This window comes from Castanea sativa, chromosome 7, assembly GCF_040712315.1.
Source record: "Castanea sativa cultivar Marrone di Chiusa Pesio chromosome 7, ASM4071231v1".
Lineage (NCBI taxonomy): Eukaryota > Viridiplantae > Streptophyta > Magnoliopsida > Fagales > Fagaceae > Castanea > Castanea sativa.
Window position 1 is genome coordinate 31135217 of NC_134019.1, and position 121896 is coordinate 31257112.

At 33.9% G+C, this 121896-nt stretch overlaps 3 protein-coding genes, 3 long non-coding RNA genes and 1 other non-coding gene across 9 annotated transcripts; 3 read left to right on the plus strand and 4 right to left on the minus strand.

Annotated features, from left to right (window-relative positions):
• Positions 1-6488: 6488 nt before the first annotated feature.
• Positions 6489-9095, minus strand: LOC142642821 (uncharacterized). The gene is made up of 4 exons (XR_012845741.1): positions 8604-9095; positions 7736-7821; positions 7182-7291; positions 6489-6868 (listed from the first exon to the last, which is right to left on the minus strand). It is a non-coding gene; the product is annotated as an uncharacterized LOC142642821 (long non-coding RNA).
• A 52357-nt stretch (positions 9096-61452) lies between these two features.
• LOC142642282 (abscisic acid 8'-hydroxylase 4) lies at positions 61453-64573 on the plus strand. The gene is made up of 9 exons (XM_075816627.1): positions 61453-61777; positions 61877-62198; positions 62500-62649; positions 62750-62998; positions 63242-63331; positions 63427-63505; positions 63606-63712; positions 63813-63931; positions 64196-64573. The coding sequence occupies exons 1-9, from the start codon at positions 61578-61580 to the stop codon at positions 64299-64301; spliced, it is 1422 nt and encodes a 473-aa protein (XP_075672742.1). The 5' UTR covers positions 61453-61577; the 3' UTR covers positions 64302-64573.
• Positions 64574-66642: 2069 nt separating this feature from the next.
• LOC142642284 (uncharacterized) lies at positions 66643-76534 on the minus strand. The gene is made up of 4 exons (XR_012845634.1): positions 76421-76534; positions 68804-68859; positions 67016-67130; positions 66643-66927 (listed from the first exon to the last, which is right to left on the minus strand). It is a non-coding gene; the product is annotated as an uncharacterized LOC142642284 (long non-coding RNA).
• An 8702-nt stretch (positions 76535-85236) lies between these two features.
• On the plus strand, positions 85237-94629 carry LOC142643692 (ceramide synthase LOH2). 2 transcript variants are annotated; one of them, XM_075818398.1, is made up of 7 exons: positions 85340-85746; positions 86648-86719; positions 89708-89919; positions 90879-91034; positions 93281-93466; positions 93556-93734; positions 94253-94629. In XM_075818398.1, the coding sequence occupies exons 2-7, from the start codon at positions 86687-86689 to the stop codon at positions 94270-94272; spliced, it is 786 nt and encodes a 261-aa protein (XP_075674513.1). In that variant the 5' UTR covers positions 85340-85746; positions 86648-86686; the 3' UTR covers positions 94273-94629. The 2 variants fall into 2 exon arrangements, with proteins under 2 accessions (XP_075674512.1, XP_075674513.1); XM_075818397.1 differs by lacking the exon at positions 86648-86719 and having other exon boundaries at positions 85237-85746.
• Positions 94630-97771: 3142 nt separating this feature from the next.
• On the minus strand, positions 97772-98725 carry LOC142641957 (uncharacterized). Its single transcript, XR_012845558.1, has 2 exons — positions 98615-98725; positions 97772-98239 (listed from the first exon to the last, which is right to left on the minus strand). It is a non-coding gene; the product is annotated as an uncharacterized LOC142641957 (long non-coding RNA).
• A 963-nt stretch (positions 98726-99688) lies between these two features.
• LOC142642140 (alpha-amylase-like) lies at positions 99689-103922 on the plus strand. 2 transcript variants are annotated; one of them, XM_075816495.1, is made up of 4 exons: positions 99689-100560; positions 100691-100820; positions 101956-102770; positions 103294-103922. In XM_075816495.1, exons 1-4 carry the CDS (start codon positions 100477-100479, stop codon positions 103564-103566), a joined length of 1302 nt encoding a protein of 433 aa, XP_075672610.1. In that variant the 5' UTR covers positions 99689-100476; the 3' UTR covers positions 103567-103922. The 2 variants fall into 2 exon arrangements, with proteins under 2 accessions (XP_075672610.1, XP_075672611.1); XM_075816496.1 differs by having other exon boundaries at positions 99689-99940.
• LOC142605442 (small nucleolar RNA U3) lies at positions 99756-99979 on the minus strand. The gene has a single exon (XR_012839062.1). It is a non-coding gene; the product is annotated as a small nucleolar RNA U3 (small nucleolar RNA).
• Positions 103923-121896: the final 17974 nt, after the last annotated feature.

Below are 121896 nucleotides of genomic sequence, written 5' to 3' on the forward strand. Positions count from 1 at the left end.
GCCTACGGTCCTTGTTAAAGCCTTTTCCATTGGCATTCTTCATAAACTTCTTGAATTGCCTAGTGATATAGGACTTCATCTTAGAATCTTCATCATCTGAAGACTCTTCCGTCTCACTGCTCTTGGCCTTCAGTGCCATACTTTTGCTCTTACTAGACTTTCAGATTCTAGGCAAACCCAACTCATAGGTCTATAGATTTCCAACCAACTCTATCAAAGGAATTTTATCAATATCCTTTGATTCCTCAATCGTAGTGATCTTGGCATGGAATCTTTCGGGCAGAGATCTAAGCACCTTTCTCACAATCTTGGGTTCTGTGATAGTTTCTCCAAGATTAAAGGCAAAGTTCACTATGTCCTTGAGTTTAGCATAGAACTCATCAAACGACTCATCCTCCTCCATCTTTAACTCTTCGAAGCTTGTGGTGAGCCTCTATAGCTTCAAATCCTTGACAACCTTTGTTCTCTCATAGGTTGTCTAGAGGATGGTCCATGCTTCCTTTGTAGTTTCAGTGAATGATATCTTCTTGAATTCCTCATTCGTGATTACACTGAACAACACATTCAATGCCCTGCTGTTGAAGTTTGCCGCCTTGATCTTAGCCTCATCCCAATCGACCGGCGCTTCCTTTGGCATGGTCCAGCCAATCTCTACAGCTTGCCATACCTTCTCATCTAGAGACTGCAAAAAAGCTCTCATGCCTACTTTCCAGTATGCATAGTTAGTCCCATCAAATAAAGGAGGGATAATAAGAGATTGTCCTCTATCCATGACAAATAAGGGTCAATGGATCACACACAGAGATTAAACCCTAATCAGTGTGTGCCTGCTCTGATACCACTTGATAGACCAAAAACGTATTGACCCCTTGTGATGGATTAATTAATTAATTAATCAATTTAACATGCAAACGCGTGGTAGCACAAACAAATCACCAATAAACTAAAGTGCAGCGGAAAAACAAATTTGACACGGTGATTTGTTTACGAATGGGGAAAACCTCCGAGGCAAAAATCTCACCGGGTGATTTTAAGGTCACCACTCCCAAGAATTCACTATTATTACAACAAGTGGTTACAAGTAAAGGAATCCCAGTACCTTATACCAACCTATAGTTGAACCCTTACTCCAATACCCAATTGAACTTGTTCTGTAGTGACAATCTCTCATTTTCAAACCTTGTTTCTTGAATTATTAAAACATCCTAGATCTACCCAAATACAAGTAAAGTGCATTTTGTCAAAAGATTAGCCAATTACATAAAAGAACGACATATATTTTTAACAAGTGAACCACATATATCCTAACAATTGTAAAAATGAAATTGCCATTTTGCTTAGAGAACTTTTCTAAAAAGTTTGATCAGATTTCTTTGCTTGACTATCAACTATCAACTATCAAGTACAACCGAAAGCAACAGACCAGCATTACTATTAAGCCTATGCCAACACCTACACTTTTAAGTATTTGGGAGGTGGAGGTTCTAGGTTTGAATCCCACAATAAAAAGCGCCGGGAAATAACTTCATGCTCTCAGCTCATCTAACGTCCTCGATAGGGTTGAGTGCATAGTTATAGCTCATTTGGATCCTTTGTTCCCGCAGGCCGCGCCCAGCGAATAGGATGTCACTATTGTCACGCTCAAATGGAAGACACCAACTCAGATCCCCCCCCCCCTACTCCTTTTTCTTTCATAAAAAAATAAAAATAAATGTATCAATAATGATTGACTTCATACTATTCTAAGAGCAAATAGGTGGACTCAAAACTCTATCCCACAAGGATAATCAAGTTGAAGGATTACATATCTCTCAAAAAAAAATTGAAGGATTACATTAAAGGGTTTTTTTATTGTTCTATAAATACATTTCATATAATACCCTCGTAGAAACAAACAAGTTTTATAATTGTTGTCGTTCTATGTAGGGAAGTAGCACGTAAAACCCAAGTAAGCACTGAGCCTTAGATTAGAACGGGTCCAGAACATATCATTCTGAAATATGGGGCCCCACTACGGAGGCACATACCTTGGAGCATGGATCAAAGGTAAAACAAGAAGTCATCAGAAACACCCTCAAGATCCCAAACCTCAGAATCCGACCTAACAGGACCCATCACCCTTGGTTCGAGCATAAGTAAACCACTAGAGTCGCTCGAGATGAAGGCCTATTGATTACACTGCCCGCGCCAATCCGTGTTCCAAGTTACCAAAGGCATTGTGCTGAGGTATGCGCGAAATATCCAATGATGTCTTCTGGATCTTCCTGATGAATCCATAGCAACCCACCTAACACCATTGCATTTAATGCAACAGATAAATTTTCAAGATAAAACAAAAGGCCCCAAAAGTCTTTATTCATCATAACCTCAAGAAAAGAAGAGTCTGATAGGACAAAAAGTTGCCCAACTATACCAAGACAGTGAAGGAAAAATTCTGGTTTTGTATCTCATACAAAACACACAGAGCGGAAGCAACAAACAAGGATCTATTTCATTCATGATTGATAACGTGCACAATGTAAATTTCAGAATTTAAGAATAAGATAGCGTACCTTGGTGTGGAGAAATTCAAAACAAAGATTAGAAGCACTTGAGAACACTTTTAATCTTCACTCCAATTCCACTTTACGCCCAAGATGTGTGGTCTCTCAATCAGTTTTCAAGGGAGAATGAAAGTGTGTCTTACACTCTCTCACACACCGTTTCTTTTTCTTTTCTAATCTCTTCTAATAAAAATTATGTATGTTTCTCCCTTTATAACTAACTGATTATCTAATTAGGCTGGCCTATTGGGCCTTTCCAATTAGGCTTTAGTGTGTGGCTTGGAGTGGGACCAAAAGGGACCAATAAGACACTAGCTCCAATGGGCCTTGGGCTTTTCCGTCAACTCTTGACAAGTCCAAAGTTACCATTAATTATATTTAATACCACTATATAAATATAATTGCACTCTAGGCCTTATTAATAAATTATATCCCAAGACTTTATTATACACGTAATCCCTTCATAAAATATTCGTAGTAACACAAAGTCATAAATGTAGACTGCCACTTTGTAAATTACTACATCTTATCCTTGAGTACCCGGTTTAATTCTTTAAAGTTATTCATTATATATTTATGAAATCCAATTTCATAAATATATACTTTAGCAATTTCTTACAAAAGTGGTTAGGTCTAACTCTCTGAATAACTGAACCCATTAAACTTATCTCAAGGGAATATTTTATATCTCCATCAAGAGACTATGAATTCAATCTTGAGAATATATGTTCCATCAACACTAAATGTGGCTACCCAACATACTGAGATTTTGACCGTCATTTCAGATCTCACTCCTGATATATCAAAGCAACCTACACTTCATGATCAGGTCCATTATTCTCTCAGGATTAAGAGTTCATGCAAATAGAAGTCGTGAAATTTATTATTCATTTGACAATCATTAGGAGAACAATAAATCTCACAGCGGTCCTGTTCAATATGTTTTAACTCTTAAAACATATCAACATATCAACTAGAAGTCTCCACTTCCATGATCAAGACAAATCATCTTAGTTGACACGTTATAGTCTTCGCAGATGAAATGCCCAATTTCATCACTGACTACGAACTATAAATTCTGAGTTTACAATGAACTTGTGATTTACATCTTCTGTGACTTTTCACATAAATCACATACAATGCATCTCATGGACTATATGATAATGTCACATATTCATATTACCATTATTTTAGATAATAATAAAATAACTTTATCAATCACAATATTAAATCATACATCATGTCATACATAATGTCATACATAGCATCATACAATAGGATTTAAGGGCACTAATCCTAACAGACAGCACCTACCATGGCACATGCTAAAGAAGAAAAGGAAGAGAATCAAGCAAAGGATAAGGATGAAGCAGAAGAAAGAGGAAGAGTATAAAAGGAAAGAAGACAAATAAACGAAGACAATTTTTAAACAATTGAACAAAGAGATAGAATGGAAAAAAGAGAGGAGCGAAATATATAGTACTGAGGAATGTAACAGTTGATATTATATTAATAATATCCTTGATCCAATTTTATAAAGCAGTTATCTAGTTCTTATTCAAATTTCCTATTGCGAATTGTATTATGTCCATCATATAAATTAATTGTGATCGTAAGCAAGTAGTTAAGCCTGTACTAATTTCTTGCTTCCACACTCTACCTTTCGCCTATCACAAAAAAAAAAAAATATATATATATATATATATATATATATATATATATGTATATATATAAAACCAACACCTAAATTTCTACCTCGGGCACAATTTCTTCGATCAAAGACAATTCTTGTTGTACATGAGCCTCTAGATTAGCATAGTATGCATAATCTTCATTTGGGGCTTCCAGTTGTGGTGGTACTAGTACATCTGTAGCCATCTACTTTCAGAAGGCTATGCCATTAAAGTTTGACAGTCATCTTGACCAACATATTTGTGAATGATTGGTTAGTTCCTTTCCTCAGGCCCCAGCGCCTTCCTAGTTCCTCAACCCACACTTCTGCATTTATGTTGCTGAAATCTATCAAATACTCTTGTACGAGAGCCACTATTCATGCTTGGAGACTCATGGATTTTGATCTAATTTGAATACGGCTTTCTTCACTGAATCGTGAAGTAGTTCTGCGTCAAGTCTTTATGGAACAATACAGTGAAATTTTTCCCCCTCTTCCTTGCCAAAAGGACAGACATGAACACCTTTCCAATAAACGGAAATTCAAGTACACAATAAACAAGTTGTTATATATAAAATAAAAATATAGTAGGACAAATTTTATGTTCTAATCGAAGGAATTCATTTGAGCTAGGGGTCATAATTTGTGGCTTCAGTGGAGTCACATTGCATTCGAGTGAAGTGAAGAGTGGCATGCTTATAGCAAGTGACCAATGCACTTTTGAAGCATGTAATATTACTTAATATTATGAAGATCAGCCATTAAATTGTACGGGGTGGCAAATGGGGGGCTTGGGTGGGTTTGGGCTGGGTTTAATTGGGTTGGGTTTATAAAACCCATTTACCCATTAAAACCCATTTAACTAATTGTTTCTAACTCAACCAAATTATTATGGGTAAACCCCAACCCACCCAATTATCCAATTATTAAAATTATTAAAATTATTAAAATGCCATTAAAGTGAAAATGACCAAAGTACTCTAAAATCTTCAAAAATGACCAAAATACTCCCAAAACCAAAAATTACCAAAATACCCTTAAAACTCAAAAAATAACCAAAATACCCCTGAAACCAAAAAAATGATCAAAATACCCCCGAAACCCAAAAATTACCAAAATACCCCCAAAACCCAAAAAATGACCAAAATATCTCCGAAACCCAAAAACGACCAAAATATTCTCAAAACCAAAAATTACCAAAATACCCCCGAAATCTAAAAATTACCAAAATACCCCCGAAACCCAAAAAATGACCAAATTACCCCCAAAACCAAAAAATTACCAAAATACTTTCGAAACCCAAAAAATTATCAAAATACCCCCGAAACCCAAAAAATGAACAAAATAGCCTCAAAACCAAAAAATTACCAAAATACATCTGAAACCCAAAAAATGACCAAAATACCCCCAAAACCAAAAAAAATTACCAAAATACCATTTATTTTCAAAAAATTTAGCAAAATAACACTGTTTTGAAACTATTTGGCAAAATATTATTTTTTTAAAACTCAATATTGTAAAAATCGAATTCTAAGTAGAACTCAATATCACCAATATCAAGTTGCATGCGTGTTTTGCCATGGTGGTAGGCACTTATGTAGTTTTTCTGAATAAAAATTGCCGCTGAAACCTGATATTAGAAAAATAAAGTGTTTCATGCAAATTTTAAAAAATAAAATGAAGTAGAACTCAATATCTATAATATCGAGTTTCATGTAAACAAAAATGAAACTAACATCCCTGTTTGTTTTGTTTTACCTGAGAGAGCTGTGTGAAAACAGCTTGTCAACATGGCAGTAGAGATTTTTAGAGAAGTTTTGTTTGATTCACAATATGGCTCTTATCATCTCCACTGCAATATACGTATGTGATATGTTAGAAGATAGCTTGACTTCTTCTTAAGCCTTAAATGCATCTCTCTCTCTTTTTATGCAATTTCAACCGACATAATTCTTTTGTAACATGCCTACGTAGAATAGGTGGCTTGAAATGTCATGCCTAGCCATTAAATGCTTAATCGTGCCTAGTTCATTTGATAGGAATATGAGATTAAAGACACAGCTGCACCTAACAACATTGAGAAAAAACCTATAAACTTCAAAAACAATAACCTTCAGATGCATCTGTTTGGCCCCTGAAGTTCTTAACTATGTGTTTCTCCTCATCTCATTGGCCTTATGTCATTATCCTTGTTTTAAGTCTCCTTGAAATTTCTATACATATACACAGGAATTAAATTTAGAGCTGCTGTATTTGGCGACCAAATCTGATAGTTTAGCATGTCAACAACAGAGACATTTGAATATGATAAAACAATTATACACTATAATTGACCCGCATGTCTTTCTCAGAATACTGCCAAAATCTTTTTGAAGTATGACCATGCATTCTTTATAGAGATATCACTATCCATACAACACGAAAGTCTTGTGCACCAAAATGTGTTACCATACTGCATCAACATAATACAAATTACGAAAGACACAAATCTACAACTAACCCGATCAAAATAAAAAAGACTGCACTCAATGATTAATGCAGGTTATACATTTTTAAATGTATCCCCAAGAAAGTCTTCTTCAAACTAAAAAAAAATTGCAGCCTTAGGATTGTAGATGTTAACCTCTTTTTTCTTGTATGCGGTAGATACGAGCTGCACAGAAAGGGAGAAAAATAGAAGTGAAAAACATAATGTCATCCAATATACTTTACTATCAAGTCACAAAACTTCTTATATTTAAGAAATCTCATCCATGGCAACTCTCACTTCAAAAGTTATATCATCCCAGCAAGACCAAGTAAGTATAAATTTCTCTATAAAATGGATATATCCCATGAACTAGCAATTTATGAAAAGGTATAATGAAGTAATAAATGTGACAGAAGGCATAATAATTAAAACAAGAACAATTAGCTCCCACTACCAAAACCTATAGAAAAATTACACAAACAACAGAAAAATTTACCTTAAAATAGCTTTGTTTCTCCTAATCCTCATCAACATATGAACTAGATTGAGATAGGCACAAGTTGCCAAAATCCTCCACAAGGCTTTCTTCCTCAAAATCATGTACAACTGAAAAAGGAAAGCAAAGCATTTATTAGTACATCAAATACAGATTAATGAATATTAGTACAATTAAAAAAAAAAAAAAACTCAGCACTTTGAACCATTCTAAAACCTGACCACTCATATAATGTGGCATAAAGAATTATAGTTTAAACAATGTTGCTTGAACCACTATCATCACTCGTGAATGTCTATGCATATATACATATATTGGATGAACAACTGATGTAATATTTCTATGAATGACAGTGACTCATAATTTTTACTTAATACAACTATTCTAAATCATCAAAAAAGAAGTGTCCAACATCAGAAGATTTATGAGTTGTATAATTCATCAAGACTGCATTAGGACACCCAACAATTAGTCACTAAAGAGAAGTAGAGAAGGATGTAAAAATCAAATGCATCAATCATAGCCATGCCATATTATGAAGACTAATTTCTAACCTTGATCGGTTTAGCATCGGGTCGCTCATATAACTTTGGCTCAAATGGCCTCCCAGACTGCTTCTGCTGCCCCACTGTCACCGCTCCTAACATGACATCAAAAGGCTATAAGAGTTCAACAACTTTAGAGTACCTTTAGTACTTAAAAGCTGTACAAACTGAAGCAAGTTGAATTGCTACTCCATTAATCAGAAGTTCAAAAGAGCACATTTTCATGTCCCATAACTAAAGCTAATCCCACCACCTAGAACTGACTAACCCCATCAAAGTTGCATTGTCAGAAAAACTTATAATTAATTATCAACTTAGCTCAACAAACTACTAATAAGCAAAATACACCATATTTTTTTCCCCAATCAAAAAAATGAATACCATTATCATGCTCTTCCAACAATGCTGGCAATTAAAGATGCAATCACAAAACAAGAAACCGAAAAAAAACACTTGAACCCCGAAATTTCTCTTAATATATTACATTGCTAAATAACTTATAATTAACTTAATACCCCGAAATCATTGCATTCCATGATATCCTATCTCTCCTTGGCATTCTATCAAACACTAACCGTGCACTTTGAACATCCAATGATACAAATCCAATGCCTCGTCAAAAAACCCCGCTTTTGCATACCCACCTACCAACACATTCCAAGAAAACACATCCCTCTCCTCCATCTTCCCAAACACATACCAAGCATTACCCAGATCACCAAACTTCACAAACATACTCAACAAAGCATTACCGATGCTTACCGAAAAGATAAAATTAGAAGATGTAAAATGTTTGGTAACGGAGAAAACGAAGGAAAGCAAAAGAAGACTTTTGAGTAACTAAAAAGAGGAACCAAATTCGAGATTCGAAGCTTACCGATGAGTGCTGGAGTGACCGGAAAGAGATAATGGCGAACAACTCAGAAATCTGCTGAAGCTTTGAAGAATTTTGATGTGTTCGATGCTTTGAAGCTGCTGAAGCCGTTGGGTTTCCAACTAAAACATGATTGGAGGCCGAGAAAATGAGGGAAAATGAAAACTCTCTTGAAACTCTGAAACGTCTGAGGCTCTGAGGGCTGGGTCTCTTTTCTCTTTTTTCTTTTTCTTTTTTCTTTTTTTTAAATTTTGGGTGAGAAGGGCTGGGTTGAATTTGGGTGAATTGTTTTGGGTTAAATGGGCTCCAATGGGTTTTTAATTAAAACTCAATAATTACTTGGTCTAATTAGGCTGATACTCATTTCACTCAACTAATAATTGGGTGAGCTTAAGCTTAATTAGAAGGAGTGAATTTGGATAGGCAAATGAGTTTGGGCTCATTTTGCCAACCCTAAATTGTACAGACGATGAGCATCATTGTATGGAGATGGATGATAGGTATCAGTACCTTTACTTGATAAAAAAGAAAAGAAAAGTTGGAAGACAAAAAGGATTAATCTTTTATTTTAAACTGGAAATGCAAAAGAACTTAAACGTGTTTCTTAAGAGCTTGTTTCCTAGAACTCATGATGATGCCTCCTGGTTGGCAAGGGTTCCCTCAACCAGTAGATTCTCATGTTCCCGTGCGCTTCTTATATGACTCTTCCAATTTCAAGTAATTGCTTCCAAATTCATCATTGCTATTCCCTAAGTTCCGTATACTCTTCTTGCTTTCCATTCTAGGAACACTTGCACCCTCTTTGTAGTAATGGAAGTTACAGAAGAACTTTGCAGCTTCACCATTGAGTCCTTAGTCCTTTCCAAATGGGGTGTGGCATTGATGCCATGCCATTTGAAGTTTGTCTACATTTGTTCTTTGAAGCCAACTGCAATTGACCACAAAAGTGGTAAGAATTAAGAATCACTTATCACCAGGTATCCCTTAGCTTGTTAATTATTTTTGGTTGGAGATAGCGTAAACATGTAAGGACTTCTTAAAAGAGATGAACAAATCAAGGGGGCACAAAGCTTTTACTTTTAGCCCACGGGGCATTAAGGATTACTACTACTACCACTACTAGCTGCTGCTACTACTGGCATTAAGGATTACTATTCCACCAGAGAAGTTTTGTCTTTTGCTTCTTGGGAGTTGGGACTCATGTTATATGTGGATAATAATGGAGAAGATATTTGCTTGTATTATCATTTATCTGCTACAAATGAAACTATGTTTTGCTATAACTAAACATAAACCGCGTGGAAATAAATAATTATTCTGTATTGTAATGTTATATATAATTTTTTCTCTAAATTTTTTTGAAAATAGTTTGTTTTCTCTAAAAATTAAAAAATTTCTATTCGGTCCACTCGGTCAATTTCGATCCCCTTCAGTCCATTTTAGACTAATGAGACCTTAAATTGATTCTTTTTGTAGGTTATCTTTTCAATTTCAACTCAAAAATTCACTTTTTTTCTTAATCTTTGGGTTGAAAAGTATGAAATCTTAATATATTTGGGCTAAATATTTAGATTTTGAGTTAAAAATACAAAGAAAATACTAAAATAGACATTAGAAATTAGAAATATGAGCCCTAAAAATGCAATAAAAATAATAAATATTCAAAAGTTTTATTCGGTCCGCATTTGTTCTATTCGGTCCATTATGTCTACTTCAATCTGATTTGGTCCATTTGGTCCTACTTAGTCCATTCTGTTCTGGCCACTAAAGCTCTATTTGGTCCTATTCAATCCACTTCAGTCTAACTCGATCCATTCAGTCTACATTGGATTTATTCGTTCCACATTGATCCTATTTTATCCACTTCAATCCTATTAGGTCCATTCTGTCCACTTTGGTCCTATTCACTCTATCCTGTCCACTTTAGTCCTATTCGGTCCATTATGTCTTCTTTTTGGTTCTATTTGATCTTATTCGGTCTACATTAGTCCTATTCAATCCATTCTGTCTACTTTGATCCACTTCAGTCCTATTGAGTCATTCGGTTCACTTTCATTCTATTCAGTCCATTTTTTCCACTTTGGTTCTATTCAGTCCATTCTATCCACTTCGGTCCTATTCAGTCCACATTGGTTCTATTCGGTCTGATTTAGTCCCATATGGTCCATTCGGTCCACTTAGGTCCTATTCTGTCTATTCGTGTTTATTCGGTCCTATTCTGTCCATTTGATCTACTTTGTTCTATTTGGTCCAATTCGGTTCATTCGGATCACTTCGGTTCATTTTGGTCCACTTCGATATATTTTTGTGCATTTACATAATGAGAAACGACATGTTTGGGTTGAAAACACCTAATCTAAATCCAAATTTATTAAAATATATATATAAATCTCAAACTCATAATATCTAAAATCTTAAGTATGGCAATTACTTTTTAGTCCACTTTGGTACTACTAAATTTGAGTGAAAGTCTTTCTAAACATAAAGACTATGAATATACAAATATAATCTTTAGGGCAATTATTCATTTGTTTTATCGTCGTTACTTTTAAATGAATTGCATGAGATTGATTATACATTTAAGCAAAATAAATAAATATATACATATATGTATGTATGTATGTATATTTTTTTATTTAAATAAATTATTCATTCTCTTAAAAGAGACTATCATGATAATCAAAACTCATATCAAACTTATACTGAATATGTATAATTTATTCTCTAAAATTTATTTGAGAGAGAGAGAGAGAGAGAGACCACTTGTGATTGGAAACTAGAAAATACAACACCAAAACACATGAACCCAAAATAGAGTTTTAAAAATCATAATAAGTAATCAATATAAAGTAGAGTTGTAAGAAAGAATTAAAAAAATCAAGAGAAATAAAATAACCACTTTTCAAGAGCGAATGTGAGATAGAACAATAAGAAATTTATAGAAAATAATATAAGAAGAAAAAAAAAACTAAACATAAAAAATATAGTAATAAACAACAAATTATCCAAGTCATGTTATGTAATAAAATAACATCAAATTCTTATATACTATCTTTATGATGCAATATGATCTTAAAGAGAATAAAAAAGATAACAACTTAAAAACACAAAACTTAATCACATCAACCCAAGGTAGAGTACCAAATACTACAAAAATTCATCAACGTAAAGTAGAGATGCAAGAAATTTTTTTTTTTTTTAAATCCGCCAAAAATGAAAAAAAAAAAGTTTTAGAGAGAGAAATAACACTTTTTGTGTGAAAAAACTATGAATACAATGGAAAAAAGAATTGTAAATTTATAGTAAGAGGAGGAGAATAAAAAAAAATCAAAAAAATAAAGGAAGATAAAAGAATAGAGAAAAAGTGGTATTAAGGTTAATAGTAGTGGAGAAATAAAAAGGTGAAAGAAATTGAAAAAATTAGAGAAAGTATAACAATAAGTTGGGAAATAAGGAAATTAATAAAAAGAAAAGAATTAAAATTAAGAGAAAAAATGTTAAAAATGGGTGAATAATATGGCTATTGATATGGTTAACAGAAGCATAGCAACAACACACTTCAGTTTTTAGATATATATATATATATATATATATATATATTTATATATATAGATTATTAGCTTTCATATTGGTGGGCTTCTTTTTCATTTCCTTTATAGATGTAACTCCAGGTTAAAACTTATTTATTTGTTCAATAAATAAAATATTGAAGGTGATGAATTGCTGGAAAAGTCTATATAAATTAAGTTCCAAGTTAGAGTAAATGAGTAATGCTGCATCTACTACAATTTTGTCCCAGACTGTTGTGGCTGTTTATAGAGTGATGGCAAGTGTGGTATCAAGAGGTTGTTTTCTTTTTCTCGAAATTCAGGGGAAGTGGTGATGTGTAATTTATGTTGTGTGACAATTCAGAAGTCATATTAGTTTATGCCTTTGTTACCTAATTTAAAATGTAGTAAATCTTGTAGTACATATGAATATGATATTTTCCTCCTAGGCATTGGGACTATTGTTCTTTAAATCTAAGCCTTCTGAAATTTTAAATTATTGAGTATTCTAATTTAATTTACTGATTTTATGTTTAGAAATACTTGGGAGTGTATAAGAAGCCCTGGCACGAACTACAACTAGATAGCAGTGTAGTTATGAATGCTTGAGTTGAAAAATATGTAATGCTTTCTCTTTTGTTGCTTTAGCACTAACCAAATATTTGTGGTGATCATTCTGTAGCTTTTTTCTGTGTTTATGTGCCCTCAGATCATGGTTGTGTTTGTGGTAAGAATTATTTAATCGATCTCTTTTATCTGAGAGCATAATTCCTTAAGAATATAGTCATATACTTGTCATTGCTTTAACAAAATAAACTCAAATCTCTTATTAAAATATGGTTTTTTTCTTATTATTTATATGACTCAGTTGATTTTTTCTTATTAAAACAAGGTTGATATATTAACCTTTTTTCTTTTTCTTTTTCTTTTTTCTTTTTTTTTTTGATAGGAGGCTGATAATTTAACTAATCTGACTACTTGTTTGATAAAATGGAATTATGAACAATTCAAAAATTGAGATTATACTTGGTATGACTTGATAGAATATGATAGAATCAGTTATCAACTTACCAAAAAATAATATTTCCTGTAAATTTAACTGATTCTATCTTGCTTATTTAAGAAAAAGATTTAGTATCTCTTGAATATAAAAGTAAATATGATGAGATGTCATTAAAAATCAATTATCAATTTATCATTCTTTATTTGGAGAAATTATAAGGTCCACACAGTAGACAAGTGACGTGATCCACCATTCCACTAAAAGACTCACACCTGTTTAAAATTGCTGAGTTAAAAAAAATAAAAACAAAAACTGATTACTGACTTGGCAATTTTAAACAAATGAGAGTCTTTTAATGGAATGGTGGCCAGGTGACATGGTCCACCAGAGAACTGTATAATTTCTCATTTATTTGGTGATATGAGATTTAAATGAAGCAATGCATATGTATCTATGCTACTATTTAAGGGTCTTCCCTTATTTGAGATCCTCTTTTTTTTTTTTTTTTTAAATGCACATACAACCCTATGTTTATGTACAAACGAAACTAAAAGACAATCCGGTAAAAATATAACTTTAACTCCTACTAAAATATTGCCTAAAAAATAGAGTCACTTTTCTGTTAATTTTCAAATTACTTTATCAACTTATAAATTAGATTCTCAAAATAAAAATTATATATAAAAAAAATTTGCAATAAAATTGGACCAATAAACCCAACGTTTTCACTAAACTAAAAAAACAAAACAAAACAAAGCCTCGTAGCACGTGCAAAGCGCCTGTAACGAGGCTAGTACCTTGTTAAACTCTCACTATAAAATGTATCCTCTCATTTTTCAAAAACAAAGGGAGAGAATCTAGTCCTTGCGTTTGGATTTAAGGACGCGTATTTTTCAAAGCAAGATTTACATTAGACTAAATGTTATCTTAAACGTATAAAAGAACAATTATTAAAAACGGACGGTTCAAATTATATCTCAAATGTGGTCCTAAACTTGCTAATTGGAAGCCCATAAACACAAGGTAACAAAAAAAATGCGGTACCTGTTGAAAATCTATTTGGGCTTTTAAGCTAAAGAAGTTTTCCTCAAACGTCTATGGTTTGGGCTAGCCTTGCAACCAAGCTTGTAAGGTTTACCAACATGAACGCATTTATTTTAGCACCCAAAACAAGGGCATTGCAGAGCCGGAGAAGCAACCCAGTTTCATTTCAAGGACATGGTGAGGCCCTTTTGACGTTAATTTTGTAACATTTTGTGAAGTATTCATAAAAAGGATTGCATGAAACCAACTTTATTATTAGGAATTTAATTTTTAGCCTTTTATTTTCCTAATACAATCTAGTGGATGGGCTGGTTTGGAGTTTTAACTAACCACACTTAAGGATTTCAGTTAACCCCATAGATAAAATCTCTTATCCTTGAAGAAGATATTTGAAATTCAAACTCAGCCTATATAAGCAATTATCTTCAACTTTTAGAATAATGTTTGAGAATTGAGATCCCTTTCTATTTATGAGTTTTTTTTTTTTTTATATATATAAAAACGAACAAAGAGGTTGGAGCTCTTATCAATTGGGATAGGTAGCTAATTTGCCCCACAACAATGCGACACAAATGAGTAATACCACTGTTTATCCATATTTCAAAAACTTGATCGAGTAGTTTAAATGAAGAGTACAAATAATTGATGCACAATAATGAAGACAGACATGCATGTGACCGGAAAAAATCAACCATTTCCTGGGACTTAATAAACATTTTGTACGATGCAATATAGAGCCCCTGGCCCCTGCCAATCAAAACCACATACAATTAGCTAGAGTCAGTTTACAGTAACTTTCTATGTTGATAATTATGGAGAGCAGCCTATTCAAAACTGATAGCATTAAAACCCAAGACTTATTGCCCCAAAATTAGTCTACCTAGGTCCTAGATTCTGACAATTTCAGACAGCCTTTGCAATCATGAAGTATTAGTAATGCTCAATCTCATTAGCTTTGAATATATCAAAGAAAATTGATATCCTAGGTGTCCTTTACCTAATTTTTCTTGAGATATTTCACAGCAAATTGATATTTCTAATTCAAGTGTCAATCTTCTTTTCTTTTCTTATCTTTTTAATTTTAATTTTAAAAAAAAATCGGAGAGATCATTTAATCTTAATTAGCTTCGGTGATGCATTGATTAAGAATACTTTGATAATACAATAAAAATAATGATGATGATTGTTGGGACAAATTTAGACCTTGATGTTGATTTTATAGTGGATTTAATACACTTTAAGAAAATTAATCAATTATGTAATTCAGATTATAACCAGTTATATTCCACAGAATAAATAAGTGACCAAATATAGTAAAGCAAAGTGCATATTGATATGATGATGAAGTGGAAAACTCAAGGACAACAATCAAAGAGAAAAAAATAAAGCAAAGTGCATATTGATATGATGATGAAGTGGAAAACTCAAAGAAAACATTCAGAGAAAAAAACACTATGGAGGTTCCCAAATAATAATAATAATAACAACTAGCCTCATCACACGCGCTTGACGCGTGCGATGAGGTTTTTTTTAGTAGTCCTATTTTGTAGCAAAAAAAAAAAAAACGTGTTTTTGTTCTATATATATAATTTTTATTTTGAAATTTTAATTTATAAGTCAGCCTTTTTTTAGTGGTCCAATTTTGTAGAAAAAAAAATGTGTTTTTATTATATATATATATATATATATATATATATATATATAATTTTTGTTTTGAAAATTTAATTTATAAGTGGATAAAAAAATTTGAAAATTAATAGGAAAGTGACCTTATTTTTTAGACAATGTTTTAGTAGGAGTTAGAGTTGTATTTTTACTGGATTATCCTTTAGTTTTATCTTTATTTAAATATAGGGATGTAGAGGCATTTTATAACCATGAAAATGAGAAATCTAAACAACGGAAGCCCCTTAAATAATAATAATAACAATAATAATAATAATAATAATAATAATAATAATAATAATAATTGTGGGAGTAAAAATACTTAAATGCACATTTGGGCCTTGGGCCTGGTTTGTTGGTATAAGTCTGTTCAATCAGAGTCTTCGAGGCCCACGGGCCAGTTCGCGCTACAAGGGGTAGAGGAATTGTCCGAGGAGGAGTATCTCCTCGGACGGGCCCAGTAAAGGCCATGGGACGTGCTAAATGATTTAGAGACAAAATTCTGGAAGATCTGTTGGGTAAAGGCGTGATCCAAGCACTCGTTAGAAAGAGGAACGTGTGAGAAATATCTGAGGAAAAAAGCTGCTACCACCGCATTAAAGGCCTTGCATCTACCTCTTTGGCCGCATTAATGGAGAAATGACCTCTGAACAGTAATATTCAGTCTTCCAGCTATTATTTGAAGACTTCAAGAAGGTGGTGGATGGGACAAGTATCTAATAGGAAAATCTGTGCTACATGTGGGAGAAAAAGAAGAGAAGAAGAGGGATATAAGAGGACAGGAGAGGTATGAAGAAAAAAAGGAGAAAAAACTGGAAGACCAATTGTAATCTTTTGCTTAGAGAAAGAAAGGCAATACAAATGGTCCTTGGCTTACGTCCGAGGAGAGTTTTTTGTCATATTCATCTATTATTTGCATAGATTGCGGCATTCTAGCCTGTTTATCAACTCTCCAATATCTCTAACCTAGATTTCAAACCCATACTCTACAAATTTCATTGTATAAGACTCTTTGGGTCTGGGTCCATCTAGTGATTAGACCGGGTACAAATTGTGCACTTACAATTGGCACCGTCTATGGGAATCTAGTGTTGAAGGAATTGGAACATCATGGCAGGCTTAGGTTCACATCATACAGAGTCTTAGGGGTCCCAATGCGAAGATCATTTTGAGCGTCTTGAACGTCGGAGGGATCGAGAGGGAAGTGTGCATACAGTATACCCTGATGCAAGCCATTCTCGTGGTGGAAGCATGGCCACCTATGAGGATGATGCCAAGGCCATGCAGAGGGAGATTGACCACCTTAAGAAAAAGCTACGCCGCGTCAGACGAAGGCAGGCTTCACCTCCGACCAATCCTTCCTCTGGGGGTCCCAGGGAAGCAGTTACAGGCCAAGGTCTAGGACTCCCCCTAGCGAAACCTTCTCATACGAGAAGGATAAGCTTCCAAGTCGTAAGCATAAAAAGTTTCCCTCCAAGAGCTTAGGAAACGATGCTACGAGCCGAGCGATGCACCAACTCTCCAAGTCACCCTTCTCACGTAGGATCGAGAAGGGAAGGCTCCCATGGCAGTTCACTCAGCCCACCTTCACCATCTATAATGGCAGGACAGACCCAGTCGAATACGTGAGCCATTTTAATCAAAGAATGGCGGTACATTCTCAGAACGAAACCTTGATGTGCAAAGTCTTTCCCTCTAGCCTGGGACCTGTTGCTATTAGATGGTTTAACGGACTAAAGCCGGGGTCTGTCGATTCTTTCATGGAACTCACTAGGGCATTCGCGTCTCAATTCATTACATGTAGCAGAGTCCCTCGTCCTTTGGACTCATTGTTATCCATGGCCATGAGGGAGGGTGAGACTTTGAAAGCGTATTCTGATAGATACTGGGAAATGTTTAATGAAATTGACGGTGATTTTGACGAAATGGCAATTAACACTTTCAAAGTGGGCCTTCCAACTGATCACGATTTAAGGAAATCTTTGACCAAAAAGCCCGTGCGGAGTGTACGTCGCCTCATGGATCGCATCAGCGAGTACCAAAGGGTTGAGGAAGATCAACAACAAGGTAAGGGTAAGGCGAAGGTTATCCCTCAGGAGAGAAGGGATTTCAGGTTGAACAGGTACCATAACAATAAGATGATGAAAGATTTCTCTGGGCAATCTGGTTCAGCTACTCCTCAAGTAGTTAATACCGTATTCCGAGAACCAGTGCACCAATTGCTGGAAAAAGTCCGCAAGGAACCCTACTTCAAGTGGCCCAGTAAGATGGCGGGGGACCCTATGAAACGAAATCAGAACCTCTTTTGCCAGTATCATCAGGATGTGGGTCATACTACCGAGAATTGTCGGACCCTTTGGAACCATTTAAAGCAGCTTGTTAGTGAGGGAAAATTGAAGCAGCACTTGTATCAACCCAACGGACAAGGAAATCATTCGGGTTCAAATAATCAGAAGAACAACTTATCTCAGCCGCCCTTGGGAACGATTAATGTTATCTTCGCTGCACTTGGCAGGACCGGTTCCTGTCCTACAAGGGTGATGGCAGTGTCACATTCCCAAGGCGAGGAGTCTAGCTCGAGGCCGAAGAGGATCAAAGGGAGTACGCCTATTTTGGGATTCTTTGATGAGGATAAGGTTGGGACTATTCAACCACATGACGATGCCCTAGTGGTCACATTGAGGATAGGGAATTATGACGTCAAGAGGGTGATGGTCGATCAGGGTAGTGGTGCGGATATTATGTACCTTGACTTATTCAAGGGGCTTAAGTTAGAGCTGGAGGATCTCACTCCCTATGATTCGCCGTTGATAAGCTTTGAAGGGAAGGCTGTCATACCAAATGGACAAATTCATTTGCCCGTACAGTCAGGCCTAGAAATGGTCGATGTAGATTTCATTGTGGTTAACGCATATTCTCCATACACGGCCATCATCGCCAGGCCTTGGCTACATGCTTTGGGTGTTGTCTCCTCGACTTTACATGTTAAAGTGAAATTTTCCTCGGGTGGATTGATTGAAGAAATTCTTGATAGCCAATCAGTAGCAAGGCAATGCATATCGGCCGCAATGCTGCATCAAGCCAAATCAGAATCCTCAATCTCGGCTGTGGAAGACTTATAGCAATTAACAACTCTGGATGCGCCCGGTGCGGTGACAGCAAAGGAGGCCACGTGTGAAGAGTTGGAAAGATTTCTTATAAATGATGACCCCGAAAGGTTCTTTCAAGTTAGGATATGGCTACCACACCAAGAGAAGATGGAATTGGTGATGTTTTTGAAAAACAATATCGATGTTTTTGCATGAGATCCCTATGAGGCTACGGGGGTTAACCCAAGTTTCATTTGCCATCATTTGAACGTCAACCCTGCCGTTATTCGTAAGAGGCAACCACCTCGACGTTCTTCGAAAGAACATGCTAAGGCCATCAAGGAAGAGGTGCTCAAGCTCAAAAGGGCTGGAGCTATTAAAGAAGTTTTCTACCCAGAATGGTTAGCGCACACTGTCGTAGTAAAAAAGAAGAGCGGAAAGTGGAGAGTATGTGTGGACTTCACAAACCTGAACAAAGCCTGCCTAAAAGACTCGTTCCCGATGCCTCGCATTGATCAGCTAGTGGATGCTGCAGTTGGGCATCCTTGGATGAGTTTTTTAGATGCCTTCCAAGGTTATCACCAAATACCTTTGGCGTTGGGTGATCAGGAGAAGACTGCCTTCATTACTCCTACGGAGAATTATCACTATAAAGTGATGCCATTCGGTTTGAAAAATGCAGGGGCTACTTACCAAAGGATGATGACCAAGATATTCGAATCGCAGCTTGGGAAGACCATTGAGGTATATGTGGATGATATGGTAGTGAAGAGTAAGACAGTACCTATGCATGTGAAAGATTTGGACGACACCTTTCAAACACTTAAAAAAGTACAAGCTGCGCCTTAACGCCTCAAAGTGTTCTTTTGGGGTGGACTCTGGAAAGTTCCTAGGCTACATGGTGACTCATAGAAGAATAGAGGTAAATCCGGCACAGGTCAGAGCCATTCAAGGCTTGCAACCACCTCGAAATCCAAAGGAAGTTCAGAAATTGACCGGGATGACTGCTGCTCTCAGCAGATTTATCTCTCGGTCCGCTGATAGGTGTAGACATTTTTTCCAATTGTTAAATAAGTTGAAAGGATTCCAATGGTCCGAGGAGTGCGCTTTAGCTTTTCAATAACTTAAGGAATATCTTTCCCGGTCACCCATCATGTCTCGGCCGGAGGTCGATGAAATCCTGTTTGCATACCTAGCTGTAACTATCCATGCAGTCAGCTTGGTTTTGATAAAGGACGACGGTGGAGTACAAAGACCGGTTTATTATGTTAGCAAATCTTTGAATGAAGCTGAGGTGCGTTATTCGCCTTTGGAGAAGGCAATTCTGGCCATAGTCCATGCTACACGAAAACTTCCTCACTACTTTCAATCCCACACCGTCGGTTTTTTACTCAACTGCCTCTCAAGTCAGTATTACGAAGTGCTGACTACTCGGGGAGGGTAGCCAAGTGAAGAACTATTCTGAGAGCTTTCGATATCAAATTTATGCCGCGCACCTCGATGAAAGGCCAGGTTCTCGCTGATTTGGTGGCAGAGTTCGCCGAACCATCGTTAGGAGAAATTGCAAAGGAGTCGCACATGGATGAAAAATCAGTTGGTATGATCATATACAAAGGGCCTCCAGTTTGGAAAGCATATGTTGATGGGGCAGTAAACCAGAGGGGATCAGGCGTTGGACTTGTTTTGGTATCCCCTGAGGGAATTACCTTTGAGAAATCGTTGAGATTAGCGTTCCCGGCCACTAATAACAAGGCTGAGTATGAAGCTGTCTTAGTCGGTATGAATATGGTCCGAAGAATGAGAGGAAAGGCAGTTCATATGTCCTCGGATTCTCAATTAGTTGTGGGCCAAGTGATGGGGACCATGAAGGCTAGGGATCCAAGAATGCAAGAGTACCTGACCCAGGTCAAATGTTTACAATCCAAGTTTGATTCTTTCATCCTTTCGCATGTAGAAGTGGAAACACGCTTGCAGACTCGTTGGCCACTTTGGCGACGTCCTCGGCTCAATGTCTGCCTAGGATTATCCTCGTCGAAGACTTGCTGAAACCGACTTTAACCACCGCAAGTGTCGTCCGTATCCGTCTGATAAGGTTCGGACCTAGCTGGATGGACCCTGTGGTTTCTTTTCTAAAAAGCAATGTTCTACCCGAGGAGAAGTCTAAAGCAGATAAAATTCGTCGAAAGGCGCCTCAATTCTGGTTGTCCGATGATCAGAAACTGTATAAACGCTCCTTTACCGGACCATACCTGCTATGTGTACATCCTGAAGCGACAGAGGCACTTTTGGAAAAATTGCACGAGGGAATTTGTGGAAGTCACACTGGGGGGAGATCCTTAGCCCATAGAGTTCTGACTCAAGGATATTGGTGGCCCAATATGCAGAGAGAAGCTCAGGACTACGCAAGAAAATGTGACCAATGACAGAGGTTTGCTCCCAATATTCATCAGCCTGGTGGTGTCCTTAATCCTTTGTCTAGTCCTTGGCCATTCGCTCAATGGGGACTGGATATAGTTGGGCCTTTTCCGAGAGCTGTGGGAAACAAAAGGTGGCTACTCGTGGGAACTGATTACTTCACTAAGTGGGTCGAAGCTGAGCCTTTATCAAATATTAGGGATGTGGACACTAAGAAATTTATCTGGAAGAATATAATCACTAGATTTGGGGTACCTCACACACTTATTTCAGATAATGGCGTGCAATTTGATAGTAAAGCTTTCAGGAAATATTGTAATGACTTGGGCATCACAAATAGATACTCCACTCCAGCTTATCCTCAGGGAAATGGGCAGGCCGAGGCCGTTAACAAAGTTATAGTCAGTGGACTTAAGAAGAGGCTGGATGAGGCAAAGGGTAGATGGGTAGAGGAATTGCCACACGTTTTGTGGACATATCGGACTACGCCGCGAAGATCCGCTGGAGAAACACCCTTCTCTATGACTTACGGGGCCGAGGTGGTGATACCTTTGGAATCTGGGTTTCCCACATTAAGGACGAGTTATTTCAGCCTGGGAAATAACGATGGCCTCCTAGAGAAAAGCCTGGATCTGGTTGAGAAACGGCAAGAGGCTGCCATGGTCCAAATGGCTTATTATCAACAGAAGCTCAAACAAGGATATGATGCTCATGTGAAGCTAAGGCCACTAACGCCTGGGGATTTGGTGTTGAGGAAAGTCATGGGTATTTCCAAAAATCCAGCATGTGGAAAGCTAGCATCAAATTGGGAAGGACCATACCAAATCATTTCTGTAGCGGGCATAGGGTCATATCGCTTAGTTGATCTAGATGAAAAAATTGTACAACGCCCTTGGAATGTAAATAACCTACGAATGTATTATTATTAATAAAAAACACTTTTGTCGTTCTTTGTTCAAATTATCATTATGTAACAATTCAATTTACTTATTTCTAAATATCAAACAGAAACTTAGTCATGCATGGTCCTCGGACCACATACCTCGTGAAAATTGATATCTTATTGATTGTTAAACAGAACCTTTGTTATGTCAGGTCCTCAGATCTTCTACTTTGGGAAAATTAACCTTTCAATTCGCTATTTCTAAATATCAAACAGAAACTTGGTCATGTATGGTCCTCGGACCATATACCTCGTGGAAATTGATATCTTATTGATTGTTAAACAAAACCTTAGTTATGTCGGGTCCTCGGACCTTTGACTTTGGGGAAATTAACCTTTCAATTCGCTATTTCTAAATATCAAACAGAAACTTGGTCATGCATGGTCTTCGGACCACATATCTCGTGAAAATTGATATCTTATTGATTGTTAAACAGAACCTTAGTTATGTCGGGTCCTTGGACTTTCTACTTTGGGGAAATTAACCTTTCAATTCGCTATTTCTAAATATCAAACAGAAAATTGGTCATGCATGGTCCTCGAACCACATACCTCATGGAAATTGATATCTTATTGATTGTTAAACAGAACCTTAGTTATGTTGGGTCCTCGGACCTTCTACTTTGGGGAAATTAACCTTTCAATTTGTTATTTCTAAATATCAAACAGAAACTTGGTCATGCATGGTCCTCAGACCACATACCTCGTGAAAATTGATATCTTATTGACTGTTAAACAGAACCTTAGTTACGTCGGGTCCTCGGACCCTCTACTTCGGGGAAATTAGCAAAAACTGTGCCTCATGAGTGTTGATGTGTTGATGAGCCAGAGTAAGTTTGGTGGATTGCTTTATGCGCCAAACTAAATGCTAAGTTCAGTTTTAGATTGTGTATTGCTGTATTGCATATATTATGGTTTTGAGGCATAATTTACATATATATACTAAGTATATGTACTTTTATTTGAAGTTACTGCTAATCGAAATGTTGTAAAGGCTTTACTATGTATTAGGGGGTGGAGTTAATTGTTCCACTCATGTAATTTTGCGCTAAGGAGAAGCGAATTAGTATTTTTGTACTGAAGGTTAGAAGTCAGTTGAAGATCAAACCTTTCCAATTTCTCATTAATTTTGTCAAGATATACACTGGAAATGAAAGCCCTAATACAAAAATTATTACATGAGAAAAGGGGAGGGAGTCCTAACTGGCCTAGATCTTAAACCTTGGTGGGGGGTCTTGCTTGGATGTGATGGCAGCCCCTTTTGCTTCGCTGTCCTCCTCTATTCGTTTTAGCTCCACTTTGAATGAGGTCTGGACTTGTTTCCCTTTGTCTTTTGCCACTGGAGGAGGAACATTGGGCTCGGCATTCTTGCTCGGAGGCTTCTCGGCTTCGTCGCCTTGTTCCTTCTCTTTGTCAAAACTAGCAGGTTCTTTAGGAATTGGAATGGGCTCTGGAATCATGGATGGATGCATTGAAGGTGCTGTCTCGTGGGTAGGTGCGACAGGAAGAAGTTCTTCGAGCACTTGGATGTCCTGAGGAAGCCAAATGTTTTCAAGTTTCCTCAACTCGAAAGTCGTAGGAATCCCTACCACATTTAGAGCTTCTGCCCACACTTGTTGGCAATACTCCCTACATAGCTCGGCGAACTCCTCTGTCAGTTGATTTTCTGTTGCCTCAACCCCTTCTTTGTAAGCAACCTTCTTGGCAGCCTTCATGTTTTCCTTAAGGATACGAGCCTCTTCCCTCACTCGAGCAAGCTCCTTCTTCAGGTCAGAGTTTTCTTGATGAGCTTTGGACAAGTCCTTGTCCTTTTGACGTAGAAGTTTGCGTTGCCCCTCCACCGGAGTTTTCATCGTTTTAAGGCTGGCCTTGGCACCATCTCTCTCCCTTTTCTCCTCTGTCAGCTGCTTGGTTAGGTTCTCGTTCTCCGCAAGGGCTTGGCCTAAGGCCTTCTCGGTCTCCTGTCTAACCTCAAGTTCAGCTGCAGCCTTCTTCCGAGAGTCTTTCACCCACTTTTCTGCAGTAAAGGCTTCTTGTATGGCCTGCATTAAAGTATTAAACAAACGCATTATTGTTCAAACGAATCCAAGGTACGTATGAATGATTTTTCGCTAAAACGTAATGAAAGCATTAAGGCGGGGGTAAATACGAGACACTCACCAAAGCCAAGTCCCTTTTGAGAGAGAGAAAAAGATGTGGTTTAGTCATCTTATCTAGGGCATCCATGTCCTTTGGCAGGAGAAGAAGTCGTTCCAAAGCCTCAGCCAGGTGATGAGCGTGTCCTTGCTAGAACGCCCTGATGCTAGATTGGCAGGAGATTGGGGCCCCATCTAGCTTCAGTTCGGGAGACCAGTTGGCCTGTGTACAGCGTACCTCGGCCAGGTCACAGTTCTCCCCACTCTCTACTGAAAAGGCACGTCCCTTACCTTTGCCTACTTTCTGTTGTTGTTGTTGCTGCTTTAGTTTCTTCTGCCTCTCCATATCTGCCTCCTCGGCCTCGTTTTTCCTCTTCTTCTTAGGCTCCGGAATGGGAATCTCAGGATCAGAGGGAGGAGGGGGTGGTGGCAGAGGGGGAGGAATCTATGACTCAACCGCACCCTTTTTAGAGGCTTTCGTGCCCCTCTTAGACATCAGCTTCCTAAGAGTAGACATGTCGTCTTCCTCGGAGCTAGAGTCGGGTTGTGCTATTATTAAACCCTTTATGCCAGAAGTTTCTCCTTGCACGTGCTCTTCGTCCGAGAGGATGACGAGTTGATCCTCTCAAGGTCTCTCAGCTTCTTTAAGGCGAAACTGGTCAATCTTCTCGTCCAACGATTGTTGCGAGGACGCAGGTTCTTCTCGGATGGCTGTTGTTTGGGAATGTGCCGAGAGAGGAATTGCTACGATGGGGCGAGAGTATAGGATAATGGAGGGGTCTTCTAGGAGTTCGTGGTCAGAAAGGAAGCCTCATTGTGAAATATCTATCCTTTTGCGTCGTTGGTCTCCTGCGGTGATCGTGTTGTCAATCTCTTGGAAATCATCTGATAAAGGATCGTATCCTAATATCAGGTGGGCTGCTCTCACTTGTAGGTCTTCGCTAACAAACACTTCGGATCGAAGAACGCGATTGAGGTCCGCAACACTGCAAAAACTTAAACGCGGTCGTACATGTTGTTTATCTGTGAAAAACATCCGAGGAGACGAGCATGGTTAGATCAACAATAAATATCAAAGAAAGGTGTAGTAATACGCAATGTAACTAAAAACGGTAAAGTTAATGGGACTAAGTCACAGGTTAGGAAATCTAACTCCTATGGAGTCACACCTGGGTCTCCCCATTCGACTCGGCAGTGAGGAACGTCAGACCAGTTTCCTGAGGCGATAAGATAGTCGTCTTTCATGCCTTTGTTGGATTTGGGAAGACAGGATATGAGCCTAACAATGCTAGATCTGGATTTAAGGTAGTATCCTATGCTTTTAAGTTTATGGCACTCGTACATGTAAATGACGTCGTGCCATGTGAGGTTCAGGCCCATTTGTTCATTTAAAGCGTCAACACAACCTAAGACTCTAAACACATTTGGTGTGCACTGATCTGGGCATAACCTATGGTTGCGTAGGTATTCGCTGGTTATGTTTCTCATGGGAATGGTTATCCCACTTTCTAAGAATGCGATGATGGGGATGATAACTTCTCCCTCTCTTCTAGCGTTACCTATGGCTTCTACTGGGCAATATCTCAAGCCTACGTCTTAGGAAATATGATACTTGGCCCGAAAACCCTCCATACCGGCGTCGGTATCTACTAAACACTTAAATCTACCCATTTGGTGGGAGTGAGAATGAAATTTTAGAGAAGAAGAGGGGTCTAGTTAGTGGCCGAGGACAGAAGCCAAGGAGAAATGAGTAAAGGAAGTTAAGAACTTACGGGAAATAGTTAGGTGATTCTTCACGAGCTTCTTGAGAGGAAAGAGAGTGAGTAACTCTTAGACTTGATTGATTTCTAAAAGGATGGATGGAGATTCGGTTTCCTAGGCGTTTTGGCGTGTGGGAAGCGGCCTCGAATCAGAATTATCCTGCCCAAATTTTTAGAGCAAACCCAGACCGTTGGATGCGTATCTCACCGTTGAATGTGGGGAACAAGACGTAACTTGCAGTCATTAATGCGAGTGTTCCGGGTTTCGAAGCGTCAGGGGCAGTTTTAAAGGAACAAAAGGACCCCTACACGTGTGGCGGTATGCAAAGTGTGTGGAGGGTGCGCTGTTGGTTCAAAATTCCATTTCTTTCCTCGGATGGGGGAAAAATGAAGTTTTTAGGAGCTCTTGTGGGGGGTAAAAATGCTTAAATGCACATTTGGGCCTTGGGCATGGTTTATTGGTATAAGTCTGTTCAATCAGAGTCTTCGAGGCCCACAGGCCAGTTCGCGCTACAAAGGGCAGAGGAATTGTCCTCGGAGGAATATCTCCTCGGACAGGCCCAGTAAAGGCCATAGGACGTGCTAAATGATTTAGAGATAGAATTCTGGAAGATCTGTTCGGTAAAGGCGTGATCCAAGCACTCGTTAGAAGGAGGAACGTGTGAGAAATATCTGAGGAAAAAAGCTGCTACCACCGCATTAAAGGCCCTGCATCTACCTTCCTGGCCCCATTAATGGAGAAATGGCCTCTGAACAGTAATATTCAGCATTCTAGTTATTATTTGAAGATTTCAAGAAGGTGGTGGATGGGACAAGTATCTAATAGGAAAATATGTGCTACACGTGAGAGAAAAAGACAAGAAGAAGAGGATATAAGAGGACAGGAGCGGTATGAAAAAAAAAAGGAGAAAAAATTGGAAGACCAATTGTAATCTTTTGCTTAGAGAAAGAAAGGCAATTCAAGTGGTCCTCGACTTACGTCCGATGAGAGTTTTTTGTCATATTCATCTATTATTTGCATAAATTGCGGCATTCTAGCCTATTTATCAACTCTCTAATATCCCTAACCTAGATTTCAAACTCATACTCTACAAATTTCATTGTATAAGACTCTTTGGGCCTAGGGCCATCTAGTGATTGGACCGGGTACAAATTGTGCACTTACAATAGTAATAATAATAATAATAATAATAATAATAATAAGGGCAAGAAAGATCTTAAGGCCCATTGCCCACTTAGAACAATGGCTGGATCAATTCATCTATGACTCAAAACAAAGAATTTGTAGAGGGAGAACAACACAACAAAGAAATGGCCCGATCCGAGGGTCAGACAAGAAATAAATAGGTTCGATCTGTATATTGAGTGAACCAATCTATTCATACAAGCCCTCCCGAGGAGGTTACAATTACAGTTTCAACAGTGCTATTCACTTCTCTTTCTCTCTCTTCCTCCTGTCTTTTCTTCTAGTCTTTTTTGCCTCCATATTTCTCCCTATCGGTGTCTCAAACATTCGAGTTACCATCCTTTGATACGTGAATCCTGCATTTTTTAGGCCAAAAGTCATCACCCGGTAATGGTAATTTCCACTGGGAGCATTGAAAGCTGTCTTCTCCTGATCGGGCAATGATAAGGGTATCTGGTACTAACCCTAAAAGGCATCCAAGAAACTCATCCGAGGATGCCCCACGGTGGCATCCACTAGCTAATCAATTCTAGGAATGGGGAAAGAATCCTTTAGACATGCCTTATTCAAATCTGTGAAGTCTATACAGACTCGCCATTTCTCATTCTTCTTTTTAACCACCGCAGTGTTAGCCAACCACTCAGGATAGAAGATTTCCTTAATAACTCCAGCTTGTTTCAACTTGTTCACTTCCACCCTTACTGCCTTGGCGGGTCCCTGGACGCGTGCCGAGGAGGCTGTTTGCGCAACATGGCTTCAGGATTAACATTCAATTGATGACAAATAAACCCAGAGTCAATCCTTGGGACATCATAAGTAGTCCAAGCAAAAATATCAATGTTGGATTCCAAAAACTTCACCAACTCTACTTTCTCCAAGTCTGGCAAACGAGACCCCACTTGAAAATACCTTTCATCATCCTCCTCTATTAACACCCTCTCAAGGTCCTCTAACAACTCACTACCTGCCCGGCCTCATGTCCCTCTACAAGGCTCTTTAGTTGCTATGGAGTTCCCCCTTGCCTCCACACCAGGATCCTCGGAAGGCCAGGTAATTTCAAACACCAAACATTGCCTAGTCATTGCCTGACTACCGAGGAACTCTCCCACTCTGCCATGAGTAGGATACTTAACCTTCAAGTGCAAAGCTGATGAGACCGCACCCAATGCATGTAACCATGGCCTGGCCAGGATGGCTATGTAAAGTTGACTTGCACCTCTTCGTCCTTGACTTAAATGGGCAGCCTAATCATTCCTTGGGGGATCACCACCTTCCCATCAAAACTTACCAATGGGGAGTCATACCTTTCCAAGTCTTCAAGCTTCAAATTCAACCCGTTGTACAGATTGGGGTACATGATTTCCGCTCCGCTTCCCTAATCTACTAGAACTCTCTTTACATCATATTCACCAATCCTAATAGTAACTACCAAAGCGTCATCATGCGGCTAACATTTTACCTCTTTATCCTCTTCAGAAAAACCGAAGATAGGAGTGGCCATCCCCTTGGCCTTTTTAGCAACGTGACTCTTGGCCTTTACGGCCTCTACATTCGGGCCTCCACCCACGGACATGACTCTGGAACACGTCCCAAGATCAGTTCCTAGCTTGGCAAAATTACTTGATGGTGTCCAATGCTGGCCGAGGAAAGTTACCCCTATGCAACTAGGCCCCGAAATGTCCAAACTGTCTCACTGGCTGATGCAAGAACCGGTTGAGCTTCCCAGCCCTCACTAGCTGGTTGAGGTGATCATGTAGGGTTCTGCAGTCCTCCATAGTGTGCCCCTTATCCTGGTGGTAACGGCAGTGGAGGCTCTGGTTTCTCCTAGATGCATCTCCACCCATCTTATTAGGCCACTTGAAGTATGGCTCATTTTATATCTTCTCCAGTATTTGGTACACTGGCTCTAAAAACAAAAATTGACCAATTGAGCCCCTGCAGTTGACGCCTAGATAGGGAAATCTCTTATGGGGCGATTACCTTGATATCCTCCCGCTTGAGGATCCTTCCTATCCAGAAATATTTTTGCTTTGCCTTTACCCTGCACCTGATCTTCTTCAACCCGTTTATGCATATCTATGCGCTCCATAAGCTAGCGCATATTTGAAGCAATTTTCATTGTCAACGACCTCCTCAACTCATGCTCAGTAGAGAGCCCCACCTTAAAGGTCCTCGAGGCCACATCCCTTAATAATAATAATAATAATAATAATAATAATTATTATTATTATTATTATTATTATTATTATTATTATTATTATTATTATTATTTTAATTGGGATTTGTGGGGGTCATAACTCATAAAGCCATCTTCTTTGACCTTGATCCCAAGCTTTGAGCAAATGATGCGCATTTGATGTTTTATATGAAAATTAAATATGCTGGTATGATTGCATACAGTTAGTTCACGTATTATATTTAAAGGTAATACATATCAGATATAAACTTGAAAGTTATGTGAAATGTTAAAACATCAAGAGAAATGACTAAAAAAATTATTTAATATTTCAAGGGAAAAATCTTAATTTCAAACTATAAAAAATGTAAATTTCATTTGAATCGTCTAATGAACATGAAATCAATCCTGTAATATCCCGGAGTTCATAATGATCAAAATTAAATGTTGGACGCAACGATTGGACCATCCAATCAAAAAATCAAGCTATATCAAAATCTAATGATTAACATACACTAGTTATCTAGGGCTAAAACCATGTGATTAAGATCAATTAATTTTAATTAGACCTTAATTGGATTAATTAAAATTAGTTACATGTCAAAATCCATTTGGTTTAAATTTTAGGACAAGGATGCAACTAAAAGTATTGGATAAATCGTACAAGATAATTATGATCTTTGAATTCTAATAAGTCTTGTAAAATGGATGATTAGTTTGAATTTAAAACTCCTAAATATCCTGGGTTTTAGCCCAATCATTGAAAGATTTAAAAGTGGCTAAAACTTGTAATTATCTTCAAAATAATTAGAAAATCGATTGAAAAACACTCAAACTTTGAAATTTGAGGCAAGCAGTCAAAAAGTCAAAATTCCATTCAACACCACGTCACAGAGGATTAAGTATCAATCGACACTTTTGCAGCAAACAATAAAAACCGAATCTACCGATTGACACTTCATTCTAATACTTGTAAGGGTTGCAGGTGAAGCCACGTGCAGCCCCTTGACCTTGAGTGAAAAAATCTTAGACAAAATTTATTTTTGAAGCCGCGTTAAATCATGTATTTAAATTTAAACTAGTTGTTTAATATATGACTATCTATTTAATATGATAATTTTTTAGAACTTATTTATTAAAAACAGTATCTACTTACAAAAAAATTATACTAAAAATGATAACAAATGTTATCATCTTCCAAAAATAAATAACTAAATTTGGCTAAAACATTCTCACAATATTTAAATTTTCACAATAAATATTGACATATTCTACAATTGAAACTCTTCGTTAAATTAAAAGCCTACAACCTGAATATTTTTTATTCATACTTTATTCATTATCATTTTATTTTATAAGCCTAACTATGATGCTTAACTTAATTTTTAATGAACGCCTTTTTAAGAAATAAAAAAATAACAAAAGACATATGTCATTGAAGTTTCTATTAGATAAAATTATAAAAATTGTGGATTCTAATTAGCTCAATTGGTAAAGTCTCTGAGGGTTGAATAAGAGATCTGAGATTCGATTCTCATCTATACCAAATACCAATTGATGTCTTGGTCTTATAATAAAGAGCTATCATTAGGAGCAGACGTCATAGATACTCTCTCAAAAAACAAAAAGATATAATTATAAATATAGAAAATTTAAACCTCTAATAAATTTGTGTTCTCTAGATAACAAATAGAATAACATAGATCACAATTTTTACTTTTTAAGTATGACTAATACATAAAACTCAAAATATACAAAGACAATTTTTGGGACATTAAAATTTAGTGAGGTATTTTAGATATTGTACAATGAAATATTCTAAGAATCATAAGATTTTGTTAGGATTTAACTAAGAAAGTAACAACAAAATCTATATGCTTGTGTACAAAATAAAGAAAAAGAAATTATTCAACTTTAAAGTTGGGGGATGAAACTACCCCAAACATAAAGGGGGAAAGTACTTTTTTCTATAATTTTTTTTGTTGTTGGTAAAACTATGTGTTATTTTTACTTTAAACAATGTGTTAAAAAAACCCAAGAAAACTGTCCATAAAACTATGAATTTTGGCTCAACAAATTGGCTAAAAAAATAAAAGTCAGAAATACAATAAATTTCACGATATTTTTTCAATACCTTTATTTTAGCTATAGTGGACCTTAGTATGATATTTTATAATTTTATTTTAGAGTAATATTACATCCACAACATTTTCACAACAAATCCTAGATAGTAAATTGTTATTGATTTTGATTTTTAATTGAGACAGCCACTTTAAACTATGCATTAAAAAAAACCAACATAAGAAAATTGTGCATGAAATAGTGAATTTTTGCTCACTAAATTTGACTAAACCAAAAAAGAAGTCTAGGAACACAAGAAAATGTCACAATATTTTCACAATACCTTTATTTTCAGTCATGGTAAGTTTCGATTTGATATATTATCATTTATTTTATAGAAATCCTATCTCCATAATATTTTCATAACAAATTCTAGATGACAAATTATTATTGATTTTAAAATGGACCCACAACTGATTTCACTTTTTTATCCATCAATAGTAACTTACCACATATGATTTGTTGTGAAATTAATGTGAAAATGTTGTGAACTTAGCAATTTTTTATTTGATCTATAAGAAACTAACTTCTCAACAATTGTGATAACAACATGTGTTACAACATTTTCACAAAACATTTATTTTCAGTTGTGGTCGATTACAGTCTCATATTTTATTTTATTTTATTTCGACCTATAAAAAATTGACACCTCAATAATTGTGTATTGTGAAATTTATTGTGTCGATATAATAATATATATGTCAGCTCATATAAATATTTTTTTTTTAAAAAAGAGCACAAACCAAGGATTGGCACAAAACAAAAAGGCTAATGAAGTGATAAATAGTACATGAATAAATCAAAAAGTATTGTAGCTACTATAGTAGCTTTTACACTTTCACACAACAAGTGTTACAACATTTTCACAAAATATTTATTTTCAGTTGTGGTTGGTTATAGTCTTATATTTTATTATTTTATTTTGATTTATAATAAATTGACACCTCAATAATTGTGAAAATATTATGAAATTTGTTGTGTCAATATAACAATACTTTTATTTTTAGTTGTGGTTATTTCTAGTGTGATATTTTATTTTTACCTATAAGGAATTAATATCTCAATAATTGTGAAAATATTGTTACAATTTGTTATGCTAACTAACATGTATATATAAATAAAAAATAAAAAAGAGTAGACCAGGCAATATTGCAAAAAAAAAAAAAAAAAAAAAAGCCCAATGAATAGTGCAAATTGACCGGCCAAAAAAAAATGTAGCTATTACTATAGTTTTACACATTCATACTTTTGTTATAAAAGTGTTGTGAAAAATGTTGTGGATATAACACTTCTTTTTTTACAATACCTTTACTTTTAGTTGTGATTGGTTCTAGTATGATATTTTATTTTGACCTATAAGAAATTAACACTTATACAATGGTGAAAATATTGTGATAATTTATTGAGTTAACTAACAACTCTATATAAATAAAATAAAGGTGTGGACCAGATGATGTTGCCCCCAAAAAAAAAAAAAAAAAAAAAAAAGCGAAACAGTGCAAAGTATTGAATAAACCAAAATACTATAGTTTTTTTTATTATTGTTTTAGCGCATTCACGCTTTTTATATATAGATTTGGCAGCACATGCAAGGCACGTGCTACCGCCTAAGTAAAAATATTAAGATAAAATTTATATTTGAAGAAGTATTAAGCTATATACATGAAAAATGTATGTCATACAAAATTAATCTCATTAGTATAAGAAATTTGATCACATAAAAATTTAGGGTAGCTATTTAACATATAAATATCTACGAATAATAATGAATATCATTATCTTTCAACAATAAGCAACTAAATTTTGCTAAGACATTGTCACAACATTTAAATTTTCGTAATGAATGATGTTCGATACTACAATTGAAACTCTTTATCAAATATCTTTAATCATATACAATGAAAATTTTGTCATTTATACTTTTTTCTCTATCATTCTACATTAGTATACTTTCTTCTTTATCATTCTACATGAGTCTAGGTCCAATGTTTAGCTTGCTTAGTTTTTAAATGAACACCCATTTTAGGCAAGAAAAAAAAAGGATAACCAAAGGCAAGTGTCATTGAATTTTCTATTAGATAAATTATATGTTTCAAAGATTTAAACCTATAAAATCAATATTCTTTAGATAAATAATAAAACATCTTATATCACCATTCCAACTTTCTAAGCATTACTACTATCTAAAACTCAAAACAAGTTAAGAAAATTTTGGGATGTTAAAATTTGGTGGGAGTATTTTAGACATTATACAATGGAATATTTTAAGAATCATAAGCTTTCATTAAGATTTACCTAAAAGAATAATAATATGAAATATTTGTGATTTTTCAAAATATTAGAAAGAAAATTGCTTTATTTTAAAGTTCAAGGAGGAATTGTGAACTACCATAAACATAAAGGATGAAAAGTGTTTTTATCCTAAGTCTTTTTTTTTTAGTGTAAAACTATGTGTTTTTATTTAAAATGGTGCGAAAAGATAAAAATACAATAAAACAATACAAAAACTCAACCAAAGAAAACTGTTTGTGAAACAGTAAATTTTGGCTCAACAAAGTTGATTAAACCAAAAAAACCTTTCTAGAAACACAAAAGAATGGTACAAAAATTTCATAATACCTTTATAATATTTATATATATATATATATATATATATATATATATATATATATAATTGATAGTTTAGCAGTTGTGAAAATAATATGACAACAACAAGATGTTTTAACATTTTCACCCAAGAAATGCTATGTCCACAACTTTTTTACAACAAATCATAATTAGTAGGTTGTTACAGGTTATTATTAGTGGACAAAAAAGTAATTTCATTAGTAATTTTTAATTAGAACCAATAACAATTTATCACCTATGATTTGTTATGAAAGTATTGTGAAAAATATTGTGAATTAATGTATAATTTCTTTTTTCATAATTCCTTTATTTTTAGTGACCGTTGGTTCTAGTATGATATTTTAGTTTGACCTATAAAATAAATTAACACCTCAATAATTGTGGAAATTTGTCGTGTTACTAAATTATTGTATATAAACTGGGTAACTAACAGTTCATATGTCTATAAAAAAAAGAAAAAAAAAAAGTTCAACTGACGATGTTAACAAAAAAAAGGGCCAGTATAGCAATGAGTTGAATAAACCAAACACTGCAGCTACAAGGATTGTGAATTGAATAAACCAAACACTGCAGCTACAAGGATTGTGAATTGAATAAACCAAACACTGCAGCTATAAGGATTGGCTAGCTCTTTTTACATATAGATTTTCAAATTAACGTCATTTTTCAATTCTAATTTCGAATTAAACATACTAGAGGATGAGAGAGAAATTCAAGCTTCCCAACCCTCATTCTCTTCTATAGATATAGACATCAATCACCAAAAATAAGGAATTCAAAAAATTTTCTAATTTTAGGAGAATTCAGCACTTCCATAAAGAAACTGTCCAAAAATTTTGAGAGAGTTTCCTGAGAGAGACATTAGATTGCTTCAATGTAACATTGCTCTCTTCAATTAGGCTCATCTAAACACTCTAAGCATCCTTAAACACCATTCTTACAATAATTCTTCAAACAATTAATACAATGTCCTATGCAACACAACAAGCACAACTCCCTCAAATATTCAAGTAGAAGATCCATGGATTGATTCAAGGAGATTAGTGCAGTAAAGTGATCCATAATCTTGAAGGAAATACATTGTTAAACCACTTGAAAGAGTTCGTGCATGCATAAATATTTCTAGACTTGATTTGAGTTTTCACAAAATCAATTGTTTAAAATCTAGATTTTTGATGATATGTGTTGATTAATATGTTCATGCATATAGGATTAGATTTTAAATTTCATAAAATTCACATGATGAACACACACACACACACACACATATATATACATAATTTCTCGTGATGCTTAGCATGACAACCTGATATTTGGGTTGGGTGAAATGAGTGCTTAACACTTCTCCATTTCATGATCTAGCATTCGAATTAGATTTTAGGTTCATAGATTATTCTTTAATGGTATAATTTTGTTTTATCTTAGATTGTAACTAAGAACCAAAACAATGTAACTTTTATACTTTTTCTTAGATTGTAGCCAAATATTAATGTATAGTAATTTTATTTTTCTTAAATTGTAACAAGTTATACTTTTCTCTTTTAGATTTGTATGTAGGTCCAAAGACATATAATTTTCCCTTTTTAACAATGTAGTTTTCAAACTTTTAAAATAAAAAGGTATTTCATGAATTTCTTTTCCTTTTATATAAAGCTAGCATATAACTCATGCAAACGCATGGATGTATTTAAAATTACACACAATTTTTATTATAAAAATATAAATAGTTAGTCAAATTAGTATAAAAAAAAATAGCATGTAACACATGCATACATATAGATACACGTAAAATTAAACAAAATTTTTATCACAAAAATATAAATAATTAGTCAAATTTTTGTTTTTACAAAGTAAACATAATTAGTTACATATTAAAATTCTTACCTAAATTTAATACTACTTATGATAATTTTTTTTTCTAATATATATATATATATATATAATAATAATAATAATAATAATAATAATAATAATAGGTCAAGCTAAGAGAAATTCAAATTAGAATTCCAAAGTAGAGTTCTAATTTTGTGCCATGTGTCCTAAATTATTTATTCTTAAAAAGTTTTATTTCTTAATTTTAGAATCAAATGTGGAACTAAATCATAAAAATTCATTCAAGTGAGTTATTAAGTACAAAAACCAAAGAGTATAGAATAAATGAATCATAAAAAAAATTACTTCACAATAATTTTTTTTTAAATGGACAATTTATATTTTATACCAATTAATATCTTTATAAAAAATTTTAAAGAGTTAACAAAATATAAAAACGACTATCAATAGTATTTAAATTATATATATATATATATATATATATATATAAATTATATTATGCATCTTATTGTATATTTTTAAATGTATCCATGCATATGTATGGGGTTACAAGCTAATTTTTAATAAGATAGAACGCGAGGTGATTTTTATTGAGTATATGTGATTGGTTTTTTTTTAAAAAAAATTTATAGTTCATTAATATTAGATTCTTAGTATTTTGCGTTCATTAACTCACTAGACACAAAGATTAAAAAACTTAAGCACAAACTTAATTGGATAATTATGGTGTGGTCCCTACATAATTTAGACACATAGCGCAAAATTGGATTCTAATTTCAAATTCTAATTAAACTGTCTCTTCCTATTAATATATACTAGCTTGTAATCTCATACATATACATGGATATACTTAAAAAATACATTAAGATGCATAATATAATTCTTACATATATATTTTAAATATTATTGATAATCATTATATATATATATATATATATATATATATATATTTAACTCTTTAAAAAGTCTTGTAAAAATATTATTAGGTAAAAAAGGTAAATTGTCATTTTTTTTATGTTCATTAATTTTAAACTCATTGGTTCTTATGCGTAATAACTCACTTGGATGGATATTTATGATGTGGTCCCATATTTGACTCCAAAATTAAGAAATAAAACTCTATTTAAAAATAAATAATTTAGGACACATAGCACGAAATTGAATTTCAATTGTAGAAATTGATTGGATTTTCTCTAAGTTTTACCTATTAATATATATATATACACACACACACAAAAACTTGTGTATAGTTCCATGCATATGCACGGATACAATTTAAAATAATCACAATTATACGGTTCAAATTAGTTTTTTTTTTAGGAGATGTTCAAATTATACATGGTATTAATTTACACTTTTTTAAAACCATACATTTCTAAAATATGTAATGGTTTCTCATTTGTGTGTGTGTGTGTGTGTGTATATATATATAATTTAAAATTTAATTGGTTTTAGACTTTTCGAATACTGCATCCAATAATTCACTTATCACAAAAATTAAAAACTTAAAATGGACATGTGGCAAAATTTTTTACTCTAATTGAAATCCAATTTAGAATCTAAGTAGATTTAGACTCTTTAATTTTTAACACTCAATAATTCACTTGGCACAAAATTAAAAATTAAATGGGACATGAGGCACAAAATTGAGAATCCAATTATAATCTAATTAGATTTTCTCTAAGTTTTGGCTATATACACACTAGTGTATAATCCGTGCATATGCACAGTACAATTAAAAACAACACAATTACACATATATGTTGTTAGGAACCTAGTGGTTCCTAATGGAGATTGATAGGATCTATAGGGGAATTGATGAAAATTGTAAGAAAAATGACTTAATTCAAGGTAGTCACCCTCCATAGAAAAAGAGAGATTAAGAGAGATAGAGATGCACTAATGCACTAAGAAATTGGTTTATTCTTCAATGATATACATCTAATGTTGAATTACAATCATATATTTATAGGAGACCAACTCTAATGTCTTTGGCCCACATAACTCAAGATAATTGGCTAATTAATTCAACATCTACTCTATGAATTAAGTCATGTGTTAAATGAGCTACATGTACTCAAATCCCAACTAACACGTGCTAATCCTAATCTCAACCAGCTAGCTAATTACCTAACTAAAGAGATCACAATAATTATTTCATATTCCTAACATATGGATTCAATTATACCTTGTTTAAGTCATATATATACATATATATATATATATATATGAGTTTTACTATTTCTTTCTTCTTTATTTTTTATTTTATTTTTTGGATATACACATGAGTGTACTCTTTTTATTGAGTTTTCTTTTTTATAGTTTATTTATATTAAACTCCTTGTTTTTTGCACAACATTAACTCACCTAAAAAATTAAAAAAAATATAGATAGGGTACACGTGGTGCAAAATTAGACAAAAATTAGAATTCAATTTAAAATCTAATTAGATTTTCTCTCAGCTTTATATATATATATATATATATATATATATATATATATATATATATATATGTATGTATGTATAAAAGTGGAGATAATATTATAAAATTCTCATATAGGGAGTACCACATTTATTTTCCTTTTACCTAAAATAAGTGGAGATAACATTGTAAAACTCTCATGTAGTAATCACTATATAAACCAAAAAATGGTTTTTCTTATAATCTTTTTTTTTTTTTTTTTTTTTTGCTGAGTGGTTTTTCTTTTAATCAAATCTTTATATTTTTGAATCCCACATACATATCAAAAACAATTAACATATTGCCATGATTATAAAGTGGATTTTATAGGTATCTTTCTTCTAAAAATAAACAACACTATCTTATGGTTTCTTTTAAATAATAATAAAAAATTTGTGCGCCCATCATGCATGGTAATAGTGATGGTGGCACAACATAGCCGGTCTAAAAAATTAGGATATAAAGAAAATTTTATAAAAAATCTAATACTACAAACTATTTCACAAATTTTTTTATCATAATTGTGATGTGATAGAGTATGAGTAATAGAAGAAAAAAAAATAGGTTCATATATAAGTAAAAGACAATCACTTACAGTCTATAACTTCAAAATTATAACAAATATTTATGAAATAGTTTGTGATCTGAAAACAATTACTAGGCAAAAATTACTAATAAGAGGGAACCTTCTTGGACAAAATGAGACTTAAGTTGATCGCCATTCACCACCAAATCCCAAAATGGGAACAAAGTGGAAATCAAAATCCCATGCACATCGCAGCAAATCATGCGTGTGCAGGGCGGGGACCCATTACGGGTAAGTGTCCACTGTGTGGCATGCATGCCAAGATCTAAGAGAAAATCTGGTTGATCTTGTCTGACTACACGTACCAAACCTTTATCCGATAAAAAAAAAGGGTTGAACTTTTGAAGATCCTCCATAATAGAATGACAGGTTCTCTCCTCGACAAGCGTTTTTGTGTTATTGGAGGTCCCCTTATTTGTAAATGGAATAATATTATTGTTCCAAAATTTCATCGTGCACTTTCAATCTACATTGGGTTTGGAAGCATAATAATTGCACTTCTGGAAAGATGGAGATAACAGTTGAAAACGTGTCTACTACATAAAACACATAATGAAACTGAAACTGAAAACTGAAAACACTATATGTGAATAGTAATTTGGATAACGGGTCTGTTTGGATAAAACTTATTTTACTGAAACTGAAAATTAAAAACTGAAAACACTGTAGCAAAATAATTTTTAAATGTGTGAATAGTACCGTGAGACCCATTTTTAATGAAAAAGTTGTTAAAAAGCAAAATTTGTGGGACCCATGAACAGTGCATTTGTGCACTGTTCATGGTTGAAAAGTCCAACCTTGCGGCTGGGTTAAAAAAAAAAAAAAAAAAAGAAGCAAACGCGGACGTGGACGCACAGAATTGCTATCCAAACGCCCTCAATATATCACTTGAGTTACGAAACTTTTGACTTTTGATATATTTTTATATTTTAATATGAATTTCAAGCAGGTGTAATTGACCGGGTGGCCCCCTAATTTTTTTTTAAAATATATTAATACATATATGCATTAATTTTAACAATTTTATTTTATAAAATTACATTTTGCTCCCTTAACAATATTATTGAATCTTTTTAAAGTAACTTTAAATATACAAACTTATTTACAATATTTATATAAACTGTTGTGGTACAAATTCATATTGGTTCACATCTAAGCCTATTACTTATATTACTTTTTTACTTACCAATAATCACTCACTATATCAGCAATATACTTCTAGCACTTTTCTCATTTTAAAGGCCATTAAAAAACTTTATAGATCTAAAGTCTAAAACAACATATATTAGCCCAAAAACATTTGTGCAACAACAAAAATCACCAATAGCAAAGCTAAAAAAAATTTAGTCCAATTAACCAATTTTACTCAAACAAACAACTGGCTATTTAAAAAGTTTTAAATAGAATAAATTTGTTTTTACCCAGCAAATGCACACATTAAAAACTCAAAAAAAAAAAAAACAAACAAACAAACAAACAACCTCTGCAGCTAAGAAGCCGCCAAACTAGAGTTTAGGGTCGTCCTCTTAACTTAAAATCCTGGCTCCGTCCCTGCCTACAAAATTGAGGAGGTATTTGTTCGATTACAATAATATTCATATTACTTTCTGTTTGGATATTGATTCTTACACAATGTTTATTAATATAAAACTCTGAATATAATGCATGACATTATAGATGTTATACATATGAAATGTATAACAATAAGTGTGGGAGAACAATTGCCACTCCGTTTTTATTTTGATTTTAGTGTTAAGATTATTTCTACCTATTTACCTCTATATTATGGAAAGTTACGAGTGGAACTAAGAGGATTGAGTGCATGGAATGCTACATTGACGGCGCGTGGGTTAGCTAGCTAGGTATGACAAAATATTGCTCGCAGGCTTTTTCACATACACTCCTTGTATCATTTTCATATCAAAATCGGTAGGGGAAGATGGGTGGATTAGGCTATAGATTTTTAGGAATTAGGATAGATCTCCATTTATATATATCCGCCGTATGTTCCAAGAATGGAATCACTACCGAGAAGACTAAAAGGGGTTGAGGTCAGCTTTTTTATGCAGCACTTATTTGGCTAATTTTAGGTGGATATGGCATCATTCTCTGGTATCAGGAAATGGAGGCATTATAGTGTTTTCTAAAATTTTAGAAGATCTTGTGGATTTTGATTCCCTTCTTTTCTTTTCTGCCTTTCTCAGTGAAACCCTGACACACACTCCCCAAGTGTTTTGGCCTCATTGGAACATACAATCTCTTGGTCCCTTATATGTCGACTTTCAGTCAAATAAGTGAGAAAATACAATGCACACAAGCTTGATTCCCTAGTGGTGGATCATTTAGGCCTTTGCAATTGATCTTTATGGTCCCCTTGAGATTCTTCTTGATTAGAGTGTTGGTTATGAAATAAGTTGTGTTTGTAGTATAGCTGGATTGAAATTGGTTTGACTACTAATTATACTATCCATAACGAGTTAGTTCTAAATATTTGTACGAACTTGTGTACAAGTCAAAATAGTACAATATGAGTGCCTAAATGCATTAAAACTATGGATTTTTAACTTTCATTTTATCCAAAAGTTAGTTGCAAACCAGTGGAAAAATTAGCAGATTTGTTTTTTGTTAAGTGAAAAATAAAAATAGTAGATGAAACTTATAAGTGTTAATTTTGAACTCTTCTTAAAATGATGTGATTATTTTCTAATAAAATGTAATTGATACAATATATTATATTTTAAAACTATCTATATTTGTTATTTGAAAGTGTTTTAAATTTTATAAATTTTTTTTAAGAAAACATAATGCATTTTACCTTCAATCATTACATAAGATGAGATGCATGTGTGTGTGTGTGTGTATATATATATATTAAATAATGTAATGTGTTGCTGGAATTTGTTTTTAGTACACTTTACAAACGGTTCAGTCCTCTATAAGTTTTAAATGGCTTAAAAATGAAGCAAATATAAATCAATCAATCACTTATATTAGGAAAAAAATTACAATACTTTAATAACATAATAATTTTTAATTTTATCAAAAATCTACTCAACAAAAGCATAGTAAAAAAAATATTAACTTCAGTTTTTAGATATTAATATAGACTAATTTGGGAGTTCACATTAAGTTTATGCATTAGATTATCAAAATTCAAACAAGTTGTTATGATAAGAAAAAATGAAAGAGAGAGAGATGAACACTATAGAATCTCTGTATTCTGTATAGTTTTCTTTACACACAAAACTATTCAAAAATGTCCATATAGATAGAGTCCATGGTTGATCTAGGAGGATCCTAGATCGGACTAAAATTAAGGACAATTAATGTATATATCCTTGATCTTAGTTTCAATTTGGGATCTCAACATGTATTAAATATCATGAATATGGTACGTACATGCAAACTAAAATTAAGGACAATTAATGTGTATATCATTGATCTTAGTTTCAATCAGGGATCCCAACATGTATTAAATATCATGAATATAATATATGTGCTATACTAACACTTTTGGGGGGGGGGGGGGGCGGGGGAGGGGGTGATATAGTACAGACTGCCATGACCTTAATGCGAATTAGGGTTTTAGACTTTTTTTAGTATTTATATCAAGGTTACCGATACTATACCGGTACCGGCCGTACCGGCCAGTACATACCGTATCGGCTAGTGCACCAGTACCGGTACACTTTTATTTTGTACCGAAAAAAATACCGGCCGCGTACCGGCCAATTTCGGGCAATACCGGCCGGTACAGAAAAAAGCTTTGTAAGTGCATAATGATAACTTATTTACATTAACTTATTAGTATTATTTGTTTTCTTAGTATGCAATGAACAACTAAGCTTTCTATTTTTTATATTGTGTTTTTTTTCCTTTTAATTTATACTAAAGTCTAAAACTATGAATAATTTGTTCTGAATTGAGGTAATATTTTATGATAAACTTTTATATTTACTATAATATAAGTGAAATATTATATGCTTATAAACATGGTTCTAGAGATTTTGGTGTGTGTGTGTGTGTATAAAATAGCAGTAAACCCGAAACGGTACACCGGTATTGACCGGTATCCGAAATATATCGTACCGGTGGCCAAACCGATACAGCTTCCGGTACGGTATTGACTTCCTGGATTTATATGTTTTGTAGCCGTTAGAAGCAAGTCAGACTCTTATCAATGAACAAAAATGTTTTGTCTAATTTTCTTCTGGTAGATTCTAGCTTTTATCTCCTTGTGGATTTAGGAAAGTCCCTCGTGGATTCGAGGTTTATTACCAGAAACTAACAGTTTAGTTTCTGTTTCATCAAAGAAAGTATCGTGTGTACTTTCTTCAGACTTCTGCGACATCAGGGAGTAAGTGATATACTAACACAAAGTAACCCTTGGCAAACATGTCTCTAATATGTCAAACAATGATCTCATAAGTCTCAATCTAGGGGGCTGCAAATTTTGTAGTTTATGGGATAAGAACTCTTGCTTTTAAAAGGCCCTTACCGTCCAACAATCTCCACTTGTACTGTTTTAAGGTGATGGACTCTTTGTTTATGTCTTTTTGCTAGGGGGGTGATGAATATACACGCTTTGTATTGTGGACAAATTGAATTGTGCTCTTTTAGAAAACGATCCCTAAGAAAACAATGGGAAGGAGAGTCTAATGACTTTAAATGAATAAGACGTGAGAGGAAGGAATATTGATCATTGTTTCCAGAATGCTGAATGATTACTCTGAATTGATTTGGGTTTTTTTTTTTTTTTTTTTTTTTCGCGATAAGTAAAATATGCTTTGAGCTCTGCTAGCCATGTAAATGTAACCAAAGAGATAGGCTCTACAATGACAATCAGTCACTTTTCATAGGACCAGAAATGAGACACAAATTGTTTGCAAGGTTTTCTCTTCTTGGAAAACGGAAGAGCCGTGTTAGACCCACATTACTTTGAAGTTTGGTTAACTTTATATTGATATATGCTTTTTGTCATTTGCCACATGCAGTTTCTGCTGACCTCTACAATGGCATGTCTACTTTACATTTGAATGACCTATATATCAGGTCGCTTTCATATCAAGGCCGTGATTGGAACAGATATTTTTTATGCATGTGTAGAATTGCATATTTTGCTTTTGGATAAGCATGTATAGGGTCATATATATAGTGAAGGAAAAGATTACAAAGAGCTCCCTTACTCTAAGCAATTTAGCACTTCTTAAACCCGCTAGCTTATGTTGCACATTATAAAACATGGTGGCTAAATGTGTCAGCATGGAACTTAAAACTTTCCTTCATGCGTTTGCTTGGATATTGATGCTTTTTAGGCTGATATTTGCAGTAAGATTTTCTTAGAATTCTCTACTAACACAATGTTGCTTGCACTAACTTATGTGTCCTAACACCTAACATCAAAATTTTGAAGAGAGAGCTTGTGTCAATTATTGAAAGAGTAATGTTAGATACTATTATAAACTTTAGTATATCCGTTAGTGTCAACTTTTAAACGCAAAATAATAATAATAATAATAATAATAATAATAATAATAATAATAATAATATTATTATTATTATTATTATTATTATTATAAGTGTAATTACCGTGTCATTAAAGTGGTACCAATCATACTAATTGCCATATCAGTTTGTATTACTTGACATCAAGAGTTTGCTCCATTACTTTATAAAACTTGGTCATACTCTTGAAAAACTTTAAATTTATTGTTGGACTGTAAGTTGTGTCACTTTACCTCAAAACCAATTGATGATAAGGAAGACTCACTCAAGTTTTTTTTTTTATAATTTGACATTGTACCCCGCACCTTGCGAACATGTTTTTAGAACATTTGTAGCTAGGGAGCCGAATTGTGGTCCACCAACAATCCCTCCTCTTGATGAGGCCCCCACTTCTTGAATACACGATCTTGGCTTTGATACCAACTATCGGACCATGAGATGTAGCACTCTTCCTCAAAACTATTTAGTGATGAGGAAGATACACTCATGTTTTTTATGACATTCGACATCACTCCCCAACGGCCTGTTTTGAGAGCGATCATATCATAGGCAGCAAAATTGTGGTCCTCCAACACTTATTAAGTACTTTGATCATGAAATTGTTCGCACTAAACTTAATGGAGAGTGATGTAGGCACAGGCTGGGCTTATGCATCTAGCAAAATTGTGTTGGGAGTAAATAGTGAAGTGTTAGGTCAGTCATATAAGGAAAGGTGGCGCCGAGGCCATGCCTGAGGAATAATGTTGAATTCTAAAGGAGAGGCCAAGAGGGATGGTGCAGTTCCGTACTGAATTGGCCTTTCTCGTAGCAATCTCTCTGAAGATCTAATGAAGATTCATACTCACCTATTTGGATGCTTGCCTATATATAGAGGGGCTATAAATCCAGATGTAGGCTCAACTTAAGCAAAGCCATCATTGCTAGCACCAAGCCACCAATAATCAGGGAAAAAGAGAACACTATTCTGGATGAGTATCATTGACTCATTTTGATTCCAAAGTATCTTACAGTAGGAGTAGGACCCTTGAGATGATAGATTTTGGGGTAATATCCTCCTCAATTTTCTTATCATCGTATAATTGGATAATGTATGGTTCTTTGAAACAATATATTTTGTCACCTAGTTTACTCTAAGAGTATAGCATCAAAAGAAACATTTTACTATAACATCGAGAACAACAGCAACAAAATTAGTCCTAAATTTTTCTAGTCAGCTAAGAATCGGGATCCTCAATAGATTAGTCAAAATTGGAGGTATGTAAAACTGTATTTTCTGTCATTATCATATTCTATTTAAAATTATATTTTCTATTACTTTTTAATTGAAATATCCTTTTTAACTTATACTAATGAATTAACTTACTTTTTCTCACCAATGTATTAATTGTTCTCCTCTAAATATGACCAAACATCTCAAGTACTCTCCTTTGTCTTTTTATCAATAGGGGCCACCCATATTGTTAACTGGATTTTCTAGTTTCAAATCATATCTTTTTGTGTATTTTTACTTATCCATCTTAATAACTTCATTACAATTATGCTCATTTTATAAATGTGTTGCTTCTTAATAGCACAAACATCCAGTCTTGTAGAGTATAATTGGTCTTATATCAACCTTATTAAATTTTCTCTCTGACTTAATAGTTATTATACGATTATATAATACTTGTAATGCATTTCTATTATTCATACGCAATGCTCTTATCCTTTGATTCAAATATTCTACATTCTCTCCATCTTTATGAATTATTAAGCCAAGATATCGTAAAATTTCATTTATTGATATCTTTTTGATCATCAAACCTCACAATCCCTTCCTCAAAAGAAATATTTGAGAATAAAAAATTAGGTTAAAAAAGGAGAATGCTAAGTACTCAATTTGCTTTTAGAAAAGCTGAATAATTTGGAATAAAATGGATGGTTGATCCGTTTTTAGAGTTGCTCAAAGAATTTGAGAGAGAGAGAGAGAGAGTCTTGGGATAAAATAAGTCGAGATGCAATATTTAACTTATTCATGTTATAAGAATGAGGATGTAAAATTTTATACGGCTAATCAACAGATCTAAGGTAAAGATAAAAGTTAATGTTGGATTATTTCCCCCAATAAATAATTTAAACCTTCAGTTAATTGTCTTATAATCAAAATTAACCGTAAGAGTGATATCGATCAATTCATAAGAATTTTAGCTTAAGGACCCAACAATGGAGTTAGGATTTTCCCTCTATTGAGTGCAAATTCTATTTCAAAACCAAAAATTTTCAACTATGTTTTGCTCCCTTCCGGTCGAAATTATAATATGTCATTCCATTCAATAGATTGACACACTTATGACTTACCTCTCATGTTCAAACTAAACTCAAATTCCAGTCTTTTTTTACCATTTTGATGGATTATAAGCAAAAATGTAAAACTGATCCTCTAACTTTCACCTTCTTTTTTTTTTCATTTCAGTCCTTTAATTTTCAGTTTTGTCAATTCAGTCCTCTAATTTTCAATTTTTGTCAATGCAGTATTTTGTTACATGGCTGTTAGTGGCTGCCGTTAGAACCACTAAAACGACGCCGTTTTGCTTCTTTTTTTTTTAATTCGGAATTAAAAGAAAATAAGAAAAATCTGGATCTAGAAGTTTCTCTTAGCTGTTGGATCTGGAAGTTTTCTTCTTGAAGAAAGACAATCCTTACTTTATTGACTTGGTTGAAGGGATTAAGAATCTTTGACCTTTAAAATCTCACATCTCTGAAGAACCCATTAAAAAGAAAACCACGCACGCACTGTACTAAGTAGTTTGTTGAAGAAATTTCAGAACCTTAATGTAATTTTCCTTTGTTGTCTATTTGTATGTTGGTTGGTTTGTGTTGCTATCCACCTCTACTCTGATATTGTTTTCTATCTTTCCCTTTTGTTCAGTTCTTGGTTTATATTTCCTATGTTCTGATTTCTTTTGTGCAAACTTTCTATGACATTTATGAACTAATCTATAGGAGGATCTGGGAACCAAGTTGCTTGCCAGGCCAGTAGCCCGTGCCGAGGATGAGGAAGATGCTAGTGATTTTGAGCTAGAGGAGAACGGCGGCGAGGAGGAAGAAATCGATGAGGGGGATGAAGATGAAGATGGTAAGAAGGTTGATGTTCCGGCAAAGAGGAAGAGGTCGAATAAAGATGATTCGGATGACGATGATGATGGTGGTGGAGAGGATGACGAGAGACCATCCAAGCGATAGGGTTGGGCCTCGTTTTTCCAGATTTTTCTTATTTTCTTTTAATTCCGATTAAAAAAAAGTGCAAAACTGCGTCGTTTCAGTGGTTCTAACGGCAGCCACTAACAGCCATGTAACAGAGCCTTGCATTGACAAAAATTAAAAGTTAGAGGACTGAATTGACAAAATTGAAAGTTAAAGGACTGAAATGAAAAAATGTGAAAGTTAGAGGGTCAGTTTTGCATTTTTACCTAGACTATATCTGCATTTTTCATCTTTACTAATTTCTATATCTATCTTATATTCTATTATATTCTTTTTCATTCTCTCTCTAATGGAAAATGTGTTTTTCTCATTAATTTATTAATTAATTGGAAATAAATTTCAAAGAAAAACTCAATTATTCAAGTATGATACTTTCTTGTACATCATACTTCAATTTTAGTGTCACTATATTTTAAGCAATGAAAATTTTTTAAAAAAAAAATGTAATTGATATATTAATTATGACTAACAAAATTATATATAATGAAGAGTTAGATATATTTATTTTTTGTTATGTTATATATTACAAATAGCAATAACCTTGTAATGATATGTCATAGTAGACAAGTGAAAGTTCAAAAAGCATGTAAAAAACCTTTGAACGTTTAGACCCCCAAACTACAAATTATCAATTCAAGCTTATAAACAAACAATGTACGTGCGGAAAATGTAAATAAGCTAAAACAAAATTGATAACATAATCTAAATCAAATAAAATCACATCCACAGCAGAAATTAAATGGCAAAGATTAAGGGAAAAGAGATGCAAACACAAGGACAACACAACGATGTGTTATTGAAGAGGAAACCGAAGCCCTCAGCGTAAAACCTCTCCGCCGCCCTCCAAGCGGTCAATAATCCACTAAAGAATGTAGTTGGAATACATGGACAATAGAAGACCCTCCAACCCTAATCTACCCAGTGTACCTAAGCCCACCAAGCTCCTACTCCAACGAGGTTGCCCCGAACCTATTTCTTCTTTAGCTTACCGGATTCCGCTACAGCCCATAACATCAACCAATGTGAAATTGGTCCATTCTTAACTGCTTCCCAAAATACCAAACAGTCTTCTCACAGATATGGGTATAGTGAGAAAAAGTTTTGGTAATGTACCTCTCAAGGATGTAATAATGGAGAGGAAGAGAGTAGAGGAATTTGAAGAGTCTCTATGTGAAGATTGTGGATGAGTCAATCTTGTTTTTCTATAGGGTTTCTCTCTCAAAATTCTATCTGCAAGCTCTCTACATTTCGTGGGTATAAGGGGTATTTATACTGGAGTGAGAATTGAATGCAAAGAGTCAGGTTTTTCCAAAGAGGGCTGGCTAGCAACTTGACCTCGCGACTTGACTGAGTCGCGAGTTCAAGCCGCGAGCAAACAGAATGACCAGACTGGACTTTTTGTCCTGTAGTGCTCCAGCTGGCGTGATTGTTCAACTTCTCTGCACGCTTCACTTGTGTGCATCATCTGGTGGCTTGCAAGCCGCGAGCTACCCGTGAGATCCAGCCGCGAGTCCCTGCTTCGCTACACAATCTTGAGCATTTCTTCACACTCTCTCACACACTACCCTTACATGAATCCCGCTTAAATACAGGGTTTCTAAGTGCTAAATTACAAGCAAATTAGCACGGAATAAAGCCAACAAAATGGTTGATAAATTTCAACCTTACAACAAGTATAATTTAATACTTCATAAAAAAAATTGGCAAAATAGCTGATCAATGAAATAAAATTATTAACAATTTTCTTCAAAACAGCTACAAAACAGCAGTTAACTCTATGCTTCCTGTACCTATTATAAAAGTTTATTGGAACACCGTGAACATGATTTAAGCTTATCCATCTTCTTCTATCATAACTTGGCTGGAAACGTTTTCAAAAAGTGGCACTTATAACGTAAAAGTAGACTTTGCTAAAACAAATTATTAATTTGTTAGCAAAAGATCAAGCAGACCAGCCAACCCTGATCAATAATGCTACTAGGAGAGAACAAAGTACAAACCCAAGGCATTAATATATACATATTGGTGCTGAATATATATAAAACAAACTCCGAGACAGTTGTAGCCTATGATCATCATTACGATAATCATTCATATTTAGTACACAAAAATTCAACGACGACTGCGAACTCTAGCTGATAGAGCACATATGTGACAGGCCATTGATAAAGGCATGTAGATAAGGCATAGTTATCTTAATATGTGACAAGTGCCCCAACCCGACAAATAATGATAAAAGTTATATAGACAGATTGTACAATAGGAAAAATAATTTGAAATAATTCACTGCCATTGCTGCACAATTGGTCATTTTAAAAGGAAAAATGCCTTGAATGACCATAACAAGTGAGTGAAGAAGATTAATGATTTATGCTTATCTTAACTAATTGAGAATCCTTCCATTCAAGAAAAACAATGTATAGCACTATAAAAGCACATGTAGAAAGAAAAGGATAGGTGAAAGAGACAACTTAACCTATCATAGGTCTTAATTAACATTTGCTTCTAAGCATTTTGAAGTTTTTCATATTTGTCATGTGCTCTATGCCTCGATTACTTATGAGGACAAATTTGCCACGTTTCAACAAGGCTTGGCCACATCCCAATTGTTAAGATTTTTATCATATTGATCTTTTGGAGCAACCCTTAATTTTTTTTTTTTTTTTATGGCACTAAAGAAAATTATACAATATTCTCATATCATAATAATGTGTACTTCCTTATTCACATAAATATTGGTCTGACCATAAATTTAATTAGCAAACTTCACTATTATGTAAAAGGAAGGTGTATGTCATGATTGTGCTTCTGAAGGACTGTATAATTACTTTGGTATCAGGTGGCCCTAACTCCTAAGCTCAAATCTTATATTCATTTTACTTCATATTTAAAAAGTTAAAAAATTCTATAAATTGAACCTCATTTATTAAGAGGAAGTTTTGGTAAATAATAATTTTAATTATTTAATTATTATTCTAACACTAATTAATTCTGATAACATGTTGTTGGTAACTTAGTCAATGATTGCACTAGTTAGCTTAAAGATGAAACTATTACATTGGATCAATGACTGATTTAGTGAGTTAGTTGTTGTGTAATAGAACAATGAATAAAGGTTGAACATGCAGAACACAACATTTTACGTGAAAAAAGATCATTGAGACAGCAGAGGTGAAAAACCATGATTGGGGTTGAGAAATCCCTACTGCCTAATATTGAATTCTCCTACACAAATATCTCAATCTTTCTTAGCTACAAGTTGCCTTCCTATTTCCTTCTTCGGCTCTAATGAAAGTCATCCCTTTTTCCTTTTATAGCCAGGGAAGGTGCTGGACTTGTTACAGGTGTTGAATGCTTATTGCTTATCGCTACATTACAAAACCAAGCACAATATTTCTTGGACTTTAGAGCATTTTGGATCACCTCGTGTCTGTCTATTTTAGCATAACTTATTTTTTTATTTTATATACTCACTTCTTAAAACACCTTATATCAAATTATCTATTTTATACTACATTTCATCAAATTTCAAATCATCTTGATTTTGTTTTTAGTAGTTTCTCTTTCTTCACACACAATAACTATTATCCACCATCTTCTTTCATTCTCAAGGTACCTAAAAAAAAAGAATACAAATATACAAAATGATAATGCTTGTGTACATTTATACGGTAGCTCTAAAAACAATGTATTAATGTATTTTACATGATTTTGCATGATATGATGTGGGTGAATTTTATACTTAGCTAAAATATAGTATTTTTTCTATTATACAAGTACTGATGGGCATGGTCAAGCAATAGTTTCTAATATTTAGGAGGCAAAGGTACAAAAACACTTTTTTTTTTCTCTTGTATTAATTGGTGCTCCTTGACCAATGAGATTTCATTATAGTACTATAGCCCTTGCATTTGTAACTTCTTGTACGACTGTTGTCTTATGCATGACTGCTCTCCCTTGCATATTACGACTTGCTCGGTTGGAATGCCCTTCGGTCTTGCCTTCAAACTTGCCTGATTATTGACAGTCTTGTCCTTGGGTTTCTTGGATATATCTAATTCACTGGAAACACAGGCTTTTGGTGAATGCTAGTACTTAGTAATCCATGTGGATGGCTGGGATGAACCTAGGATTTTCTTGAGGGTTTGTGACTCTACACCTTTAGAGCACTCACATTACTGTTTGTATAATAAATAAATATAAATATCACATTTTAGCAAACTATGTCTAAAATTTATCTACATCAAGTCATACAAAGTGTGTAAAAATAAATTACTGTTATATTAACCTTGTAAATTTATACTAATATTATTTATTTTAAATTTAGTTTATTATTCTTTATTTACCTATTTTGAGATTATTTAAGAGAGTGAATAGTGATTGTTGTGTGAAGAAAGAGAAAAAATCAAAATAAAAAATCAATAAAATTTGATTAATAAAATGTAGTATAAAATAAATTGATGTGAGGTATTTTGATGTAAGGTATTTTAAAAAATAAATATATAAAATAGAAAAAATAAATTTTTATGCTAAAATAGACAGAAATTTTTGCCTGCTCTTATACAAGAACTTCATGCTTTTTTTTGGGTACAAATTTATGAAAACCAATCACTAAACTGTTTTCTTAAATGCGTGACCAATTATACTTTTCACAACCAAATACTTGAGGGAATATATATATATTATAAGCACTTAAAGCGAGCTATTATCACTATATTTCCTAGAACAACATATCACCAACAGTTTTTTTTACACTTAATTTACACCTTGATGAGAGTTGAGATCTTTGGTAGACTTGCATAATGCCAAGTACGTGTGAAGTTGGGTTTCGTTTACAAGTTTGAAATATTATCCTTCTCAAGTCGACCAAATTCAACTCTCACCCAAAACCCAATCATGATTGGGTTTTGGGTGAGAGTCCAATCCAAGCCAAACAGTTTGGCAATGTATTTTTTAGGAATTTGAAATGATCTATAACAATTAGAATGGTTGTTGAACTTGAGCAGATCTAGGTGTGAATGATGCTCCAATTTAATTGATTGTGTGATGTGTGTGGGTGTGTAATAAGTCCCACATCGGGTATTTACTTGGTAGATCTGGGCTTTATTAACAATTACAAAGAGTTTCAATTGTGACTAATCCTTTTTAGGTATGGCTCAGATGTGGCTAGCACTTTTTCTTGGGTCATTACATATGATATCAGAGCTGGCTTGGTAATCCCGTGTGGGCTTAGAGGCACTATTCCACAAGTGGGATAGTGTCCCACATCAAGTATTTACTAGGTAGATTTGAGTTTTATTAACAACTACAAGGAGTCTCAATTATGACTAGTCCTTTTTAGATATAACGCAGATATGGCTAGCGTTTTTCCTTGGGTTGTTACACTAGGGGCGTCTAGACCTGACCTAAACTCGTCGGACCGACCAACCCGCCTAATCTCCACCTGATTTCAGCCCGAACCAACACTCTCGTGGGTCGGTTTCAAGTTTCCGCGCCCAAGGCTCGATGCCGGTGGGTCGAGTGGTGGGTTTTCTTCTCTAAAACCCGAGCCACCCAACCCGACAAATGTGTGTGTTGAAATCCAGTGAAATCAAGCTTAAATCTGAGGAGATCCAGCAAGTTCTCAACCATATTTGGTAAGATTTAGCCAGATCTGACCAAATCCCAACAGATTTTAGCTTTGGTGCATATTTTGGCGATTTTGATGCAGGTCTAGTGAATTTTTACATTTTTCGGCGATGATTTTGCAGATTTCGACACTTCTTTTTTTGCCAATTTCTGTGATATTTGCAGCTCCGGCGATGACCCGAAACCGACAAACAGACCCAATCTCCACCCGAACCCAAAATCGACTCGACCGATTGACGCCGGCAATCGGTTTTGGGCTAGGTCGAAAACCGACCCAGCCCGACCCATGGACAACCCTAAGCAGATCCATGAAAAATGTTTAAGCTTTAAATATAGGTTGTACCACTACTCGATAACCATCATATTTATAGTACCAAACGAATTGATTAAAAATCATTACTTGAAGAAAAAAAAAATTCCATTATTGGTAAAATGGAAATAATATAAATAATAAAAATCATGTAAAATAATTAAATAATTTAAAATAGATGATGAAAATATTTTAAATTTATTGAAATTTTTAGTAATAAAGTTCATAGATGCAATATATATGCTAAACTTAATTGTTAGAAGTTTGAAATATAGTTTTATCTATAACAAATTATGTTAAATTACTGATTGCCACAAAAGTGTAAACTATTGGAATATGTTAAATTTAATTATTTAACCATATGCGTTTAAGTTCTAACACTTCCCCTCACGTATGGGCTCAAATTTCAAACTCGAAACCTCCTGTTCTGATATTATATTAAATGATTTATTTTTCCCAAAACTTAAGTTATTGGGAAATGTCAAAATGGTAAATTTAATTATTTAACTATATATTTCTAACATATTATCTTAATAAGAAAATATTTATTTGTTACTACGCACGAATTAAACTCATTGCATAGACCCCTCCCTCCCCCTCATAGTTTCATTAAGCTAAACACAAATCGTTGCGTTACGCGTATTTCTTGATGAATGGGGCAATTGGATTGTGAATTTTACTCTCAAATGTTGAAGTTACTACTGGTTTAGTCACATAACTTTGGGCTGTTCGATTTGGTCTACAACCGGCTGAGACTTAGGATGTCGGCTCGCTTTGATTAATCACATCTATCAAGAGGCTAATAAGGTGGCTGACAGTCTGGCAAATATATATGAAATGTATATCTATGTATGTACCTAGATGTTAGGTGAATGTTGTGTTTGTATGGTCTTATATTACGTGATTGTTGTTCTTTGTGTGTTATGTCTGTATTACTAAAACTATTGTACCTCTATTAGTTTTATAACTTTAGGTATGCTCCATTTCTATGAAAAACAAAAACATAAAAACAAAGAGTTGCATAGGATGACAAATTTAAGCTGCTTCCTATTTTGACTCAATAATAACACCCGTACTTTTGAAAACAACATTCCTCGGAACATTTGAAGACAACATATTGTTGACATTTAGGTTCCATTTAGCAATTTTCAGTTTGTGAATGAAATGAATTGTATATTTTCTATCTAGATTTGGATACTAAAGAAATGTCTGCTTAATAATCAGTGCAATAAATTTTTGTAAAAGAATGAAAATGCAAAATAGTTGTTACCACAACAGAATTGTTTTAGATACTAATATGCTAATCCAAACTACTAAAAAGTTTTATGCACTACATAAACTTTAATTATAAGGCATAAAAAGCCACTAAAATCTTTTGTTTTCAATGTTATACATAGAAATAGAATACCGTTTCAAAGTTTAGAAACTAGCCAAAAGCATTCATTTTTCCACTGTAGACTACCCTTTCTTTCTACCCGCCGAAATCTTCTACAAAATTTTATAATTAGTGGTAGTTAATTACATTCTTCCAAGTTCCTAATAAGGTCATAATTTAGTGAGTTATTAGTTATGATGTAAATAATTATAGGAACAAGCCGAAAAGTACATCCAATTTTACAACTTGTTAACTTATGCAACTATAAGCAATGAACATTTTCTGTCCACTATTGATTATATAAACCCACCAATCACAATGTGAATAATTTTAGAAAAACATCAAATTTCAAGCTCAATTTCACAACTTACTAAAAATAATCGACATTTTATACCTATTACTAACTTGTAGTAGCCAATTACTATTCGTCAACTACTCACGGTTACAAAAGTCAGTAATATAAGAATATTTATGTCCATAGTATCGATGTTGTGTCCCCGTGGACTTGGGCCTCGAGGTTTGGACACGTGTCATGAACAAACTAAGCCCAACAATATCAACCAGTACTGTTTGACATCCAATTCCATACGATGAGAGTGAAGTCAAGTTGGTCATATGGGTCTCGCAGTCGCGAAGTTTCTAAGTCTGAAAAAGTCCGTGCAAACCACCGATGTGTGTCCGATCGATAAGGATAGGAACAATATATATTACATAGTGGCCATTAGATTTTGGGAGGTCAGAATGAATTAAAAAAATATGGCTCCAACGTGTAAGCTACAATGAACCGCCGTATCATTTTTGGGTCCCACTCTACCCCATGAAAGTGAGCATTTTTTTAGATTTGCCCAATCACACAAACTTGATAGTTGAAACTACCCCCATAGATTTTTCTTCTTCTTTCTTCTTCTTTTACGTTTTACTAGTAACTTTTAAGTACTTCTTAACTTCTTGTTATTAGGGAAGTTTTTTTTATCTATATATATATATATATATATAAAAAAACTACTATCAGGGAAGTTCTTCACTAACTATTGTTCCCTTATTAGATAGTAAAATTTTCCTGTTTTATGAAGAAACATGACAAGGGACACAACAAGAAGTTTAAATTTTAAACCTCATTTGAGTAATTTTAGAGGATGAGATTATGTTCAATGAGGATAAGATTCATGAACGTGAACCATATTTTGATTTCAGTTGAGTGTCTTTGTTTGTAAATGGGTAAAAGAAAGAGAAAAAAACTACAAACAACTACAACATTTTGGGATGAGCTAGCATTTAATGAACAACTCATTATGGAAAAGAGCAAATCCAAATACTATCTAATATTGGGGGAGTGGTTCAAAATCTTGAACTTGAGTGGGCAATATTAAAATTAACTTAACTTTAAGAATGTAGTATAGGGATGTGCACGGGTCGGGTCAGATCGGGTTTGGAGTTGACCCGTAACCGACCCTATTGAATCGGGTGAACAAAAAATAGACCCGCAGCCGACCGAACATTTGGGTCAGAACTGGTGGCTCGGGTCATTGGTTGAACGAGTCGGAGTCATCGAATAATTTCGGGTTTGAAATAACAACTCAAAAGAAATCAAAAACAAGAAAAACACAAATCACAGCCATAATCCAAAGCTAGAGAAATCAATAACACAACACAAAAAATACCATAACACCAGATTTGAGACTAAAACCAAATAACACAAAAAATACAACAAAACCCAGATTTGAGACTAAAACCAAATAGCACAAAAAATACTACAAACCTAGATCTAAGACTGATACAAAGAGAGAGAAAGAGGAGATATAAGACTCTACCAGCACAAGCCACACAACGACCAATCCCTCTCCCACCATCACTACATCCATCACTAGATCAATACAACCACCTTCAGATTTCACAAGATTAGAGCCTTGGAGGAGATTTTAAGTAGATTAGAGGATGATTTACATCAAAGATCAGATTGCACAAGATCAATATATCCACCATCTGTGGGGCTTGAGAGTGACTCGACTTAGGATAGTGGCAGTTGGAAAAGTTGACAACAACAGCGAGGGTTAGTGATTTGACAGCTAGGGTTAGTGATTGTGAGAGAGATGAGAGAGCGTGAAAAAAGAATCTGAAGTTTTGGCATCAGACCCTTCTAGTATTAGGCATGAATAATGATGGAAACCAGATTGCCTTTTAAATTTATGGGCGGTCGGGTCGGTTTTTACGGGTCAAGAAGTGTGAGACCCAAACCCAAACTAAAAACCCGGTATTTTAAACTAACAGACCCGCATCCAATCTGTCTGAGCATTTGGGTTCAACCGTGGCTCTTCGGGTCGGATCAGTTCAGTCGGGTGGGTTGGGTCTTCCGAGTTGATGGACAACCCTAATGTAGTGTGCTATTTAGTCTATTTAAAATTAGAAAGAACACTTATGATGGAGACAAATGGTGTAAATCTAGTAAGATTTGAAGCAGTTGAAGGCAAGTATAAGGACAACATCTATGATAAAGACAAGTGGCAATAGTAGAATCAAATTCAAAGCAGTTGTAATAAGAGGATTACCTAAAATAATATTAGCACAAAGGCATTTTAAATAAGGAGACAACAAAATTATAATTTTTTTTATATGATTGAATGACTGAGAAAAAAAAATTTGGTGGGCCATGATTAATCTTTCAAGTATCCTTAATTTGACCTAAAAGCTTCAGCACCAAGAATTTGTTGTTGTCACTCTAGTTGTTGTATACTTATATTATACATTATGGAATATAAACTTAGCCATTGAATACCACCTTAGATCATATCTTTTTTTAATACTACATTATATTTTTAGTCCCTAGAATTTAGAATAAGTTTGATTTTGATTCCTTAATTCAAAAAGTGTGATCTTGTGGTCCCTCAAACTCTTAAAAGATAACAATTTAATCTCTCCATCGAAATTCCATCTATGCTAATATGAAAGGTTAATGTGGCTTTTTATTTTATTTGAATTGACATTTATATATGATTTGGCACTATTTTTCCCCCATCTCTACTCTTTAATTCTTTCTCTCCTTCTTTTGGCTGGCTTGAGTCGCTTGACAGGCTTTTGATTTGGCTCATCCTTTACTCTTCCGCATTGCCATGATTTGGTGCTCATAATGGTGGCATGTGCAATGGTGACTAACAATGGCGGCACGGTGCTTAGTCGACGATGTGGGGGTTTTAGTCGTAAGAGATGGTGGTAGATGGGCAATTTGACACAACTTAAAGCTTAGATTATGCATGTATCAATGAATTTTTGGGCTACTGTCATGTTAAATAAATGGTGCCACATTAGCAATTTATTATATATATATATATGTATGTATTAATTTAATAATTAAGAGAGGGTTGTTTCAATTATAAATATTTTTACTAAAAATACTAGAATATGTCAGCTGAATTACAAAACTTTTGGCACATTAATAATCTATATAAACATACATCATTATTCATTTCAAAAACTATAGAAAGAAGTTGAATGGAATGATTTAAGTGTTTTTTTCTAAAGATTCGAAGGCTAAAAATCAAAATATTTAGATTGGAAGGAACAAATTTAGCCGACATAGGACCACCATGTCTTTGCTCGTTAACCAAGATAAGAAATTGGCCAGTGAGGCAGTGACCATCAACATTTGGTTGGTTTGTTGAAATCAAGGATCATGGCGTTAACTTTTTTCAAGCAAATCAAAATTCAACCACAATTTTTTCAAGGCTTGCCTTGATTGGCAAAATTGTTCAATTCTTCTTTTCTCTCATGAGTGTTATGGATCGCATGACCCATATTTTGCTGTATACCACCGTTGCTTAAGAAAATTATTGTTGCCACCTCTTGATGGGGTCACTCAAAATCACAGGCCAAATTAGGTGGACTTGATTCTTGATTTTTATTTTTTGTTTTTTGTTTTTTGCCAATACTACTTTCATTTTTAGGTCAACAACCCTAAAATTTTACGGGGAGAGATCTAGCTTGGAATTCTATAAAGTACTTGCTTATATATAAATGATAAATAAGGACAAATTCATAGTTAATGTTGTTAAATTTATAGTGTGTTCTAGTAACAAGTGCCTTTAGGGCATCTGGTAATAAACCATTTTAGAAAAGTTTTAATACTACTTTCATAAAAAATATAAAAATGTGTCAAAAAAGTCAATTGCTTTTTTTATTTTCACATTAAAATTTTCTAAAAATATTTTCTAAATTAGTGTTCTTAGAGCATCTATTAACTTTTCAAATTTATAATTAATGTTAATTATTTTCATTTTTTCCTCCCCTCTCTCCCATTTCCATTTTCCTAGGTATATTCCAAAAGTACCTAGAATTTCATGCATCACATGCTTGTTGAAAAACTAAATAAGGTGTGCTACTAGCACACAACTCTGTGAATAGGATGGAAAGGACACAAAGTAGGCAACATTCCAGCATGTGTAAGCACTAAGGAGGATTATGAATATCTACCTCTGTTGTTCTGGTTCTATCTTGCTGATAATGAAAGATGGAACCTTCAAACATAAAGATTTTTCACTGTTTTTTTAAACCATTGTAGCCGGTTAGAACACCTAGCTTAATTCTCAAGCATGTGTAACATCCTTTTGGCTCTTACTTGGTTACTGAGATATATTAATAGCATGCTCAAGAGTTTAGCAATAAAGGGGAAAAAATTGAAGGTTTTACAAACTAAAAATTATTTGTTAAAATTGAAGCAAGGAAATTGCAAGTAGAGAACATGAATGCCTTATTTGGGCGAAAGAAATTAAAACCATGCTATACACAGACTCGAGATCCACGTGAAATTGCCATGCCGAAATATATGATAATTGCATTACCTTTGATTTGATATACGATTTCCAAATTGTCTTTCATTTTTTCGAAAGATTAAGATAGAAAATTTCAATTAAAAATAATGTAAGGGATATTATAAACTTTATTAGGTGAACCCTACAAATTAATGTATTACCAACAAAAAAGTACTAATTAAGATATTTTTATAATATGTCATTGAAATAGCACCAATCAAACTCATTATGTTATTTTGTAAGACTTTTATGGTAAAATTTGTAGTACGTCCACCTTTTCTTTCTATCAATTCATATAAAGAAAATTTTAAAACTACCACCTTTTTTATCACAAAAGTCTTATGCATGGCAAAGCATGTGATTGATGTCACATCAATAATATAATAATAAATTTATAAAAATTAATTATTCTTTTGTTGTTTATTTAAAAATTGACATATCATTTTTAAGGCTTTATAATAAAATTTATAATATTTATAGCATCTCATGTTCACATTATTCATTTTATTTCGTTTTATAAGTCATGTTTTGACCATTATGAATCAGCTAAAGCAAAAAATGACAATCTTTCATAAACGGTGAATCATCAAATCAATTTTTCAAGCTAATTATTAGCTCATACACTTTCTCTTAATTCTTTGAGAACCATCAATACATCACTAAATTCTAAATTAATTGCAAGGCAGTAAAATGAAATATCTGCAACAAATATATAGAAGATACCACAAAATATTTATATGTTCTCATTGCTCATCGAATTTGATAATGTTAAATAATTGCAGTAATTTGAATTTGAGAATCATAAAATAAGTAGATGACATAAGATTTCATAGGTGAATGAAGCATGTTGTATGGTATCTCATGGAGTTGCTCCATGAGAGCCTCCTCTCATAGCACATGAAACCCACAAACATGTGAGTCTCAAACAATGCGAAAGGGCGGCTTCATAAAGCCACACTATAAGATAATTTTCACCATAGATGGAGGGTCTCCAAATTCTTTCCTCTATGCTCTATGTTCACTCTATATTTTTCTTTTTAGAGACCCTACAAATTTCTGTTAGAGAAAATATACACATTTACGATCGTAAATTCTGATGTGTAAAAAAGTATTCCAAGTTGTGAAAAATGTGTTTTGTTTTAGCCAAAATAGTTTATGTTAACTTCTCGTATCACTCTTTCTATTTTACTTTCTTATCTAAAATGGGCGGCGTGCCATAAAGTTGATAACCCAAACAATCGCACTCACATGCACATCTAATATCTAATGCTGAATTAAGCTATAACCCATCATAAAACTTGGCATAACTTCCAGTAAAATCTTATTTTACTTTTTCCACATTTCTCTCCCACTCTATAAAAGCTCTAACACACCCCACTCCCTCTCATTATTTCATTCCAGCTAGTAATACTCTCTCAAAACTCTTTCACTCAAAAAGCTATACTACTGCAAGACCTATCCAGAAATTCAAACCCCTCCCCCCCAAAGCGCACACACAAACACAGAAGTGCTACATTTGTATGGAGACTATTTGTATTGTAATATACATATGTATCTTTCTCTCTACCCTTTTTTCTTATCCTCTCATAAAGAAACAAAAAAAGAAGCACGAACCACTAGTTAAGCTTCCTCCAGGCTCAATGGGGTGGCCTTTAATAGGAGAAACCCTCCAACTCTACTCTCAAGACCCTAAAGTCTTCTTTACTGCTAAGCAGAAAAGGTCCTTAAAAGTCTCTAAAATCTTATACATATTCTTCAATTCCCTTGCATGGACTTAATTCAACTTAATGTTGCTCTTCTTTTTTTGGTTGTTGTTTAGATATGGAGAAATATTCAAGAGCCACATACTTGGCTGCCCTTGTGTGATGCTGGCTAGTCCTGAGGCTGCTCGGTTTGTGTTAGTGACTCATGCTCATTTGTTCAAGCCTACGTACCCCAAAAGCAAAGAGAAAATGATTGGCCCTTCAGCACTCTTTTTTCACCAAGGAAGCTATCACAGTCACCTTAGGAAGCTAGTTCAAAGTTCTTTATCACCCGAGGCAATCCGGAAACTGGTTCCTGAAATCGAAGCCATAGCCATTTCTGCTTTGGATTCATGGGCAAATGGACAAATCGTTAATTCCTTTCATGAGATGAAAAAGGTTCGTGTAATGATCATGTTGATTAGACTGCTTTTAAAATTTTTAAAACATGTTTCTAATGTGAAACTTAAGATGTTTTATTTTGGCTTATCTGCAATTTTGCATGTATGTATATAATTTTAATCAGCTTGAAGTATTAATTTTTTTTATTGTCTTAATCCTAAACTTTTTATTGGATGGGATTTCTATAGTATCTTGCTTTTACTGATGAGTTCCTCATAATTTCCTTATCAATGGGTCCTCCACTTCTTTTTGGATCATATTTTTCTAATATCAAATGGGATCTTCTTTTCTTCCACAGTTCTCTTTTGATGTGGGCATTCTTTCCATCTTTGGTCGATTGGATGACAAATATAGAGAAAAGCTGAAGGAGAACTATTGCATAGTGGATAAGGGATATAATTCTTTTCCAACAAACATTCCGGGTACTCCATATGCCAAAGCACTCGAGGTAAGCAACATTCTAAACTTAGTTATTCCTAATAGTCTTATAGAGGTTTCTTAATCTAACTCTTTTTGCCCCTACTGCTTCTTTACTTTATGTATTCAAGGCAAGGAAAAGGCTTAGTGAGATTGTGAGTGAGATAATTTGTGAAAGGGAAGAGAAGAAATTACTGGACAAGGATCTCTTGGGTTATTTGATGAACTTCAAAGATGACGGGGGCCAAGTTTTAACTAAGGATCAAATTGCTGATAACATTATTGGAGTACTATTTGCAGCTCAGGACACAACAGCTAGTCTACTAACATGGATTCTCAAATACCTTCATGATGACCGGAATCTTCTTGAAGCTGTAAAGGTATGAATTCCATCAAAAATTCTTCACACTAAATGCAAATCTTAACGTCTTAAAATTGGAAAAGACGAGAAAGTGTCTTAAGTGCCCACTTGATGAAACGGACCTTTCACAAACCACCTATAGGACCTACATACTAATGAGAGGCCCATTGCCCACTCTATGAGGGGGCCTATGATATAATTTTTGGGAAAGGACCTACTTGCTAATGAGAGGCCCATAACTTACAATAATTTGTAACTGCAGGCAGAGCAAAAGGCGATATATGAAGTGAATGATGGAGGGAAGAGGCCCTTGACATGGTCTCAGACCAGGAATATGCCACTTACATATAGGGTATATGTTGCTTTCACTTCTACATATAACCTCTTAGAAAATAATTTTAGGAGAAAATGACTTATGTGAGCAACTGGGTATGGTTGAACTTTCAGGTTATACTAGAGTGCTTCAGGATGGCAAGCATCATATCGTTTACCTTTAGGGAAGCAGTGGTTGATGTAGAGTACAAAGGTTAGAATTCAAACTAGTAAAATTTAATTTCTATCTTTAATTAGAGTCAATTTTCTAGGCTTTCTTTCTTACAGGCTTACTTCAATATTTCCTTGTACAGGATATCTCATACCAAAGGGTTGGAAGGTGATGCCATTGTTCAGGAACATTCATCACAATCCAGAATTTTTCCCAGATCCTCAAAATTTCGATCCATCTAGATTTAAGGTAGGTAGTGCTGCAAAGAAAGGACTCAGTATTAGTCAAATACAGTTTATTTTTTCCATGATTTTAGTTTCTAAGTGTATCTGTTTTTGGATGGATACAGGTTGCCCCAAAACCCAATACTTTCATGCCATTTGGCAACGGAGAGCACTCTTGTCCCGGCAATGAGCTTGCCAAGCTAGAGACGCTCATTCTGATCCACCATTTACTCACCAAGTTCAAGTATGACATAAAAAAGATTATTATATTTTAACACAAGATAATTCATAATCAAACACTCCTACATTTGTAGCATGAAATTTTTACTCAAATACATACTCTACAAACTACATACACAAGTAAAAAAATATAGTACGTGTATGTATTTGAAGTAAATGAAGTAGCAGCATATACATATAATTGAGTCTAGAGTGGTGCATGTTTTTTGAGTGCCAAATAATTTGAAAACACTCTTTTGTTGGTTTTTTATTAAATTTTTGTTTGCAGGTGGGAAGTGGTAGGATCTCAAAATGGGATTCAGTATGGCCCATTCCCAGTTCCTCAGCATGGACTCCCAGCCAAATTTTGGAAAGAATCCAAACATGATGTGTGATAAATGTGTTGTCTTCTCTAGCTTCCATTTTTCACCGACCTAATCCAACCCAAACCTCCTGTTTTTTAATGGGGTTTCTTTCTTATATGTCATCCATATGAGATATCTTATCCCTTTACATCTGATAATTGGTAACTTGATATTTGACTATATATGTAATAAAATAGAGAAATTGAATGGGGAACTTATTCCCCAGTGATTCATGATCTCTAATGTTTCTTTATTATTTGTAATTTTAGAACATATTCAACTCAAGATTTGGCATTGTTAAATCCAGAATATTTCACAAAAAGAAATTACAGACATGACAATAAATATAATTAATGTTACATAGTTTGTTAGGGTGATTTAATGTGCAAAAATCCTTATGTTAGACTCACAGATGTGGTCACGAAAAATCCACATGTTATCAATTTGATTGGCTGACTAAAAACAGAGTTGCCCTGGGCTGGAGGGCACTCAAACTCACAAGGGCACAAAACTTGTTAATGTTGGCTGAGTGAGGGACCCTCTCGGGTGTGGGTGTTTGAAGCCACTGAGTTTTTGGCGGTGGCAGCTAATTTATTGTGAGGCTAGCTTAACATAAAGGCAATGTGTGAGTAATAAATAATAACTAACCCAAGTACACTAACTCAACTCTTTTGTCTGGATGATTCCAACCAATATGCTCAAAGTGTTTGAATCCCTTTGGGAAACCAAAAAAGGAAATGGAAAATGGAATCCAGACATATGGAAATTTGTTGGCATTAATGAAGAGCAAAAATTTGCAAAAGAGTGAAAAAAATTAGTTGAATTCAACAAGATGTGAAACTTATTATGAAATAATGTTGGAATGTTTAGTAAGAGGAAATAAAGAAAGCATATAAATAAGTATTACAAGTTTCTGGTTTCATAATATGTGGCTTGAAAATGCTAGATAAAATATTACAAAGTTTTCTTGTGATCATTTAAAAATCTGGGGTCAAATCTCTTTAAGAGCTTCTACATTGTCTTCAGCATTTTCTCTTAATTTGTTTACTATTAAGTTGTGTAATCAAACCAAGTTAAGCCATGTCAAAAACTGCTAAAGCTAGGCTTGATAAACTTGAATAAATAACTAGTCTTGAACTTAAATAGAAATTTAAGTAGTTAGGTCAAAATTGAATAAATGTTATAGTTTTGTGATGGCTTTTGATTATTATGATAATCTACTTGAGAGAAGGAGAGATTTGAAATATACTATAATAAATTTTAAGTCTAGAAAGTTCAATTGTACAACATATATATATATATATATATATATATATATATATATGCGTGTGTGTGTGTGTAGCCTGCTATAACATAAGTTGGAAGAATATAACTCATTTAAAAAAGAACAAATTAACTAAACAATGCAAATAAAGAGTTATTGAGATAAAAAGAGTAAATAGAAATTAACTTTTGTAAAGATTGGGAGATAGAGAAATAACTGAAGTTATTGGTTATATGAAATCTGGAAAGAAAGAAAGAAAGAAAGAAATAAATAAATAAATAAATAAGGGCAGCAACTTAAGAGAAAAATGTTAGGTGTCAAAAACTCAAAATATCTTTTTGGCTATGAGTATACTACTTCTAAGATGATTAATCCTAATATATCTTCAGCAAATTTCAAAGAATATATAATATATTCTATCATACAATAATTACCTACGGGTCCACAACTGGTTACTTCTAAAAAATCGGCACATAAGAAGAGAATCAATCAACAGTAATTTCAGACAAAACATAGGCAATCCACTATTCCCTCGTAAGCAAATAAGTCAATCTTGAGGTATCAAACCAACTTCCTATACCCATTCCCATTTGTTCAAATATAGCATGGAATCATCTGGAAAATATTTACAGCAATAGTCAAGGCTGGTATTTCTCGTAGGTTCCACATGAATGGAGAAAAGAATATATAATTATATATGAATAAACCTAAAAGATTAGGAACGAAAACCACAGAGTTTTGAAAAGTGACTATTTTCAATATCTTCAAGCACATTGATATATGACAGATAAAGTGGAAAATTGCATGAGACTGTTATATATAGGGAAATAATAATCAAATTTACAGAAAAATGTATAAGACGACTACAATATCAATTGTGCCCTTGTGGCACAAGGTACGAAGCAATTAAGAGACACTCTGTTTTGGAAAAATCAAAGGGGAATTGACACCAGAGAGTATTACATAGCAATGAAAAATAAGTAAAAACTGAATACATTCATGAGAAGCTAACAGTAGCACCCATCAGAGAAAAGGAATGCACCAATTAATAACTGATTTGATTGCAATACAAAAGAGCCAAAAGGACAGCCATTAAAGGCCAGGCAGGTCGAAAAGGACTTGATTATCAGGAATGGTTGTAAGAGATACAGTAGTACATATAGGAATAGCAAAAACGAATTCTAGCATCGAATAACAGAAATTGAATTTTCAGGATTCATTGTCACTATGATACGTATTTGGCATCATCTCATTATTATTAGAAAATACAAATCACAAATAGCACCACCACTGTACATTCACATGGCACGATGAACATCATGGCTGTAAGTCTATGTTATCATCACTCAACTCCCACCCTTATATGTGGATATGGTTTCTTCTGGTTTGATCCTAATTAACCCCACCATTATGATCAGAAAGCACCCTAAAACATCACCATCTTCATCCAAGGAAAAGACAAAGGAAAAATGGAAGTTACCAATATAACTTTCACTTGGTGCAATATCTATAAACCGGTATAAACTTCTGTGCTTGCATTTTAATAGAAATCATTGATGAGTATGAAATTCTATGGCATGATGTCTTAATTAGCCCTGATACAGAATAATCAAGAATCAGATTATTAAATGATAGTGATGTTAAAAGATAACCACCGTAATGTGTGGCTGCTCACGTACCTACAGAGCAGCCACACATTACATATCTTGCTATCCCATTTTTAGGGATTAATGAAACATTTAAGCTCAAAACAACTTACACATTTTATGTCATTATCATGTATTAAAAGGAAATATCATATTTCGAAAAATGTGGTATGACCATATAGATTTTTATAGACAAATAAAAACAATATATCATGACACAGGCTTGTCATTGATCTATAACAAATCACTGCATCCCTGTTTATCATGATGTTATGTCCATTCTAAACTAATGTCAGACATCACCTCGGAAAGGGGTTTGCATTTTCAAGAAAGACAAACCATAATCAATATCTAACCTCAATAATTATATGTGATCTCAAAGCTTCAAGCAACAAAACGCAATTTAGAAAAAAAATTTGAGTAACAAATGTTTCCATCTATAGAACAATGCTTGTCATTGGTCTGTAACTTTATCACCACACCCATGATCCTCATGAGGTCATGTCCTTTCAATACCACAGTCAGATATTATCTTCTAGACAATATGCTCTTCATACAACTTTAGGATGAGTTTTTTATTAGTCTCTGAAATGTTCTTGTCTTAATATTGCAAAACTATGTGTCATTATATCCATGCGGAGAACATCATCAAGCTTAAGTTGTAGGGTAGGACTATGACAGACGTGTATAGAATATATGGTTCATATACGTGTATTGAAATATATGGTTCATGTAAAAGATGTATCCAATATCTGGCCATATAAAAAGATGACAGACACGATGGCAGACTTCTTGGAAAAGACCACAAGTAAAATTCTTTATCATAATGACAAGTTCAAAATTTTTACATTGAAAATGAAATCATGAAGTCAATGCTTGGAGTTGGGACCAAGGATACATGTTATTACTGTAAAGCATGTTCAGAATGTGCTTTTACAGAAGTAGAGGTTCATTTCAGGGCGACCACTTCCCTATGTTTCCAATAAAATCATGCCAGTCTTTACCTAAAAGTGACAGAAGGCCACCCTGCACTAATTCAAATTCATCAGAGGCCCCAGGGTGTAGGGTAGGGCTGGTTTAATTTTAAACTGCTCGACTCCAAGACCATCTGGCCCTCTCTGTCATCCCCCATTATCACAAAAGCAGCCCTAGTGCAATGTTTCAGATGATGTGCTTGACATTGTGACCAGGTGCAACATTTCTGAAATAGAGGTTGTTTTTTCATTTTTTTAATTTATCTTTCTAGCATGTAATTATGTAACTGCAATTAAGCAGCAATGGTGTTCTTTCATAAGGTGTGTGCATAGCACGCAAATAATTTCTCATCAGACAGTATCTGAACCATAATTAGTACAAACGACTATAGTTTCTGTTGTGGACAGCATTTATATAATGGGAATGCAAATATGCCCTAAGTAATCTACTCAGGGATAAGATATTTATTCTCATATTCATGTAAGCACAGTTTTCCTCCAATGAAGTGATAAGAGTTTAAGTGAGAATTGTAGCTCTTGTGGGATAAATGAACTGTATCACCCTAATCAAAGACCTTGACCTAGTTGTGAAACAGCCAACAAAGTTTTTGAACTGCAATATTTCAATGGTGATTTGAAATCCCTTACCAATGTTTGTTTTTCATTACCATCCCTTGCGGTTGCAGCCATAGTCGCTGTCATGGCTGCAATAATGAGCATACTCATTGTTAGTGAAGATAATCATCTATTTAGAACACCTTTGGGATAATAAGACATTAAAAACAAGTGTCCAACAAAGAGGGAAAAAAAGGGGGGACACAGAAAACAAGCTCGTATACTTGTGCATGTGCTGAAAGTGGAGAATCCACGCAAGAAATGGAAGTGAAAATACTGAAACAAGTAGCTCTTAATGGTGGAGTCAGGTTTTTCCTTAAGAAGGAATGATCATTTTATTCTTTGTTACAAATAGAAAGTTTTGAACCCAGAGCATCAATTAATTAAAAATACTCAAGAAAAATTATACAATGCAGAAAATCCATCAACCCTACACAATTAAACATCCAAATTTCAATAACTCAAATTATGATTCATTGCTAAAAGATTCATAATAATACGATAACTTTCAAAGGCGTAATACTACCAAAATATAATAATGCACATGAACAGACTATATCATACAGTCCATTTTTCTGAGGTTTCCCCAGTAAAATCCAAGAAGAAGAAAATTTATTCAATGAAAAAAAATTAATATGTCCAACCACCCGTCCCCCGCTCCCCCTTTCCTCCTCCTCTGATAACAGACAGAATTGGCAGGGCAGTTCACAGTCTCAGTTATTTCCAGCTCAGCTAAAACAGATTAACATCAATTGGGTTTTGTTGCAAATCAGTTGCCAAAGAGTTAAAGTTGTTATATTTAGTTGTTGAGTTAGTTCAACTATTAAGTCAGAGAGATTTTAGCAATGTGTACATTAACCTCTCCAAATATATATATATGAGGTTCTATACTCGAGTATAATTCAATGAAGTACTGAGAAGCAAGTAGAAAGGTTTTCACTCGCAACTTGATTTTTCACTCTCAGAGAATGCCTCATCATCAACTGCTAACACTTTCTCTAATGTATCATTGTCTCTCTCACAACAAGCACCACTTCTCTTACTCTCAAATATGTCATATTTAATGTCAGCTAAGCTTGATAACACGAATTACGATCTATGGAAGCATCAAATTACTACAATTTTATGAGCGTATCCCTTACTTGGTTATGTCAATGAATCACTCTACTGTCCAAATTAGTTAAGCAAAGATGGCAGAGGGCACAAAACAAGTGAAAAAGGTCCTTCTTATAGTCAATGGATAGCTTGAGGTCAGGCATTACTAGAGAGAAGATTTACTTCAATATCAAGAATTAACATCTTGTTTAGCAAAAAGAACTAGCATCTTGAACCTTAAAATTGATTTTCACAATATAAAGAAGAATGATGGTTAAATTGCCTCATATCTCAAATGCATCAAAGAGGCAGGAGACAATCTTGCAAGTGTGTCAATGCAAATTGATGATGAAGAACACTTACATATAGTGCTAAAAGGTCTGCCAAAGGAACTATTATTATTATTGTTAAGCTCCCACTTCAAGAAAGTGGTCATAGATTGTGTTGGCAGTTTATTGTTCTTGATTGGTGTTATATGTTTAAGAGGTGTGGGCAGTCGGTGGATCATCTTCTTCTTCATTGCCCTAAAGCTTTTGAGATGTGGGCCTTGGGTTGTGTTTGTTTGGACTTCAATGGGTTTTGCCTCTTAAGGTAATTGAGTTGTTTGAGTCTTGGCAAGGTAAATTCAGGCAACATCGCAATATATATTTTTGGAGACTTGTGCCGCATTGTTTGATGTGGTGTATTTGGAGTGAAAGGAATGCTAAATGCTTTGAGGGATGCAAACGGTCATTGCTAGAAATTGTCTTTTTTCTTACATACTCTCCTTGATTGGAGTATAGCTTTTTCTCATTTTTCTTGTTTTTCCCTTCTTGTTTTGCTTGATCATTGTAATTTTGGTTCTTGATTTTTGCCCTCACAGTACATCCCCAATGTACTCGGGTTGACTTTTTTTTTTTGAATAAAATTTTTCCTTATATATCAAAAAAAAAAAAAAAAGAAAAGAAAAGAAGAAGAAATGGAGAGTTTGATGTCCATTCATTCTATGATGCCCTAAGGAACTTCGGCATGGGGGACAATTCTCATGTGTGATAACCTCTTAAACGAGGTTACACGCTAGTTGGGTGGTGTTGTATGTGTCACCAGGGCAAAGAGATGGTGGATCATCTTTTGTTACATTGTACTACTGCATCGATTTGTGAAGCTTTGCCCTTAGATCTTTTGGGATTCAACGTGTTCTACAGGAAATGGTTATTAATCTATTGTTTGAATGGAAAAATTGGTTTGGCAAGCACTCGTCGAATATCTGGAATCTATTTTTGTTATGCTTGATGTGGACAATCTCGAAGGACAAAACTGTCATACATTTGGCTGCAGAAAGTACCAGGTATCAATTTTTAGCTATGTTTACTAGTTCCTCATTTGATTAGTCTCATGTTTGGGGCCTTACTACTAGTAACTCCATTGCGGAATTTATAGAGTCGGTGTCTTTCTGTACATAGATTTGTTTTTCTGTAATTCTTCAGACTTATTTGTGTCTTCTTCTTTTTTTTGTGTCTTTTGTACTTGAAATTGTCTTCTGCAATAAAAATTATACCTGCCTATAAAAAAAGAGTTTGTGAAGGGAAATACTTACCTTTTTGCTCAGCCATGAGAATCATAAACGAGACCATAACACTAAAAGATCTACACATTTTGCTGCTTTCAGAAGAGCAATCAATCAAGAACATCAAAGATTACAGCATAAGATCAAAGCTGGAAACAAAGCCATACAAAGCTCCTTTACTCTTAAGCATTCAAGATCCAATTATAACAGGGGATGTGGAAGAAACAACAGCAACACAGTCAACCAATTTTTATTAAGGAGACAAGTTCACTCTTGATCAATAGAGGCCAATATGCCAGATCTATGGTGAGGCAAGGCATGTAACATTGGATTGCTACCATTGTATGGACTATTCCAACCAAGGGAAGCAGCCACAAGGAAAGTTAGCTGCTATAGCACGCTGGACACAACCTGCACAACAGAGAGCTTCCTGAATTTCTGATACTGGTGCCACAGATCCCCTGACATCAGACCTAGCAAACCTTTCTTTTCCAAAATATTTTAGAGGCGTTGAAAAGGTATCAGTAAGTAATGGCTAAGATTAACCAATAACCCATGTAGGTAATGCCCAACTTAAGACACACTAACATTGTTTCAAGCTGATAAACATATTGAGAGTCCCAAAGATTACTTCCAATTTACCGTCAGCACATCATTTGCGTAAAGATAATAATTTCTCTTGTTATATCAGTGGTAATATGCTTTTGATTCAAGACCTACCTATAGGGAGACTTCTCTACAAAGGCAAAAGTGAAAATGGTCTTCATCCAATTCACACTGCTCTCTCTAGTTTAGTTTCCACATATAAATCCCCGTTTCAGTTAAGACTATAGTTTCACACCCTTATTCATCAAAAAGAAGAAAAGTTCCGCACTCTGTGACATGTTCAAGCAGGACATCCAATTGATGTTGTTCGAAATCAAATTTTCTCAACACCTTTGGTTATCTACCACCAAAAAAATAAATGTCTCTCTTTGTAGACACTGTATTCATGGCAAAATGGCACAATTTCCTTTTGATAGATCTAGCTTTAAATCTACTTTTCCCATACAACTTATCCACACTGATGTTTGGGGTCAAGCTCGCATCAATAAATGGATAAAGATACTATGTTTTGTTTGTGAATGATTACACTCGATTTTCTTGGGTACTTTTTTCTCAAACACAAGTATGCAGTACTGTCAACCTTTATAAATATTTTTATTTATCAAAAAAATACATCTCAAAAAACACAATGGAAAACCAGTTATCAACCAAAATTCAATACCTCATAGCAGATTGGGGAGGAGAATATACCAATAATGAGTTCCAAAACTTTGTTCCTCTAATGGAATCATACATCAACTGTATATCCTCACACAACCCAGCAAAGCAGGGTTGCTAAGGGAAAAGATAGGCACATAGTCAAGACTGCACTTACACTCATCTCAAAAGCTTCTATGCCATTGTGTTACCAGTCTTATGTCTTGTCTCATCTTTCTTTCTCATTAAGAAATTGCCTACATGAACTTTCAACCATTTTTCTCCAAGGGAAAATTTATTCCATACTAAACCAAATGACTTCTCCCATAAGACTCTTGCCTATGTAACTTATCCATAACTTCAACCTTACAACAAATATAAACTTCAGCCTCACACAAAATATTATGTCTTTCTTGGCTATGCACCTCACACAAAAGGTTACATATGTCCTAATCCTTCTGTCAACTGTGACTATATTTCAAGACATGTTATCTCTGATGAGTCACTTACTCTTTTCCTTTTGCTCAAAAATCCCTCTCTCCTTCTCCACAAACAACTTCCTGGCCTCCTGGCATTTCCAACTAGTTATCCACATTATTTCTCCATCCCTGCACTTTACCCTCACTTCTTGGTCCAGCTCCTACCACTGCTACCTCTGCAAATCAATTTGCAGCTCAGTGTGCACCTTGTTTTTTTTTTTTTTTTTTCTGCCTCTAACTTCCAGCTTAAATTAACCTGTTTCCACCTTCGACTCTTTCTCACAAGCCTTATCATCCCAGCCACCTGCCTCAGTTCTCTCTGATATATCAAATTCAAGCCATTCTCATCCAGTGCAAACACAGTCAAAATCAGGGATTTCCAAATGCAAATTTTGCTACAAGACTGTCTGCACTAATTAACTCACTACAGAACCCCCTACCTTTGCAATGGTGTCAAATATACCTCAATGAAAACAGGCGATGAAAAATGAGTTCAATGCTCTTCAATGACAGCAAACTTGGACTATGGTCCTTGGACCTACTAATAAAAAAAATGTTGGATCCCAGGTTTACAAACTCAAATGTAATCATGATGGAAGAATAGCTAGTTACAAGGCCAAGTTAGTGGCTAAAAGTTTTCATCAATAATAGGGACTTGATTCTGAAGAGATTTTCCGTCCCATAGTAAAACTTGCCATGGTTCAACTCATACTCTCCCTTGCAGTCCAGTTTAGGTGGTCTTCTTGCCAATTAGATGTCACCAATGTCTTCTTACATGGCATTCTGAAAGAAGAGGTATATATGGAGGCTATCTTGATGCTACACACCCAAATCATGTTTGTCAATTGCACAAGTCTATCTAAGGTCTTAAACAGGCTCCCAAGCTTGGTTTGAATGCTTTACCTACCATCTTTTACAATTGGGTGTTCATGCCTCTAGTGCAATTCCTTCTCTCTTCATTTATAATCATCAATCTTCTATTGCCTTAGTCCTCCTTTATGTTGATGATATTATTCTTAAAAGCAATAGTTCTTCTTTCCTTCACAATTTTATTCATAATTTAGGGTCTGTCTTTTAGCTTAAAGACCTCGGTCCTCTTCACTATTTCCATGGTCTTCAAATCCAATACGCTGCCTTCAGGTTGTTCATTCATTGGATCAAATATGACACTGACCTTCTTTGACATTACATGTTTGACTCTAAACCTTGTAAAGCCCCTTGCATTATCTGATTCTACCTTATATATTCTCCCATTGGTGCTCTGCAAATATCTAACATTCACCCGAGCTGATATTACCTTAGTGGTCAACCAAGTTTGTCAATTTATGCAATCACCAACTGACCTTCATCTCATTGCTACTAAATGTATGCTTTGATACATGAGAGGTTCTCTTGGCTTTGGTGTGATGTTCACTCCTAGTCCACTTCATCTTTCTGCTTTCACCATGCAGATTGGGCTGGTGATCCCAATGATTACATTCTACCTATGGTTTCATTGTATTTTTGGGCTCCAACCTCATTTCTTGTTCCTCAATGATAAAGGCTATATTCACCCAGCTCATTAACTGAGGCTGAATATTGATCTTTGGCCTCCTCTGTAACTGAACTATGCTCATGCTTCTTAAGGATTTGGGTGTCTTTCTCCCTCATGTGTCATGCATCTAGTGTGACAATGTTACAGCACTTGCTTTAGCTTCTAACCCCGTCTTTCATGCTAAACAAAGCACATAGAAGTTGATTACCATTTTGTTCAAGAGAGAGTTTGTGAAGACCTAGAAGTGAAATTTGTCTCTAGTTCATACCAACTTGCTGATAATCGTACTATAGGCCTCCCTACTTCTCAAGTTCTCCATCTCCATGCCAAACTCCAAGCCCATTAGTTTGAGGGGGGATGATAGCAGACATAATTGGCAGGCTAGCTCACCGCATCAGTTATTTCCAACTCAGCACGGTATTCCAGCTCAGCTCAAACAGATTAGCATCCATTTTGGTTCACTCTCTTTTCTTTTCTTTCTTTCCCTGTCATGAGGTTCGCTCTCTGCAGAACCAGCAGCACTTCAAACTCTTAAATTTTCATAGATGCATAATCGTTTTCAAGCTTTTCTTTCCACCCCACCCTCAATTAGAGAGAGGTAAAGAAAGAACCCTATAAGAGAATTTCAGAATTTGTATTAACTGAGTACCATACATTCGCAACACACCAAATTTTAGGAATCATGACATAACTCGCAATTATGACTGGACCGCCTCATTATCATGGGTGGTTGGAAAATTGATCCTCTGTAAAAATAGTAGATTGCTTTGAACCTTATCACAAACAAGAATCGCTGAAAAGGCACTTATTTTATTGAAAATTTTGCTCAATAGGCTAGGCAAGCTATCGCCTCTATAAGAGTTTCCAAAAACTACGATTTAATTTGATGTAATTTGCTACTTTCAACCCCAAAAAAAAAAATGTAAGCACCCAGTCAAAGATGAGAAAAAGGCATCTATCACTGCTCAAGTTTTGACAATCAATCAACAGTTTGGCACACATCTTTTTGGCTTGGGTTAGCAGAACACACCTAACTTACGAGTTCTATTTGCTCCTTGCCTCTTAACCAAGAAGCATAGCAGCATTCTCAACAAGATGGTTTCCTACACTTCTTTAACAAACAAAAGCTCAACATGGCTAATCATTGTACAAAATGTGGATTAAACCGAAAATCTTCCCAATTCTACCATCTTCTAGACTTCCAGTTCGAGAAAATGAAGCAAACCAAGTAACACACAAAAAATATAGTCCCGTTTTTGCGAGATTTAAGAGAGGTAATTGGTAGACAGTCTTACTTACAATTTTTTTTTAATCCTTAAGACTAGTTCCTAGACACGAGTTACGACACATCACTTAATTAAAGAAACCATTCATACCAATTGGACACCTGAAATTGATATATATATTACAACCTCTTTTTTTCCTTTATAAACATAGAATTTTATTTTATATAACTACAACTACAATTCCCTTATTTTCAAAATTTTTAAAAATAAAATAAAATTTACTACGTTCTTTATGCTAAATTTTGTTAATTCTATTAACTAAGGATTTTCAAACACACGAGCATTCTTGCCCAACGTACTAGAAGATTCACAATTTTTATGATAAATTGGTTAAACTGCACGAACTGTAATCATGATCAAGAAAACTATGGTCCATTGTGTTACAGTTCAATGATTCTTATTGAATTCCAGAAATTCAAACCAGTTAGCATGTATTAGTGAATAGGGAAAGCACGTTTAGCCACTTACAGTGTTGGAGCTTTGTTCGCTGAACATCGGAACCGTACACGCCAAGCTTCGCGCACACACAGATTCCTCACTGCCTCAACGGCATCGTCAAGGCATTGTTTGACCCCGTTTTTTCAAATATATCCAGACGTCTACGGTACGTCGTTTACGAACAAATAAACAAAAAAATGCCCTAAACAACTGGAAACATATGTTTTATTTATAAAAAATAAAAAAGAGCCTCTGACTTTTTAGATGTTCTCATAATTTTATTATTAAATTTTACTTAACCAAAAAAATTAAAAGAGAGAAAAAACTATATAATACCAAATTTATGATGTCAATGGTGAGCCCGGCTTAAAACTAATAATAAACTTGTTATCGAGAATGTTTTGTAAAGATATTTTGGACGTATAATCACTCTAAACTTGTTTTTTTTTTCTTTTTCTTTTTAGAAACACTTTAAACTTATCTATGTATTGCACGAGTCAACAACTAGTTACTTGTTATCCATTGACTTATGACAAATATGGATGAAAGAAAAAGTTTGGCCATTTTACTTTGATTTATTAAATGGTAATTAAAGAAATTATCTATGTGAAGTTTGAGTCACAATATTTTTTTTTTTAATCATGTAACTTATTTAAATAATACACATTGATGGTCTTATAATTTGTCATGTAAAGGACTAAAAAAAATAGTTTTAAACAGATTTAGAGCTAAACTCTGTCCATTGATGAAAGGGAGAATGTGAGACTTTGATTTTGTTATGCTTGAGATATGTACACAAGTTAACGAAACATGTTCAAATTTGTGACAATATGTTGCTAGTATAACATTCAGTTAGGTAATTATAATAGAAATTAAATTTTTATAAAGATGTGGTGTAAAACTTAAATTTTATACCCTCTAATCTAAACCTGTCATATCATCATATCACATAGTAAAGAATAGGCACAATTACACCCAATCAATTTTAATACTCATTTGAAAATCTAGTCAACTGAGAATCTATTGAGATGTTATTATGCATGATACGATATATTGAATTTTAAGTAAAAAACTGATCTCACAATTTCTTATTGGATGATATAAAATTTAAATTTTACACCTCATTTTTACCAAATTCAAACTCATTATAAAATACCATAAATATATAGTCTTTTCAAGACACATAATAATAAATTCTGCTAATTAAATTGACGATAGAAACCATTATATATGTGAAAAAGGGTACACATTTATATTACTTCCAAAATATTATATAATTTTTCCATGACTACTTCCGGTTGAAAGTAATTGATGAATTCTATTCCCTCTTCAAGATCTCTGGAGAATCAGGTTATAATTCTCCTATAGTATACTGGTTTCCTCTAGATCTAATAAGGTTTTGTTATTGTTTCCATGCAGTATTTCCTCAACGAACTGATTTCTTATTTATTTTTTATTATCAAAACGTCATAGGCTCATAGCTCTGCAAGAGCCTCCATTCCTTAATGAGATAAGATTCATTGATTCAGCAAAAAAGAGATAAGATTCATTGATTCAAGATTGCTCTTTAGGCTCACATACGTAAGACTTGAGATTTTTAAATACCAAGCGTCCAAATCATTAATATGGCAAGATACGAAATTGGCCAGATTAAATGACGTAACTCATTTATGTAACTAGTCTCTAGTCTCAATTGAGATTTGAGACTCACTCAGGTACCGGGCTATACACGAGCCGAGTTTTGTCGAGTAATACATGTTCAAGCTAAGCTCGTCAAGAAAAATAAAAAACTCGAGCTTAGCTTAAGCTTGTAACAAGTCTAAAAGTAGTATTTGAACTTGAGCTCGTGAGAAAGCCAAAAAAATTGAGTTTAGCTTGGCTTGACTTGATTAATTAGTCAAGCCAAACTCAAACTTAATATCAAACTCTAACTTGAGCTCGGGTTAAGTTTTTGAGCTTGAGATCTAAAAAAATCACATTATTAAATACTTAAATTTCTAAAATTAAGAAAAAGAAAAAGAAAATAGTATAGTTATTTTATCATACATCTAGTCTTATTTATGATTAGCTATTATTCAAATTAATAATTTACATAATTAAATTCATTAATTCATCATTCCTTGTCTACAGTTTCAGCAATTGTTCAAAATACAATTTTTACATTCACATTAGATGGTGAAAAACAAGAAAAATACCTATTTGTAACTATTATGAATGAGAAAATACTAATATGTTTCATAACTTTACATTAGATAATTGATAGGGAAGGATCATATGTGGCCTACTTAATTATTTATTTATTTTTAAATGTAACTATAGTCTAAAGTGGTTCTTGATCAGTTTCAAGGGAATGAAAAAAAATTAAGGTAATATAGGTAGTGGTCTCATGTTGGCCATGTTATTATTAAGATATGTGTAATGAGTATATTTAGCTAACACATATAAACTTATAAATGAGTCTATACTTACATTGTTGTGTATCAAGCCTAATGACTTACAAGCTTGTTTGTGAAGAAATTTTTTGGCTTGGACTCGGCTTGTTCATTAAACGAGTCTAAAACTAAAACTCAAGCTTAGCTTATTTATAAATAAACAAATAAGAATAATCTTTTTATCGAGCCGAGCCCGAGTCGTTCATGATCAATTTGGTTCACTTACAGCCTTACTCAAGGACCACCTACAGAACAAAATCTCATTTGTTTTTTTTATAATAGTTTCCCTCTAGTCTCTTTCTCTCATATCAACCAAACCCAAAAAATCATTTTATACTCCCTGTTTGTTTCAACGAAAATATCATGTAAAGACAGTTTTTTCATATTTTTTGATATTTGGTAACATTAAAAAAAAAAAAGTCAAAGAAAAATTATTTTAAGTTAACATAAAAAGTATGGCTTATTTTTTTTTTAAATCTACTAATTTTTTTTTATTTAAAAAAAACAACTATATTTCACAACAAGCTAAATAAAGAAAATTAAAATATTATTTTTAACTCATTTAAAGTTATTATCAAACATAAGAAAATAAGATAATTTATAGAAAATTATTTTTGGAAAATGATTCATTTCTTAAAAAACATTATCATTGAAATAAACAGAGCGGCCATCAAAGTTTTTCTTTTTTTCCTCTCTCAACCTATCCAAACAAATGTCTGAGCGAGAATAATAAATAAAGATTTAGGGATAAGTATAGGACGCCAATTTTGAAAATTGGAGAAATATATTTTCATGTAGTAACATACTATAAGCCTGTTTGGTTAGGCATTTTGACTTTTGAAAGTTTAAAAGAGCATTTTGGGAGTTTAAAAGATCACTTTTAAAATATATTTCTTTTAGCTTTTTTTACAAATGCTCATTTTAAATTCAAAACACAGTTTTTCATGTTGGATTATTTGCAAAAATCCATTCTTCCATGTTGGATTTATTGAGCTTATCCATACTAAGGTGCTAAGCTCATGTTGGACCAAGAATGAAATTCAATTCAAGCCTCGGACATATAAATATCAATATCTACATTCTATATATATATATATATAAAAGCTGATTTTGTTGTTAATTTCCTTTCAATGTCCCAATAGATATATTGTCACTTAAAATTTTGAAATCCGTACTTTTCGCATCGCTAATTTGAGTGTTTCCAATGAATCCACGACACAACCTTGGAATGTTATGGCAAATATGATTCCACGACACAACCTTGGAATGTTATGAAAACTTGTATGGATATATAATATGATACATGGCCTATCGTACGCATTTGAAGAATCTCAATATATAACACATATGCAAAAGGCAATTCAATGAAACCACTAGCTGTTGAGAAATCCATCTATAACAACAAGAGAACACCACAAGGCCTTACTGTCTCCAACAGTGATCCAACAAGTACTGGAAAGCAAAAACAGAGCCAATGACATAGAGATGGAGAAGAATATCCCATGTTTCATGCATCGCTAAAGAAATAAAATGCAATCAGCGACAAGTGAGTAGATATGACAGCATTCTTGAGCTACCCCAAGCCAAACAAAAAAAGAAGACAAGTGGAACCCTCAAAACTGTCCCTTTCACCAATATGTGCATCATGCTAAAAAGATTGTCGTGCCCTCCAAAGGATTTTTCATAGAAGAATATAATTAAAGATGGGATCCTCCATCAAACGCAAGGTTAGCGTAGACACACTTTAACCCAAAAGACTTAAGCCCCAATGGGTATGTGCTCAATTATGTTATATTAACCACTCATTCTTCTCATTTCAATTCAGTGTAGGACTTCACTCACACGTGTAACTCAACAATCTCCCCCCTTAATTCAATGTGGAATTTCACTTACACGTGTAACCCAATAATCTCCCCCTTACATGTGAATCTGCCTCTCTATGGGTTTCAAGACCTTTTTGTGGGCCATGAACAAGTCCTACTCACTCTCCTTTGCCTAATGAGCTTTTCACTTCATCAACGCACGTTATTGTTTGGGGAGCTTCCTTGAGTAATTAATATAACAAATAGAGACACATTAACCCAAAAGGCCTAAGCCCTATGAGTATGTGCTCAATTATGTTATATTAACCACTTATTCTTCTTATCTCTATTCAATGTGGGACTTCACTCACACGTGTAACCCAACAGTTTAAACGTTCACGATTTCAGTTGAAAACAAGTTAGTATGGATACTGTGTGTGTTAGACAGTTAGTGCGTATAATAAGCATTGCTTATTAACAAAATCACACTATCCTACCGATGATGCAAATGCCAGCCATGCCTTTTTGGGCACTACCAATGCTGTCACATTCACTAACAAGGTTATATTAAGCACTACACACAAATCATCATATATATATGGCCCCATTTTATCCAGCAGCTATGTTGATTAGTATTCATATCCGAAGAGCACTAGTTGACTGATGCATGATTATAAATTTATAATGCATAACATACACGGATGATAATGAAATGGTACGAGAGAGTGACATTACACAATGCCAACCAAGCCTAAGGGTAGAATTTACATGTCATATGATTATTATTGCTACATCCATATTTGGCAAGTTTGTTATAGTATTTGAAAATTGGAGAGAAAATTAGTTAGTGGCACATGCACATGCTAGATTTTAATCATGCAAAAAGATTACTACTTTCATTTTCTAGAGAGAGAGAAAAATTCCAAAGAAAGAGAATGAATTCACACCTCAATCTACACTCAAATATAAAATTCTTAAATTCTATTAACAAGCTATCTCTTTGCAGTGCATACAGAGAAAAGCAGGAACCTATTGATTAAATTTTGCATTTCACCTAGAACTTGTTCGTAACCCAATTTGATGACAATTGGTCATAGATGGTAGAAATATATAAAAAGCTTCGTGTATAGTGCGAAAGTGATTGTCAAAAATCAAAGCTTGCTATCTAAGTAAAACACAAAATTTTATCAGTAGTTTCACATCTTTCTATGCTTCACTAATGCCTAGTGCCCATAATAATAATAAAATAAATAAGTAAGAAGGAGATGGAAATGAGTTTCAAATTGAAACAATTTAATAAGTTTTTTTTTATAATAATTGACAATATTAAAATCCCATGACCTAATATGAAGCATCAAACATGTTCTAAATCGTTGGCCTTTTTATTTGATTTCCCATGTACTTACTAGGCCTTAATTTATGACTTACTAAGTCTAATAATTATCCTTTTGATAGTGATGCTTATTATATGTGTTTAATATGTGTCATCCCTCTCTCTAGAAAATAATTCAATATACCTTAAGAGTAATGCTCTCTCCTTTCACATTAATGATAAGGTAAATCTTATCATGAATTAAGTAATGAAACCTTCTATTATGTGAGAGAATGGGACATTATTCTAATAAACAATTACTCATATCTCTTATGTGAGTGCACAACTGTGTGAAACCTATATATTATGAAAGAGATTTAATGTATGTTCTGAATATACAGATACCTTCTGATATTATAATCCTTATTCAATAAGACATTAAACTAAGTGACCCCAGTCAACTATATGATTAATAATTCATTATTATTTGTAACGGTTGCATGTAACATCATTCTTATGTGAGGTGGACCTCATAATTGTGGAAAAAAAAATGGAATACAACTGTTACACAAGATTAAAATTGTGACTAATGAACTGGACACGTTAGAATACAAGAACATATCTATATTTTAAAGTGTCTAGTGCTCTAATACATAAATAATACCACACTAAACCCACATTACATAAATAATATATGATTAATAATTCATTATTATTTGTAACGGTTGCATGTAACATCATTCTTATGTGAGGTGGACCTCATAATTGTGGAAAAAAAAATTGAATACAACTGTTACACAAGATTAAAATTGTGACTAATGAAATGGACACGTTAGAATACAAGAACATATCTATATTTTAAAGTGTCTAGTGCTCTAATACATAAATAATACCACACTAAACCCACATTACATAAATAATATATGATTAATAATTTATTATTATTTCTAACGGTTGCATGTAACATCATTCTTATGTGAGGTGGACCTCATAATTGTGGAAAAAAAAATTGAATACAACTGTTACACAAGATTAAAATTGTGACTAATGACCTGGACACGTTAGAATACAAGAACATATCTATATTTTAAAGTGTCTAGTGCTCTAATACATAAATAATACCACACTAAACCCACATTACATAAATAATATATGATTAATAATTCATTATTATTTGTAACGGTTGCATGTAACATCATTCTTATGTGAGGTGGACCTCATAATTGTGGAAAAAAAATTGAATACAATTGTTACACAAGATTAAAATTGTGACTAATGAACTGGACACGTTAGAATACAAGAACATATCTATATTTTAAAGTGTCCAGTGCTTTAATACATAAATAATACCACACTAAACCCACATTACATAAATAATATATGATTAATAATTCATTATTATTTGTAATGGTTGCATGTAACATCATTCTTATGTGAGGTGAACCTTATAATTGTGGAAAAAAAAATTGAATACAACTGTTACACAAGATTAAAATTGTGACTAATGAACTGGACACGTTAGAATACAAGAACATATCTATATTTTAAAGTGTCTAGTGCTCTAATACATAAATAATACCACACTAAACCCACATTACATAAATAATATATGATTAATAATTCATTATTATTTGTAACGGTTGCATGTAACATCATTCTTTTGTGAGATGGACCTCATAATTGTGGAAAAAAAATTAAATACAACTGTTACACAAGATTAAAATTGTGACTAATGAACTGGACACGTTAAAATACAAGAACATATCTATATTTTAAGGTGTCTAGTGCTCTAATACATAAATAATACCACACTAAACCCACATTACATAAATAATATATGATTAATAATTCATTATTATTTGTAACGGTTGCATGTAACATCATTCTTATGTGAGGTGGACCTCATAATTGTGGAAAAAAAATTGAATACAACTGTTACACAAGATTAAAATTGTGACTAATGAACTGGACACGTTAGAATACAAGAACATATCTATATTTTAAAGTGTCTAGTGCTCTAATACATAAATAATACCACACTAAACCCACATTACATAAATAATATATGATTAATAATTCATTATTATTTGTAACGGTTGCATGTAACATCATTCTTATGTGAGGTGGACCTCATAATTGTGGGAAAAAAAATAGAATACAACTGTTACACAAGATTAAAATTGTGACTAATGAACTGGACACGTTAGAATACAAGAACATATCTATATTTTAAAGTGTCTAGTGCTCTAATACATAAATAATACCACACTAAACCCACATTACATAAATAATATATGATTAATAATTCATTATTATTTGTAACGGTTGCATGTAACATCATTCTTATGTGAGGTGGACCTCATAATTGTGGAAAAAAAAATTGAATACAACTGTTACACAAGATTAAAATTGTGACTAATGAACTGGACACGTTAGAATACAAGAACATATCTATATTTTAAAGTGTCTAGTGCTCTAATACATAAATAATACCACACTAAACCCACATTACATAAATAATATATGATTAATAATTCATTATTATTTGTAAGGGTTGCATGTAACATCATTCTTATGTGAGGTGGACCTCATAATTGTGGAAAAAAAATTGAATACAACTGTTACACAAGATTAAAATTGTGACTAATGAACTGGACACGTTAGAATACAAGAACATATCTATATTTTAAAGTGTCTAGTGCTCTAATACATAAATAATACCACACTAAACCCACATTACATAAATAATATATGATTAATAATTCATTATTATTTGTAACAGTTGCATGTAACATCATTCTTATATGAGGTAGACCTCATAATTGTGGAAAAAAAAATTGAATACAACTGTTACACAAGATTAAAATTGTGACTAATGAACTGGACACGTTAGAATACAAGAACATATCTATATTTTAAAGTGTCTAGTGCTCTAATACATAAATAATACCACACTAAACCCACATTACATAAATAATATATGATTAATAATTCATTATTATTTGTAAGGGTTGCATGTAACATCATTCTTATGTGAGGTGGACCTCATAATTGTGGAAAAAAAATTGAATACAACTGTTACACAAAATTAAAATTGTGACTAATAAACTGGACACATTAGAATACATAAACATATCTATATTTTAAAATATCTATTACTCTAATACATAAATAATAACACACTAAACTCAAATTTCATGACTAACCCTCACTAGAGCACTGAACTCATCACAATGGTGTGACCCATTCTGCTAAATTCATACTACAAATTACACGTAATCTTTAACACGGATTCAGTGCACTGAAATATTAGACCGAAGCTCACCCTGCTTGACCCAAAAAAAAAAAAAAGTCCACATTACGCAGAGCTCTTATTGTCCGCTAACTAATTGATCATTACATATATATAATAATAAATAAAGCAAGATCTCATCCTCGACCTCCCTAATTTCCGTTGCCACCCTTTCTCTCTCTCTCTCTCTCTCTATAACTGAGCGAGCCAAAAAAAATCTTCATAATTCTTGCTGTGTGAAAAATTAGGGCCAAGCTTTAGATCTCGGATAGTATAGAAATGGCGGTCAATCGCATCCGATTCTTGCATTGCGGTCGCTGATTTTCGGTTGCCGGAATCGGAGTTGGCAGCGATTGATTTCGCCGGTTGATGCTTCTCTGTGACATTCTTGCTCGGACTCTCACATGGACTCGATCTGGAGCAATAGCGTCGAGCCTGTTTCTTCTTTCCTCGTCGCTATCTACTTTGCTCTCGGCTTCCTCGCCGCCAGGTTCTTCCTCGACAAATTCATCTTCCGCGTAAGCTTCTTGCTCTTTGTTTCGCTCTAGAGCAAGCATTCTTTGTAGCTTTTCGCTTTACTTTGCAATTTTTCGAATTCTTGATTCTTGTTTGTTATGGTTTATTTTTAGAAATGCGTTTGTTTGCTGAGAAAATTGTGGAGGAAAAGTAGCATTTGGACTTTATTTGTAGTGTGATTGTTTTGTACATTTCTTTTTAGGTTACAACTATCTTAGATGTATGATCTTTAATATTAGAATTGCTTCTTGGATTCAATCAGCAAAGAATGAGAGCATTTAGTTGCTAAATCTTATTTGAGTGCATGATTATAAGGATGTAAGTGTTGCTCAAGGATTATCAGTATTCGTGAATAAAGAATATTGTAAGGAATAAGGAATGAAGGGAAAAAGAATCTAATGCTCCGTTTGTTTCAATGGAAACCTTGTGTTCAGTGTTTTTCTTTGGTCAACAAAAACAAGTACGCTTGGAGATTGTTTTCTACTCTTCTTTTTTTTTTTTTTTTTTTTTTTTTTTTTCTGTTTTTTGGAAAACAAGTCTATCTCACTGCAAGCTAAATAGGAGAAATTAGGAGAATTTTTTCAACTCAATTAAGGTTGCTACCAAACATAGGAATATTGGATAGTTTTATAGAAAATGACTTTTTTTAGAAAATATTATTTCCGAAACAAACAAAGCGTAAATTATAACTGAAAACAGTTGAAGTGAGAGGCATTGATGATAGGGTGGTTTTTGTATATCTATCTAATGATAAAAATACTGTGTTGTCAGTTACAGCTTAATTTTCTCTATTATCATCGATTAGGATTGAGCTTGACACGGCCTTTGTCATTCGATTAGGAAACAAGTTTGCACTTAGGAGTTCCAATCATTGCTTAATTTTTTTTTTCATTATATTTGTAGGTTCGAATTCTGTGGTGAATGGTATATTTAGCTTGATTGATGATGTGCTGGACAAGAGTCTCGCTGTGGAAGGTTTTTTTTTCCTGAACAACTGGGGGGGAAGGGGATTCAGCCATTGAGCTACAAGGCTCTTGACCAGTGGAAATTTTAGCTGCCATTCATTTAAATGAATGGCTCTTTACTTTAGTCATTAGGCAGGCCAGGTCTTACGCTAGGCCACTTAGGCAATTTAATAAGGCCCTATGATTTTGGTTCTATAATTATTATACTTAGAGGTCAGGCCTTGGTGCCACCCCAAGCACCAAGTCATAGGTTTAGGACTGGGAATTAACCTCTCCAAAGTAAAAACATGGGGGGTAAGGCTGCTAGTTACCTAATAAAAGTGAGAGTTTTGTGCATTGGTATGACCTTTTTAGTGCATTTTTATACTTATTACAACTTAAATGGGTTCTAGTTAGCTCAACTAATAAAGTCTATTGTCGGCAAATAAGACTTGGGTTTGAATCATGAGCGATCATCATGGATCAGATATCATAGGTTTCAAATCATACCGTGTATATATTTATATATAACCCTAAAGTAAAGTAGATCTCATATTTAGCTAAAAATGAAGAAATCAATATACCATTTTTTTGCTCTCAATCTCTCTGTCATTTTAAAGAAGACTATATCATTTACCAATAAAAATGTCTTTCCATCTTTTTCTATTTTGTAAAAAAGTATAATTTGTAGTAAAATATGCATAATTCATGGAAAGAAGCAATTTGATAATAATGTTGATTATGAGACAACACAATCTGCACAAAAAAAAAATTTATTTATTATTTTTTTTCGTATATATAATAGATTAAGCTATTTCTTCATTTCAGAGCAGAACCAGTAGGTTTCAAATATATGATTAATTTCAAGATTTTTTCATTGATAACTCAATAGTTAAGGGAGGGGGATTTAAACCCTAGATGTTATTATTGGAAATACTAGGAAGTGCCAACTAGTTGAGCTTTAATGCTCTTGGCGTTTAATTTCAAGAAATTTAAATCATTAAACGAGGATAGTTTATAAAAATATTGCCTGTCTCAAATGTTTTCTCAAAGTTGATATTTGTTTTCATATTTATGGTGCAGATTTATTTTTAGAACGGTAGAACTATTAGTTTAAAAAGTAGTTATATAAATAGAACTAAATACTCTAATTGACATATTGAATTATGTGTAATGACTAGATTCTTTTCTAAATGCATGTATTGCTATAAAAAATCTACAGATGTATGTTATGGTTACTTTTGCAAATAGAAAGTTTTTATATTTAAAATGATGAAATCTACAGATGTATGTTATGATTTTTTTTTACCTATCAAAAAAAAAAATCATAGCATTTTATAGAATTTTCTTGTACATAACTGATTACCTATGGTCAAAATGAAGTGTATGCTTATATGGTTCAATCAAAATATATCCAAAAGACAAAGACCAAAAAGCACAAGAATGGTAAACTAGCCTTGTTTGTGTCTTTAATATGTCAAATAAAAAATTGTTTGTGTAGGAAGAATGTTATATGTATAATAAATCAATGGTCCATATCATTTCCTTCAAGATCCAGTGGTTAATATTAATGATATATTTTCTAGAAAAAAAAAAACTCTCCTAGGCATGCTTTTTGCTCCTTCAAAAAAGTAGCAATAATAATATCTTCATCAAATTAGTTTCGCTTTGGCCAAGCAAAATGCTTAGACTTGGGGGTTTCGAGTTTTGAGCTTCAAGCATGCTTAGGTACACTTTTAACATTGCTGTTTTTTTTTTTTTTTTTTTTTTTTGATAATAACATTGCTGCTGTTGATTAAACTGGGAGGTATTGAAGACTTGAAATTGTTATTACAGCTAATCAAGAAAGGAAAAAAGAAAAAGAATTTTCTCTGCTACGTGTTTGCTTGATTCGCATATGAATGATTGTCACAGACATAGAACAATAGTAAATAAATAGAATGAAAGGATCGTAGTAACTTGTGGAGAGAATGGTCTACTGTGCTTAATTTAAAGAATGGAAAACCGACATTCAAAAAAAAAGAAGAAAGAATTGACTATGATTGAAGTACAAAAGGAATGCAATGTCAATAAAAAGTGGATACTTGGGATTGAGTGAGCATGTCAAGAGGAATTAAATATTATCACTTTAACTAAAGGAGAAATTTTGTTGCTATGGTGATTATACACATCAAAGAAAGAGTTGACTTTCGTTCCCCATGAAATTTGGGGGTTATATGCGCTGTAACGATAGAGTAGTAGAGCTAACAGGATTACATGCTCCCTTAATTGGCAAAATTTTTGCATTATGATGTAATTCAGTGCTTCAGTTGTTGCATTGGAAATCTTCAGAGAGTTCAGCTTGCAACATGAGAGTGTTCTGTTGCTGAAATTTTCCATTATATGCCCTGTAATGTACTATTTGAACGTTTCAAGTTCTTTTATGTTTGAATACCTTGCCAATTCACCTTCTGTAAAGTGTTAATATGTGTTCTCAAATCAATGTGTTTTTGAATTTTCACAAAACACAAACCACATACTCTCTCTCTGGCTGTTTTCCTGTGTTTTCCACATATACCATGTCAAAAGATATCTTTGTTCATGTGCATGCATGCATCTGTTGATGTGATACAAATTATTTTGTGTCATGTTTCTTCATTTTACTTTTCTTAAATGGCAGTGACGAATATCATCAAAACTTTCTTTTTTATCTTTCTAATAAGACAATAGCTCTGCTGTCAACAATTTGGGGTATATTTGGATTAAAACACAGTATTCATTTAAGCTTTTCACTCTTGTGAGAAATGATGTTCCTCAATGAAGCTCATGCTCATAGTAAACTTCTGTGCTTATTACTATACCTAAAAGCAAAACTCATGCTGAGATAGTTAATGGTTATTGGAAATATCTGATGCTCTTTCTAAGTATCAATCTTGCATGCTTTGTTGTTACAAGAAAAAGAAAATGAACAGGACATGACATTTTAAACACTATGTTTCATTAATATTATTTGAATTATTCTTTATATATTTTCTTCCAGAAATTGTCCATCTGGTTGTTGAGATATAATGGAGCTGTTCCACTAAAGATTGATGATGCAACACGGTCAAAGATTGTAAAATGCTCAGAGTCAATGTGGAAGCTAGCATACTATGCTACTGTTGAAGCATGTGTTCTCAAAATAACACACAGTGAACCATGGTTCAGGGATACTAAAGAATACTTTAGAGGCTGGCCAAATCAAGAGTTGCCGTGAGTAATTCACATGCTTGGCTTCATTTTCTTACTAGGTTTCTTGTAAGTTTCTTCATAATTTGTTTAAATGTGTAAAATGAAAGAAAAACATTGGCTACTAGCATGCTGGTATATACCCTTCTCTACAAAACTATACTATGGCATTGCACAAGAGGCTTCTCCTTCGCCTTTTATTGTTTAATCACAAGAAAATAGAGCCAAGCAGGTCCTCTAGAGAGACATAAATAATTAAAAAAACCTAAATTTTGTTGCTACTTTTTTAGAATGGCTAGAGGCATATATGTCATAGCGTTGGATGGATGATGACCAAGCTGTGGATATGATATAAGAAACCACTTTTTTTCTGTATTTTTGCTCTGAAATATTTTTCTATGATACCATGTACACACTGGACAAGATGGAAGATTTTTCCATTCTTTTCTTGCAGGGCAGAATGTCTAATCTCTTTTGATAGGGTAAATATAAAGGAGGATTGGCAATATTAGCTTGTTAGCTTGTTATTAACGCCCCCCTCCCCCCTTTTTATTTTTATTTTTATGTGCAAATGAGTTTGCTCCCTCCCCCCCTCTTTTTATTTTTTATTTTTGGGCATAGCCATCTACTTATTAATTACTGTGTGGTTTTTGTTAGCTTTCGTTTCTCTTCTGAATGCATATGATTGGTAATGATATTGCTCTCTTTAGACAGCATGCCAGTTTTACTTTTTGACATACAACATAACTATGGAGAGATGTCTTTCTCTCTCTCTTTTCTTTTTCTTCTTTTTTTTCGGGTTGGCTCTGGTTATTTGGTTGGTTTGCAATGGATATGGGCTTTCAACAACTTGAATATATATATATATATATATATATATATATATTCCTCTAGGATAGGATAGTTCTAAACTTATTTGAGTTATACCATCAAAATGAATTGGTATAAATTGTCTAAAATGACCATTTTATTTATCATTTCAGGCTTCCCCTAAAGCTTTACTATATGTGCCAATGTGGATTCTACACCTACAGCATTGCTGCGCTCCTTACATGGGAGACTCGAAGGAAGGATTTCTCTGTGATGATGTCCCATCATATAATTACTGTTGCCTTGATTGGGTACTCATATATTACAAGGTATTATTTCTGTTTTTTCTAAGTACAATCATTCAGCAAGTCACATTAAATAGTTTTTTGTGTTTTTTTTTTAAGTAATACTTTTTTTTTTTTTGAAATGAGGAAAGCTGATGTACATGAATACTCATGTGTGGATCTCTTGTAGTGTTCTACCCCTTTGTTGGCATAGAGCTGTCTTGATTTCTAGTAATTTTTCTGTGGCACAAATCTAGCCAGTTGTGCCTGTAAATGTGTTCTGGATTAATTTTCTTATTCATTTAGTTTTTAATTAGTTAGTGACAAATTACTTCTCAAAGGGTTCAAAGGAGGAAAGCCCTTAAGAATTGATATTTTATACAATTAAGTTTTGGTTCATTTTGAGATGGGAGTTTAATTATAATTTTTTTATATATAAAAAATTAGATTTTAATATGAAATTACTCAAACTATAGGAGAATTATGTAATTTACCAAAGTTTTTAATAAAGTGTAACCTCTTGGTGCTAGAAGAGTGTAGCCATTTGGGGCAGAGAGAAGTGAAGACAATCACTTGGCATAAACACAGATTCTAGGACTCAATTTTTTTTTTTAGTATATGATATGAGTGCTTGAATTAAGTAACGATAGCAATGGCATACAATTATTGAGATGTTTTAAAATCAGAGGTTTTTTGTGGATCAGCTTTATTGTTCTCAACACCAAACATATAAATAATATTCGTAGTTTGCATGCGTTAGTTAACCTTTAAATTTCTTCATTCATCAATTGTGGACATTTGGCAAGTAAAAATGAAGAGAACTCTGTCCGTTTAGCAATCAAAAACATATTCCTGCCCATTAAAAAGATAAAACTAAAAATTGGCTGCCATGATTAGATATATGATCTTGATAAGAGTTGCAGCCTTCTGATTTAACTTGGATACATTTTCATTACTGGTGTGGGGATTTATTTTGTCAGTTTTGACTGCTTATTCACTTGGAAAAAGTAGCGCCCTCAGGGAAGAGAAAGACCTGAATCTATTACTATATTCCTGACCTTAGCAAGTCAAGAGGCAGTCCTACTAGAGGTCAGATTGAAGACTTCGTTCAGTTAGCTACTTACCTCAGGTTTATCTATCAATTAGTTAGGGTCTTATCAAATTCTGTGCATGGCATGAGTTGACTGCTAGTCTTACAAGAAACTTAACGCTCAATGTACAAGCTTCACGCGCATTATCCTATCACTTCTGGCATGCACATATTTATATGGAGAGAGTGCATTTCAATTCTACTTTCAAACCCTCAAAAAACTTCGGCTTGTAGCCCATGTGATGTTGAAATATTAGTGTTTTTTGAAAATTTTCAGCCAATCAATTGTACCTGTAATAATCAATTTTTATATTCAAAAAATCAAATATTTAAATTTAGTGTTTTAAAATGGTTTCAAATAATGTAATGTAAGTGAAATGATGCCATTTTGAATATATTATGAAAAAAAATCCTTTTTAATGTTGCGACATGCGGCAGGTAAAATGACATTCTTTTCATAATCTTATAAAAGAACTTTAATGTTGTGATATTTGGCAGGCAGAACCTTAATGCCATGGTTAGATTCACTAACACTCCTGCTGAGGCAGTTAGCCCATCATTTTTCATTGCAATTGTCTGTCATTCTGTTCTCTATTGTGGCAGACCAGCCAAGTGTGCCGATTCTTACATAGCTGTTTATCCATGTTCTTGGAATTTCATCACTTATTACAGTTTTTGTTGTGACATTGTTAGTTTTTGTTTGCTGTTTTAGGAAATATAGCGGCTTGGCAATGCTATGCATTATAAAGAACATTCATGCTTACCTTCTTAAAATTTTTGGGATATATTGATTGTTATAACTTATATAGAACTGTTCATGGTAATATTTATATTTACTATTTGTTTACTGTTTCTTCTTGGCACAATATTCACTGCTAATCTTATGTTAATACAATACAATATCACATTAAGGAATTTATCAAAAAAAGATATCACATTAAGGAAGGCACTCTTGTGCCTGAGCTAAACTAAAACCATACATTACTGAGGATTCTCCAGTTGGTTCTTTTAAGTGCATAGGTCTACCTTAACAAACTGTAGTTTAAGAGAACTCTTAAAAAGCAAATATCTCAGCCCTTGTGAGTTATGTACCACTTTTTGCTTTGTTGGTGTTTGTGCAAGAGTTTCTAGTAAGCAATATTTAGTAAACTTAATGTATTAATATTTTGCAAGAGAACAGGTACTAATTTTCCATTTATAGGTTTTTCCGGATTGGCTCAATCATCCTTGCCCTGCATGATGCAAGTGATGTATTCATGGAAGCTGCTAAAGTTTTTAAATATTCTGAGAAGGAGCTTGGAGCAAGTGTGTGCTTTGGATTCTTTGTCATTTCTTGGCTCATTCTGCGGCTAATATTCTTTCCTTTTTGGGTTATAAATGCAACAAGGTTTGCCCTCTTGGTAAATGATTTTATTTCACTACATTTGGCTTTGATACTCCTTTGACTTATCTGTTCTTACTATTGCCATTTCCCAGCTATGATCTCATTGAGTTCTTGAATCTATCAAAGGCCTATCATACGTTGCTGTACTATGCTTTCAATACAATGTTGCTGATGCTACTTGTGTTTCACATATACTGGTGGGTACTTATATGTGCAATGGTCCGGAGACAGTTGAAAAATAGAGGAAAAGTGGGAGAAGATATAAGATCTGGTAAGCTTTTCACTGCTTTCATATTATCATTCAAAAAATTGTTCCATTACATCTGGAATCTGCTATAAATCTGTGTGTGTGTGTGTGTGTGTGTGTGATCTGAAATGGATGAATCCGTATATATGTAGAGCCCATAAAAAATGGAGCTTCCTTTCTACAAGTCTTATTTGTTACATCGAGGAGACTCATTGCATAATGTTCTCATGTTTGTACAACAATCTCAATTTGACATATTAAAATGAATTGATATGGGAGCAATGGCTTGCCTGCATCCTGCAAAGCAGCTTTCTTTACTATTCTCGTTACCTTTAGGTGGTGATATACTGATATCTTTTCCATTTACGCATTACAAATATATACACCAACCGTGTTGAGTTCTAAAATATGTGGAAAAGCATATGCAGTTTAGGGAAGAGCAACATTATCCATTTTGTATTATTTTCTTTTGTAGTCTAAAGTAGCTTTTTATTTTTTATTTTTTTTTAGAGCTGAAGATTTATTATCTTTATTTAATACAGATTCAGAGGATGATGAATAGTTGGAAGATTTTGTACAAGTCATACGTTCTCACTGATGATGTAGCCCCCTGGGAATTACTTTTGACAAGTTTGTAGGTTTCACTCTGATCTCAATTGTTTGCCATCTATTGTACCAAAATTGGAGGGGGTTGGGAACTTTTTGATTTCTAAATTTTTCCTCTTATTCTTGGGGTAGAGATAAGGAGGTGGAAGACCATTAATCTCCTTTTTGATATCTTTTTGGTGTATAAATGATAGGTGATTCCTGTATAATTGTTTCTCTGGATAATATTTTGTTTGGATTAGCCCTAAAACAGATAAATGAAGAAGTTGAAAAAGAAAAAGAAAAAAAAAAAAAAGACTTTCCTTTTTTCCTAGTTTTTGGTGTTGCCATCCTTCCTATATTTTATATGAGCCTTTAACTGATACAAGAATATCCAGGCCTAGTTTATGTACTACCAACTATGATAATTCTACAACCTTTTTGAATGTGGCCTGACTCCCTCATTCCCTTGTGAACAGCAAATTAAAATTACGCTTCCGGCTGTCATTAGGCCTTTCTATTTTGTTGGTTTAACCGGATTTTTATTATATGCAACCTGATCACTAATCTTACTGTTGAACTATTATCAGTAATATGGATTTTTTTTATTCTTTTATTATTATATGCAACCTGATCCTGCTGTGGCCAAAGAACTAGCATGATCATGATGGTCTTTATTCCTCCAAAAGACTTCATATTGTGTGGACCGCATAACCAATGGTCTTTATTCATCCAAGAGGAAAAAGGATAAATGATTTTTGCTGCTGCTGGAGTCGCCAACTACAGCCCAGTCGATTGTGGCATTGTTGATTCAAATTATCCACCCTTCGATTTTCTGGAAGGGATCAATACGGAGTAATTTGCTGCATAAACTGGCACCACAGGTAAGCAAAGTGTTGAAAGGTAAGCAAGGACCAAAGCTGCTTCTGGTGTTTACTAAATAAGGAGACTTACAGTATGCTGAGGTAACAGCTCTAGGTTTATTTATTTATTTATTTTTGGACTGGTCGATTTGAGGTAGCAAATTGAGGGAATTTTGAGCCTATCAACATGGTGTTATATATATAAGATAGTTAAATCTATTACTCACAGCAATACAAAAAATGGAGGATAGTTGTGCATTGTGAAGAGCGACTCAAAAAATACTCACAAAAGGGAAGACATCAGTTAAAAATAATCCTTTCCCTATTTTCATCTCAATACAATAAGAAAAAATGAGGAGATGATGGAGTATCTTGTGTACTAGCTACATGAACCCATTTGAAGTGTTTTGATCAATACCTTGATTCCCCAGTCATGGCTATAGGCTATGGCACTTCTCTCCTCTCCAACTCGAGATTCAACAAAGATCTGTACATCTCCACTAGATCCTCTCCTATGGAAAATGGAATCCTGAGGTTACCATCACTTCACCTCACATGCTTGTCAATCTTAATGCCACCTCGATTGCCAGCATCAATGGGACAACCCTTAAGGACGACTGAGCCAACCACCAATTTACCCTTATCGAATTGGTCAACAACTAGCATGTTCACAATCAGCAACGGTTGGAGTTCCTTCAAAAATGATTTGATCGAGTTGGTTGGTAGCTTGCTGTTAAACCCAAGTTCACAATCAACTTTTGATCACACCCTTATACCACAATTGGGGGTGGCAAAATCTGACACGATCTGCTAACTCGACACGATTAACCCATTTATAAACAGGTTATGGGTTAAAGCTAAACGGGTTCGGGTCATATTTGGGTCGACACGGCTGACCCGTTTAATAAACGGGTTATGTTCGTGTTCAACATGTGAACCCGTCTAACTCGTTTGGATGATAAATGTATTAAATTTTGTTATTATTGCTTAATTTTTTGTTGTAATTATATGTTTATTACTATATTTATGGTTGTAGTTGTATTAATCAAACAGGTTATTAAACAAGTTATTTGTATTGACTTTTACATGACTTATTAATTAAACATGTTAAACGTATCGTGTTGGGTCAACCTGTTTAATAAACGAGTCGGATTAGGGTTGAGAATTCTTGACACGTTTACTAAACAAGTCGAGTTCAGATAAACTCATATAGCAAAGTATTTATGGCTCGACACAACACGAATCCGCCCGTGAACACGAAGTGCAACCCTTAACCACAATACTCCTTATCTAGCATGTGCTAATTCTTAAATTGAAAAATTTTGCGAGTTAGTGTCAGACCCACAGTAGCCTCCCCAACACTTAACAAAGTAAACACAGAGCGTGTCCCACAATCTCTACTTCATTACTTGATACTTCTATGAAACCCACGGTCCACAAAACTTTACCCTCTCTCTCTATTAACCACTTTCCAAAGATATTATATATAAAGTTGGATCTAAAATCAATGGGGAAATTCTTAGCTAGTCTGGGACTACAAGGTCAGCCTGCTAATCTTGTAGTCCCAGCCAATAAGTTGATGCCACGGTAGAAAAATAGATTACATCATCCTAACTGCCACATCAGCACAACAACCCTTGATAATCTTAACGTCTGTTAACCTATAAAACGGTGAAAGCAAATTCAAAAAAATTCAAAATTTTGGGGATGTAATTGGCGGGTCAGATTTGGGTTTAAATGTAAATTTTAGAATCCTCTCTCTCTCTCTCTCTCCATTTTCTCTTCTGTTCTACTTTACCTCCACCAAATTTGAAAATCTCTGTTTCTTCTAACACACCTTATTTATTTCTTTCATTGCTTTTTATTTTATTTTTAAATCTAATTCATTTATTGTTGAATGTTTTTGAGATTTTTATAATGGGTATGAAGCCCAGTACCAGTAGAGCGTGCGTGTGTCAATGGCCAAGGACTGGCTGGTGGAGATTTTGTTAGGTTGTGTTCTTTGATACCGATGTTTGGTTGCTTAGTTTATCAGTTCCTTGTGTTATGCTTTTGTTTTCATTTCATGAGTTTAACAATTTGGTTTGAGTTTAAGATTATAGAAAACAATATAGGGAAGCTTAGAAACACATGAATTTAACAATTTTGTTTGGTTTTCTAAGATTCACCTGTTACCTGGTTTGGGTTTAATGTAATCCCTTTTGTATTGTGGTTTGGGATTGGTAGTAGTTCCTTATTTTGTTTAATTTTAATTTTTTTTGGAAATGCACAAAAATTGTTTGTGAAAATAAGTAACTAACTGTTAGAAAATTTGAAGCTTAATGCTAAGCCATTTTATATGCAAGATTTGCAGTTTTTAGGGAGATACATCAAGTTGATAAATCTTAAACCACAAAAGAAATCTACATATATCAAAGATTTGCAGTTCTCATGCCAGGTTCCAGCCACATATATCAAAGAGATCTACAAAGCAAATTCCAACCAAAAGCAAAAGCTACAAAAGCTACAGCACTATCAAAGAAATCTCACAAATTCTAACCAAATGAAAAAGCTGCAAAAGCAACAGCACTACCGAAGAAATCTCACAAATATGAATGCTGCAACTCACATATATCAACGAATCAAACCACAGCACCTCTCTAATTTTATTACCCACAGTCCAAAGAGAGAGATAGAGCCTCTTTTACAAATTGAATTTGCCATAACACTCTGCTTACTCAAGAGTTGTAAAAACTCAAAGCTTTTAAAGATGAAGAAAACTAAATAGAGCTTAGTTTTCTTATTGATGAGTAAAAGTGATTACAAGCAACTAAGAATAGATAGAAAAAACAGAATTCGGACTTGTACTCTGGACTTGTATCTTCATTTCAACAGTAGTTAATATGCCAAAGTTGGTTTCCAAATTTTTTTGAGTCTTCTTTTGCACACACACCTCTCCAAGCAAAAAACAGAATTCGGCTAGATCCAATAGAGATATACGTAGCTTTAAACCAATGGCCTTTCATGCTTCCAAATCATATCAGGATTAGCATTCACAACAACTGCCCTCCCAAGTATGGATTGTGATCCAATGAACAGTATCTACATGGAAAAAAAAAAAGTTAAGAAAAAATTAAAATAAAATAAACATACTGTAGGAACATATTTGCAAGAAAATGTTTCCCGATCAGCCTATTCACTGGGAATGTGATGAGGCTTTTCTACTATTTTTAACCCCCTTCCAAAATCACCTTTAAGCACCTATGATTCCATGAAAATGGTGGTTACAACTTAAATTTGGCATCAAGTTTTTCCTTCTATTTTCTCTGAAACCGAACAGAGGCTAAGAACTTCATTGATGATTCAGAGCACCATAGACAGAAATGTAAAACAACACTTAATTGAGTAAGAATGTAAAACACTTTTTGAGCTTTTGAAAGGAGAAATAGATATTAGAGAGTACGATTTCATTGTCACCTTTTGAACCTTGTGGATTTTCTTCAACTCGTGCATGCTAATGATCTACAAAATTAAACACAAAACATGAGAGATGAATTTCTAAGCTTTCAGTGACAAACAAAAAATGAAAAAAGCTACAAGGTGAAAAAACCAGTGAGACCATGGGTGTGTTGGCTGGGAGAGAGTTACAAGAAAGTGATTTTCATTTTTATGTTGAAGAGGAGGAATGAAGGGTACGTTTGGATAAAGCTGAAAACTGAAAATACTGTAGCAAAATAATTTTTAAATATGTGAATAATATCACAGGTTCTATTTTTAATAAAAAATTGGCTGATATAGTGATGAACAGTGTATTACTGTGCGTGAATAGTGTGGTTACTGTTTATGCACAGTGATAAATATACCTCCTGTCCCCTGTTGAAATTTGTGTGCAAGAAAAGAAAAAAAAAATCTGAAACGTGAAATTGGAAATGTGAACGCAAAACTCTCTATCCAAACCCACCCAAAATATAAGAAACAAGCGGGTGGATTGAAATCTAAAATTAAGGTGTGCCCGAAAACTTTTGAAACTGGTGAAAGAACTGTTGAAAACAGCTGGCTAACGGGAACGTTAACGAAAGACCAGCATTTGCTATTATCGATGAGCTGTACTATTTAAATGATATCAGCATTTTCATCTTACTAGTCTTGTTCTTATTGGCTGGGACTACAAGGTCAGTTTGGTGACCTTGTAGTCCGGGACTAGGCAAGAATTTCCCAAATCGATGATGGTGCTAAATGAAAATTGTCAATGTTCGAAGAGTTCTCTTCTAAACACCCATACAAGGCCCCAAAAAAAAAACCATTGAGAAATTGATTTGTTCTTCACACGTTAGTACATGTCAATCTTGAGTTTTTTTCTTCTTCTTTTTTAATAGTAATGAGAATTGGGAAGTTAACTAATAAATAACAAACTTCAAGTAAAAAAAAATTTGCAAAATTTTCAATTGTTTTAATTATAATGTGAAATGTTAAACCAGTACAACTTGATCAATAGGATTGGATAGTCCTAATCTCACTGTTGGAAGCCCGAAGACATATAATTAGGAAATAAATGAAAACTGATAACAAGACAAACTGGTTAAAAAAAGAGTTCAATAAAAACGAAGAAGATTTTTTAGGTCTGTCAGACAACCGCATGACCATCCCAATTCCCAACCAGTGTTCACTGACTGAGAACGATCATCTACTGCCGCATTAATCCACAGATCATAAGGCTGTTAATCAAGCACGCTCTGATCAGACGGTCTTGGATTCATCCACCAGACTTGGGATCCTGTCTCCTTAATGATCAAGGACACAGAGGTACAACCGATAGAACAGATCCTGTTCAAGTAAGGTCGTGTCCTTTAGTCCATACTTCTCATTATTAAAACATCGTGTTTCTGATGTGGGATTCCACCATACTTAGAAGATTACATGTATTATTAGTTTCCACTTTCCATGTATGATATTCTATTGTGTGTCTCTCTCATCTGCTAAGTGGGTCACTGAAGCTTCTTAGCAAAAGATTGAGCTTTGCATAAGGAATCGTTGAGATTATTTCACAAGTAAAAGATCGCAATTGCAAAGGCAGAAACCATGAAATTGTTCCAACTTGTTCTTTACGCTCCCCAATCACCGTGGGAAGAGAATGTTCTAAAATGTTAGGCAATTTGCAATTTTGAGGATTCCACTCACAGAAGGCCATCACATGTTGGACTTTATTAGCCAATCATATAGGTCAATGCAGTACAAGTCAAGTTCCAAATGATTAACTTAGCTTAGCTTGATTGCCTCTTAGTTCCTTTAAAGAGTCATTAAACTCAAAAAACAAGCAAATCTGAATAGCAAAAGGGAAGATGGGAAACAAAATTTCCCTCTACTATCTCTTGCTCTTTATTGCTTTCATTCCAGACTTCACAGCTTCTCAAATTCTATTTCAGGTATGCACAAAACACTATAATAGAATAATGTATAATTGACCCTCTTCTTCTTTTTCTTTTTTCTTTTTTTGTGGCTAATCAGCTATACTAATCATAAAATATATGAATTTGTTGGGATTTTGGTGGACAGGGGTTCAACTGGGAGTCATGGAAGAAGGAAGGAGGATGGTACAACTTCTTAAGAAACTCAGTTCCTGAACTGGCTACTTCTGGGATTACTCATGTTTGGCTCCCTCAACCTGCTCACTCTATTTCTGACGGTACACCTTTACTAAAAATCATTACATATACAAGTTTATAATCTTAATCTCCACTAGGTTTTATTGTTTTTTCTTTTTCCTTTTCATGATAAAACATTTGAATTTGGTGTTTCAAAATTCAAACTTTCAACTTGTTTATGGTGTCCCTTCATTCTAGCTGGAGCTAAAATGCATTGTGTTAGTTTTTTAAGTTCTTTTTCCTATCTTTTTGCGTGTAAATAGATTTAATGCAAAATCATATCTATTGCAGTGTATCTATGTGATCAAATGATTATGGCCTCTAGGGGTGTCTCATTTGTAAGATTTGCGAACTAGAACATTTATGTTACAATTGTATTCATCTCATACTATGTAAAGATTTCAATCAAATAGCTAGAGGCAGAGCTACCTAGTGTCCAGTGGGGACAATTGCAACCACTGAACCCCTGGAATTCGAAGAAGGAAAAAAAAAAAATTGTGTTGGATTAAAATTGTAGAAAATTGTTGATACTATTTGGAATTGCACCTATTAAGATAAGAATAAGTGGGGTCAATGTAAAATTTAAAGACATTTCACCAAAAGAAGAAAAGAATATATGCGCCCCCCCCTCCCCCCCCCAATTTTTATCCTTTTCCCTTTTAGAATCTGAAATATTGGTTAATTAGTTTTAAAGATTAAGGTTATATTTAGAAGATACTGAAGTTAAATGGAGAACTAAAACATTATCACTTTTATTGAAATAAAAAAAGTTGCTGAATTATTAAAAACTTGTTTCATTAATTCAAATTTGTCTTCAAACCGGTTCGGAGGAAAATTGTTCCAACCCACTACGTGGTCACATGTACTTCTAGGAAACATGCTTGCCAAGTTGCTCAAAGGTTCTATTGAGCTTCTCCCAGCTACTTATGTTTTTTAATTTAGGATTCATTTCTAAACTTGTTTGAAATTTTGAACTGGAAGGTGACCAATAGTTTAGAAAATAGGTTTTGAGAATGAAAACTGAAAACAAATTTTTTTGTGGGTTTGGAAACAGAAAACAGTTTTTGGCAACCAAACAGGCTCTCATAGTCTTTACTCTTTAGCAGTAACAAGTATAGCAAATAGAGCATATAGAAACTTTGCTAAAATTGTTTCCTTGCTTTGTCTCTAGTCTAGGCCCTCAAGGGTACTTGCCTGGAAGGCTCTATGATCTCAATGCATCAAAATATGGAAACCAAGATGAACTGAAGAGGCTGACAAAAGCCTTCCATGACAAGGGGATCCATTGCATAGCGGACATAGTCATAAACCACAGATGTGCTGAGAAGAAAGATAGTAGAGGAATTTGGTCTGTTTTTGAAGGAGGGACTCCAGATGATCGCCTTGACTGGGGTCCATCTTTCATTTGCAGTGATGACACTCGTTATTGTGATGGCAATGGAAATCCTGACACTGGTGGTGGTTTTGATGGTGCTCCAGATATCGACCACACAAACCTACGGGTCCAAAGAGAGCTATCAGATTGGATGAACTGGCTAAAGACTGAAATCGGGTTTGATGGATGGAGATTTGATTTTGCCAGAGGATATTCCCCAGCTTTTACTAAGAAGTATATGGCAAAGACTAAGCCAAATTTTGCAGTAGGTGAAATATGGAACACTCTTGCTTATGGAAGTGATGGAAAACCAGTGCACAACCAGGATGGTCATCGACGCGAGATTGTGAGATGGATACAAGCTGCTGGAGGAGGTGTTACAGCTTTTGATTTTACAACTAAAGGGATACTTCAAACTGCAATTCAAGGAGAGCTGTGGCGGTTGAAAGATGCCAATGGAGGTCCTCCAGGTGTGATTGGCTTGAAGCCAGGAAATGCTGTAACGTTCATAGATAATCATGATACAGGTTCCACACAGAACCTTTGGCCATTCCCATCAGATAAAGTCATGCAGGGATATGTCTACATTCTTACTCATCCAGGGATCCCATCAATTGTAAGTTATTTTTTGCTCGTTTACTTTATCTCTCACCAAATGGTTTGTTTTTTCATATTATTTTCATATGGTGCTCCTAGATGAACAAAAAGTAGATCCAGGAAATTGTCTGGAATTCAAAAAATAGTCTTTAGGGCAGAAATCTGTTAGTAAATTGATAACAATCTGTTCAAGTTTCTAAAATTTGACTAAAAATTCACTTGAAAAAGCATACTGTATTTACTTATTTTCTGTAGTATGGGATCTTTTTATATAGCTGCACACTGTTTTGGCAACTATTTCTGCAAACGAAAGATAATTGCAAAAAATGTTCTTTTACTACTAAAAAGGTTCCGATGGACTTTGGAGCATGCAAATTACTATTAGCAGATACAATTTCCATTGATGTCTAATTATTGACATCAAGACAATTTAATCCAAATTGACAAGTTATTCTTTAATGGTATTGATACTAATGATTATTAACAAATAAATGTTCTTCTTTCTTTCTTTGAATTAATGGGAATATTTTATTTCATGACAGTTTTATGATCACTTCTTTGACTGGGGCCTCAAGGAGGGGATCTCTATACTCATTGCAATTCGATCCAGAAATGGGATCAAGCCCACAAGTTCTGTGCGAATTCTAGCCTCTGATGCAGATCTCTATGTGGCTGCTATAGACAAGAAGATCATTGCTAAGATTGGTCCAAGATATGAGGTTGGGAACCTGGTCCCTCCAACCTTCAAACTTGCTACTTCTGGGAATGACTATGCTGTGTGGGAGAAAAAAACTAAGGGGAATGATGATAATTAATAAAAATGAAAAGGAATGACAAAAGGTCCTTATGATAAATTAGCCTTTGCTTTGGAACCTTTGAAATTTAATATGCTATGTTATTATTGATGAAAGTTAAGCATAGAGAGAACTTTCATGCTATCCAGTTTGCTTCCAAAGTATAAGGCTTGCGTAGGCCGGTTACGGACTCAAGGACATTGCCTCGGACCCCACTTGAAAGTTTCTGAGATTCAATTTGATCCATATACCACGCACTGGATATGTTCCTTAAAAAATCTCTGTTATAATGCTTTTTCTTTAAATTAGAATTGGTCCTGGAAACCATGGTTGTAACAACAATGAAGTATATGATAAAATTAAGAAAATTAAGGTTTGATATGCCTTGCCCATTTTTTACTCACAGACTTTCATATAGGTACCCTCTACAAGGAAATCTAGCTTCAATAGCCCAACCAGATATGACATTGTTCAAGAATAAAATGGTTCACGGTTAAGATTTTCTTTCCTGAATCCAATAATGTTCTAAGTTTTTAAAGGTTGAGTCTTTCTAAAAACACCTGTTTTTGTTTCCAGTTTTTTTTTTGATAAACATTTGTTTCCAGTTTTAATTTCGTTGGCAGCTCATGAATCATGAAGCTGCTCTGCATGGACTTTGATCATCTTTCTATTACTGTATTACATCATTGTATTCGTACAAAAAAAAAGTACTTCTTTTACAAGCTTTAATTTTTTAGAGGTCAGTTTACTCCAAAGAGTGTTAATCCGATTCTGGAATCATTTATTTTACAGCTAGAAGCTAAAATTATTCTCTACTCTCCTGGCAATGGCATCAGAGATTCTTGTCCATTAGGATCCAGTAAAACTCACAAAAGGGACACATGGTTAATTTGAATCACTAATTAAAGTTTTTGGAAAAATATTCTCTGTGACAAGTAGCAGCATCAGCGTATCACAATCAGAAACGAAGTTTCTATGAAAGCTTGGATGACACAAAGACAAAGGTCACTTGCGGCTTAGATGTCGGAGAATCTATGTACAAACTGCAAACGCTGTCCCGCACTTGCTTGCTTTGTATGGAATTACCAGTGAGTCAGTGACCACCAATCAGCGTATCACAATCAGAAACGAAGTTTCTATGAAAACTTGAATGACACAAAGACAAAGGTCACTTGCGGCTTAGATGTCGGAGAATCTATGTACAAACTACAAACTCTGTTCCGCACTAGCTTGCTTTGTATGGAATTACCAGTGAGTCAGTAACCACCAATGGCAAAGTGGACAGTGACTGATCAACTAGGCCACCATATTTCCTGTGAAGTGGAAATATGAACCCGACCCAACCTGGCAGCATCATATATATATATATATATATATATATATATATGTATGTATGTATGTATGAGAAGGTTTAATACATAAGATAATTTTATCCTTTTTTTTTTTTTGTCCAAATATAAAATTTGATAATTACTATTTTTTTTTGGTAAAATTGATAATTAGAATTACTAATAAACATTTATTTATAAATATACATAATAGAATTATGTATATTCTAATATTAAACATTCAATATGATTGTATATCTTGCTATTATTTAGATGTAATTTTGATAAATATAAAAATGGTTATTATTGTTTCACGTCATATAATAAAATATTATTATACTGAATAAAAATGATAAATGATCTTAAGTAACATACTATTATTTATATTTATGGATTTGTTTTTTGTAATTCGATAATTGGGAGTGAAGTGATTTGAATTCTAAATTTATCTATTGAAAATATTAAGAAATGTCAACTAGTCGAACTACAAGACTCTTAAGTCTTAACATAGATAAAAACTAAATCTTTAAAAACAAAACTTAGGTACAGTACCTTAAGGGTCCGTCCGTTTGGGATGAGAATAGGGAGAATGGAAAATGGAGAGAGGAAAATAGGGTGAAAAATACTGTTTTTAACTGTTCGGTTAGGAAAGGAAAATAGGAATGAGACAAAATCCAGGCGAAAATTTTCTCTCCGGACCCACATTTTTTTTCCTCCCAAATCGGGAGAAAAATCTGGGGGAAAAAGTGCTATAGTAGCACTTTTACAACAATGCCCTCTTCCCACTTATTTTTTTTCAATGATCTATTGTCTCTCTTTCTTTTTTTTTCCTTCTTCAACGTGACCTGATCTATTCAACGTTCTCTTCTTTTTTTTTTTTTTTTTTTCAACGTGACCTGATTTTGCAACCACCTTTTTGCTAGTTACAAAATCACTTGCCCAATTAAATTTATATGTACACTATTATAATTTTTACATTATAATAATATAAATTTATATATATGATGTGATCAATTTTATATTATGTAATGAATATAAATAAATCTATTTCTTACATATTATGTAACAAATGTATAATAGTCAATTTATATAAATTACATTTTATATCATTCCCTTTTTCTATTCAACCAAACAAAAGAGTTTTCCACCCTCCCACTTTTTCACCCCTCCAACCGAACACACAAGAGAGAAAACTAAATATTTTTCATCCTCCCACTTTTCCAGTCCTCTAACCGAACGAACCCTAAGTGTTGTTCTTTAGAATCTCATCTTAAGATTAAGCCATATGACTACTTAAATAAGAAATACACTTCCTTCCCATGAAAAAAAAAATGTACATGGTAGAATCTCAAAAAGGGAACTTAAGGAACAACACCTAAGCACTGTTCCTAAATCTTACTCAATTTTTAATATGCAATGATCTCTATCAATTTCACAGGTAAGAATTAGGTATAGTTTCTTAGATAGGTTTCTGATGATACAGAAAATCATCAATTTAACTCCTCGTTAATATAGATGGACGACGTCAAGTCAACGGTCGTGAAATCTTGCAAAATTGGATAAATATACTTAGGAGTACATCGGTGTGGTGTGTGTCAAAAAGCCTTTGATGAGCTAGTCAGTAAGATCAAAGCTCAATTGTACATAGAAATTGCTATTTGGCTAGAGAGTTGTTAAGCATATCTTGCGAACCTCTGTTATGATTCCTTGTGTCTTTCTATAGGTCTTTGCCCATGGGGATGGGAGTAAATGCCTCTCTTTATGATTATGGATCTATGGATAATGAATGCTGAGGCGTTATAGAATTCAATGATATCTTGCTTGTTGGTCTGTCGTTACACTTTGTTTGTCTGTTATGTGAGACGTTACCCATGTCATTTATTCCTTATCTATATGATAGACGAGGCAGGTTTATCTCTTCTTTTGTTGTCTCATGGACGAATTTGGTTTTTCTTCTCATTCGTTTCCTATTTAATTATAAACACATGTACATCAACTAAATTGTTCTTGAAAATATAACGCTATTTATGCTATATGTTTTTTAATTTAATTGGAGAACTTAACTTTTATATATATATATATATATATATATATATATATATAACTGAAGTCTCCGAAACTCTCATAATTTTTCGCGTCACCATTATTTTCTTTTTCTTTTATATTCTTTTTTATTTTAAGTTTTATATATTATATATTTATTATTTCTCTTCAACGTGTAATTATCATATCAAATGTTACAATAGTTTTGATGGGACTGACGAAGTGAAACATAGACGAGGTGGCCTCACGGACGAACGTAACCCGTTATCGTCATCATCAGAGGAAGAGTTAAGGCCATTGAATGCTGCCAATAAAGCCTCAACCGTTACAAGACCAGCTGGACGAACCAACGGGAAGGCATTAACGCCCATTACTCCCCTGAAGACGTTATCAGAAGAAGCATTAATGCCCCAACGGATACAATCCCCAAGGGTATATAAAACCCTCTCAACACCAAAACAAGGTACATACAAAAACAACATCACAACCTGAATCATTTTTATTGGCATTTCGATTATTATCTTCTTCGATACTGACTTTATCATCGAAGGTGTTGTGGTAGGCACCACACCGGTGACCACTTGAGTGAATTCTTGCTCCCGCAGGGTCGTCAGAGTACTTCCAGGAGCCATTTGGACGAATCCCAGCAAATCAACGAGATACTGCTTCATCAAGTTTAATTTGAATAAAACTCTATTAGATATATTTCAAAAGCTTGAAAATTCTACTTTTTGATTTAACCTTTTTTATTGGTGCCTTAGTCTTCTTGCGATTGCTGAGGAGACCCAAGCAGAGTTCCTTTCCAAGGCTGACCAAGGTCAGTTCAGAACCTCTGCATTTGCCTTTTTTTTCTTTTTTGCGTGTATTTTCTCTTTTTGCTTAATGGACCAAACCTACCAAAATGAGTGTAATACAACTTAAAGAGATGAACAAGCCACTAACAATAGTATTTCATTCACCCTTAGTACAAGAAATAATTTCTGAAAATTTGTCTTATCAAAAATTCTAAAAATTCACTATTTATTTTATATATATATATATATATAACCGAACCTCTAAAAATCTCATAATTTTTCACGTCAACATAATATTTAAATAAAATTATCATTTTATTCAAATAAAATTATTTTTGTTTAGTCAAAACTTAATAAGGAGTGAAACTCTATCTCTCTAACAAGTACAACTTAAACTCAAACTCATCATTATCATTTATTTAAAAAAAAAATTATTTTTGTTTAATCCAAACTTAACAAGCAGTGAAACCATATCTCTCTAACAAGCCCAATTTAAACTCAAACTCAAACATTGATAATTTATCTTCAAATTTGTGAGATTAATCATGAACATTATAAAGGCAAAACAAACCCCAATATTTTTTTTAAGCAAGTAGAGGTATAAGCTCTTCTTATGTTATTTTCTTCTTCTCTACTTTGTTAAAAAATATATATATTTTATGATTTTTCATGTATTTTTTGAAAAATAATTTTCATACATGAACCACCAAACTCTCTTTATCTGTTTTTTACAAGATAAAAAGTTTGCACTAATTGAAACTATTCTTTCGAATGTAACTCATCTTTCTCTTATATTTCTCTATTGTTTAGTCATATATATATATTTTGTTTTGTTTTAATAATTTCTAAACAGTAAATTATCTGATTCTTTAATATTTTTTGGTTTTTCAGAAGTTTTAATATCTAAAATTTTGAGATTTTTTTTTTTGCAGTATTTGAAACTATTTGAAAAAAAATTTGTAAGTCATTACACGTTCAAGCAATGATTTCTTCATCAAATTGTAACATAAATTAATGTCATACAATGATGTAGTTTCTTATGTTTTTTATAAAATTATTTTAGTTTACCTCACAAATAGATAGATTTTCATGCATAACACGGGTTAGCGATTAGTTATACCAAAATTTAATCCTAATTTTACAAGCAAGCGAAGAAATTTTTTTTTTTTTTTTTTCGTTTTAAAAAAATATTTGAAACAAATCTCTCTTCCCTTCAAATGCAAGACTATAAATGAAAGATAGACTTGGGCCCATGGGTCAGGCAGACCCAAGTCCATCCGGCCCAACCCATTGAAAGCTACCGTCCATTACTTGTTTTTTGAGATGACTACCGTCCATTACTGAGCTGGCAAATGACCTTTAACGCTCTTGAAATTTCAACTCTCACGGTTTGTTTTGCTTTTGAGAACAACTCTCTCTCCAGGTCTTATATGTTCACACTGCTTTTCAAAAGAATTTTGTTTGGTGTGTTAAAATATCAAAAACTTGGTCAACTCTCAATGCTTTCGCTTTGTCTTTGTGTGCTTCGCTGGCTGACTGAGTCCGATGAGCTGCGTAGTGCGGTTTATACAGCTACAGCTAAGCTAATACGAATGCAACACTGTACTGTACACAACGTGTATAATATGATCGTATTGCAGCTTTTTTTATTTGTTTCTATATTGATTTCTTTATTATAATTTATACTTTCTGGAATGTCCAAATTGATTCCAAAAACAATTCAAAGATTTATTATATTAATTTCCCACCATTGTTTTTCCAGAGACAGTATATTGGAGTTGGAGCAATAGGAAATCTTGCCCTTTTTTATCAACTAACATTCTACATGTAAAGTTTCTGACAAATTAAATCATTTGACAATATTCTTTTATTAAAATATAGAATATATTACATTAACAATCTTGACATTCATTTTTATTTGTTATGTTATATTCTTTTTTTTGATGAACTCGTTATGTTATATTCTATACTGGAACATAATTATCTAAACCGAGTACCTTGTGGTTTCATTCTCAAAAAAAGTACCTTGTGGTTTAGTGGCACTACTCAGCCTACCCATGAAAGAAGATACAACTTCAAATTTTCTTTCTTCAATTATTATTATGTATCAAATAAATATGAATTTTATAATATTTAGATATGTTAAAAATTTTAATTAGTACTATAGTAAAACGAAGGTGTAAATTTTTCAGCACTTGTTCCTTATATATCACTATATTGTCATATAAGCTTTTTTTTTTAATTTTTTTTCTCTTTTTTTTTTTGGGTGTTTGATAGAGGTCATATAAGCTTTAAACTCACCTTTTTCATGTGAGCATTTTAATTTTCTAAGCTATAAACGCTAAACTGTTACTAAAAATATATTAAAATTTATATATCATGAATTCTATTGGACCAAAGCAACCTAACATTGAAAAAATTGATTAAATATGTGTCGGGGACGTTTTGCGATAAGGGCCAAAAATGTGAAAATGACCCAAATCTCCTCTTGGGTTCTTTAGAAGTGTTTATTGTAGAGAATCAAGCCCAAAATTTCAAATGTATAATGAACAAAAGGCTAATGATGTTTTTACAAGAGAAAATCAAAATGCTAAAAACAAAAGTGTGGAAAAAGTATAAAAACATAACAGGTCTGAAACTTCGACCCATAGTCACTGAGAAAAGGAAAATGAGGGAGGTTATGAGGAAGAGAGGGAAGGTTCCCCTGTACCCATATTTCCACCCCTAAGATTCAGAATTGTGAGAATGTTTCTTGGCTCAGTCAGTTTTTACTCTCAAGTTTTAGCTCAATGGGGAAAACGTGGTTCGACAGGTCTGAAACTTCGACCCACAGTCACCGAGAAGAGAAAATTGAGAGAGGTTGTGAGGAAGAGAGGGAAGGCTCACCTGTACCCATATTTCCACCCCTAAGGTTCAGAATTGTGAGCTTGTTGACTGGATGAATGAGTTTTTGCTCTGAAATTTTAGGTCTCTAGGTAGAACGTGGTTCGTTTTTTTATGAGCTGAAGAGAGAGTTTTATATAGAGTTTGGGGTGTTGCTCTTGACTGGTTTTTAAGTAGTGGAAGAGGCTTTTATCCCCTATGATACTATTTTGGTGTTTTGGCTTGGGTTGCTCTTGTTTAGGGAAGAGTTTGGTATGTTTTTAGCATGATTTTGGAAATAAAGTGGGTTTTCTCTAATTGGTTGCCTTTGGTCAGAAATTTCAAACCATTGGGAGGCTCACCTAAGTGAGGGCTAGTATATGGAGTTGGCCAATGGGAGCCAACTATGTTTAAAGGAAAAAAAAAAGGTTTGGGCAAAAACTTTAGGTCACAGTCACCCAAAGTATAAAAGCTGTTTTGGAGTCAAAATTTTGGATACAAGACCTCCTTCATGAGCTTGAGGTGCTGCCAGATCCCTTGCCAACTTGGTAGCACGCATGGGCTGGGCTCATGCAAAAGGTCCGAAAGAAACCGACCCATACCCTACAAACCATACTTTCTCAATTTCCCCCAATAAGTCGCATGGACTTGGGTCATGCTTAAAATAATAAAATATAATATAATACATTAATTGAGCCCATAAGGAAGTTGGGCTTGGTTGAATCGGGCTTGTAGAGAAATGTGTCGCGAAAATGGGTATCAACAATATGTTTGTTACTTTTTAAATAATTTCTAATTAAATTATGTTTAGTTATATTATATGTATCATCAAATTTAGATTTTTATTTATTAGTCATAGATTTGACTCCTCTCCAACTAAATAATAATAAGGTAAGACTTAATTACAGATCCTTCAGTGTTCCAACTTAGGGTTTAATTGTTATTGATAGAGCTAATATTGTTTATAATATATTGTTTAATGTATCCTATGTTTAAATTTAGGGTAAATTGCAAATTACACTCCTATAGTTTGAAGGTGATTGGATTTTACACCCTGAAGTTTTAGAATTTGAATTTTACCCCCTAATGTTTGGAGGTGTTTTTACACCCTAACGTCTTAAAATTTGGATTTTACCCCCTATATTTTAGGGATGATTGGATTTTACTTCCTAAAATTTAGAAGTGTTTGGATTTTACACCCTAAAATTTTAAAATTTTGGGGTATAAAATCCAAATACTCCCTAACTAGGGGTAAAATCCAAAGTTTGAAACCTCAGAGTGTAAAATCCAAACACCCAAACTTTAGGAAGGTAAAATCCAAAGTTACAAATTTCAGGATATAAAATTCAAACACTTCCAAACTTTAGGGGTGCAAATTGTAATTTACCCTTAAATTTAATTGAAAACATGAACGTACTGTACAGCAGTTAAGGGATAATATCAAGCACCCATATTCAAACACATCCACCCCTAACTAGAGCTGTAAATGAACCAAACTGTTTATGAACATCTCGAGTTCAACTTGAAAAAAAAACTCGCTTATGTTTGTTTGTTTAGAAAACAAGTTATAAGTTATGACTCAATTATTAAATGAGTCAAGTTCAAACATAATAATATGCTCGTGAACATGAAGGTTTTGGTTTAACTATATATAATATTATATTTGTATATGTATATTTGTCAAAAAAATAAAATTATATATACTTGAAATTGGATTGTATGAATTTGTCAATAGATTCATATGATCTTAAATTATTATTTGTAAAACTTGTTGATGATATAAGTAGTTTATTTGTGGTAAAAATTCATAAAATTATAAAGAAATAAAACAGTTTAGTCATGGTTTCACTTTATATAGGAAAATAAATTAATTAATCAAGTACTCGTAAATAATCTCAAGCTAGCTCAACAAGAAAATGAGTCAAGCTTGAATAGAAAATCTGGTTTGATGATAAGCTTAAGCTTGGCTTGTGTTCAAAAAAAATTTAAATGAACAAGTTTGAACTTTTAATAATTGGCTTGGGTCAGCTCATTTACAACCATATCCCAAACTTCCTTCCTACCAAAACATTGTTTTAGAAATTGATCGTCTCCTTCAACCTAGCCTAACAAATGATTTAGTTGTTTTACTCAAAAAGATTTTTATAAGTTTATATACCTAGGATTGAAGCCAATTTATTTTTTTATTTTTATAAACCATCAACAACTTAACGAAAAGAATTTGCATTGTCAATTAAAATATTGTAAAAATTATTATATCTATAACATTACTCATTTACACTTCAACATATTTTTACAAATTAAATTATAATCATTTGTAGTGGGGCATTTGTTTAATTTAAAAAGATAAGCTAAAAAAATGATTAAAAAAAAAACAAAACAAAAGATAAAGTGATACATGACAATATTATGTTTTGTTATTCACGGAATGATTAATGTGATAATTTTCTTCAAACCTAAAGGAATGAAAGTGTTAGTTCCCTTGATTTTGGAAGTGGAATGTCACTCCTCCAAAACCTCAAGGGAGGTTTTTTGTAATTTATTCTAAATTCATGCATATGGCTACGTTGAATTTGATTGTTTTTGAAAAGATAATACTGTTTTTAGTTCATAAAGCTTCTTAAGAAGTTACGGAGAATAATATTTTCACAATAATTTTATAACAAAATCTAAGTGACAAGTTGTTAATGGTTGGTCAAAAAAATGGTATTAGTTGTGGGATTATTTTCTTATTTACTTTTTAAGAGTTTGTTTGGGAACAATTGATTTAACTAAAACTGAAAACTTTTTGCTAAAAGTACTATAAAAAAGCTAAAAGCTAGCTGATAGTACATTGAGACTTATAAATAGTATCAAAAAGTGCAATGAGATTCATAAATAGTAGTAAAAATAAGCTAAAAACTCTAATAAACTTCAACTTTCATCACTTTCCAAACACATTTAAGTCATTTTGATAATTAATGAACACATATATCTTTTAATTAACACTAAAAGCAAGAAAAAAAAATCTCATGTATATTGTAAGGGCACGTTTTGCTTAGAGAGCCCAAAGGTGAAAAGGATTAAGGCCCAAAAAGTTCAAAACAATGAATTTGTAGAAAGCGAGCTAGAAACTGAACTCAGGCTGTTGGACAGTAATCACAGTAAGCTAAATGATGCTTGAAATAAAGAATAAATAGTTTAATGCATAGAACATCCTCCTCGGCACAGTTTGAGGATGGTAGTTCTTATATATTTCACTTAAATTTAAACGCTATTACAGTTCTTGAGTATACAGTGATTTTTCTCTTTAGATTCTCCGATCCCCCACTGTAATGGGGTTTCTTTCCTTGATATTTCCCTGTTTTACTTTATCTTAGCTCTCCACATGTAAATCAAATTGCTGGTGTTGATCCATCTTTTACCAACACCTTCCTAAAGTCTTTGTGGGTAGTTGTAAGGCTGCATGGCTCTGCTCAAGTATCACCTCTACATTAATGTGGTCAGAAAGTTAGCTACAGAACATTCAATACGTTAATAGCAGTTTTTTCTTAGATATTTCTTAGCTTTCCTTTGTCTTATTCCTTTCGGACGCTTATCCTTATTAGTCTGATCGTCTGGTGTGTTGTTCTTGGTGAAAGGTCGAACCCTTGTCCCCTACTCAGCTTGGCCGAGGAGGTATTTCTCCTCTAACTACACTCTCAATCCTTTACGACCAGACTTCTTCCATAACTTATTAATTTATATGTCCTCATCAATGTCCACCTGTTCTCGGGCGACTTAATCTCCTTGAACACAACTCAAGGCTAAATATTCTTTTCTAGGCCCTTTATCCTTACATATATATATTTAAATTATTTTTTATCATGTAAAAAATAAATTTTTATTCAAATTTTCCTTTATTTTATTATTTATGTTAATTAATATCTTTCAAAATAATTATTACTCCAATGAAAGGTGTAGGAGACTTTGTCTCCATTTTATTACTTAATAGCAAGACTATAAAGAGTAAAGACAGAGAGTGATGGAAACAGCATAGCCGTCAAAGCTGCGATGTACTTTTGCTTCCCAAAATCCTTATTATTTCTGTCATGTAACCTCAAGTCTGTAAGAAGCTGCTGCCTTTTGCGAAGAGGAAGGAAACTTCCAGAGTCCAGAGACTAATTAAGTCCCAAGTCCTAACTCTCAAATCTCATGAAAAGCCAAAAACCAATGTCAACAAGTCCGCGTCTACCCCACAAATACACATCCCCAAATTATATAACCACCATGTCAACCACAATACTACTCTTTGAATTCTTACGTCACCCTTTTTGTCTATATTCATGTAACGTACGAACGTAGTCTTTTCTTTTCTTTAATAGAAGTTTGGTGCACATTTGACTTGAAAAGACCATTGTGAAAACCAATTTGACTATCTAAGTAATTAAGGATGTGAAATTATTTTTCTTTTGATCTGGAGCATTTTAGGAAAAGAAGACATATCCATTTCTACAAGAAAATTGTGGCCAAGGAAATGAAATTGGAACTTTTCAATTTCATGTTTGATTGCCAAGATTTCCTTGAAAGTAGAATGGTAATGAAACTCTGAAGGCTTGAATGCACCACTTTTATAACCACATATATTTCTTTTGCCATCAGTTTCTTCAAAGAGAGCTGCTGCCCAATACTCATCACTTGCATCTGTCTGTAGGATACATTTGCTTGGTCCAAGAATCTGCAAAAGGGGAAGTTTTTCTACTAATTTTTTCAATTGTTGGATTGCTTCTGTATGAACTGAATTCCACTCTGGAGGAGATTTTTTCATCAATTTAGCCAAACAGTCTCTGTATCTGGAGATTTTTGGGATGAAGTCTGGCATGTAATTAACAATTCCAAGAAACTGTTGGATATGTTTGGTGCTTGTGAGCTTATCTGAAAATTCAGTAAGAGAAACTACAATGTGGGGCTGCAAATTATACTTTCCATCTGAAATGTTTACGCCCAAGAAGTCAATAGAAGATACTCCTATAATCATTTTCTTTTATGAAAGTATTATCCCTTGAGCTTTTACTAAATTGTAGAATTCAGTAAGTAATTGTTCATGGGATTCTGCATCTTTTGAAACTATGAGAATATCATCTACATAGATCAATGCATTTGACAAAAGCGGTTGGAACAACGTTACCATTACTTTTTGAAATTGAGATTGAACATTTTTAAGACCAAAATGCATTACTGTCCATTGGTAATAGTGGTCTGGGATACAAAAAGCTGTCTTGTACCTTTCTTCTGGATGAATTCCTAATTGCCAGAATCCTGCCTTGAGATCAAATTTTGAAAATACCTTAGCATGGGAAAGATGCTGGAAGAGGGCGGTGGGATGACTAGATATATATATATATATATATATATATAAAAGAGAGAGAGAGAGAGAGAGAGAGAGAGAGAGAGAGAGAGAGAGTGTGTGTGTGTGTGTGTCAGAAACAACTCCAAGCATAGCCACTATTGTGGACTTTTCAAGCAAAGCCACTGTTGTGGACTTTTCAAGCAAAGCCACTATAGTAGACTTTTCATTTACCAGCTTCTACTTTCCATCTTCTGGTCAAACTTAGAAGCTTGAACATATTCTTCTACACTAGAAGGATGAGAAGGACCTAAAAACTTTTTAATGAATTTTTTGAAGGTATTTTGTGGTTTATCAAACACAGTATAAGGATTTACAATAGGAAAATCAGTAATAGGGATTTTACTATCTTCAGGTACGTGGGAGATTTCATACAAGTAGTCTAACCTATTTGCAGTGGATTTAGGAAGGGAAAGGTCACACGTAGTTGTAATGGTATCTGTAACTGCTGAAGATGAACTAGCCATGATAGTTTCTAAAAATAAGAATTGTTTTCCTAAGGTCTGACAGGACTAAAATTCCACTTCTAGGCTTACACGTCCACAAGATAACTCAGGAAAAGTAGGTTCTTTGAAACTTTGAGAACAACCCTTTAGCGTTCTACTTGATTATCAAATCTAGTGTTCTGATGTGATAAATACAGAGGATCCACTTATTGTGGCAACTGTAAATCACAGAGCATACTAATTAGGACAATAATCAAAGTATACTGATCAAAGGAGGATGAAACTGGTTACTAGGCCCTGATACCAATTACATAAGAAAATAGAGGGACAAGCAAATAAACAGACAATGAGAGACAATGAGAGTGTAAAAAGATCATGAAAACTTATTAATGACATATATTACTAAGACACTGTAGAAAATAACATGAAAGTATGGAATAGAACACTAAACAAGATACAACAAGCTTAGGGATATTATTAGATTCAACAACCTTTTTACATAAGAGAAACTGGAAGACATATTACAAAGGGTTTTCTTCCACTCTCTAGTTTAAAATGATAACTATACCACTGCTCCCCTTTCATGCGGTGGTCACTCTACAAGTATAAATGCTTGTGGAGTGTGGGAGGCAAGGGTCGGGATTCAAGTCTCCATGAGAGAGCTTCACACACATATACACTTAGATTAGACTAGAGTAGAAATTCTATCTTGTATTAAAAAAAATGATAACTATTTATTATTTTATTTTTTTTGAAGCTGACAACTATTTATTATTAGATTAAGACACTAATCGATTTTTAGTGTAAATAAGGATTGACACAAAGTGCTTGGGGGTCTAAGAGGAAAATGGTTCGAGCTGTGGGATTAGCAGCATATTGTTATTATTTCTCAAAAAAAAAAAAAAAAAAAAAACTATTAGACTTTTTACAAGTTACCAATTAAGCTAACTTGTCTGTACTTAATGGGTCCCACCATAGAAAATGTACCCAAAAAAACTCATCCTACATACACAAATTATTTTATAACATTTTTTTAAATTGTTGGGGTGGCTCTAGTATTTTTCAAATAATTATTAATAAATAAAAATGTAATGTTAATAGTAAGCCTAGATTAGAACCAATAAGAATTTGTCACATTAATAATTTGTAAAAATATTATAAGTAATCAAGAATATTAATTTATTTTTTTTAAAAAAAAGTTTAATGGAATCCTGACCGGTGATGGTGCTCCAGATATTGACCACACAAACCTACGGGTCCAAAGAGAGCTATCAAATTGGATGAACTGGCTAAAGATTGAAATCGGTTTTAATACTAAGAAGTATATGGCTAATGCTAATCCAAATTTTGCAATACGTACGTGAAATATGGAACACTCTTGCTTAATTATGGAAGTGATGGAAAACCAGTGTACAACATGGATGTGATCTTGTGAAATGGATACAAGGCTACAAGCTGCTGGACGATGTGTTACAGCTTTTGATTTTGCAACTATAGGGATACTTCAAACTGCAATTCCAGAAGTGATTGACTTGAGGCCAGGAAATGCTGTAACGTTCATAGATAATCATGATACAGGTTCCACACAGAACCTTTGGCCATTCTCACCAGATAAAGTCATCCAGGGATATGTCTACATTCTACTCATCCAGGGATCCCATCAATTGTTAAGTTTTTTTTACTCTATTTACTTTTTCTCTCACCAGATGTTTTGTTTTTTCATGTTATTTTTTCATATGGTGCTCCTAGTCCTAGATGAAAAAAAAGTAGATCCAGGAAATTGTCTAAAATTCAAAACATAGCCTTTAGTGCAGAAATCTGTTAGTAAATTGATAACAATCTCTTCAAGTTTCCAAAATTTGATTAAAACTTCACTTGAAAAAGCATACTGTATTTACTTATTTTCTGAAAGTTGGTGAATGTACAATTGTACCTTTTTCTTTTTCTTTTTTTTTTTTTTAATTTGGGGGAGGGGGGATTAAGGATTTAAAAAGTTATGGGTAAATTATACTAACCTACCCAAAGGTTTGGGGTAATATCAAGCACATCCAAAGGTTTCAAAAAATTACCAATTTGGTCCTTAAACATTAACGTCGTTTGTGCACCGTTTATTAAATCTTTTTATTTAGTTTTTCTTTTTTCTTTTCTTTGCTTTTCCCTTCAATCTTTACACCAGAAAATTTCTCTCTTCACGCTAGAAAAATTCTCTCTCTGTCAAGCCCAAGCCACAAGGGTTTCATAGTCAAGTAAATGACCAACTCTGCCACTGGAACTATTTCAGAGCCAATTCACCCACAAAACTCACGTCATACGAGGATGGTGGACAGCAATTAGGTCAGGATCTACGAGGATGGTGGTGGCGGTTGCTGGGTTGAGACAAGTGGTGGGCAGTAGTGGCAAGGTCACTGTAAGTGCACAATTGCACCTGGACCCAAAGAAGATTATGGGCTCAAGCCCAATGAGCCTTAAACAATAAAATTTGTAGAGTGTGGGCTTGAAACCTAGGTTAGAAGTACTGGGAGCTTGATAGCAGGCTTTTATAAACGAATACAGGTAAATAACGAACAATAATTGCAAATGAATCTCCTCAGACTCGAGCCGAGGACTACTTCTTTATTATTTTTCTTTCTTTCTTATAGATTACAATCCTTAATTTCTTTTCCTTTTCTTTAGAGAGAGAGAGAGTCAGCGAAAGAGAAAAAGATTCAGATCCCCCTCCTTTTGCACTCCTCCCCCCTTAAATACCCCTTTTTTAGATGCCCTTTGGGACCCTGACTAGAAGTTTTTGCCCTACTGTTCAGGGGTCACTTCCCCATTAATGCGGTTAGGGAGGTAGGTGCAGAGTCTTTAATGCGGAGGTGGCAGCCTTTGCTCTAGATATTTTCCTTAACACTAGGGTATCGAGAAGGTTCAGGGTTTCCCCCTTTAACCATTAGTCTTTCTAGAGTTGAGCTTTGACCTTCATAATGAAGCTTTGAATTCTCTAGGGCTTGTCCGAGGAGAAGCTCGTCCTCGGCTGCACCCTTGGACCCTCGGCGTAGTGGCCAATTCGAAGAGTTCAATTCTGAAGCAGGTCGGCCCTTCATGCTACAGTCCAAAGGCCCATATGCCCACTTGGGTCCTTTTACTCCCCACAGTCACAATTTGGAGTTTGCTATCATGGGTATGGGATTTTATTTTTAAGATTTGATTTGGGCTTGAACAATAAATCATGTGATGTTAGATGGTTGAAATTGTATGGGTTTGAGGAGGATGGATGGGTAGTGATAGGTGGTGTTGTGGTGGACAGTGGTTATGGGTCTCACGACGCTTGCCATTGTGGGTATTGGTTTTTATTTTGAAATTTTTTTGATTTGGGTCTATTTGAGGAGTGATGTTGGATGGTTAATTGGTTGAATTGATCTATGTTTCCCTTTGGAAAAAAAAAAACATAAAGTCAGCAATTTTCAAACTCAGTTCTAGCGAAATAGATACAAAAGGTGCCTTTTGTTTTCAATTATTTGGGTCTTTTTGGGGAAAAGAAGTTTGCGGCTTATTGGGATTGAGGGATGGTTTTCATTGCGAGAGGGGGCTTAGTTGGGAAAATGATTGAGAGAGAGTGAAAAAAATTTATCGGAACAAAACCGTAGATTTTTTGTTTTTATTTTTTAATGCTTTACAAATTTTTTTCCCCAAATGAGACTAGGTTTGGTTTTGGAAAATGAATACAGATTTGATTTCATTTTTTTGTATGTTTCTTAACTACATGGTCATGTATATCATTTGATACTGGCTTGAGCTTGAGAGTGAGTGTATGAGGTGGTGTTTATGTTATGGGCAAAGAAGAGAGAAAATGAAGAAATAGAGAACAAAATGAACTAGAAAATTGTTTGGATGAGTCATGAGAGTCAACAAACGACATAACACGGTGTTAGTGTTTAAGGACCAAATTGATCATTTTTTTTAAACCTTTGGATGTGCTTAGTATTACCCTAAACCTCAAGGTAGATTAGTGTAATTTTCAGAAAAGCTATATGTAAGCAAATAAAGGCTCAATGTTAGTTGGCCTGATTGTGTGAAATTCAGTTGAATATTCAGTTGTTATGTTAACATACACTAACCTGCTATGTGTTAATCTATTCAAGGATGCAAATGAAAAAAATTATCAGTTGCAATATAGGATCTTGTTACATAGCTACACATTGTTTTGAAAACCATTTTTGCAAACAAATGAAAATTGCAGAAGCTGCTCTTTACTACTAAAAAGGTTCTGCTAGATTTTGGAGCATGCTAAATTGCTAATCACTATTAGCATATCCAATTTCCATTGATGCCTAATTATTGAAAACAAGATAATTTAATCCAAATTGACAAGTTATTCTTTAATCCTATTGATGCTACTGATTATTATCAAATAAATGTTCTTCTTGCTTTGTTTGAATTAATGTAAATCTTGTATTTCGTGACAGTTTTATGATCACTTCTTTGACTGGGGTCTCAAAAAGGGGAACTCTATACTCATTGCAATTCGATCTAGGAATGGGATCAAGCCCACAATTTTTGTGCAAATTCTAGCCTATGATGCAGATCTCTCTAGTTGAGTTACACATGTGAGTAAAGTCTCACATTGAATAAAGATGAGAAGAATGAGTAGTTAATATAACATAATTGAGCACATACCTATTGGGCTTAGGCTTTTTGGGTTAAAGTATGTCTCTATATGTTAAATTCATTATTCAAGAAAACTTCCCAATGTGTTTATCTCCCCAACAAGTGGCATCAGAGATAAGGTTAGAGTTGAAGCGATGGCCAGAGAAGAAGGCAATGCTTTAGGAATTAAGAAGTTTGATGCAACAGACTTCAGATATTGGGGGGATGCAGATTGAAGATTATCTAGATGGGAAGAAATTGCACTCATTGCAATTCAATCTAGAAATGGGACCAAGCCCACAAGTTTTGTGCAAATTCTAGCCTCTGATGCGGATCTCTCTAGTTGGGTTACACGTGTGAGTGAAATCTTAGATTAAATAAAGATGGGAAGAATTAATAGTTAATATAACATAATTGAGCACATACTCATTGGGTTTAGGCTTTTTGGGTTAAAGTGTGTCTCTATATGTTAAATTAATTATTTAAGGAAACTTCCCAAGATGTTTATCTCCTCAACAAGTGGTATTAGAGCTAAGGTTAGAGTCGAAGAGATGGCTAGAGAAGAAGGCAATGCTTTAGGAATTGAGAAGTTTAATGGAACAGACATCGAATATTGGGGGATGTAGATTGAAAATTATCTCGATGGGAAGAAATTGCATCCACCTCTTTTGGGGAAAAATTGCATCCGCCTCTTTTGGGGAAGAAACCTGAAACTATAAAGGATCACAACTGGAACCTTCTTGATAGACAGGTACTAGGAGTTATTCAATTAACTCTGCCAAGATTAGTTGCATACAATGTTGTGAAGGAAAATACCACAGTGGATCTGATGAAGGCTTCATGTAGCATGTATGAAAAGCCATCAGCTAACAATGAGATGCATC

Coding starts and splice junctions, on each gene's coding strand:
- LOC142642282 (XM_075816627.1), top strand. CDS start 61,578: ATGGAGACTATTTGTATTGTAATATACATATGTATCTTTCTCTCTACC. Junction 62,199..62,499: donor CCTTTCATGAGATGAAAAAG/GTTCGTGTAATG, acceptor TTTCTTCCACAG/TTCTCTTTTGATGTGGGCAT. Junction 63,713..63,812: donor TCGATCCATCTAGATTTAAG/GTAGGTAGTGCT, acceptor GGATGGATACAG/GTTGCCCCAAAACCCAATAC.
- LOC142642140 (XM_075816495.1), top strand. CDS start 100,477: ATGGGAAACAAAATTTCCCTCTACTATCTCTTGCTCTTTATTGCTTTC. Junction 100,561..100,690: donor CTTCTCAAATTCTATTTCAG/GTATGCACAAAA, acceptor TTTGGTGGACAG/GGGTTCAACTGGGAGTCATG. Junction 102,771..103,293: donor ATCCAGGGATCCCATCAATT/GTAAGTTATTTT, acceptor ATTTCATGACAG/TTTTATGATCACTTCTTTGA.
- LOC142643692 (XM_075818397.1), top strand. CDS start 85,633: ATGGACTCGATCTGGAGCAATAGCGTCGAGCCTGTTTCTTCTTTCCTC. Junction 91,035..93,280: donor GGGTACTCATATATTACAAG/GTATTATTTCTG, acceptor TTCCATTTATAG/GTTTTTCCGGATTGGCTCAA. Junction 93,735..94,252: donor GGGAGAAGATATAAGATCTG/GTAAGCTTTTCA, acceptor TATTTAATACAG/ATTCAGAGGATGATGAATAG.